Source organism: Panthera tigris, chromosome F3 (assembly GCF_018350195.1).
Source record: "Panthera tigris isolate Pti1 chromosome F3, P.tigris_Pti1_mat1.1, whole genome shotgun sequence".
Taxonomy (NCBI): domain Eukaryota; kingdom Metazoa; phylum Chordata; class Mammalia; order Carnivora; family Felidae; genus Panthera; species Panthera tigris.
Genome location: NC_056678.1, coordinates 2508756 through 2621750, shown reverse-complemented (window position 1 = coordinate 2621750; position 112995 = coordinate 2508756). Strand labels below are relative to the sequence as shown.

The 112995-nt window shown below is 60.3% G+C and overlaps 5 protein-coding genes across 13 annotated transcripts; 4 read left to right on the top strand and 1 right to left on the bottom strand.

Moving 5' to 3' along the window:
• The first annotated feature begins 21823 nt into the window (after positions 1–21823).
• LOC122235914 (left-right determination factor 1-like) lies at positions 21824–24543 on the top strand. 2 transcript variants are annotated; one of them, XM_042976492.1, is made up of 5 exons: positions 21824–22073; positions 23081–23109; positions 23212–23327; positions 23671–23913; positions 24186–24543. In XM_042976492.1, exons 1-5 carry the CDS (start codon positions 21824–21826, stop codon positions 24541–24543), a joined length of 996 nt encoding a protein of 331 aa, XP_042832426.1. The 2 variants fall into 2 exon arrangements, with proteins under 2 accessions (XP_042832426.1, XP_042832425.1); XM_042976491.1 differs by having other exon boundaries at positions 23081–23327.
• Positions 24544–30787: 6244 nt separating this feature from the next.
• PYCR2 (pyrroline-5-carboxylate reductase 2) lies at positions 30788–34130 on the top strand. Its single transcript, XM_042976675.1, has 7 exons — positions 30788–30947; positions 31028–31098; positions 31841–32020; positions 32118–32339; positions 32529–32621; positions 32813–32976; positions 33495–34130. The coding sequence occupies exons 1-7, from the start codon at positions 30881–30883 to the stop codon at positions 33658–33660; spliced, it is 963 nt and encodes a 320-aa protein (XP_042832609.1). The 5' UTR covers positions 30788–30880; the 3' UTR covers positions 33661–34130.
• A 17435-nt stretch (positions 34131–51565) lies between these two features.
• Positions 51566–54643, top strand: LOC122235795 (left-right determination factor 1-like). 2 transcript variants are annotated; one of them, XM_042975876.1, is made up of 5 exons: positions 51566–51815; positions 52826–52854; positions 52957–53072; positions 53416–53658; positions 53927–54643. In XM_042975876.1, exons 1-5 carry the CDS (start codon positions 51566–51568, stop codon positions 54282–54284), a joined length of 996 nt encoding a protein of 331 aa, XP_042831810.1. In that variant the 3' UTR covers positions 54285–54643. The 2 variants fall into 2 exon arrangements, with proteins under 2 accessions (XP_042831810.1, XP_042831809.1); XM_042975875.1 differs by having other exon boundaries at positions 52826–53072.
• Positions 54644–56898: 2255 nt separating this feature from the next.
• TMEM63A (transmembrane protein 63A) lies at positions 56899–85223 on the top strand. Of its 4 annotated transcripts, XM_042975871.1 has the most exons (24): positions 56914–56986; positions 59749–59922; positions 61176–61375; positions 63872–63951; positions 65633–65699; positions 66533–66570; positions 69277–69419; positions 70624–70675; positions 70850–70958; positions 71824–71894; positions 73283–73363; positions 73823–73946; positions 74033–74166; positions 75154–75291; positions 76427–76580; positions 78646–78752; positions 78845–78931; positions 79349–79411; positions 80679–80841; positions 81122–81281; positions 82625–82792; positions 83449–83564; positions 83802–83864; positions 84359–85223. In XM_042975871.1, exons 3-24 carry the CDS (start codon positions 61190–61192, stop codon positions 84530–84532), a joined length of 2478 nt encoding a protein of 825 aa, XP_042831805.1. In that variant the 5' UTR covers positions 56914–56986; positions 59749–59922; positions 61176–61189; the 3' UTR covers positions 84533–85223. The 4 variants fall into 4 exon arrangements, with proteins under 4 accessions (XP_042831804.1, XP_042831805.1, XP_042831806.1 ...); XM_042975870.1 differs by lacking the exon at positions 59749–59922 and having other exon boundaries at positions 56899–56986; positions 81176–81281; XM_042975872.1 differs by lacking the exon at positions 56914–56986 and having other exon boundaries at positions 59655–59922; positions 69277–69407.
• Positions 85224–85991: 768 nt separating this feature from the next.
• Positions 85992–112561, bottom strand: EPHX1 (epoxide hydrolase 1). Of its 4 annotated transcripts, none has more exons than XM_042976390.1 (9): positions 112446–112561; positions 99659–99846; positions 97722–97902; positions 91673–91900; positions 91072–91201; positions 90462–90661; positions 89128–89236; positions 86722–86838; positions 85992–86277 (listed from the first exon to the last, which is right to left on the bottom strand). In XM_042976390.1, the coding sequence occupies exons 2-9, from the start codon at positions 99839–99841 to the stop codon at positions 86076–86078; spliced, it is 1350 nt and encodes a 449-aa protein (XP_042832324.1). In that variant the 5' UTR covers positions 99842–99846; positions 112446–112561; the 3' UTR covers positions 85992–86075. The 4 variants fall into 4 exon arrangements, with proteins under 4 accessions (XP_042832324.1, XP_042832321.1, XP_042832322.1 ...); XM_042976387.1 differs by lacking the exon at positions 112446–112561 and adding an exon at positions 111807–111911; XM_042976388.1 differs by lacking the exon at positions 112446–112561 and adding an exon at positions 108543–108593.
• Positions 112562–112995: the final 434 nt, after the last annotated feature.

Genomic DNA, 112995 nt, shown 5'->3' with positions numbered 1-112995 from the left:
ATTAATACTAGCGTTCACATTTCTGTGTCTTTACAGATTTTTTTGTGTGTCATGTGTTGAGAGGTGTTCTAATCTATTGTGTTTGTGCCATGGTCCCGTTCCTCTAATTGTATCGATTTTACTCCATATCTGGAAGGTCTGTTACTAGGTTATGTTACATCCTACTAATGAATTGAGCATTTTGTTGTTACGAAACTTCCCTCTCTACCTCTGGTGACGTCCTTTGTTTCCAACTCCGCTGTATCTGATGTGAATTAGAGCTTCTCCGGCCTTCTGATGCCGTTTGCATACCTTTTTCTGTTCATTCACTTCTTACCTCTCTGTGTCTTTCTATTTAAAAGAAGGGAAATTCCTGTAGACCCCGTATACTTGGATCTCACACTTTTATCTGTTCTGGCCCTGCCACTTATTTATTTATGTCCTTATCACTTACAGATTTTTTTTTAGTTTTTAATTTCATTTATTTGTTTTTTCATTTACGCCCAAATTTGTTCGCATATCGTGCAACAATGATTTCAGGAGTAGATTCCTTAGTGCCCCTCCCCCATTTACCCCATCTCCCCCCCCCCCAACCCCTCCCGTAACCCTCGGTTTGTTCTCCATATTTATGAGTCTCTTCTGTTTTGTCCCCCTCCCTGTTTTTATATTATTTTTGTTTCCCTTCCCTTATGTTCATCTGTTTTGTCACAAAAGTCCTCATGTGAGTGAAGTCATACGATTTTTGTCTTTCTCTGACTAGTTTCGCTTAGCATAATACCTTCCAGTTCCATCCACGTAGTTGCAAATGGCAAGATTTCATTCTTTTTGATTGCCGAGTAATACTCCATTTGTGTGTGTGTGTGTGTGTGTGTGTGTGTGTGTGTGTGTGTGTATGCACACAACATCTTTATCCGTTCATCCATCAGTGGACATTCGGGCTCTTTCCATACTTTGGCTCTTGTCGATAGTGCTGCTGTAAACATGGGGGTGCATGCGTCCCTTCGAAAACAGCACACCTGTATCCCTTGGATAAATGCCTAGTAGTGCAATTGCTGGGTCGTAGGGTAGTTCTCTTTTTAGTTTTTTGAGGAACCTCCATCCTGTCTTCCAGAGTGGCTGCACCAGCCTGCATTCCCAGACAGATTTTTAAAAAATAATATCTATACCCCACATGAAGTTCAAACTCACGACCCCAAGATCAAGAGTTGCATGCTCCACTGACTGAACCAGCCCGGTGCCCTAGGCTGAGCCTTTTTTGTGTGTTTATTAACATTAGATGTGATTATTGGTATAGTTCGATTTGGGTGTATCGTTTTATTCTATTTTTTAAAAATGTTTATTTACCTTTGAGTGAGAGAGCACAAGCCGGGAGGGACAGAGAGGGGGGGACAGAGGATCCCGATGGTGGAGCTCGAACCCATGCACTGCCAGATCATGACCTGAGCCGAAGTCTGATGTTCAACCGACTGAGCCCCCTGGGTGTCCCTCGGTTTATCATTTTCTTGTTTTCTGTTTGGCTTAGTTTTTTATTTTAGAATTGCATTTTAACTTATTGGCTTTTTAGCCGTACTGTCTTCGCATAATTTTTTTAGCGGAGGCTCTAGAAGTTACAATATACATTCTCAGGTTTTCAGTCTACCTAGAGTTAATGTATCACTGCCCATAAAATGTGGAAACCTTGAGAAGTGCCTGGGGGGCTCAGTCAGTTTGGGTGTCCGACTTCGGCTCAGGTCATGATCTCACAGTTCGTGGGTTCGAGCCCCGCGTCTGGCTCTGTGCCGACAGCTCGGAGCCTGGAGCCTCCTTTGGAATCTGTGTCTCCCTCTCTCTCTGCCCTTCCCCTGCTCACGCTCTGTCTCTCTCTCTCAAATACAAGTATTAAAAAAATTTTTTTTAATGTGGAAATCTTGCAACTGTATAGGTCTGTTTACCATCCCTGTCTTTTATGGTCTTGTTATGTATTTTAAATTAAGAGGAAAAGTCTTTTATATTTATGCACATATTTACCATTTCTGATGCTTTTCATTCCTACTTAGAGACCTGGTATCATTTCCCTTTGGCCTGAAGAAATTTTTTTTTTAATTTTTCTAATGTTTGTTTATTTTTGAGAGAGACAGAATGAGAGGGGCAGGGGCAGAGAGAGAGGGAGACCCTGAATCCAAAGCAGGCTCCGGGCTCTGAGCTGTCGGCACAGAGCCCGATGCGGGGCTCGAACTCACGGACCGTGAGATCATAACCTGAGCCAAAGTCGGACGCTTAACCGACTGAGCCACCCAGGCGCCCCTTTGGATCTGTAAACTTAATACCATTAATCAGATTTGGGAAAATTGTGGCCGTTGTTTTTTCAGATTGTTTTTCTGTCCTATGTTTTCTCTTCTCTCCTTCAGAGACCTTGCCTACAAGGGCGCCAGCAGGCCTCTGTGTGGTCCCTTCCGTGCCTGAGTGTTCTGTACCCCGTTCCCACGCACACGTGCCTATCAACTTCTGCTGTGTAGAAGGTTCTCTGATGATCTCCTTTCCGTTCTGCTAAGCCCGTATAAGGAACTGACTGGATTTTGTGATTTTATATTTTTCAGTTCTACAATTTCCATTTTATGGATTTTTTTTTTTTTTTTTTTTTAAGTTTCTGTCTCTCTGCCGGCACTTCCTGCCTTCACATTACCCGCATGATTTCCGGCACATCCCTGAGCACGGTTAGGACAGCTGAGTCCTTGCCTAACGATCGCGGACTCCCTTGTTTGCTCAGCCTGACACTGGATTATCTCGGCGTCAGTCTTGGTGGCCTCTCTTGAGAAGGGGTCTCATTCTCCCAATTCCTCACCCATGAGACGGCTTCAGATTCAGTCTTGGACGCCGTAAATGATGCGGAGAATCGGTTCTGTCCTGTGCCTCCCAGATTTCCTCGGTGTGCGAGTCCCCGGGGACGGTGCCCAGGGGTGGGGCCAAAGCTGTAAGAGTAGGAGACTTCCTAGAGCCCTCGCCTCTTCTAAGCGTCAGCGCCCCTCCGGTCTCTGCCTGCTCCTGGTTTTCGGCAGTGTATTCAGCTGGGTTTTTATATCCCGTCTGGGGTCTATAGTTCATAGTCACGGGAGGGCCGGTCGGCGTACCAGAGGCCGACCCTCTGCTATGGCACTACGGATGCGTGTGCGCCTGCATCGGTCTGCAAACTGCCAAGAGACGCGTAGATTTTGAGATCCGAAGGGGTCATTTGAACTTGGTGGAACCGTTCGGACACACCCGTTCTGAGTCTTAACTCGGTGGGATGAGACGGTGTGCCTGGTTTCGCGCGGACGCGCTCTCGTCCCGGGGAGAGCGACGCCTCTTAGTGTCGCGGTTGAGAGCGTAGATTCTGGAGACCCTGTGGTCCTGGCTCTCGCGCAGCTTCACTCGCCGTGTGGCTTTGGACACGTGAACTGGCCTCTCTTGGAATCAGGCCAGCCCCCTGTAAAAGGAGTAGGGGTAGGGTTGTGGTAGAGGGTACACAAGGTATAAACGTCCAGCGCTAAACCCTGCACAGCACTTAGAAGACACTCTCTTAGCTGTCGGTGTTACCTGATTTTTCTTTCTTTCTTTTTTTTTTTAGTTTTTTTTTTTAACGTTTATTTATTTTTGAGACAGAGAGAGACAGAGCATGAATGGGGGAGGGGCAGAGAGAGACGGAGACACAGAATCAGAAGCAGGCTCCAGGCGCTGAGCCATCAGCCCAGAGCCCGACGCGGGGCTCGAACTCGCGGACCGTGAGATCGTGGCCTGAGCTGAAGTCGGACGCTTAACCGACCGAGCCACCCAGCCGCCCCAACTTTCTTTCTTTTTTTAAATTTATTTTGAGAGAGAGACAGAGAGTAGGGGACAGAGCGGGGGAGGGGCAGCGGGAGGGGGACAGAGGATCCCTAGCGGGCTCGGAGCCCGACCCCGGGCTCGAAATCACGAACCGGGATCATGACCCGAGCCGCCCAGGCGCCCTACGTGATCTGATTTTGCAGACGATTTTCCTGAACGAAAGTCACTGCCGCGATGCCCTGCACAGAGGGGGCAGGAATTCTTGGTTGGCATTCCGCGACATGGTTGGGCAAAACGGGACAGCGGACGGCCCCGAATCAGATGACTTCGGAGGGATCACGGGGCTTCAAGTTTCAGAGAAAGAAAAACCCTTTTCTGCGATCCCCTGTGATCTGTAGATTCCCCCTGGGGCAGGTGAGAGTCTGCAAGGGGGAGCGAGGTGCGGACGTACGTCCAGCATCTGGCCCGACGTTTCCGAGGCCGAAACAAATCTTGGGATTGAGCTCAGGTGTCTACAGAGGGAATCGACCGAAGTTTCAAAAGGAAGTGCGTTTTTTGGTATTTCCAAGCATGTCTTGAGTATTCGTTTCATGGTGATGGAAAACAACCTTCCAGAGGTTTTACTATGTTTTTCCTGGTTTCCGTTAATTGCTTTTAATTAATTAATTAATTATTATTTTTACTATATCTGAACTCCCCTCCCTTCCCTTTTTTGTAATGGCTCAGGTTTTTATTTGGGCCCAAATGAGTGTTCATCGTTTGGCTGCCTGAAGTCTGGCCAGGCCTTTCATTCTTTATTTTTGTCTTTGGTCCTCTGGTATTCCTAATTTATTTATTTTTTTTTAATATCAAGAGTATGTGAGTGGTGCACTTTCTGAACCCTCACATGGCCGGCATTCTGTTGGTTCGCACAGGCAAGGCCTTGACTGGGGCATCCAAACCTTGGCTTTCAAACGCCCAGATGTTTGCTATTGTTTTTCGGTGTCAGGGAAGAGGAAGAAGCTTTACGCCTGTTTCTGAGTGTCATTTCTGTTTCATTACATACGGTGTGAGTTTTTCTCCTTAGACACTTCTATATTTTCTTTCTCTTTCAATCAAAAAAGGTCACCAGGTGGGGCGCCTGGGTGGCTCGGTCCGTTAAGCGTCAGGCCAACTTCGGCTCAGGTCACCATTTCGCGGTTCGTGGGTTCGAGCCCCGCGTCGGGCTCTGTGCCGACAGCTCGGAGCCTGGAGCCTGCTTCGGATTCTGTGTCTCCCTCTCTCTCTGCCCCTCCCCCACTTGCGCTCTGTCTCTCAAAAATGAAAAAAACATTAAAAAGTCGCCAGGTTATTTCTAGGCGTGGTCTCTTCCTTAATAGTTCTTAGTATCGGGTGACCCTTTTGAGGTTTCAAGACTGGCCTTATTTTAGACCATTTTTTTCCTACTACTCAATTGTTGCTTTTTTCTCTGCTCTGTTCCCACGGAACCTGAGTTTTCTGTCACATCCAGTCTGCCGTTTACCACTCTTCATGTCCTTGCCGATTCAACAGTTAGATTTTTCCCGTAGAAAATCTTTCTCCCTCCAGATCGGACCTGGTCACGCTGGCTTTGGTCTTATAAATGTGCATGTGCACGCTGGGCTTGGCGAATCTCTTTCTTTATTTCTTTTTTCTTTCTTTCTTTCTTTCAATTTTTAAATGTTTATTTAAAATTTTAAATGTTTTTATTTATTTTTGAGAGAGAGAGAGACAGAATGTGAGTGGGGAAGGGGCAGAGAGAGGGAGACCCAGAATCCGAAGCAGGCTCCAGGCTCTGGGCTGTCAGCACAGAGCCCGACGCGGGGCAAGAACCCACGAACGGCGAGATCATGCCCTGAGCCGAAGTTGGTCAGACGCTTAACCAGATCTTGTTTCTTTCATGGGGACACGTTTCCTCTCATCCCTCAAGTTGATCTCTTTGCAAATACTCTTTTTTTTTGTTTAACATGTCCACCTGTCCACGAATGGAGGTCTTTTGGGAGGAGATAGACGTCCAGGAGATCCTCTGGGGGCCTGTGCAGAAGTGGGCAGGAAGGGTCCAGACGCAGGACTCCCATGGAAGGCGAGGGAAGAAGGGAGGCCAGTGTAGGAGGAGTCCCAGACTGCAACGCATTTCCCAGGAAGGTTCGGCCAGGCCGACGAAGGAGCCTCTGGCCAAAGTGACCTGTCGGAAGGGGCATCTTGCCGGCTGGGGCTGCCTCAGTGCTGCCGCCGTGCTGACTGGCCGGAAAGCGTCGGCCCAAAGTGTGGCCCTGGTGGACCAAATCCTGCCTTTCCCACCTTGTAGTAGCGTTTTCTCAAACGAGCTACGTAAACTTTCCGAGCTTCAGGTCCCTAAACCTGCCACGAGATGGGGGTCCTATCCATTCTCGGCTCCCGAGGCTTAAATAAGATTGTAGGTAAATGCTTGACAGCTTGTGGGTGCTCAATAAACAGAAGGGGCCGGAGTATTCTGGGGACCACCGTCGTCCGATGGAAAAGCTGCGTGAGCCACACACGTAATCTGAAATTTTCCCACAGTCACATTAAAGAGTACAGGGGCGCTGGTTAATTAAGCATCCGACTGCGGCTCAGGTCGTGATCTCGTGGTCTGTGGGTTTGAGCCCCGCGTCGGGCTCTGGGCTGACGGCTCGGAGCCTGGAGCCTGCTTGGGATTCTGGGTCTCCCTCTCTGTCTGCCCCTCCCCTGCTCATGCTCTCTCTCTCTCTCTCTCAAAAATAAACAAACATTAAAAAAAATTAAATAAAAAAAGAAAACGAACATTTTATTGAACCCAATATATTCAAAATATCATTTCAACATGTAATCAATATAAGACAATAATAAGATAGTTTGCTTTTTTTTTGTTTGTTTTGTTTTGGTACTAAGTCTTTGAAATCTGGTGTGTTTCACTCAGTCGGGACTAGCCGCTGCCCTTTCCCATCTGCCAGTGCTCCCTACTAGTTATTTTACTTATCAAATATCCCTTTCCCCCCACGGAGAATAAGCTCCATTCATGGCAGAGATTTTTGCCTGCTTCGTTCCTGCCGGGTAATATTTATTGAACGAGGGAACGTACTGTTGGACTAATGTGATGTATCCTATAAGGCGACAATAGAATTCCAAATATTCTCCCCGTTCATCAGTGGATCACCCGGCCCATCCACGGGGTGTGTTTGAAACCTGCGCCTGCCGACATGGGATGCCTTGGACGGCTGTTGAGGAAAATGACCGGAACTGCATGGTTTACCGAAAGCAAATCCGAGAGCAGCCCAAGCGCCCGTGTGAGAGGCTGTCCTACATGCAGCAAGGGGTCTCCATTCGCCGCCCAGCTCTGCGAGGAAGGCAGGCCCTTGTTGCCAGCAGGGGGAGCTGGGCGCCTACAAACGGGATCGGCAAGCGAGGAGGGGCTGGCGGCGGGGAGGGTCCCTCAGACCCTCAGACCCACCGTCCCCCACACAGAATAAGGGACAGCTTACGGTTAGAGGCGGCCGGCCTGGACTGGACCAGACTCAGTCCTTCCCGGCTCTTGGATTCTCCCAGTTCCCCTCTGCCTCCGCGCCGCAGCCGTGAACCCATCATTTACAGTCCCCCCCAAACCTCTGCTTCTCCATAAATGCTTCCTTCCTACTCACTTACTCTTGTTTTCTGCTGGAGGAATTTGCATATTCGACAACCGCTTCCTTTTTGTGTTATAAAACATATTGGGGGGCGGGGCGCCTGGGGGGGTTGCTCAGTGGGTGAAGCTTCAGACTGCGTCTCAGGTCATGATCTCCCGGTGGTTCGTGCGTTCGAGCCCCGCGTAGGGCGCTGTGCCGACAGCTCAGAGCCTGGGGCCTGCCTCGGATTCCGTGTCTCCCTCTCTCTCTGCCCCTCCCCACTGGTGCTCCCGCATGCGCAGGCTTGCCCTCAAAAACAAAAGTAAAATATAAAGAAATAGGGTTTGTTGACAAAAACAATTTTGAAAGCATTTGGGCATTCATTCTTTATGGAAACATGGGTTTTGGAAAAACGGAGAGTCCCAAACTGGGTAAAGGGGAAAGAACGGGTGAAAATGATGGCAAGACGTACGAACGGAATATCGCACCTGGGGTACAGGTAAGAGCGGCCAGATATAAAAATCGTGCGTAGAGGGGCGCCTGGGTGGCGCAGTCGGTTAAGCGTCCGACTTCAGCCAGGTCACGATCTCACGGTCTGTGAGTTCGAGCCCCGCGTCAGGCTCTGGGCTGATGGCTCAGAGCCTGGAGCCTGTTTCCGATTCTGTGTCTCCCTCTCTCTCTGCCCCTCCCCCGTTCATGCTCTGTCTCTCTCTGTCCCAAAAATAAATTAAAAAAAAAAAAAAATCGTGCGTAGAGAACGCAAGATCATTATGCGAAAACAAAGGTTATACCTCGGGAAGACGTCCCAGGACATACAGGGGAAGGTTCGCCGGAATTATCACTGGGGGTGTGAAACAGATTATCTCCCCTCCCCGCCCCGATCTCCCACGTCCCCTACCTAATCTGTGACTTGGGGGTCGAAAGCTACTCTCCCGCTCCTGACACAACGAGGCTCTCAAGCTGGGGGGGGGGGGGGTCCGCGTGCCACCCCGAGGTCTCCCGTACGCAGCTAGTGCCCGGGGCTGAGCGGGGAGGCTTGGCGGCCGCCCTTGACCCTGAAGCCCCCAGCAGACCTCCCCCCGCCGGGCCTCCCCAGATAAACACAGCATCTGAGCGCCAGCGCTGTGCAAACACCTTCTATCTTGCTTCTCACAACCGCCCTTCAAAGCAGACCCTGTTTCCACCCCGTTTTACAGACAAAACACTGAGGCTGACCAGTACTGACCCAGGCACACGACGCAGAGAGGCCGAGGACTTGGGGCTCTGAGGCCCTGCTGTTTCCATCACCTTCCGGCCTCCTCGCCCGCCCAGCCTCCCCGAGCCCGGCCTGGTCGGCCGGCCTCTCCCTCTGCAGAATGGCCCCAGAGCACACCTCGGGGAGGCCGGGCTCAGCCTCCAGCCCGCGGGGCCCAGCCGGCGGCTCAGAGGGGAAGGTGCCAGAAAGGCCTCTGAGGACCTCTGCGTCGCCCTCTGCCCCTGTGGGGCCCCTAGGGTTTCTGGGTGAGGGTCTGAGTGTCTCCCGAGGAGAATCCACCTCGTCCCCACCCCGGCCCGGCCGGCTGACCATTCGACCTCCGTGAGCCTTACGTCCTCACTTGTGAAATAGGGGCCAGCGTCCCTGCCTCCTAGGTGGCCTCAGGATTCAACGAGGCACTTCCCTAAAGCACCCCTCTTGGGCCCAGTGCCTTCTAGTGCTGGGGGGCTGGAGTTACGACCCTGTGCTGTCAGACAAAGCCCAGGAGTCGGGAGTGAGTGGGGCTCTTGGACCAGACCCTGCTGGAATGAGAGCCCTTATGGATGCGAGTTCCAGGCCAGCGTCCTGTGCCCTGACACGTGCCGGGCTTGGAGACTTGCAGTGGCCCGACATGTGGGCTTTTATTGGTTGATTTAAAAAAAATTTTTTTTAATGTTTATTTTTTTTATTTTTTATTTAAAAAAAAATTTATTTTTTATTATTTTTTTTAACGTTTATTTATTTTTCAGACAGAGAGAGACACAGCATGAACGGGGGAGGGGCAGAGAGAGAGGGAAACACAGAATCGGAAGCAGGCTCCAGGCTCCGAGCCATCAGCCCGGAGCCCGACGCGGGGCTCGAACCCGCAGACCGCGAGATCGTGACCTGAGCCGAAGTCGGACGCTCAACCGACTGAGCCACCCAGGCGCCCCTAAAATAAATTTTTTTTAATGTTTATTTATTTTTGAGACAGAGACAGAGCATGAACGGGGGAGGGTCAGAGAGAGAGGGAGACACAGAATCCGAAGCAGGCTCCAGGCTCTGAGCTGTCAGCACAGAGCCCGACGCGGGGCTCGAACTCACGGACCGCGAGATCATGACCTGAGCCGAAGTCGGACGCTTAACCGACTGAGCCACCCAGGCGCCCCTTAATGTTTATTTTTGAGAGAGAGACAGAGCATGAGCAGGGCAGGGGCAGAGAGAGAGGGAGGCACAGAATCCGAAGCAGGCCCCAGGCTCCAAGCCATCAGCACAGAGCCCGACGCGGGGCTCGAACCCACGGGCTGTGAGATCGTGACCGGAGCCGAAGTCGGGCACCCAACCGACTGAGCCACCCAGGCGGCCCACGTGTGACTCTTGATCTCAGGGTCAAAAGTTTGACCCCACGGTGGGGGTAGAGATTACGTAATAGATAAAAGTTTAAAACATAAAATGCAAATCAGATCGTGTCACTTTTCTTGGCCTAGAACTCCTAGCGGCTTCCCAGGGCCTCCCATGGCCGGGGACCCCCTCCTCCTCCAGCCCCTGCCCCTTGCCTCTGTCTGTAGCCGCATGGGTCACTTCCTGGAACACACACCTCGCCTTTTCTGGGCCCCACACCCCTGCTGCCTCCCTGGATCGGCCCTCTCCGCCCCCCCTTCATGCTGGCCCTTTCCATCCCAGACGACCCCCCGCCCCTCTGGGGGAGGCCACCCTGTCACTCTCTCTTTCATGACCCTGTTTACTTCCTCTCCCTTATCTGGTTTCTCTGGTGTCTTCTTTATTGTCTGTCTCCCCTCCTGGAAGGGGGGCCGTCCAGGCCCAGGCCGCGTCTGGGTCACAGCTGCCAGGCTCGGGGAGGATGTGCTCATGGGCGCCTGGCTGAACCCGTGGCTTGTGACTGTCCTACAAGCTCATCTACAACAGCAGTACTGGAGGCAGCGGTCGGCCTGGGAAGGGGCCGACCTAGACCGATCGGGGTCCCGGCTCCCACCCGTACCCGCGCCCGTACCCCCGGATCACTCAGCGGGACAGGGTCAGGTCCCCCCACCTCACGCCGAGGGAGGGGACCCCACCCCAGGCTCTTCTCCTTCCTTTCACAGGATGTAGGAGACAGAGACTCTGACAACATTGGGGGAAAAATAAAGAGCTTGAGAAAAGAGCCTGTCGAATCGTTTAACCACAGGGAAGAAAGAAACCCAGGGCAACATAAGAAACTTCTTTGAAAATTTTCCCCAGAGAAAGAGCACAAGTTCCACTCATCTGCATTCAGAAGTTCATACTGGGGGGAAATCGATCCAATATACGCAAAAAGGAACTTAGTTTCCAATCACGCGTGTCTGCAGAAACACGTAAACTTACTCTGCAGAAACACGTAAACTTACGTGGTGAGAGAAAGACGACCAGGCCCCGGTTTCGAGGGCGGGCAAGCCTCGGTGATGTTCTAGGGAAGTATTTCTTCCTGCTCTCAACTCGTCCTTTCATTAAGGGGCCTTTTCTTTTCTTTTTTCTTTTCTTTTCTTTTTTAACGTTTATTTAGTTTTGAGACAGAGAGGATGAACGGGGGAGGGGTGGAGAGAGAGAGGGAGACACAGAATCCAAAGCAGGCTCCAGGCTCCGAGCTGTCAACAGAGAGTCCAACGCGGGGCTCGAACCCACGGACCTCGAGATCATGACCGGAGCCGAAGTTGGACGCTCAACTGACTGAGCCACCCTGGCGCCCACAAAACAAATGGAAATGAACAAACCGACTGAGCCACCCAGGTGCCCCAATGGGGCCTTTCAATAAACGTACCGCTGAATGTCACTTACAGAGAACCCGTGACTAAGCCGCAGTGCGCAGGGTGGTTTGTTTAAAACGCAACTGTGTGACCAGCACGCGCAGCGAGAATCTGATCGTCACCAGCACCGGCAAAGCCCCTTGAGGCCTGCTCCTGGGCCACGCCTCCCGAGGGCACATGCCATCCTGGCTTCCGGAAACCGAACGCGTGTGGGATTCCGCATACCGCTCGGGCTAGTTGTCCATTCACATTTGTTGCCCTGCCGCGTCCGTTCTACGACCGACGGACTTTTGCATGGTTTCCGGTGTGGGAGCATCACCGACGGCCAGCTATGAACAGCCTAGCACATGCTTTTGAGGAACGCGTGACCCTTTTCTGTCGGGTACACGCCTACGCCGGTCATAGGAACGGATGCGCTCGGCTTTGGGAGACACAGAGAAATGTCAACCCTTTCTGTCCTTCCTGACAGCGGATTGTGGCCCGATGACCAGCGAGGCTGGGGTTTGTCGGCCACGTGGACGTCCCCTCTCTAGTCTGCAAGACCATTTCGCAAACGCTCTACATCTGAGGGCTTGGAAGGAAGTTCCTTTGACTTTGTGGGTTAAGGAGTGTAGCTCAGCCTGTGCGGCCAAGAAGCACTTGAACGTTTTCCCAAAGTGTAAGGGCAGCAAACAGCCGATCCATAAACAGCCTGGTTGAGTCCGACGTCCCTGGGGTGGGCACGACTCTTCCCCCGCGGCATCCCCTCTGGCACAAAGCGTGGCGAAGGGACGAGTCAGGGAATGGGCGCTTTCTGCCAGGCCGCCGCATCTGGCATTCTTTTCGCCCCTCATTGTGCCTAACCAGACCCAGTGTCACTGGTTACGTCACTCACCCAAGGTTCTAAGCGGGCAGGTTATTGTAACGCCGTCTGTTGTGACGAGTTATCTGTTGTAACACCAGCATCGGTGCATTCAAAACAGCCGCAAAAAAAAAAAAAAAAACAACACCCCAAAAAACCCCTCATTTTTCTGATTCTGGAACAAAAGCTTGCAAGAATTCTGGAAAACACAGAGAGTATAAAGATGACATTAAGGGGCGCCTGGGTGGCTCCGTCGGTGAAGCGCCCGACTTCGGCTCAGGTCATGGTCTCTAGGTTTGTGGGTTCGAGCCCCGCGTCGGGCTCTGCGCTGACAGTGTGGAGCCTGCTTGGGATTCTCTCTCTGCCCCTCCCCCACTTACACTTTCTCTCTCAAAATAAATAAACTTGGGGAAAAAAAAAGGCGGCTCCTGTAAACACACCTGCTGACCGCCGGCTCTTCACAAGGGGTCCTCACTGACCACCTGCCTGCGTGGTGTTCCCTTCCTGCCGCCCAGGCTGTGCTGTTCCGTCCCTGCTCCGTGGATGGGTCCTGTCTGAGGGCCCCGGGGTCAGTTAGACAGCCTCTGGGAACCTTTCTTTTCCTTTTTTTTATTTTATAAAGCACTTACCTGGGGCTTTCCGTGTTCTGGCAACCGTTTTAAGTGCTTCATAAGTACTGATTTAACAACCCTGCAAAGGCTGGGCCTTCTCCTTGTTCTGAGGATGGGGACGATGGCTCAGGGGCCAGCTGGGCCTGACCAGAGGGTGACACTGCCTGGCAGGAGGCGCTGGGGCCACTCAGAAGTAGGGAGGGGGTTCTCTGCTGGGGGAAGAGGCCAGCCGGTCTGGCCTGGGTCTCAGGCACACATTTCCTGATTCATCACTCTATTTCTTTTCCTTTCCTTTCCTTTCCTTTCCTTTCCTTTCCTTTCCTTTCCTTTCCTTTCCTTTCCTTTCCTTCTCTTTCCTTTCCTTTCCTTTCCTTTCCTTTCCTTTCCTTTTCTCTTTCCTTTTTATTAATATTTAGTTTTGAGAGAGAGAGAGAGAGACAGAGAGAGAGGGAGACACAGAACCCAAGCAGGCTCCAGGCTCCAAGCTGTCAGCACAGAGCCCGACGCGGGGCTCGAACTCGCGAACCGCGAAATCATGACCTGAGCCGAAGTCGGACACTCAACCGACTGAGCCCCCCACCCAGAAGTGGCCCATCCACTGGGATCAGGGGCTTGTTCTCCACGAGATTAAGGAGCAGTGGGGCAGCCTGGCTGCTCAGGGGCCCTGGGTTCAAATCCCGGTGGGGCCCGTGACAGGCTGCGTGGCCTTGACATGGAATTAGTTTGGGCACTTTGGCCTCGGTTTCCCTTCCCAGCCTCCACTGTTTTGAGGGTAGAGACACGTGAGGGCCTGGAGCCCCGGACAGACACACACCGTGGGCGCCACGCCATGGGGGTAGGGGCAGGCAGCCACGGGGCCCCGGCCTGCCCCTGTTCTTGGTTCTGCTGAGGAAAGGGGACACGGGACACCATTTGGGGTCCCTGCCTGGACTTACCTCTTCTCCTCACAAGGGGCTCTGCCCTTAGACAGGCTTCAGCCACCCCCCAGGGAAGAAACTGACGTGAGGGCAAAGGCCACTGGGGGTTCTGCCCGGAGACGTCCCACAGAGGCTGAGGCTGGGCTCTAGAAAGTTCTAAGCTTTCCTCCCACCTTTCCCACATTCGGGAGCAAGCCTGGTGATGTGGCCACAGCGGAGGGGGGACAGGGAGCCGGAGGGGCGAGGGCCTGTCTCCACCGAGCCTCCTCCCCTCCTGCCCCCTCCTCATCCCCTCTCCCACGAGGGCTGGGACCAGAGGGGGGTCAGTGACGCACTCAGCTTGCACGCGACATTCAGGAGGCTCCGGAAACTCAGGAGTCAAGATAAATACTGTCTTAGTTGAGAATTTCAAAAAATCAAAATGAATGCCAAAGTGTCACATTTGAAACTAAAACCAGAATGGGTCTCAGACTTTGGCTTCTGCGACATCCCGTTCGACTTCCATCTAGACAATTCCCAGGTTTCTACTTCCAGCCCCGACCTCCTCCCTCCAGCTGCGTCCTGGAGCTTCTGGAGAGTTCCACCTGGGGTCGCTGCCTTGGGTCCACGAGGGGTGAGCGAGCCCAGCTGGAGGCCGCCCCGCGGCCCTGACTGTCATCCTGACCGCAACCCCCAGGGACCCTGGGCCAGAACCATCTAGCAAAGCCGCTCCTGGCCCTGTGGCCCGGCCTCCCTGAGATGGTACGTGTTTGGTGTTTCGGCCACGAGCCTCGACACCAGGCACCTGTCCCTGGAGAGACTTGGGCAGACCCCTTGTCTTCCCGCGTGTCTTCCCAGGTGGCAGCTGTCCCCAGGGCTGCGAGCACCGGCTCGGCACGGGTGACCCCAGAGCAGACGCAGGACCCCTGCATTTATCTGGCGACACAACAGACCGTCTGCGGCCCCGGGGCCGAGGCGCCAGGCTTGCGTGTGCTGTTTACACATTTGCAAAGCGACAGAGGGACCAAGTCACCCACGGGATTGTTGAAACTCTGAGGGGAGGACAGACTGCAGAGCGGGGGAGGGGCTGCACCTGGGGTTTTTGAGCGGGGCGTCCACCGGGTCGTGTAAGTTAACACACACACACACACATCATGCGCACGCACACCCCCCCCCCCCCCACCACTCGTCTCTTTAGAAACCCCACCAGCTCCCACCAGGAACCTCTTGGAGCCAAATGCTCAAGGGGCAGAGAGAGCCGCGCAGGAAGCAACAGGTGTTCCCAGGAGGTGCGGGGGCTGCGCGGTGGCCCCGGTGTCACACTCCCTAATGAAGAGCGGGGAGTGGGGGAAGCAGGCCGGAGGGGACAAAAGGGCCAAAGCTCGTTTCCTTCCCCAGACAGCTCCTGACAAAAGGCTGCGGCCTCCCGGGGGCCCCCTGTGCCCTTAGCCCACCTGCCCCGTCCCCCCCGGAGAGCCCACACATCCTTCCTCCCCGCTATCAGCCGCCCTGCAGAGAGAGCCTCCCTGCTGCTGCTCCCGGGCTCTGGCTCCACGTGACCGACTCGGTACCTGCCGCCTGGAAAATGTGACTGCCCGTCTAGGGGCGCCTGGGGGGCTCAGTCCATTAAGCGTCCGACTTCGGCTCAGGTCACGATCTCGCGGTCTGTGGGTTCGAGCCCCCCATCGGGCTCTGTGCTGACAGCACAGAAACTTCCTGGGATTCTCTCTCCCTCTCTCTGCCCCTCCCCTGCTCATGCTCTCCCTCTCTCTCCCAAAATAAACAAATAAAGATTAAAGAAAAGAACTCGCCCACCCATGTATTCTCTCGTCCCTTCCTCCCTTCCCCTGCCTCCCATCCCCACCCCGCCAGCCCTGACTGCCAGCTGTTTGCCAGGCACCGGGCTGGGCAGGATTACTGGTTCCAACCAGAGGCTGTCCGTCCCCGGCCAAGCTGATAACTCTGTCCGGCACCAGATTGCCAAGAGGGAGTGTCACCCGGTGTTCCCATGAGGGGTCAAGGGCATCCAGGGAACAGAGGGAGGACCGGGAAGGGAGAGAGGCGGCGGTCAGAGCACCAGCGAGGGGTTTTCATGAAGGAAGTGAATTTTATGTTACACCTGCCAGTGGAGACTGTCTCCAAGGCAAAGAAGAAACGGAGGGCCAGCCAGTAGCTGACCTTCCCCGGGCTGTTCTGTGAGAGGCCAGGGTGCTGCTGGTGGCAGGGGTGGGGGGGGTGCGGGGAGCCGGGCTGGGCCTCGGGAGAGCCTCCAGGGGTGCTCGGGAGGAGGAACCTGGGTCTGTGTCACAGAAGTGACAGGCTGGGGGTCCCCCAGGCAGAGGGGCCATGGTTCAGACTTAGCACTGGCCTCCTGCTCCTGAGCCAGGGCTCTGGAAAGTGAAGATAGCCAGAAAGACAGAAAAGAGTTTTTTCGCAGGAGAGGGTGGTGGTGGAGAATACTTATTTATTTATGTTCTAAATGTGTATTTGTTTTTGAGACAGGGGCGGGGGCAGGGGGGGACAGAGAGAGGGAGACACAGAATCCGAAGCAGGCTCCAGGCTCCGAGCTGTCAGCCCAGAGCCCGACGCGGGGCTCGAACTCACGAACCGCGAGATCATGACCTGAGCTGAAGTCAGTCACTTAACTGACTGAGCCCCCGCCCCCCCCGGCACCCCGAGAATTATCAGAGATTTAGAGGGAAATGTTGACCCACAGGGTGTGAACTCCAGAGTGTTGAATAGGAACCTCCGTTTGCATAGATCGTAATTGTGTTTGGAGCGTTTAGAGAGAGAAACCCCTTTCTGTCCCTCTCTTCTTACTCTCGAACGCTCAGGTAAAGCCCAGAAAAGACCTCACGACAAAAATTCTTTTCCTTTTTTTTTTTTTTCTGAGCCCTTTCTTTCCTCTCTCAGGCAATCAGGAAGCCAAGGAATTGTCTGGAACGGGCCAGGTTACCATGCCCTTAATGGCAGAACAGATGTCGTCTCCCTCACAGGCCTGCTCTCGCAGTCCCAGCCAGCCTCCCCCCTGCGTCTGTCAGATTCCTGGACCGTGTAGCCCAGCGAGGCACACTCAGGAGGCCTGGGGTCCAGCCGTCCGTGATTTTGCAGCTTCCTGGGTGATTCCGGGCAGAAATCACCGCACCCCGGGGCTCGCCCACGGAATAAACCTGACCTGGGAGGGAAGGTGCCAGAACGGGGCAGGTGCGGGGCAGGGAGCCCTCCTGCAAAGCTCAGGGTGGCCCACGCTGTGGCTCTACCACGGCCAAGCTGTGCAGAAAGACTGGGCCGGGCAGCACCGGGTCAGGGAGAGCCACCGCAGGAACCAAGGAGTCCCCGACGCAGAGGTCGGAGCCAGCCGGAAGGCTGGGCTGTGCACCGGCCACCTGAGGAGGAGGGAGGGGACTTGGGTCGTGTGCTGAGCCCGAGTGTGCATGCGTAGGGGTGCGGAGTACTGCCTACCCTTGAACGATGTGGGGGGGTCGGGGCGCCAACCCCTGTGCAGTCAAAATCTGCGTGGAACTTTCAACTCCCCCCCAATTTAACCACCAATAAACAGCCTGCCGTGGACCAGAGCTTACGGACAGCATAGCTGGTGAACGTGTAGGTTGCATGTTCTGTGTGTTATATACCGTATTCTTACAAGGAAGTAAGACAGAGAAAGGAAAACGTCACCCAGAAAGTCACGAGAAAGGGGCACCGGGGTCCTCAGTTGGTTAAGCATCTGACGTCGGCTCAGGTCATGATCTCATGGTTCGTGGGTTCGAGCCCCGCGTCGGGCTCTGTGCTCATAGCTCGGAGCCTGGAGCCTGCTTCCGATTCTGTGCCTCCCTCTCTCTCTGCCCCTCCCCCGCTCAAGCTCGCGCGCTCTCTCTCTCTCTCTCTCACTCTCACTCTTTCGTAAACAAACACACAAACCTGAAAAAAAAGGTCTTTACAGAACTGGAAACCTACAGTACAGGGTGGTAAGTGGCTTGGCCTTCTGCCTTACAAAGCCCCGGGGGAGCGAGGGCTGATTTCGACGGCTTTGTAAGTCTTCCTTGCACGAGGTCAGAAGAGGTGATTTCGTAGTTCTCCCCCTTCTCGAGCCCACTCTGACCCCACAGGCTGCCAGACCAGACTGTCCACAGGTCACAGTGTTTGCAGGGTGGGCCTGCTTCCCCGCCCCGCATGACAAAGGCCACCACCCTCCCTCCTGCTGGCTGATGAGTCCCTCGGAAAAAGCGGAAAAAGCGTCCCAATCCACATTCGTGTTTTTTCTTTTTGGCCACTGGCTAATTGCCCAATTACTTTATTTCCCCAGCAGAACTTCAGTCGGCCTGGAATCCACATTCGGGACCAAAAGCCTGTGCCCAGGAAACCTCAGGAGTCAGGGGGGCTGCCTGTCTGTCTGCCTTTCTGTGGCCCCCGTCCAGTCCAAGCCCGACCCGGACTGACCGAGTCCCCAGCTCACTGGGGCCGCCGGGTGTGCCCTGCCGGCCTCAGCGTGAGGCAGGAGCTCTCAGCCTGGGAACTGGACGGCCTGGCTTCAACTGTCAGCCATCCGTGACTGTGCGAGTTTGGCCAAGTGGTCGCCTCTCTGAGCCTCGGTTTTCTTGGCTTTGAAAACGGGAGGTGGGGGTGGGGGAGAGGGGCGCCTGCGTCGGGTAAGCTTGATCTGGGCTCAGGCTAGGATCTCCGGTTCATGAGATCGAACCCCGCGTTGGGCTCTGTGCTGACAGTGCGGAGCCTGCTTGGGATTCTCTCTCTCCCCCTCTCTCTGCCTCTCCTTCTCTCTCTTTCAAAATAATAAACAAGTAAACATAAAAAATAAATAAAGTAAAACCGGGGGGCGGGCAGAATGGCCTGGACGGTGCATTTCAGCTCTCAGATCCCCGAGGCTACAGAGTAGGGGGTGCGGGGGGAGAATTAGGGGCACCTTGCGGGGCAGTCCCTCTGGGGTGGGAGCTGAGGGCCCCCAGGCTCTCCCCTGAGGGAGGTCCCCACAATCCTGGAGAGCCACCTGCCCAGGTGCCCACGGCCCCCTGAGCACCCGGGCCCAGAAGCCCATTCCTCAGTCAGAGGTGCTGGGTGTTGACTCGTGGTCCAGTTCGCACTCAGGACTCGGCTCTAGAGTCTTCTCCGTGCTGGGAGGCCAGGCCAGGAGCACGGTGACAGGCCTGGGGGAGGCAGAGATTCCAGCAGAGGAAGGTCTGCGGGTCTTTCTGCTTGACTTTCTTCTTGGGAAAGTGACGTTTCAGGGTAACCGGTCGGTTACCCCTGGTGCAAAAGGGACTTGGGGCACGGGGGGCTCCCAGAGGTGTCGGCGGGGGGGAGCATCCTGTCCGCTCACAGCAGCCTGTGACACCTCGTCCTTGCTGGAACCAGCACAGGGGCCCATCGGCCTCACCGCAAGGCTCCAGCCCCAGGGAGCTCCTGGGGCCGGGATGTTGGGGGCCCGGGGAGGGGTCCCTGGCGTGCAAGAGGCAGCCCAGGTGTTACTTCCTTGGCACCTACTGGCCAGTGATAAGCCACCGGGCTTCCGCTCACCCCGCGGCAAGGGTGATGGACCGTTGCATATTTATGGGACACCAGCTCAGAATAGCTGCCAGGACTAAGGGACACGGTCCCGCTTGCCTGGGAATGTGACACTTCTGCACCTTTTGGCCCAAATGTTTGCATCAAGTAAGTCCCTGCTAATCACTCACCAAGAAAAGCGACAGCTTCCCTTCTGCGGGAGAATGCACTTGGCCCAGAGCGAGCGGGAGGCCTGTGGGGCTGCTGGAGGGGGGGGGCAGGGAGGGAGGGGTGGCGCCTCGCCGTGCAGGGGCGTTCAGACTATGGGAGACGTGAGCTCTGACATGGGCTCCTGCCTGTGAATTACACTAATTCTGCAGATGCGAGGCGGGTGGGGACGGGCGGGGGCGGTGGAGAAGCAGCTGAGGCCCCGATTCTCCTCTGGTCCGGCTGCTGCCGGGTTTCTGTCTTACCCTTCCACGTACTGGGGACATATGTGCCAAAACCCGTTTCCTTCCCTTCGGACGACCTCGGGCAAGCCAGGGAGCAGTGTCGTGGCTCAGTTTCTTTCCAAAACGGGGACAATAGGGCATCTGGGTGGCTCAGTCTCTTAAGGGTCCGACTTCAGCTCAGGTCACAATCTCGCAGTTCATGAGTTCAAGCCCTCTGTCGGGCTCTGTGCTGACAGCTCGGAGCCCGGAGCCTGCTTCGGATTCTGGGTCTCCCTCTCTCTCTGTCCCCTCCGTTCACGCTCTGTCTCTCTCTCTCAAAAGTGAATAATAACCATTAAATTTTTTTTTCGGTACTATCTTAAAGCTCTCGGCATAAGGAGAACAATTCTGTAACTACGTGTGGTGACCCATGTGAACCAGACTTACTGTGGGGAGCAGGTGGCCCAGTAAACAAATCAAGTCATTACTTTGTATACGTGAAACTAACAATGTTACATGTGGATTACACCGGAGTGTAAACAAAAGAGTTAATGTGTGCAAAGCACTCAGAACGTGTGTAACCCGCAGGCACTGTTACCATGAGGTTCACGATCAGTGTTATTATTCCTCCAGTTCTAAGCACCGCCCCCCCCACCGTTATTACAGGTTATTACATATTTCATATGCATACGCCCATGGTGGCAATTCCGCCCTTGAGCACGAGAAGTTTCTCTCTTCCTCTGCCTGGGATGTGTGGGAGCACAGAGGCAGGGGGGTGGCGTGGGAGACCTGTCAGTGATGCAGCAAACCTCAGAGGAGGCGGGGGGCTTCCTGGCTGCGGGGCCCCTTGGCGCTCAGGCACAGGCCGTGTCAGAACACCGGGCTATGAGGCCCACATGTTTCCTGCACCTCCCCAAATCCCCTGCGCCACGCGGGGGCTTCTGGGGACAGATTTGGGCACTGGCCTCCTGGCCTCCAATGGCTGAGTGAGCCGGGACACCTTCCTTCCCTGGGCAGAGCTCTGGCTGCGCGTTGGGAGGGTACGCCTGCCGCCTCGGGCTGCTGTGAATCGTGTTCAGAGCTTAGAAGGCTTCCTAGCACACAGGGGGCACTCGAGAAACGATTGTTCTCGTTACTGGCATTTTTAGGAAAGCCGTGCCCTGGAGGTGCACTGGGTGGACAGGTGATCAGGGTGGCAAACCCTTATCGTGCACCCACTACTTGCCAGGGGCCGGGCTGAACATCCTCTGCGTGTTAATCCGTTTGATCTCCGGACCAGCCCTGTGAAGTAGACCGGATTGTTACCCATCCTTCAGATGAGGAAACTGAGGCATAAGGAACTTGCTGGCTATTAGACCTGCCCCATATTTGAACCCAGCCAGTCTCAACTGTGCGTTTTGTGGCACTGGGGGCTCCCACCCCCGTGGGCGCCATACCTGAGGCTGTGGGCAGGACGAGACTCTGGGCAGCTGTGGCCTCTGTTTTAGGGCATGGAGGGCCCCCAGAATGAAGTTCCTGCCTAAAGAGCTTCGAGTCTGTCATGTGACAGCAAACACTTGCAAAACTGCTCTTCCTGGGACCCCTGGAGAGCCGGTCCTGACCGCAGGGGCCTCCTCTGTCATGGACAGGACATGGTCTTCCCAGGGCCTGTGGAGAGGAGCCGGGGTGGTGGGATGGGGGGCTGGCAGGGACAGAGAAAGGGGAAACATGAGTCCAGGGGCTTCTGGGGAAGCTCGCTGCAGGAACCCAGAGTCCTTCCTGCCTGATGACCAAACGGAGACCCACACTAGTCTCCAGGAGAGACTTAAACGGTCTCCTAATAGGACTCTCGTTCTCCCAGAATGGGCCCCCTTTTTCGCAGACTAGGACTGGGGCAGGGCCAGGGAAGTTCAACAGACACTAAAGTTATCACTGAGCTGCCCAGACAGCAATAGCCAGAGGCCCTGGGCTGGTGCGGCATCCAGACGGGCCTCTGTGCCCTTTCCAGACGGCCCCCTCCTCGAGGCCCAAGGACCGTCTGGCTGCTGAGCTCCCAGGAGGTCCGAGGGGTGTGACCTCCCCCCTCCGCCCGGGCCCGGCTCAGGGCTGCCTATAAAGCTGGCCCGGGCCCGGCCCTCCGCACACCGGGCTGGGACCCTCGCCGAGCCTCCTCGGGGGACGCGTGCGCTCTGACCCCCGCCCCCCATCCCCGGGCGGCACCATGAGGCCCCTGTGGCTGTGCTGGGCGTTCTGGGCGCTGCCCCTGACGGGCCCCGGGGCCGCCCTGACCGGCGAGCAGGTGCGGGCCAGCCTGCTGCGGCAGCTGGGCCTCCGCGAGGCGCCCGTCCTGGACCAGCGCGACGTGGAGGGGCTGGTCACCCCGGCCCACGTGAGGGCCCAGTACGTGGCCCTGTTGCGGCGCAGTCACGGCGCCCACTCCCGCGGGAAGAGGTTCAGCCAGAGGGTCCGAGGTGAGGTCCCCCTCCTGCCGTAGCCCGGTGCTCGCTGGGAACGGGGAGGCCGAGGCCGGCGGGCCTGTCCCAGGGCGGCCGTCGTGGGGGCGGGGAGCTCCACGGGACTGTGAGCGTGGCTGCGTCCGGGGCCCTGGGCTCCGTCTGCACCAGGGGCCCCACTGGCAGAGGCGAGGCAGGAACGACACCCTCGTGGGTGCAGAAGCCCCGTGGGAGGAGGGGAGACAGAGAAAGGGGACTTGGGGCTAGTGACAGGGAGGATGGCCTTGGCCGGTCAGGCGCCTGGAGGCCTGGGGACGAGGAGGCTGGTCCTGAACGCTCTGCAGAGCTGACCGCTGGCGGCCACGTGGCCCGTGGTCAGGTGGTCCCACCGTCAGCCCGGAGCCTCAGGCGTTGGGGACACGGGGCCTGGTGCCTCTGGGGAACAGGAGCTGGCGACAGGCCCCAGGCGCCTCTTCCTCCGGTTGGGGACATTTCACTGGGCAGGAGCCCCTCAGGCAGGGAGAGGAGAGGAAGTCGGGGCTCTTGCCCTCCCTCCTGGAAAGGCCACTCTCGGCTGGTGACCACAGATTTCCACGGTGGCTCTCTGCCTCCTCTCTCCGCTGGGCCTCCCACTTTAGCTGAGCGCCTTCGCCTGAAGAAGGCTGCGTGTCGGGGCGCCTGGGGGGCTCAGTCGGTGAAGCGTCTGACTCTCGGTTTTGGCTCAGGTCGTGATCTCGGGGTTCGTGGGATCGAGTCCCACGTCAGGCTCTGCGCTGTCAGCACGGAGCCTGCTTGGGATTCCCTCTCTCCCTCGCTCTCTGCCCCTCTCCCTCTTGGACTCGCTCTCTCTGTCTCTCTATGAAAATAAATAAATAAACTTAAAAAAAAAAAAAAAAAGGCGGCTGTGCAGGTGAGGCCCCGCCCCCACCTCTCCCTGCCTTCCTGGGGGATTCTGCTCACTGGCTCTGGGCCCCGCGCCCTCCCAGCGGGCCTGACCTGCCTCCTGACCCTGCTCCCGTCCCCAGAGGTGGCGGGCAGGTTGCTGGCGGCCGAGGCCTCCACGCACGTGCTGGTGTTCGGCATGGAGGGGCGCCTGCCGCCCAACAGCGAGCTGGTGCAGGCCGTGCTGCGCCTCTTCCAGGAGCCGGTCCCCAAGGCCGCGCTCGGCAGGCTCGAGCGGCTGTCCCCGCACGGCGCCCGCGCCCGCGTCACCGTCGAGTGGCTGCGCATCCACGAGGACAGCTCGAACCGCACCTACCTGGTGGACTCCAGGTGGGGAGGCCGTGGCCGGGCTGCCAGTGGGGAGGGGAGGGGATGGGGGCGCAGGTGGGCCCAGCAAGGCAGGGTGGGTGGGGGTTGGCGGGGAGTGGGGGGGGGAGGGGGACTGTTGGAGGGGGGACGGGGTGGGTGGGCCCCGAGGGGGGGAAGGGGGAGGTGGAGGGGGCTGGAGGGGGAGAAGGGGAGGGTGGCATGTGGCCTAGTGTGGGGGAGGGGGGGAGAGAAGAGGGGGAGGGGAGGGGGAGGGGGCAGGTGGGCCCAGTGTGGGGGGGGGCAGGCTCCCCCCAGGGGGTGTCCCCAGCCCCAGCTCAGGCCCCCGTCTCCACGGGTGTCGCAGGCTGGTGTCCCTCCAGGGGAGTGGCTGGAAGGCCTTCGACGTGACCGAGGCCGTGAACTTCTGGCGCCAGCTGGGCCGGTCTGGGCAGCCGCTGCTGCTGCAGGTGTCCGTGCAGAGGGCGCACCTGGGCCCGCGGGCCTCGGGCGCCCACACGCTGCTCCGCTTCGCGTCCCAGGGCCAGGAGGGCACGGGGCAGGGCGAGCCCCAGCTGGAGCTGCACACCCTGGACCTCGGGGCCTACGGGTAGGCGCCTGTGCCCTTGGGGGCCCCCACGAACGGGCGGGTTGGCGTGGGGTCTCCCAGGGGTGCCGTGGGAATCAACGGACGCGGGGTTTCGCCCCCCGTCCCGAGACTAAGGTCACGTACTGCGCAGGGTCTGGTTATTGGTGGTTCCCCGTCCCCCGGCGCAAACCCCAGCCTGTGCAACGTGACGAGAGCTGGCGGTAAATCTCCCTCCCGGGTGCCCCCCCCCATGACCTCAGCTGACCTGCGCTGCGCCCCTCCTGTCCCCGCAGAGCTCAGGGCGACTGCGACCCCGAGGCGACGGAGGGCGCCCGCTGCTGCCGCCAGGAGACCTACGTTGACCTGCGGGGCATGCGGTGGGCCGAGAACTGGGTCCTGGAGCCCCCGGGCTTCCTGGCCTACGAGTGTGTGGGCGCGTGCCAGCAGCCCCCGGAGCCCCCGACCTTCAGGCGGCCGTTCCCGGGGCCGCGACAGTGCGTAGCCTCGGAGACGACCTCGCTGCCCCTGATCGTGGGCGTCAAGGAGGGCGGCAGGCCCAGGCCCCAGGTGGTCAGCCTGCCCAACATGAGGGTGGAGAAGTGCAGCTGCGCGTGGGACGGGGCGCCCGTGCCCAGGAGGCTGGGGCCTTAGGGCTGGCCGTGGCCACCGAGGTCTCCGATGGACCCGTGCACCGCCCGGGGCCTTGGTGCAGACCTTCCAATTTAGCACCATAGCCCTGGCCCCTGCGGTAACTTTCCTGCCTACGTGCCCCTCCCCCTGTCCTCCTGTCCCTCCCTCACCCCAAGCACTTACAGGAGTAACTAATGCAGTGGGATTGCCGAGTTCCAGAAGGAATCCCAGACTGCTCTGTAGAGGATGTAGCCAAGCACAAACAGATGGTCAGCCGGGACCTTCCCTGGCAAATTCGCAACGAAGCTTGGGGACAACACACCCCAATGATGAGAATGGGAGAAACAGACTGATGTACTCTATGGCAGGAGGGGTTAAAACACAACCAAAAACTTCCCGTTTCCCCTACGACCGTTTCCCCCAACACGTTGACCCATTCTGGACTTTTGTAAACGCCCTTGGGTCCCCCGCTCCCTGGGAGATGGCTGGGAGGGAGGACGAGGGGCGTCCGGCTGGGGGCAGTGGGCAGGGACCCAGGACACCTGGTTTCTGGAGCCAACAGGGCCACACCTGTGACCTCAGGCAGATGGGGCAGGCTTTGGGCCACCGGGTTCCTCTGAAAAAGCAGGAGGTGGGAATCAGCTGTAAGAGTCATTACCCTCTGGGGCAGGGAGCCCTGCCCTCACCCGCACCTCCCCAGACCCGGCTTTGCCTGTGCAAAGTTAGCTTCTTTCCCCACCCCCGTTTTATATAATTTACCACCAGAACCCACACGTGTTTCCTTTTTTAAAACAAATGTAGCAAAAACAATGGAGTGTCGGCCCAAAGAAAATAAAGTGATGTTTCACTGGGTCTCTGCAGTTCATCGTTTCTAGCACTCTTTACACAAGACGAACGGGGGCGGTAACGGGGAACCAGGTCACGTGATGACATGAAGAGAGGGGGTGACAGACCCCCAACCTCTGGGGTGCCGAAGACAGAAATCGCCAAGTTTGGACTACATTTTGTTTGTGGGTCCTCCCCGGAGTCTCATTCCAAAACTAGTAAACTAGATCGCTCACACGTGCCTCCGCTTTAGAAAGCACGTCTGCGGGGCTCAGTCGGTTAAGCATCCGACTTCAGCTCAGGTCACGATCTCGTGGTTCGTGGGTTCGAGCCCCGCGTCGGGCTCGCTGCTGTCAGAGCAGAGCCCGCTTGGGATCCTCCGTTCCCCTCGGTCTCTGCCCCTCCCCACTTGTGCTCTCTCTCTCTCAAAAATAAATAAACATAAAAAAAAGAAAGAATTTAACTCTTATGGGGACAGGGCACGGGGTGACAGTGGTGGGGCAGGCAAGCTAACATGTCCTGAGCGCTCCCCATAAACCAGGCCACCTTGTATACGTGACAGCACTTAATTCCTGCAACGGATTCCTTGAGGTAGGTATTATTAGTCCCATTTTTCAGGTGAAGAAATCAAGACCGAGGCGATGCAGATCTGTGGAGAATGCGTTATAAAGCTCCTTCCCGCTGCAAGCCCCAGGAAGCGTGCCGGGCTGACGACACGGGCATTAGTCACCGGGTCATTTGGAAGCCGCCACATCGGGCAGTCCCCCTGCATTCACCTTTCCCAGTCAGCTGGAGTCCCTTCTGCATGGCTGTTGAAGATCTGGGACTCAGTTTACCCGCAGAGCTAACGAAGAACAACTGGACAGTGGAGGGGACGGTGGCGTTAGTCTCTGGACAGCCAGGGTCTGAGGACGTGGCAGGCATACCGTTGGAGGTGGGGAGGGAGGCCGTGGCTCTGACCCAGAGATGGCTAGGTCACCTCCAGAAGACAGCCTTCTGCGTGGGATGCTGTGGGCACCAGGCACAGCTGTTTTCTCTACAGGAAGGATATCATACCCTTCTAAAGAATCCTACCAGCTACTCCGTGACCTCTCCGTGGCTCTAAACGACCTGTGGACCCCCAGCCAGTCACACTCCATCAGGGGCAGGGACGAGTCTGTTCGCATCATCCGATGTGAGCTAAAAAACAAATCCAGGAGATTGACTCCGTTTCAAAATGTAAGGACGTGTTCATCAGCGCAGGGAGACAGTGCGGGAGACAGAATATTCTCCCCGAGTACATCCAACCCCCCCAGTCCTTGGAGCCCGTTAGGTTACATGTCAAATGGGATTTTGAAGATGGGATTAAGGTTACAGACCTCACAATGAGGAGGTGATCTTGGATGACCCAAGTATATCCGATCTTATCACATGAGTCCTTCAAAGCAGAGAACTTTCTCTGGCTGGAGGCACAGAGATGAGGCTACTTGGGAAGCTCAATGAGAGGACGTGACTGCCAGTTGACCTGTGAGCTGGACCCGGGCAATGGAGGCGCCTCACCTCCTCTCCTGTCCTTGGAATGTGGTCCCAGGGGGCCTCTCCGGGAAGCTGCCCCAAGGACGGCCTTGAGACAGAGATGTGGCGCCGGGACCATCTGGAGGGTATGGGTGACCGAACCCCGTTGCGGCCGCTCTGTGACCTGTTAGGACGTGGCGGGCAGGTGCGGGGGTCCAGCGTCCTGCAGCCCCAAGACAGGCCTCATGGGTCAGTTCCCTGTGTTCACTGCACCTGCCCCCTGCCCTCCTGGAGCGGCCTCTTTCCTCCGTCCCTCCCTGTCCTCCGTGTCGGGGGGCCGGACTCAGATCACAGCCGGGAGCTGCCAGCAGGGTGGGAACCAACAGAGGCAGAAGAGGAAGTCCCAGAGACTTGAAGCGGGGAGCCTGGGTGGCATCCGATTCCTAATTTCGGCTCGGGTCACGATCCCACGTCAAGCCCTGCATCGGGGTCTGCGCAGACAGCACGGAGCCTGCCTGGGACTCTCTCTCTCTCTGTGCCCCTCTCCCGCTCACACCCCCACTCTCTCTCAACATAAATAAACACTAAAAAAATAAAGAAATCAGACGCAGATGTAATACGTGCCCGATTTGTAAGCCAAAGAGGCATCGAGCTATACTCCGAAGAGTCACGTGGGATCTCTTTAGGTGGTGGGATTAAAAGCAATGATCGTTTTTCCCTTTGATCACACTACATTTTTCTTTCTACAGCCAACACGAATTTCTGGATTGCTGGAAGAACTGCACGCACAGTGTGCTTTCCTGGAGAACCTCCTCGATCAGGAAGGGTTGGGGGCAAGGGCTCTGCCACAGGGTTAGCAGGAAGCAGTTCAGAATCCTCCCTGGGTCATGTGTGGGTCACGTCCATTCCTAGAACATGGGAGCCTGCTCATGAGGCCAGGAAGGAGGGCCCCTGGGATAAGCACCTGGACAAGCGGGGGCACTTTGTCGGGGAAGGGGGGGCGGGCGCTGTGGGGAGGGAGGAGGGGGGAGGGGCCTCAGCAGCTGAAACCCCCTGAATGGAGGAGGAGGTAGGGGTGAGGGAGGGAGGAGGGGAGGGTGGCCGTCACGGGGAGCCTTTAAAGCCACTACCATGTTAGGGCGCCTGGGTGGCTCAGTCGGTGAAGTGTCTGACTTGGGCTCAGGTCATGATCTTACGGTTCGTGGGTTTGAGCCCCACGTCAGGTTCTGTGCTGACAGCTCGGAGGCTGGAGCCTGGAGCCTGCTTGGGATTCTGTGTCTCCCTCTCTCTGCCCCTCCCCTGCCCATGCTCTGTCTGTCTCTCTCTCAAAAATAAATATTAAAAAACATGGGGCGCCTGGGTGGCTCAGTCGGTTGAGCGTCCGGCTTTGGCTCAGGTCATGATCTTGCAGCTTGTGAGTTCGAGCTCCGCGTCGGGCTCTGTGCTGGCAGCTCAGAGCCTGGAGCCTGTTTCAGATTCTGTATCTCCCTCTCTCTCTGCCCCTCCCCTGCTCATGCTCTGTCTCTCTCTGTCTCAAAAATAAATAAACGTTAAAATAAAAAATTTTTTTTAAATATTAAAAAACAAAAGCCACTAACCACATGTAACTAAGGAAATAACCAAAGAGTTAGGCAAAGGTTTCCTCACAGTAGTGTGAATAATTTTAAAAACTGATGTAAGTTTGTGAGGACAGGGACTTTGCTTTGCCAATGGCTGTTCCCCAGAACCTGGCTTGGTAGGCATCTGTGCAATGAATGGACCTCACTCTGACCTTTGGGACAGCGGTTACATCTGTGTGGCGCGTCCACATAATGGAATGCCAAGTAGTCACCAAGATCTTGTTTCAAATAACTTTTCAGTGGCATTGGGAAATGCTTACTACGTGTCTAGTATAGAAATTTCAAGACTGTTACGTTTATCATTTATTTCCAAGGATGAAAAAGTCTATACGCCTGTAAAATAAAACGTTAAGGAAATACACCAACAATGTTTCCAAAAAACTATCCCTAGGAAGTGTGATTGTAGGTGATTTTGACTCTTTTTAACTTTTACTGTTTTTGTATTTCCCGTATTTTCCTCAATATGCATGTATTCCTTTCTTTCTTTTTTGAGAGAGAGAGAGAGAGAGAGAGAGAGAGCGCGCGAGCCGGAGCAGGGGAGGCACAGAAGGAGAGAGAGAAAATCTTGAGGTTTCAGGCCCAGCGAGGAGCTCCATCTCAAGAGGTGGTGAGATCATGACCAGAGCGGAAGTCAAGAGTCTGATTGACCTGAACCCCCCAGGCGCCCCTGCCTGTATTCCTTTTCTAATCAGAAAAAGTTATGGGGCACCTGGGGGCACTCAGTCTGGTTAAGCATCCGACATCACTCAGGTCATGATCTCACTGTTCTGGGTTCAAGCCCCAAGTTGGGCTCTATGCTCTTAGCTCAGAGCCTGAAGCCTGCTTCAGATTCTGTGTCTCCCTCTCCCTCTGCCCCTCCCCTGCCCAGGCTCTGTCCCTCTCAACCTCAAAAATAAGTAAACATTAAAAAAAATAAAAACAAATAAAAACTTTTAATATAAAAATAGTGACCATTTGGCCTGCACCTTTAAGGGTGCAAGAACCGAGAGGGTGGGGCCTGCTCAGGGGGAGCAGGTAGAGGAAGCTCGCAGCCCAGGGAGGGGTGCAGGGAGGGGGCAGGGGCGGGGCTGCGGAACCGCAGGCAGACAGGGGCTGGGGAGGCCACGGTCTCTCCCGCTCCTGCTAATCCTTCAGGGATGCTGCGTTCTTCCTCCGTATTTTTTGTCACCCGGTCCCCGAGGCCCCTTACTTACACCTTTACTGAGGATGGAAGTGGAAACCGCCCGTGTGTGGGGCGTATACACCGAGTGGTGGGGTGGCGAAGGCATAGACCTCCCTGTACTTGGCGGGGCCCTACCTGTACCCGGGGCGCAGGGGGCGAGAGCACCCGGCCCTGGGGGTCCCAGACAGACCAGATTCGGGTGCTAGCCACGCACAAAATCAAAGGCAGAGAGACGGATGGTGGGAAACAGGAAAGGAATTTATTTCGGTGAGACCACCACCCGGAGACTGCAGACTAGGGTCTCAAAGACCGTCTCCAAAGTGCTCAAAGCACGTCCAGGTTCATATAAAGAAAGTGTGGGACACAGGTCGTGGGCCCGAGCAGGTGGGCAGTGAAGGTCAGGTCACCACGGTCTTGGGGTCGGGCACCAGGCTCAGGGCGGTCCCTGCGCTCCAGGGGGAAGTCTCGGTTCCCACGGGGGACGCTCTGCCCGCAGGTGTGTGCCTGGGTGGAGATCAACCGGAAAGGGCGAATTAGGAAGCACAGACGGCGGTCGACCCGCAGGGGGCTGGCCGCCTCCCTACTTCAGGAGTCCATCCTCCCAAGCACCGGAAAGGAGCCTATCCACCACGCCTCGGGACCAGTTCCTGGGAGCCCTGCAGGTTCCAGCCGAGCACCGGCTGCTCGGCCACCACGCCCGCGGGCCGGGAGCGAGCGGGCAGCTGGGGCTTCCAGCGGCAGCCCCGCTCAGCCGGGTGCGCGCCGCCGCTAGCCGGCCCGATCCCCGCCCCATTCAGCCCTGCAAGCCGGTGACGCCTCCCGCCCACAGTCGGCGGCGGCCGGTCCGCCCCAGGCACAACTCTGGCCACACTTCCGCCTGACCCGCGCCCGGAACCCCCGGACGTCTGGAGGAGCCCCCCGACGAACACGCCAGCTGGGGACACGACTTCCGGCCTCCGCTCCGGAGGTTCCGACCGCCCAATCCCGGACGCAAGGGGCGGGCACACGGCCCGAGCTCCCGGCCGCGGACTGGTCCGTCCGAGGTTCTGGCCGCGGATTGGTCCGTCGAGCTTCTGGCCGCGGATTGGCCGCCCTCGCGTGGCGCGCGGCGCCGTCTGCCGCGGAGGCAGTGGGGAGGGGTCCCGAAGCCGCCGGAAGCCCCGCGGGTCTGGCTTCCGGGGCGCGCGCGGGCCTCTGGGGGCTCTGTCGGCCCGGCCTCGTGCAGCTCCCGGGCGGCGCCGAGCCCCTTCCCGCGGTCATGAGCGTGGGCTTCATCGGCGCGGGCCAGCTGGCCTGTGCGCTGGCGCGGGGCTTCACGGCCGCAGGTGAGCGCGCGGGGGCGGACGGGCCGCAGCCGCGTCCGGGACTCCCGGGGGCGCCGGCTGACGGGTCCCGTCCTCCGCAGGCATCCTGTCGGCCCACAGGATCATAGCCAGCTCCCCGGAAATGGACCTGCCCACCGTGTCCTCGCTCCGGGTAGGCGGGGCCGGGGAGGCCGGGGCCGAGGGGCGGGCGAGGGGGCGGACGGCGCGGGGTGGGCCCGACACTGATGGAGGCCGAGGTGTGCTAAGCGACCGGCACACTGTTGTGCGGCGAACAAACTGCCTAATTCACCTGCTGGCAGTGCGACGCTAAGGTGCTCAACCACGCTGAGCCTCAGTTTCCTCTTTTGCAAAGCGGAGCCCACGGTAGCCCCTTTTCGGAGTTATTCTGAGGCACGAGTGATCGCTGGGAAAGCTGGCTGAGTTAGTTCTTCACCCTAAATCTGGGCAGCTCCCAGAACTGGAGGGCCCCGCTTTTCAGTTTGGAGTCCAAAGCGGAGGGGTGACCTCCGGGTCGCCCCTGGACCACGCGGAGACCGCGCGGCCTGGCGAACAGCCATGGTCCAAGGCTGGACCCAACTCCTCTGCCTCCCACTGGGCGCTCCCGGTTCACCTTTCCCTTTGCCTGTGCCCTTTTCCATGCGAACCCCTGGATGGGAGACAGCTGTTTCCTGGCTGCCTCGGAGAAGCTTGTCCGTATCCAGCGTTTAGCTCACCCGCCTAGTAGTGGGACAGGGGACTTTGGGCCCCTGGGGGGAGGGGCAGACTCCCCGAGGGACAGGAATTCCAGGCTGCAGGGGTAGAGTGGGTTTGGCAGGAGCTCGCTTGCTCCCCAAGAGGACATGGGCCCAGCGAGGCCGCCCCGCGCCCTGAGCCTGGACCATCTCCTCCTGCAGAAGATGGGCGTGAACCTGACCCGGAGCAACAAGGAGACGGTGAGGCACAGTGACGTCCTGTTCCTGGCCGTGAAGCCGCACATCATCCCCTTCATCCTGGACGAGATCGGGGCGGACGTGCAGGCCAGGCACATCGTGGTCTCCTGTGCTGCCGGTGTCACCATCAGCTCTGTGGAGAAGGTGCCCCCTCTCTTCCCCGGGTGCTCCTGTGGGAGGGGGAGGGGTGCCGGTGGAAGCTGCGCCGCAGGGACTCACTTGGGCGTCTTCCGCGTCCCAGAAGCTGATGGCGTTCCAGCCGGCCCCCAAGGTGATTCGCTGCATGACCAATACGCCCGTGGTGGTGCGGGAGGGCGCCACAGTGTACGCCACGGGCACCCACGCCCTGGTGGAGGACGGGCAGCTTCTGGAACAGCTCATGAGCAGCGTGGGCTTCTGCACCGAGGTGGAGGAGGACCTGATCGACGCCGTCACCGGGCTCAGCGGCAGCGGGCCTGCCTATGTGAGGCCCTCTGGGGACCGAGGGCGGCAGGCCGGCGGTAGGCAGACTGGGGCTGGGGGTGTGGCCAGCTAGCGGGGGAGGTCAGCCTCTGCGGCCAGTTCCGGTCGCCAGTTCCGGTCACCGGGAGAGTGGGCCCTAGGGAATGCCCCGAGTGCCTGCTGCCCTGGGGCTCAGTGAGTGTCCCCGCAGGCATTCATGGCCCTGGACGCACTGGCTGATGGTGGGGTGAAGATGGGCCTGCCCCGGCGCCTGGCCGTCCGACTGGGGGCCCAGGCCCTGCTGGTTGGTATCTACACGCTGCACGTTCTGGACCGGGGTGTGGGATGGGGGTTCCGTGGGTCCCTGAACTGGGGGTGGGGCACGGTGGGGAAGCCGGGGTAAGGCTGGGGAAGGGCGGGGCTGGTGTGGGGAAGGGTGGAAGTTCGGAAGGCCCACCGGCCGCTCCCGCCTCCCCTCCTTCCCTCCCGCCCCAGGGTGCTGCCAAGATGCTGCTGGCGTCAGAGCAGCACCCTGGCCAGCTCAAGGACAATGTGTGCTCGCCCGGGGGTGCCACCATCCACGCCCTGCACTTTCTAGAGAGCGGGGGCTTCCGCTCCCTGCTCATCAACGCCGTGGAGGCCTCCTGTATCCGAACACGGTGAGTTAATCTCTCCGTGGCCCGTGGGCCAGCCCCGTCGGGCAGATCCTGCCGTCCCTGGTCCATTAGCGGCGTCAGAGTCTGTGCTCCGGTCAGAGCCACGGTTCATTAGACTTGATTCAGCTGAGAGCTTGCAGGCCTTACTTCGCTAATGCCCACCGTGGCCGTGGTGGCGGGGTGGCTGTGATCTATCAGGGTGAGGAAGGTGGGGCTCAGAGACGACGTCCCCAAGCTCAGGCGGCCAGTACGTGGTGGAGGCAGGGCCGGGGAAGCGTTGACTCCAAACCCGGGGCTTTTCCATGCCGACTCCTCCTGTGACCGCAGGCACCGTGGGGAGCTGCACACCCGGTAGTGACTCACACGTAGCTAAAGAGCACTTCTGAGAAGCTTCCGGGCGCGTTTGATCCGGGGGCTTGTGGTTTGGGGCGGGCTCGGGTTCTCGGGGGCCCGGGGTCGTGCGCACCGGGCAGCCTCGTGAAGCTCGGGCTCCCGTAACTCCCGCGGGGCTCTGTCCGCAGGGAGCTGCAGTCCATGGCCGACCAGGAGAAGATCTCCCCGGCCGCACTCAAGAAGACCCTCCTGGACAGAGTGAAGCTGGAGTCCCCCACGGTGTCCACGCTGACCCATTCCAACTCCGGGAAGCTCCTGACGAGAAACCCGGCCCCCGGAGGCAAGAAGGAGTGAGGCCACCAGGCCTCCGATCCCCGAGGGGCTGTGCAGGGCCGGGTTCGGCTCCCTAGTGTGCAGGGCCTTGTGACGAATCCTCCTCAGATGTGTTCAGGCCGGGCCACGCTGGTTTCCCATCCCGTCTGTGGGACGCTGCTCCGGGGGTTGATGCCGGCGGTGGGTGGGGGTGTCCCGAGTCCCGCTCGGCAAGAAGGTCTGCAGACCTTCAGCCGATGGCTCCTTCGGTCACGTCCTCCAGCCGGAGCCCAAGGCAGGGTCGGCCTGCTGCCGGGTTGAGGACACAGAGGTACAAAGGTGAGCGGGGCTGTTCGCTTTGAGTTACAGACGGGAAAGGTACGAGCAACTTAAAATTGTTCCAATTAGAAAAGTGCGCAGATATTTAACTCACCTGCCCTAGGTGTCCCACGGAACAAAGTGTTCTCTGGTTTGCTGTTTAGTTGCTTCAATAAAGTTTTATTTTGTATTTCCCTCCTTTCTTTTTTTTATTTTTAACACGAGCTCTACCCTCCACGTGGGGCTTGAACTCTCGACCCCAAAGTCAGTAGTTGTGCACGTCCTAGCAGCCGGGCCAGCCAGGCGCCCCTATTCCCTTGCTTTTTTATGCTTAATCTTAATTTCTTCTAGAGAACTCCAGGACCTTACCGGGTGCCCCCCCCCTTCTGTGGGGAGCACTGTCTAAAGACAAGAAATTGTGGGCTAGACCCTGAGAGCTGGAAAGATAACTCTGCTCCGTCCCGGCCCCCGGGAGCAGGTCAGGAGATTGTTCTAGAATGGACCAGAGCTCATGGCAGAGAAGAGCCTGGTGGCTGGGGTGCAGGAAGGGAGGGCAGCAGCCCGGACACAAAGGTGGAAGCTGCCAGCTCTGTCGGGCCTCTTACCTGCTGAACGCTGGGTCCAGACCAGCGCTCTCTGTGGGGGGAATGATTTTTCTCTCACTTCACGCAAGATGCTGAGGCCCAGGGGCAGCTCTCCTCATGGAGCCGCTGGTCGCTGGTGGGGCCGAGGCTGGGTGTGCCGCCCACACAGCCGGACTGAACTGTGGTGTCCCCATGCAGGCCAGTGTCCCTCGTGCGTGTCCCCAGGGGCTGGCCGCCTGTGGCATCGGCGTCAGCGTCGCTGGGTTCAAGTCTTGGTTTTTGCCAATCCCCCCCCCCGCCCCCCCCCCCCCCCCGCCGCCAATTTGCTGGTAGTTTATTTTTACTTTAATTCCATCTAGTTGACCTACAGTCGCATTCGTTTCAAGTGTACGACGTAGGGATTTGGCACGTCCACCCGTCGCCGGGTGCCCGTCGCGACAAGTGCACTAGTCCTCCCACTTTCAGCTGGGCAGCCGGGGAGATGTTGGCGAGTCCGGTGTGCAGGTGTCATCCTGTAAATAGGGGATCACGCTTAACCGAAAGGTTCCGGCGGGTGTGCAGTGAGACTGTGCGGAGCAGTCCGGCACGCGGTCTAGAACGTGGCGGGCCCCTCGCGTGAGTCAGACCGCCGGGCTTCGACTCCAGACCCGAGAGCCTGTGGGCCAGGTTGGTCCCTGTGGGGCCAGAGTGACAGGCTCAACCCTGCTAAAAACCTGGGGCGCCTGGGGGCTCAGTCGATAAAGTGTCCAACTTGGGCTCAGGTCACGATCTCACAGTTCGTAGGTTCGAGCCCCGCGTCGGGCTCTGTGCCGACCGCTCAGAGCCCGGAGCCTGTTTCACATCCTGTGTCTCCCTCTCTCTTTGCCCCTTCCCCCACTCACACTCTGTCTGTCTCTCTCTCTCAGAAATAAATGTTAGAAAAATTCTTTTTAAATTAAAAAAATGTGAAGTGAGTCGCCCAAGTGCAATTGGCTGGAGAGTAGGCCCAGGACTCACAACCACGTCTGACACTCGATCCCGTCCTCTGGGCGCTGTGCCCGCTGGCGAACTGGCCTCGGTGACGGGTGACCCTCATCTTTCCTTCACCCCCCCCCCCCCAAGGCCACCCCCTCCCGGGCCTAAATCCACCAACACGCACTTACCCAGGACCTGCAACTGCCGGGCCCTGGCTCGTCCCTGGTGCGCGGGGCCCACCCGGCACAGGGGGACCTCACCTGCTAAGGGCGCCTGCCCTTCGCTTCGGCCCTTCGGCCCGGTCAGGGCAGGGCTGGATTCGACCTCCAGGGAGAGGGAGGAGGGCGTCACCCCCCCGGAGGGCACGTGTGTCCAGCTTCCCACAGAGCTGAGTGGCCCTGGGCTGGCGGGGGCCGGAGCTGCAGGCAGACAGAGCCAGAGGCTGGGAGCTCCCGGGGGGGTCACGGGGCCCCCCGAGAGTCAGGCCTGCGCAGGTTTCGAGCTCGGGCCCGAGTGCCCCCTGCAAGGCTTTTAGGAGTAAGAGCTGGTGCTGGAGGCCCGCGCAGCCTCGCCGGGAAGTGCGTGCCGAGGACTCCCCTGCCTGGCGCCCGTGCGGCCTGGCCGCGCCCCGGTCCCCGGTCAGTAAGACCGTCCTTGTTCGGGGTGGCCCGGGGGCCAGGGACACGTGTGGACACGGGACGTGGAGAACGTGGCAGGCAGAGGAAAAGGCGGTGCGGAGAGGGCTGGGGGTGTAAGGAAGCCGTGTGTGTAACTGCCTGCCCTGCCCCCCTCCCCCCTCCCCACTGCCCCCTGCTCTCTGCCCTCTGCCCCCTGCCTCCAGCATCCCCACCTCCCCACCCCAGCCCCTGCCCCCTGCTCTTTCCCCACCCCCGTCCCCTGCCCCCGCCCCCATCAGGACCAGAGCAGGCCTCAATCCCCATTCTACAGCTGGCTTCTCTCCGGACCCCCCAAACTTCCTTCTCTGCTGCCCCAGTTTTGCTCTCCTGGGAAACGGTACAAATCTCGGCCCCACTGTTACCAGTAGTTACTTCCGGAAAGTGGCATCGAGGCGGTCTTCTCACCTGATTTTCTTTCTCTCTTTCCCTTGAGGTCGTGGCGGCCAGCATGCAGACGCGGCCTCCCCAGTTAGAAGGGGGGAGGGGGGGGGAGTGTCTGCGCCGCTCTCCACCGGCCACCTGGGGACACGTCCCTGTGCCCGGCTAGCCCTTACCAGGCGGCACACCCTGTTGCTGTTCCTGGTCAACAGCTCCTCCTGTGTGACCTAAAACACGCGAAGTGCCTGAACCGACCGAGCGCCAGGCGCGATGTTACATGTGCGAGATGCACGGCCTCATTTCATCTTTGAGAATTATTATTATTATTATTTTGAGAGAGAGAGAGAGAGAGAGAGGGAGAGAATGAGTGGGGGAGGGGCAGAGAGAGAGGGAGACAGACCGAATCCCCAAGCAGGCTCCCCGCTGTCAGCGCAGAGCCCGACGTGGGACTCGAGTCCACAAACCGTGAGATCATGACCTGAGCCGAAACCCAGAGTCGGACACTTACCCGACTGAGCCCCCAGGCGCCCCTAATTTGAGAATTGTGGTGGAATTAGTATTTCCCCATTTTACTGATGGGAACACTGGAGCTGGGAGAAGTTAGGAACGCAGCCAGTGAGGAGGAAAGCCCGTGGCCTAAACCTAAGACCCGTTTTCCGAAGCCCTGAGCTGTCCTCGCCCCTCCGACGGGCCCTCCGCGGGAGGAAGGGCGGGAAGGCCCGGCTGGTGAGGAGCTGGGGTGGAGGCAGGGGTCCCTGGCAGGGGCCTGGGAAGGAGACCCAGAAAGCCGACGGGGTCGGGACTGGCCTCCTCACAGCCTACTCTGGAGGGTGGGAACCTTGTTCTGACGGTATTAAGCCTCTGGCAAACGTGCTTCAAGAAAGTAGACGTTTTAGTTTTTTCTGTTTCATAGAAGCAAATATTCCTACTTCCTTTTTTTAATGGGAAAAACTTCAAATTCCTAGTTGCTGACATTCTGAGTCAGTAAAGTCTTTTATTGATTTTTGAGAGAGAGAAAGAGACAGCAGAAGCAGGGGAGGGGCAGAGAGGGAGGGAGACACAGAATCCGAAGCGGGCTCCAGGCTCCGAGCTGTCGACACAGAGCCCGACACGGGGCTCGAACCCACGAACCGCGAGATCATGAGCTGAAGTCAGATACGCAACCGACTGAGCCACCCCGGCGCCCTAAATTATACTTAAAAAAAAAATACAAGTTATTCAATTCATTTAAACTAAACAAGAAAAACACTTCACCCATCTCATCTACCCCACAGCCACTGCCTCTGGCAACTACCAATATCCTCTGTATCTATGATCCTGGTTTTGGTCTTTGGTTTTTTAAGATTCCACATGTAAGAGAGATCGTATCATATAGTCTTTGTCTTTCTCCATCTGACGAATTTCACTTAGGATAATGCCCTTGAGATGCGTCCTTGTCGCAAATGGCAAAGTCTCACTCTTTTTTATGGCCTAGTAATATTCCCTCATATTTACGCCGCATTTTCTTCATCCGTTCACCTGTCGATGGATGGCTGTTCCCGTGTCTTGGCGATTGTAAATAACGCTGCAGCGAACGTGGGAGGACAGACACCCTTCCGAGTCAGCGTTTTCATTTCCTTCAGATGAAAACCCAGAAGTGGAGTAGTATTTCTGTTTTTAATTTTTTGAGGAACCCCCGCGCCGTTTTCCGCGGTGGCTGCACCAGTCTGTATTCCCACCAACGGTGCCCGAGGGTTCCCCTTTCTCCGCATCCTCGCCCACGCCGGTTGTTTTCTTGTCTTTACGATTTTAGCCATTCTGACAGGCGTAAGGTGGTATCTCATTGTCTCGATTTGCATTTTCCTGATGGTGAGTGATGTTCAGCATCTTTTCACGTGTCTGTTGGCCGTTGTCTGTCTTCTTCGGAGAAACGCCTCTTCCGATCTTCTGCCCATTTTCTGATGAAATGATTGTTACTGTTGTTGAGCTGTGTGGGTTCTTTATCTATTTCTGCTATAACCCCCTAATCGGATATGCTGTCTTCCCCTAGTCAGTAGGCCACCTTCTCATTTTGTTGATTGCTTCCTGAGCTGTGCAGAAGCTTTTTCGTACGATGTGGTCCTACTTGTCGATTTTCACTTCTGTTCCTTCTCCTTTTGGTGTCAAATTAGAAAAATCACCAGGGGGCGCCTGGGTAGCTCAGTCATTTAAGCGTCCGACTTCGGCTCAGGTCACGATCTCAAGGTCTGTGAGTTTGAGCCCCGCGTCGGGCTCTGTGGTGACAGCGCGGAGCCTGGAGCCTGCTTCGGATTCTGTGCCTCCCTCTCTCTCTCTGCCCCTCCACTATGCTGTCTCTCAAAAATAAATAAACATTTAAAAAATTAAAAAAAAAAATCATCACCAAGACCAATGTCTAATAGTTTACCACGTATGTTTTCTTCTGGGAGTTTTATGGTTTCAGGCCTTAACCTTCAGATCTTTAATCCATTTTGAGTTAGTTCCTGTGTGTGGTGTGAGAAAACGGTCCAGTTTTATTCTGTTGCATGCAGCTGTCCAGTTTTCCTGCCATTTATTGAAGAGACTGTCTTTCCCCGGTTGTATACTCTTGCCTCCTTTGTCGTAATTGCCTGCCCGTATGTGTGTGGGTTTATTTGGGGGCTCTCTGTTCTGTTCCCTCGATCAACATGTCTGTCTTCCCGCTGACACCATACTGTTTGTGTTACCGTAACTTTGTAACATAGTTTGGCGCCTCCAGCTTTGCTTTGGCTGTGCAGGATCTTTTGTGCGTCCACCGAATTTCAGGATGGTTGGTTCTAGTTCGGTGAAAAATGCCCCTGGAATTTTGATAGGCAGAGCATCGAGTCTGTAGATCGGGTTGGGCAGTACGGACCTACCTGCCTTTTGGATTAAGAGAAAGGGACAGGAAGTGAGCATTTCCAACCCCATGGCCTGGCTCTCCCCGGAAGCTCACTTCGCCCTGCACGGACGTGTCTGTCTCTGCTGACGCCCTTCCCCGCCGCCCTCCCCGGCCGCACTTACACCGTCGCCTCTGCGGGGGACGCCTTCTCCTCCTTGGCTCCCCTGCCCCAGCCCCTTCCCCCACACCAGCCCTCCATCCGTCCTTGGCATCCAGGACCTGCGCTGTCACTTGTTTTCTCATGACCGCAATAGATTGCTCTTCAGCAATGCTTTTGACCTGGCGAGGAGCTGTCACCTGTCTCTCCAGGGTCCCCGAGGCAGGCGGCGGGGGGGGGGGAGGGGGGCGTGGGCATCCCTTCGCTCACGTGAATAACCCAAGGCACTTATTTAAGGCATCTGGGGCCAGAATCCCAGTCTTCAGACCCCACTTCCTCTTTCCAGTGTCCCCCATTGTCCCCCAGAGAGCGCTCAGGGACAGCAGGTGGCTCCCATACGTGCCCCTGACAAAGGGACAGCCCGGGAAGACGTGCTCTGGCTGCCGGTGCCCCACTGCCCAGCTGCGCCACTAGAGGGCACCAGGCGCTAACCGCTGAGGCCCCAGGTCGCCGGACACGTGAGGAGACCCTGCAGGGACACCGGAGCCATCTCATTGCCTCTGCCAGCTGTGACAGGTGATTTCACGTATTCCCCGCGACACAGTGACAAAGCGGCTTAGTATCCCTTAGAAGGAAGCTCTTGAATCTTCCTCCTCCTCCGAGCCTCTGCCCCTGCCCCCAGCATCACCGTCCCCGGTGTGCAGGCAGGTGACCTCTCGGCCGCCCTCACCCCTCGCTGCCTCCTGGGTGGCCCGGCTGAGGGAGGGCCTTGTGGAGCGGCCCCCCCGTGTCCAGGCTTCTCCTTGGTCTCAGCAAGAGGTCTGGAGAGTCACATCCCTTGGTAGCCATGTGACCTGAGGCAAGTTGCTTTGTCCTCCGGGAACTCACCTGCTGGGCTCGGTCCGACAGGACGCTGCTCCAATAACCAGGAGTTGCTCTTGTTCTCATGGGGATCAGAAAGGAATCTGGGGCTCAGGGAACATAATAGCTAGGAAGGCAGGTCCCAGATCCAGAGCTCTGGTCGGGGGTGGGGGGGAGGGGGCGGCCACGGCCCCTGTTCCCGGCACCACTGGCTCCAGACTGGTTCTCAAACCAAGTGATCGCCTGCCCTTATTTTTAAAGTCATCTCTACGCTCAACGTGGGGCTCACCCTCACGACCCGGAGATCAAGAGTCACGCTGCACCGAGCAAGCCAGCCAGTGCCCCCGGTCGCCTGCCTTTCTTTTTTCTTAAGTTTGTTTACTTGTTTTGAGAGAAGGAGAGAGAGCAAGCGAGCAGGGGAGGGGCAGAGAGAGGGAGAGAGAATCCCAAGCAGGCTCCGTGCTGTCAGCACAAAGCCCGATGCGGGGGCTCGAACCCATGAACCGTGAGATCGTGACCTGAGCCGACACCGAGTCGGACGCTGAACCGGCTGAGCCCCCCGGGCGCCCCAATCGCCCGCCTTTTTTTTTTTTTAATTTTTTTAACGTTTATTTATTTTTGAGACAGAGAGAGACAGAGTGTGAACAGGAGAGGAGCAGAGAGAGAGGGAGACACAGAATCTGAAACAGGCTCCAGGCTCTGAGCGGTCAGCACAGAGCCCCATGCGGGGCTCGAACTCACGGACCACGAGATCATGACCTGAGCCAAAGTCGGACGCTCAACCGACCAAGCCACCCAGGCACCCCTTGCCTGCCTTTTTTAATGGAGGCCAGTGGAGAGGAAAGCAGCCTTGAGTCCCGTTTCCACTCTTACTGCCCTCTGCTCTCCAAGATGCTCCCTGAGCCCAGACCCCAGACCCAGCCTCGCCCGCACGCGCCCGGCCTCGTCTTGGTCGCCTGTCTGAATTGGCGGGTCCTCGTCTCCCACCCCAAACCTCAGAGTCCTCGGGTGGTCGGGGGGCCCACCTCCTGGCACGTCCTGTGAGTCTGAGAGATGCTGTTGGACGGAGTCGAGCTGTGGCCACAGCCAACACGCCTGGGCGTCGGAGGAGACACGCCAGAAAGGAGCCGAAGACGGAGAAAAGACGTGGCCGTTACTGTCGGGAGGCGTTTATTTACGGCTTATCTGAAATGAGCTACAAAGTATTCGCGTACCGAGACCTTCGCTGAGCTGCTGTCAGTATCCTGAGATGTCCAGGGCAGCCCTGGGGGTCGGACACCCCGGGGACCGCGGGGTCAGGGGACAGGCAAGGCAGAGATGGAAGGTGGCCTTGAAGCCACCTTGTCCTTCCCCGGCCGCGGGGGGTGACGCGGGCGGAGGCGGAGGCAGAGGCAGCGCCCGGTTCCGTGGTAGACTCGCGTGAGGTCACCGGTAAGATATTTACTCGATCTGCACGCCCGGAGCCCCACGGTGTGTGGGACACCAGAGCGGCGGATGTGACCCAGTCTCTTCCTCCCCGAAGGGCCTTCCGATCTGGTGGGGGAAGGAGATGTGGAAGGACGGCCGTAAGTCCGTCTCTCCGGGCGGTCAACGCTCAACAGGCGGTAAGAGCGCCGGGAGCGGACGGCAGGTGCTCGCGAGGAGCCCGCAGAGGCGGTGACACTGCAGATTGGGCCTGAAAGATAAGGGGACCTTCCAGAGGGAAGAGGTGCCTGTGCCAGGCGGGGGCTGCCCGCCGGCACTCGGCGTCGGTAGCGTCTTCCGCGTGGCAGGCGTCCAGAGCTGGCGTGGCACGGCTGTGGGACCCCACGATCGAAGGTGGGAGCACCCACGGGGGTTTTAAGCAGGGGGTGGAGGGCGGGCCTATTTCCACTTAAGAAAGGAGACTGCAGGGGCGCCTGGGGGACTCCGTCGGTTGGATGTCCGACTTCGGCTCAGGTCACCACCTCACGGTTCGTGGGTTCGAGCCCTGCGTCGGGCTCTGTGCTGACAGCTCGGAGCCTGGAGCCTGCTTCGGATTCAGTGTCTCCCTCTCTCTCTGCCCCTCCCCCACGCTTGCTCGCTCTCTCTCCCTCTCAAAAAATAAATAAGCATAAAAAAACTGCAAAAACTGAATTTAAGAGGCGCCTGGGTGGCTCAGTCGGTTATGCATCTGACTCTTGATTGCAGCTCGGGTCTTGATCTCAGGGTCATGAGTTCAAGCCCCGTGTCGGGCTCCGCACTGGACGTGAAACCTACTTTAAAAAAAAGAGTTTGTGTGATCACTGTGCACATAAGCTGCCCCCCCCCCCCAACAGGCTTCACCCTGTGTGCTCAGTAAACACCCTCACTCGCTGAGAAGGGGCTCGGTGGGGACCGTGGGCAGGTGAGGGAAAGCAGGGGCCGCGGCCTCCCGCTCGGCGACTCCCTTCACTGACCTGCCAGATCCTGCAAGGAGGTCAGGCTTGTGAGAAACGACCGAACAGCGGCCGCCGTCCTTGAGCGCCGAGTACAGGTCGCAGCCCGGCCCGGGCCCTTCACGCCGGCCGCCCCGAGCCTCACAAGCCCGGCCTCGTCTTGGTCGCCCGTCTGAATTGGTCGCCCCGTCAAGTGGGCGTCTCGATCCCCACTTTTACAAGCCAGGAGAACGAGGCTCCGGGTCGCCCAGGGCTGTGGTGAGCCGCAGTAACTTAGAGCCCGTGAGCACCCCACTCTGCCGGGGGACCCCACCTCCGAACAACACGTGGGGGCAGAGGCCGAGGCCCCGGGTGTGGACGCACTAGCCTCAGCGTAACTTAGAGCCGGGTAGTTAGGACTCTGTGCACATCCGAGTGAGGACATCAGAATATCCGTTTCCTCGGACTGTATAGAGAAGTCCCCCAGCCCGGAGGGTTTCAGCAACGAAGATCCCCTGTGGGCACCTACGCGACCTCGTTTTGCCTCAGTCACCTCCTTAGAGGCCGCACCTCTGAGTACAGTCACGTTCTGAGATCTGAGGCTTAGAGCTTCCGCCCATGAATTCTGGGGGACACCATTCAGCCCATAACACGCAGAGTCTGGGGAACAGGGACGTCACAGGGAGAAGGGGAAGAGAAGGACCAGAGAGCAAAGGGCAGGCAGTCTGGGGAGGGGCGCGGGGGTGCGGGGAGCTCGCAGGACGAGGCGGAGGAGAGGCCTGGCCAGCGACAGAGGCCACAAGTGATCCGGGTGGAGGGAGCTGGCTCCGGAACCAGAACCCGGGGGAGTGGGGAGGCTCCCGGCAGGCGAAGGTCGTGGCTGGAGCGGCTGCCTCCACCTTGCAGAGTCAGTCATCCGTCCCACCAGTGCGGTCATGGGGGTCACCTCTGGCCGCCGCCGGTCGGGGCTGTGGTGTCTCCCGTTCTGTTCCTTTGCTGTCCCCAGGCTCCCCATGTCTGGAGTCTCCCTACAGCTGTCCCCGCTCCGGAGACACCAGAACATCTCCTGGGACCGCCGCTAGCCTGCTCATGTCCCCTCGGTCCCCAGTGCTGCAGGGAAGGGATTGCACCATCACGCACACACGCACACACACGCACATGCACGCACCCCAGCGGATGCTTCTGTTTCACTCAACTGCTGCTCACACAGAGCGGACGCCTCTCGCGGAAACCTCCAGCTGTAAAAAGGGACTCAGAATGAAACAGAGACACGTCTTGGATGCTTCCCGACCAGGGCAGACGGCCGTGGTCTCGAGCCAGCGTCGCTGGAGGGACGTGAGCACACGCAGGTCTAATCCCTCTTGTCCCGAGAGGGCCCTGGGCTGCCCAAGGTCACACAGCTCACTGGTCCCGCCTGTGCCCCCGCGAGGCTCCCTCAGCCACCCCGGGGGCTGTTGTCACACCGGCCCGCAGGTGCCCGAGACTGCTCCCCCTGCCTCCCACCTCCCCCGCAGCCTCCTTCCCTTCCAGGGCTCAGGGCAGGACACTGGAGCCCCGCACGGGGAACACGGAGCCCTGGGGACCGGCCCTCCCTCACTTGCCGTGTCTCTCCAGTTTTAACTGCAGGGGTGAGGCTTTCTAACTGGAGTTTTGTTCTCCCGCAGGAAAGCCCCGTGGGCCCACTGCACAGAGCATGGGGGGCGCGTGGGGCTCCGGGGGCCTGGGGTTGGAGACGTGGGTGGGGGGGGGGCGTCCCATGACCGAGACATTTGACTCCAGCCTTGACCCTCCATTAGCAAGGACCTCAGCAGGCCTCAGTTTCCCCGTCTGTAGAACAAGGAAGCTTGCCCTCAGAGCCTTTCTGGCGGCTTTGAGCCTTTCCATACCTGCCTGCCCGTGACCGTGACCACAGCCCCCGCCTGTGGCGCTCTGCACTGTGCCGGGCTGGGGTCTGGGTGTTTCCTGCTGTTCTGATTCTGCCCTGTCCTGTGGGGCTTCCCTCTCCCCACCCCATCCCCGCCAGTGTGGCCCCCACTCGATGCACAAGGTGCCCTCCTCTTAGGAGATGCCCTGGGACGGGGTGGGGGGGGGGAGGGCCCCTGTGGGCTCCCGGGTGGTGGGGCCAGAGCCTCTCCTGGGCCTGGGGAGACCGCACACCTCAGAGCTATTTTCCGGAGAAGGAAATGAAGTCGGGCTCACCTCCTCAGTAAGGCTCGGGGTCAGCCCCGCAGCACAGAACCAACTGGGGCCCCTGTGCGGACCTGGGGTCCCGCTCCTTGCTGGGACCGGGGTCCCAGGCAGGTGCAGAGACTTCCCGGTCCACAGCAGGGCTCGCTGCACGAGGAACGGCCTTGCCCGCGTGAGCCTGGTGCTCCCGGGGCTCCGGGGCAGGTGGGCCACAGCTGGGGAGCTGACGACCCTTCTCGGTCCCCGGGAGGCCATCCTTGGCGGGAACCTGCAGCCTCTCAGGCGGACGAGGGTTTGTCCAGGGAGAAGCCCCCCACCCTTCGCTCTCTCCTAGTGCTTTGGAGCTGGATGAAAAATCGAGTTTACGAAGAGACGGAGATCCTGAGACGTTCCCCAAGTTCGCACAGAGCTAAGACTCCATCTTGCCATTCGTTACTTCATTTATGCAATCAACAAATATTGATCAACTATTGATCAAATATTGATCAACAGGGGGCTGGCGGCCGTTCTCCCGCAGGGACACAGCCGTGAATGGGCCGGACAAAGTCACCGAGCCGTGGTGTCTACATTCTAATGGGGAGTCGGTCCACAAGCAGTTAAACAAACAGATAAAGAAGGTGATTTCAGATAGCACCAAGCAGCAGGAAGAAAATAAAGCTGGATGATAAGAGAGACCTTGATGGGTGGGGGCAGGAAGGGACGCACAGATTTTATGCATGGGCAAGAGAGGGCTTTCTGAGGACGTGACGTCTGATCTGAGTTCTGGATGATAGGAATTAGCTAACCCTGCCAAGGTCAGGGCTCAGCACCTTGCAGGCAGAGGGGACGGCTAGTGCGAAGGCCCTGGGGTAGGACCGGCATGGCAGGTGTGCGGACGGTAAGAAGGCCCACGTGACCGGCTGTCGGGGAGCAAGTGGGGAACCGTGGGCTCAGAGGCAGCGGGGTGAGCCTGGCCCAGGTCAGCCTGGGCTTTAAGATATTTGAGTTCCATCCAAAAGTACAGCAGGAAGTCATTGGAGGGTTTTTGCTTGGTGGTGGTTGTGTTTTAATTGACTTGATTTTTTTTTTTTTTAACGTATGTTTATTTTTGAGAGAGACAGACAGAATGGGAGTGGGTTAGGGGCAGAGAGAGAGGGAGACACTGAAACAGAAGCAGGCTCCAGGCTCCGAGCCGTCAGCACCGAGCCCGACGCGGGGCTCGAACTCATGAATTGTGAGATCATGACCCGAGCCGAAATCAAGAGTCGGATGCTTGGACCTCCCAGGCGCCCGCATATATTTTTAAAAGTAAACTCTACCCCCGACGTGGGGCTCTTACTCACGACCCCCAGATCAAGAATCATTTGCTCCACTGATGGAACCAGCCAGACACCTCTGTGCCTTTGCATTTTGGACTTAGATCTGTGATCCGTTTTGAGTTAATTCGGGAGGGTTTTAATTAATAGAGTACCTCTGATTAAAGTTTGTCTGGGATTCCTGTGGACTGTGGGGGCGGGGAAGGCAGAGGGAGGCGGCAGTCACAGCCTCCAGGACGAGGGATGGATGGTTGGTCCCAGATGGTCACCCCCCAGTGTGGGGGGTCGGGCCAGACGCCCCCGCAGCCGGGAGGAAAGAGAAGCCGGTTCATTCCCTGGCCTCCTGCCGTGTGTGGCTCAAGGGGGCCCTTCTGGCCCGGGGTCAGAGACACGGTGAGTTGCCTTCAATACAGCAGGCTGAGTGTGGACCCAGCACGGGGACCAGTGGAGACAGACAGAGGGCCACTCTCCCAGACCTGTTAGCCCTCTGCAAACACAGCCCCTCTCCCGGATGTGGATTCCACTTGGGTTCAAGAGTTTTGCTGGGGACGTAAGACAACGGGGCAATCAAACAGAAGAAAGCCACTGTGGACAGGGACATTGGTCACGGGGGGGTCGGCCCCCACGTTTGTCATGCACGGAGAGGGGCCCTGCCCCCCAGGCTGTGGGTCTGGGCAGAGCCGGGCCTTCTGTGGGGTCTGCTGGGCGGGGAAGTCATCTCAAAGCCAGACCTGCTGTCCCCGAGGGGAGGAGGGGGCATTGGGGTGGGGAGAACGAGGAGACCCTCGACAGCTCTGACTGAGGGCCTGCAGTTGAGGACATTTGGGGACTCGGGGCGGTGAAGGCTGGAGCCCAGGAGCGGCTTCACGTCGGCATCACCCTGTCCCCTCCTTTTCAGGGCCGGCACTGCTGTGGGTGCCCCAGAGATGGCCCGAGGCCCGGCCCCAGGTGCCCTGGGCTGTCCCAACCCTGCCCCCCTCAGCCTCCCAGACCCCGGGCCTGGGGCCCACGTGGCCCCTTGGGGTCCTTCCAGGATGGCCGGGGTCCACAGGGCCGCCCTTGCCCGGGGCTCCCTCTGCAGGAATGGAGACCCACGTTTCAGTTCGTCCAGCCCCTTCCCGGCAGGAGTGAGTCCTGGGCTCTCCTCGTTGTGCCGTCCACGAGCTGCGTGTCATCCGGCGAGTTTTCTACCCTCTTCAATATGTCTCCACCTGTAAACTAGGAATTATGTCCTTTTTTTTTTGGCAAGGAACGTCTTGGGGTTAATCGACATGTCAACAGAGTGCCCATCATATACATACAGTAGGCGCTTAATAAACAGGAGGAGTCTTTCACAGTGCTAATGTTCACAATGTTTTACTTTAAGAAAGTTAAGTTTGGGGCGCCTGGGTGGCTCAGCCAGATGAGATGAGAGAGGCAGAGCCCCACAACTACGGGGTGGGGTGGCCCCCCGAGTCTGGAGGCTTCCTTGGGCCAGAAGCTGTCTTGGAGGGGGCACCGCGATCTGGGGGGCACGTCTGGGGACAGGGGTGGGGTGGCCCGGGTTGTGTCCAAGAGCAGTGGCTGGAGGAAGGAGGCCTCCCGCAGCTGCGGAGCCCCCTTTGGCCCTTTTCTCTCCCTGGGGACAGTTTGGGACAGTGTCACTTAGTTGTCTGAGGCTGGAAGTACCTGAGGGGATGGGGGGGAGGAGGGACCGGACTGGAGGTGGGGGCCATCAGGTCAATGTGGGGGTCCCCATGTCCCCATATTCAGAGCCCACCAGAATCCCAGGGAGGCTGGCTTTCCTGTCCCTGAGCTGTCCCGCCCACACCGTCCTCCTGCCCGTGTGACCCAGGCAGGCTCGGGGCTCCCACGCCACCAATGCGGCCAGCGGCTGACCTCTGGCGGGTGACAAGGGGCCTGCAGGGCTCCCGGCGCCCTGGACTGGGACTGCTGGTGTGTGGGGAGGACCCCCCCCCCCCAGTGCTTGTCCTCTGTGCCCCCCGGAGGGCCGCATGGGGACCCGCACCAGCCTCGACGCAGCGGTGCACGGTGGGCGCATGCGTGGTTGCACGGGGACCTCCCTCCCCACCCCTGCATCTTCCTCTGGCGCTGGGGCAGGGGGAGCCGCTGGAGGGGGCAGGGCGGCTGGGCCCCAGAGGGCTTGGAGCTGGTTCCTCGCCAGCTCCCACGGGGCCCCCTTCCCCGCAACTTCCATGCCGTATCTGACGAGACTGTCTTTTGCTCTCTGTGTCGCGGGCCTCACTCCGCCCAGAACAAAAGCACGGAAGCTCTGGTAGGACCTGGGATCGGTGACACAGGTAGGACAGGTAGGTCACCAGCGAAGGAGCCCCGGGACAGGCAGCGATCCCGGCGGGTGGATGGGCTCCCTCCCCGTCGGTGAACCACGGCCCCGGGTCGAGAAAACACCCAGGTGGTCGTCTGGAGGACGAGCATCGGTTCCGGCCCATCTCCAGGCTGTGCTCCCGATGGCGGCTGTCGCCTGCCGCCTGCTGGTCTCTGTCCACAGCGCTCTGGCCCGCCCTCCTCCCCATCCACCCCTCCTCAGTGCAGACGCTGCCCTCCCTCTCCCTTCTAATGACCCAGAGGCCCAGGGCTCAGAAACTCCAAACAGAACGATCACTGTTAGGCGGTAGGCCAGCGCAGACGGCTCCCTTCCTTCCTTCCTTCCTTCCTTCCTTCCTTCCTTCCTTCCTTCCCTTGTTTCCTTCCTCCCTTCCCTTGTTTCCTTCCTTCCTTCCTTCCTTCCTTCCTTCCTTCCTTCCTTCCTTCCCTTCCCTTCCTTCCTTTCCTTCCTTCCTTCCTTCCTTCCTTCCTTCCTCCCTCCCTCCCTCCGTCCCTCCCTCCCTCCCTTCCTCCCTCCCTCCCTTTTCTCTTTCTTTCTCTCTTGGGGAGAGTTGTCAGCAATAATACTCTCTTTTTTGACTACCCAGTAAAAAACGTTCAAAAACAAAAATGCCCACAGAAGCCAGTCTCTTTCCCCAAATCTTGCCCTGAAGAAGGATCTTCTGGAAGCCATGCATCTCCATAACCCTCTCTTCCTCCCTCCCTTTCTCTTCAATTAATTAAGCAAATATTTATTGATGACTTGGCTCCTTCTCTGTGTCCTGGGGACACCTGTGGGGACAAAGAGGCAGCTGACAGGAAAGGAAGCCCAAGTGCAGCGTGGGGGCCCAGGGGACGGGAGGCACTCCCTGCAAAGCTGTGTTTAGGAGCCAAAGGGTGCCCCACTGCCCATTTTGGGGGATGCACAGTGGGCACTCTCACCCCGGCACAGCCTGGTGCCTCCCTTCCCTTTGGGGACCTCACGGTTCTCCTTCGCCCTCCCCACACCCTGGGTGGAAAACAATGTGGACATTTCACAGAGGCTCAGAGCAGTTGAGGCCCTTGCCCAAGGTCGTAGACTGTTAATGAGAGCACTGAGGGGTGCCCGGCCTGGCCCCTGACCTTGGACAAGTTCATCACCTGCCTGTGTGTGCTCTCCTTATCTGTCAGATGGGGGCATTAACAATGTGTATCCTGTGAGCTCATGGGGAGGGGCTTAGGAGCCCGGATCCACATCAGCTCTCCTTGTCTGAATGCAAAGGCGTCCTTCCAGAAAGGCTCTACTGGCCTCACCCAGCTGACTAGCAGATAGCTGTCAGGAGGGAGGTTCAGTGACTCAAGAGGCCACACAGCTCGTGGGTGGCACAGCGAGGAGAGCCCAGGACTCACTCCTGCCGGGAAGGGGCTGGACGAACTGAAACGTGGGTCCCCATTCCTGTGGAGGGAGCCCTGGGCAAGGGTGGCCCCATGGACCCCGGCCGTCCTGGGAGGGCCCCACGGGGCCACGCGGGCCCCAGACCTGGGGTCTGGGAGGCTGAGGGCGGCAGGGTTGGGACAGCCCAGGGCACCTGGGGCCGGGCCTCGGGCCATCTCTGGGACACCCACAGCAGAGTCGGCCCTGAACAGGAGGGGACAGGGTGATGCCGATGTGAAGCCACTCCTGGGCTCCAGCCTTCACTGCCCTGAGTCCCCTCTGCTTCTGAGCCCAGGTCCGGTCGGGCTCGTCCCCCAGCATGGAGGCCGAGGGTGACCTCCGAGCCCACGTTTTCCCGTGGCCCTCACGTGGCAGCCTGGACTCTGGCTGGGGTCAAATCCTGGCCCGAAGGGGCAGAGGGAGGTGGTGGCTCCCACCGCCTGCCCAGCCCGGCCCCCACCACCCATCTCTCCGGGACGAGCTGGGTGCCAGGTTCGCTGCCCACATCTCAGGCCGGTCCGGTGTCCCCCACGGTGCCCTTGGCTGGGTCCAAACAGGCCCTCAAGCAGTGGCACTGATCCCTCATTCCCTCACCCCCCTCTCCTCCCTCAGGACACAGGATCTGGCCCCAGGGCCGTTGAGCATCTCTGGCCCAAGGGACCCTGTGCAGGTGGAAGCCAGACTCCCGCCTCCGCATCACCACGGATGGGGCTGCCGCGGCCCATTGTAACAAATGTCCCAATCCACACTGGCTTTCTGGCTGCCAGATTTAGCAAATCAAAGTATAGGACTCCCACTGAAATCCGGACTTCAGATAAACGGCAACTAATTAGTGAGTCTGAGTATGTCCCCCCTCGGTTTCTGGCTCAGAAGTCGGAAGGGGCCATGGATTGGTTTCCCCCCTCTAATGTCTGAATCCGTGAACAGCCAAGAAGAGGGGGAGGGAGGGTCCTTATTGGACACCCACCCATCGGTGCTAAATGATCATAGGTTCCCTGGCCTGGGAAGGGTCCCCGGAGCAGGAATTTCCAACCGGGGACAGCCCAGGATCTCAGCAGTCCCTACCGCCCTGCGAGCAGCAGGCCGGAGGCTCATCCCTGCACCAGAACTGGTCCTTGATCCAAGAGCCCTGGTGGCGGGCAGGCACTCTACCTGCGGCCAGCAACTGGACGCCAGGGCCACACTCCGGTCGGTTCTGTGACTGGGGAGACTGGGAACGTGGCACAGAGGAGACGCCTGCTTCTTCTCCAGGAGACACATCTGTGAGGTTAACAGGGCAGGCGGCGCGAAGCAAGGCAGGGCCTCCCGGCCACCGTGCAGATAGCAACAGCCAGCTGTCCACAGTCCAGACGGGCCTCTGGGCCCTTTCCAGACGGCCCCCTCCTCGAGGCCCAAGGACCGTCTGGCTGCTGAGCTCCCAGGAGGTCCGAGGGGTGTGACCTCCCCCCTCCGCCCGGGCCCAGCTCAGGGCTGCCTATAAAGCTGGCCCGGGCCCGGCCCTCCGCACACCGGGCTGAGACCCTCGCCGAGCCTCCTCGGGGGACGCGTGCGCTCTGACCCCCGCCCCCCCATCCCCGGGCGGCACCATGAGGCCCCTGTGGCTGTGCTGGGCGCTCTGGGCGCTGCCCCTGACGGGCCCCGGGGCCGCCCTGACCGGCGAGCAGGTGCGGGCCAGCCTGCTGCGGCAGCTGGGCCTCCGCGAGGCGCCCGTCCTGGACCAGCGCGACGTGGAGGGGCTGGTCACCCCGGCCTACGTGAGGGCCCAGTACGTGGCCCTGTTGCGGCGCAGTCACGGCGCCCACTCCCGCGGGAAGAGGTTCAGCCAGAGGGTCCGAGGTGAGGTCCCCCTCCTGCCGTAGCCCGGTGCTCGCTGGGAACGGGGAGGCCGAGGCCGGCGGGCCTGTCCCAGGGCGGCCGTCGTGGGGGCGGGGAGCTCCACGGGACTGTGAGCGTGGCTGCGTCCGGGGCCCTGGGCTCCGTCTGCACCAGGGGCCCCACTGGCAGAGGCGAGGCAGGAACGACACCCTCGTGGGTGCAGAAGCCCCGTGGGAGGAGGGGAGACAGAGAAAGGGGACTTGGGGCTAGTGACAGGGAGGATGGCCTTGGCCGGTCAGGCGCCTGGAGGCCTGGGGACGAGGAGGCTGGTCCTGAACGCTCTGCAGAGCTGACCGCTGGCGGCCACGTGGCCCGTGGTCAGGTGGTCCCACCGTCAGCCCGGAGCCTCAGGCGTTGGGGACACGGGGCCTGGTGCCTCTGGGGAACAGGAGCTGGCGACAGGCCCCAGGCGCCTCTTCCTCCGGTTGGGGACATTTCACTGGGCAGGAGCCCCTCAGGCAGGGAGAGGAGAGGAAGTCGGGGCTCTTGCCCTCCCTCCTGGAAAGGCCACTCTCGGCTGGTGACCACAGATTTCCACGGTGGCTCTCTGCCTCCCTCTCTCCGCTGGGCCTCCCACTTTAGCTGAGCGCCTTCCCCTGAAGAAGGCTGCGTGTCGGGGCGCCTGGGGGGCTCAGTCGGTGAAGCGTCTGACTCTCGGTTTTGGCTCAGGTCGTGATCTCGGGGTTCGTGGGATCGAGTCCCACGTCAGGCTCTGCGCTGTCAGCACGGAGCCTGCTTGGGATTCCCTCTCTCCCTCGCTCTCTGGCCCTCTCCCTCTTCGACTCGCTCTCTCTGTCTCTCTATGAAAATAAATAAATAAACTTAAAAAAAAAAAAAAAAAAAGGCGGCTGTGCAGGTGAGGCCCCGCCCCCACCTCTCCCTGCCTTCCTGGGGGATTCTGCTCACTGGCTCTGGGCCCCGCGCCCTCCCAGCGGGCCTGACCTGCCTCCTGACCCTGCTCCCGTCCCCAGAGGTGGCGGGCAGGTTGCTGGCGGCCGAGGCCTCCACGCACGTGCTGGTGTTCGGCATGGAGGGGCGCCTGCCGCCCAACAGCGAGCTGGTGCAGGCCGTGCTGCGCCTCTTCCAGGAGCCGGTCCCCAAGGCCACGCTCGGCAGGCTCGAGCGGCTGTCCCCGCACGGCGCCCGCGCCCGCGTCACCGTCGAGTGGCTGCGCATCCACGAGGACAGCTCGAACCGCACCTACCTGGTGGACTCCAGGTGGGGAGGCCGTGGCCGGGCTGCCAGTGGGGAGGGGAGGGGATGGGGGCGCAGGTGGGCCCAGCAAGGCAGGGTGGGTGGGGGTTGGCGGGGAGTGGGGGGGGGAGGGGGACTGTTGGAGGGGGGACGGGGTGGGTGGGCCCCGAGGGGGGGAAGGGGGAGGTGGAGGGGGCTGGAGGGGGAGAAGGGGAGGGTGGCATGTGGCCTAGTGTGGGGGAGGGGGGGAAAGAAGAGGGGGAGGGGAGGGGGAGGGGGCAGGTGGGCCCAGTGTGGGGGGGGGCAGGCTCCCCCCAGGGGGTGTCCCCAGCCCCAGCTCAGGCCCCCGTCTCCACGGGTGTCGCAGGCTGGTGTCCCTCCAGGGGAGTGGCTGGAAGGCCTTCGACGTGACCGAGGCCGTGAACTTCTGGCGCCAGCTGGGCCGGTCTGGGCAGCCGCTGCTGCTGCAGGTGTCCGTGCAGAGGGCGCACCTGGGCCCGCGGGCCTCGGGCGCCCACACGCTGCTCCGCTTCGCGTCCCAGGGCCAGGAGGGCACGGGGCAGGGCGAGCCCCAGCTGGAGCTGCACACCCTGGACCTCGGGGCCTACGGGTAGGCGCCTGTGCCCTCGGGGGCCCCCACGAACGGGCGGGTTGGCGTGGGGTCTCCCAGGGGCGCCGTGGGAATCAACGGACGCGGGGTTTCCCCCCGTCCCGGGACTAAGGTCACATACTGCGCAGGGTCTGGTTATTGGTGGTTCCCCGTCCCCGGCACAAACCCCGGCCTGTGCAACGTGACGAGAGCTGGCGGTAAATCTCCCTCCCGGGTGCCCTCCCACGCCCGTGACCTCAGCTGACCTGCGCCCCTCCCGTCCCCGCAGAGCTCAGGGCGACTGCGACCCCGAGGCGACGGAGGGCGCCCGCTGCTGCCGCCAGGAGACCTACGTTGACCTGCGGAGCATGCGGTGGGCCGAGAACTGGGTCCTGGAGCCCCCGGGCTTCCTGGCCTACGAGTGTGTGGGCGCGTGCCAGCAACCCCCGGAGCCCCCGACCTTCAGGCGGCCGTTCCCGGGGCCGCGACAGTGCGTGGCCTCGGAGACGACCTCGCTGCCCCTGATCGTGGGCGTCAAGGAGGGCGGCAGGCCCAGGCCCCAGGTGGTCAGCCTGCCCAACATGAGGGTGGAGAAGTGCAGCTGCGTGTGGGACGGGGCGCCTGTGCCCAGGAGGCTGGGGCCTTAGGGCTGGCCATGGCCTCCGATGGACTTGCCTCTCTGTGCATCCAGGCATCCGGACAGCTGGGGACTAAGGACTGCTGATGGCTAATGCTGGGCCATCTACTGAGCTCAGAATTCGCTTCCTGTGTCCATTCAGCTCACCTCCTAATTTTTCTGCCCAGGGTCACGACTCCCGTGCTTTGCTCTGGTCATTCACTGCACATCCCAAGCACTTACCTCTGTCAGTTCCCAAACTGTCACTGTCTCCTCATCCCCTCACTGGTTCTGGGCTCAGCTCTGTGGAAAGGGCCTACATGGTCCGGTCAAGTACGGGTTATGCATTTCCAACCCGGTTTGTAAGGGCATTATCTAATAAACAAATGAAACACGTTTTATTCTGTATTTCTCTATTTTCCCCGGAACCCCAAGGGAACAGAAAGTTCTATAGAGATTAGGTCAACCTGCTTAGAAAATCAAGGAAGGAGCCGAGCAACACAGGAAGCTAGGATTGAAACACATTGAGCCCTGTGTGTCCGTCCTCTTACGATTGAAACAGATATCTTTTTGTCGTGGTGGACGCCTTACGGTTCTGGGCACAGCAAGCCGGCTTTGTTTCAATTCTACTTCCTACAAAATAAAAAAGTCTGTGATGAAAATCATCAGTCGCACAAGCCTGTAGGTCACTCCTTTAGATTTAGGGGCACATGAGGGGAGCAACTGTGGAAAACGCTGGCTATGACAATTTATTTTTATTATTTTTTAATGTTTATTTTTCAGAAAGACAGAGACAGAGCGTGAGCAGGGGAGGGGCAGAGAGAGAGGGAGACCCAGAATCCGAAGCAGGCTCCGGGCTCTGAGCTGTCCGCACAGAGCCCCAAGCAGGGCTGGGACTCAAGGACTGTGAGATCATGACCCGAGCCAAAGTCGGATGCTTCACCGACTGAGCCACCTGGGGGCCCCAGACAATTTAGAATGCCCAGATTATAGAGGCTGTTAAGTTGTGACTTTGTCGCAGGATCCCAGCTAGGACACCTTAATTCCTAGCCGGTCTGCACAGCATTAATTAGCTCTGAATTCCACACTCTGAAAACCCCTATTTCCTTCCCCATCAAACAGAACGATTCCTGACTCCCATATACTTACTGGAGATTTAAGGAAACCGTGTTTTCCCAAGCACCCCTCATACTGTCTGATCCATAACAGGGCTGTGGTTAGTTACCTCAACACACCGTCTCACCCATTTGGCCTTCTCTTGATTTTGAAATAAACTTAACCTACTGAAAATATAATTTAGAAATCCCTTCGCTGTGAAGTCAAAGACCCTGACGTTTCTTCTTTTCTTTTTTTGGTCAGTGGGTGGCTTCACCATTCTAATTACAGAGATTAGTTAGAACCAGGCACTTGCTGGGGCGCCTGGGGGGCTCAGTGGGTTAAGCATCGGGTTCTTGATCTCAGCTCAGGTCATGACCTCACAGTTCTTGGGTTTGAGCCTGGCCTGGGGCTCTGTGCTGACAGTGCAGGGCCTGCTTGGGATTCTCTCTTGGTCTTTCTCTGCCCCTCCCTGTCTTGTGCACGTGTGCCCTCTCTCTCTCTCTCTCAAAATAGATAAACTTAGAACCAGGCATTTCCCTGGACCCTTCAGCACAGATCAGGCAGGTGCTGGTGGCATTAATTGAGGCAGGGAGGCAGTGGGGACATGCAGGAGAGGGGTGTGAGAGGAGGTCTGATAAGTCTGGGGAGGTGGGGGGGGCAGACATCCAGCCAACACCCCCCACCCCCATCACCTTGGGGGGGATCAAATGTGAGGCTCTGGGCAGCGGAGGTAAGAGCAGGAAAGGATAGATGTCCACACACTTGCAGGGTGGAGCGTAGGGGCTGAGCGGACCGGGCTAAGTGGATCAGGGTTGAGTGGACCAGGGCTGAGCGCAGAGGCTGAGCAGGCCAGGCCGAGCAGGCCAGGGCCAAGCACATGGGCCGAGTGCAAGGGCTAAGTTGACCGGCCGAGCAAACCGGGGCTGAGCGGGCCAGGGCTGAGCGCAGGAGTGAGGGGACCCGGCGGAGGGGACCAGGGCCCAGCGGACCGGGGCCAAGCGCAGGGGTGAGTGGACCAGGCCGAGCAGACCAGGGCCAAGAGCAGGGGCAGAGCGCAGGGACTAAGTCGACCGGGGCCGAGCGGACCGGGCCGTGCTCAGGGGCCCTCTGCAAACTCCAGGAAATAACTAGTGGGGGCGGGAGCGGGGTGGGGAGAAGGAGGAGGCCAGATGGGACGGAAAAAAACCCTCAGGGAAGCAACAGGAGACACCCGGACCCCAGCCCAGCGCAGGGAGCCACAGGCCGGGGCTCAGGTCAGGGTCACGGTGATGAGTAGGGAGACAAGAGAGCGCCTTTATCGCTGCAACCACAGGAGGCCGGGGCTGCAAGGGCACACGCCATCCAGGTCTCCCTCCCCAGCGGGACCCCTAGAAGGGCCCCAGGAACAGCCGCCCCCGCGCCCCGGGACCCCTGGACCTGCGCCCCCTCCCCCCGCGGGGCGGCCCCGGGTGCGCAGGGGCGGGGTCAGGTTCCGGGCGTAAGTCCCGGGGCGGCGCGCGGTCGGGCGGGGGCGGGGGCGGGATCCGAAAACTGGGCCCGCGGTGCGCATGTGCGGGAGGCGCCCGGAGTTTCACTTTGAAACTTTTCGGGGGCGGGACCCGCCGGTCAGGTGCAGCCGCCGCGCGGGCGCCGCAGGTACGGTGGGCAGGGGCGCCGGGTCGGGGTCGCCCGCAGCCCTCCCGGGGCCGAGTCCAGGGTCCTGGCCCGCGCGGACCCCCTCTCCGGGCAGGGCGGGGACGTGCTTCTCTAGCTTCCCCGCAGCCGTCTTGGACCGCCCCCCCCTCCCCCCCCCCCCGCCTTCGCTGGGGGGCTGACCCGGCCGGCCGGGGAGCAGGAGCGCAGCCGGGGGGGGGGGGCTCTTCCTTCTCGGACGCCCCCCCCCGGGGGGTGCAGGTGGGAGCCACTGGGCCCTTTCCTCGGTGACCCCTGCCCGCGGCCCTGCTGGAGTCCAGGGAGGCCGGGGTGTGGGGGGAGGGGGCCTTGCAGGGAGGGGAGGAGGAGGAGATCTCCACCTGGAAACCCAAACCGTCGGGTTCGGGGACCTGATAAGACGACGGGCTACCTGAGACTCCGGGGCGGCCTGCACGTCCCAGCCCCGGGTGGGGCGGCCGCTGGCGCAGGACTTGCCCGGGGTGATTGACCAGACGACCTCAAGCTTCCTTCCAGGCCCAGGAGTGCCTGCGCGCCACCCCCGCGGTGTCCAGGCTTCGCGGTTAAGCCAGGGGGCTGTGCCCACCAGTGCAGCCCCGGGCACAAGGGGGCAGGGGAAGGAGACCCGCCTTTCTGAGGCCCTGGCTCCTGCTCAGACAGGGCTGAGGCCGTGGGGGATGGGGACAGACTCCAGATCATCCCGAACCCGACCCGAGAAACAACCGGTATTGTTTCTCCTTTCCCCTCCGGCCCGCATCACTGTCTTCCTCCCTCCTCCCCTCCCGGCGGGACACCTGTCACAGCCCTGAGTCGCTTCTGCCTCCACGTGGACGTGAGCAGAAGCAGAAACCTCTCTTCACACCACTTCTTTGTTCAGTGTTGGGGCAAAGGTCTCCCTGGCTGTTCCCTGGGCTCTAACAGGGGAAAAACCTGGACCGGCTGCTGACCTTGTGTTTCCCATTGGCTGGAGAAGTGACTTAAAATAAAAGCCAGGAGCCTTTTGGGTGCTCACGGACCAGGCGCTGGGCTGAGTGCTTCATGCACACGGTCTCAGGCGTGTGCCTCCCAACAGCCCGGGTTGAGAGAAATACCACCGCCCCGCTTCGCAGGGGAGGAAGTCAAGGCACTGAGCGTGTAAGCCGCTGTCTGAGCCCAGACTCCAGGGCTGCTCAGGTATCTGCTGGGCGCGCTGCCTCCCACTGTAGCCAAAGGCTGGGCCGTTTTCTTGACGCTCCAGGGCTGACATCTCTGGAGGTGGACAGCTGTCCAGGTTCCTGGGTCCCCCCCTCCCGCCCCCGTTGTGTTTCCTTCACAACCTTCTTCTGCGTCTGGGAGCTCCGAGTCCGCTCCTCCCGTGGTGGAGGGACCCGGGCTGCTTGTGGTCTTGTTATTGTAACAAAACCGGAAGATCTGCGATGATAAAAATACCCTGAATTTGTGTGGGGCCTTTTTGTAAGAACTGATGATGCTCACGCACCTGGTGCTACGTTCTGGCGTTTCCGGAAGGAAGGGGGAGGTGGTCAGGTGTGCTGCGTGGGCCGGTCCTTGCTGGACACACGTGGGCCGTGGGTTAGCACTGTGGCAAGTGGGAGACCGGCTGCTGGACCCAGCCCTCCCTCCCAACGGCCACGGCCAGGCTCTGGGGTGCACCTGGGCTGAACTTCGAGCTGGGGACCCGAGTCACCTGCTGCTCCAGGGGCTGCGGGGCCTCCAGGGTGACTGTGGCTTTCCTGCCCTCACGTTGGTAGTGGAGAACCCTCTGGAAGGCATAGATACGTGCTAGGCACTCACATAGGTCTGTCTACGCACACAGGGAGGACTGCACATCCATGAAGGAGGGCCTCCTCCCCAGCCCGCGAGGCTGCCCTGTGCTGGCTGTGTCCCCAGCGTCCTGTTGGGGAAAGTGCAGGGGGGCTGGCCCTGGAGGGAGCGCGACCTTTCAGCAGAGTTTGGACGCCATGTGTGTCCAGCGCAGGGACAGTCCGCGATCGAGCTGAAAGGTCTGAGAGAGACCACCCCCCCCAAAGCTGTGCCCTCCCCCGGAAGGGGGCTGGCTCTGGGGAGCCCGGAGGCCCCCCCCCCCCCCCACCAGGCTGGCAGTCCTTGCTGGCCGACCTGGCCAGTTCTTATCGGACTGTGTAAAACCAGCCAGGGAGCCAGTTTGGCAGGAGGGAAGGGACCCAGAGGTGTGCCCGGGGTGGAAGGGGGTACAAGGAAGACGAGGAGCCTCGGGGGGCTTCCTCCCAGGGGACCTCTGCTCTGCTCAGCCTCAAGCACCATCGGCCAGGGCTGCCCGCCCCCAGCAGCCACTCCTTTCCAGGGACAGTGCTCCCTCTGTGAGCATTTTATGGGCGTGATTTTTCCTTTCCTCTTTACCTTTCAAGCCTTCCCTGTTCTGCTGTGTCCCTTTTCCTGATTCTGGCCCTCGGGTAGCAGCTGCCCTTGGGGAGGCCCTTACCGGGGCCCACAGCCACCCATGCTCCTGTGGAGTGGACCCTCCCTGGGCCCAGCGAGGCCTCGAGCCAGAGGTCAGGCTGCTGATGTTGGAGGAGGAGGAGAGGGGCAGGCAGCACAGAGGAGCGCCCAGAACCAGTTTGGGTGGTGGTGGGGGATTGGGGGGGGGAGCTGGGCGGGGGAAGCAGGGTGGAAACACCAAAGGCTGCATGTGAGGCCCTGAGTTCGGAGGCTTGGGGCGGGCGTGAGCCAAAGCGGAAAAGGCAGCTCCTGGTGACTCTGCGTTCCTTCAGGGAGGCCTGGAAAGGCCGTGCGGCCCGGTCCCGGGGTCGGGAGAGCCCAGCAGGAAGTGAGTGGCAGGCCTGAGGCAGCTTGGGAGGCGGCCGGGACTGTTCCTGTCTCTGCCGGCACTGGCTGAGGACCTCGCCCAGGGACTCGCCCGCAGTCCTTCCTTCCCTGGGCGTCTGGTATGCGTGAGGCAGGACAGGGGTTTTGCGGGGGGGCAGGCGCTGGCCTCACAGCGTCAGGCCGGGCGCTCTGTCGGGGGTGGTGCTGGTGGGCGACCCTTAAAGCAGGGAAACCAAGATCTGCCTCCCAGAGGTAGTCTTTGTGACTCTGTTGAGGGCCACCAGCTCCGTGGCTCTGGCGTCACATCGTCTGGCCATTAGCAAGCCTCTCATAAGGGGTGAGAGAGTGACTCAGGCTCCTGGGTCATCCTTGCCCTTGGAGCTGCCTCTACCCGCTTCCTGCAGTCCATCCTGTGTGTGTGTGTGTGTGTGTGTGTGTGTGTGAGAGAGACATTGTCCCCAGCCAGCCCATCCTGGGGGTCGAAGTGGCAGTCACCACCCCAGCCGCATCGCCAGGTGGTCCAAATATCTCCGTCCCTTTTCTTCTGGTCCCCAAGATTTTTGTCCCTGTGGCAGGTTAGAGATAGCAGACCTCGCAGAAGTCCCCTGACAGACGAGTCAGAGCTTGAGGAAGGGTTGCTGAGTTATCGCTCCCGGCTCTCCAGCCACAGACGGTGTGAGGGGGCGCTAATTCGGGGGCCTTCGGGGGCCTTCGATGACAGGGACAAACCCTGGTGGTTTCCTAGCTTCCCGGGGCTCCCGGAAGCCTCAAAGAGGAAAGGTCTACGAGCAGCCTGGAGTAACCTGGAGTCGTATTTGCTTTGAAAAGGCCGGGCCTTCCTGTTAGACTGGGGAGGTGGGGGGGGGGTTTCCCCGGGAGGGCAGGGGTGTGCCCCTCTTTCCCACCTGCTTCCACCACCCCCCTTGCCCTTCCTGGCTGCCCCTTCAGGGCCTTCCTATGGACGTCCCTTCCTCCTGATTTGTTTTCTTCCTGCGTTTTCGTCTTTCCCACCTTTATCTCCTTCGTTTCTGTCCCCTGACTGTCCCCCCGAGCCCCCAGGGGCTCCCCGGGGAGGACTTTCCTGGCAGGAGCTCAGGCACCTCTTAGGAGGCAGGCCCCTGTCCCCCCACCTCCCTCCCTGCTGTGTCCTGATGAGCTGTCCACCGGGCCATCTGACCCTTGGGACCGTTCCCACAATGGGGCTATTCTCCTGGGCTCTGCCAGGCACGCGGGGCCCGGTGCCCGCCTCTCCCTGATTGCTTGCTGCTGGCTGCGCCTAGCGGCCCCTGTGCCCACCTCGGGCCCTGCCAGTGCGGGTGGGGGACCCTCCGGGGACCCCTGGCCCTGACCGTCTGCCCGGTTTGCTCTCCAGGGAGGAGGGGCACGATGAACAACTCCCTGATCCTGGAGCTGTGGCGGTCCAAGGCGGTGTCCGTGCGTGAGCGGCTGGGCATCGGGGACCAGCCCAACGACTCGTACTGCTACAACACGGCCAAAAACAGCACCGTGCTCCAGGGGGTCACCTTCGGGGGCGTCCCCACCGTCCTGCTCATAGACGTCAGTTGCTTCCTGGTGAGTCCCCTCCTGAATCGTGTCCCCCCCTCTCCTCCCGGGCCTTCTGGAAAACTCAGGTATGGGATCAGGCGTGCCCGAGTTCACACGTCACCTCTGCCCCCCACCTGCTGTACCCCGGGGAGCCGCGCTCTGCGGGTGACGCAGCTGTCCCTCTGGTCACAGAGTCAGCCTGTCGCGTGGTGAGGCCCGTGGAAGGGGTCAGTCCACAGGGACCAGAGGCATGGGCTGGAATAGAGTGGCCGCACCTCCCGGCTTAGAAATGTCACCTCCTGTCCCCCGCTGGGTCCTGGGCCTTTTAGGGGATCAGTCGCAGAGCAGAGGACACAGCTGGGGAAAGGCCCACCTTCGTGGCCTTCAGTGGCCCAGACCTGCCTGTTCCCAGGGGGTCCCCCGGTTTGCAGTACGCTGTTCTTCTCCCCCGCGGGTGGTTGGGTGGGATTCCCCGGGGGCCACGGGGCCCCTTCTTGTGTTCCTGCCTGTGGGGTGGCCATACCTCCCGCTGAGGGTATAAATGAGTAGCTTGTGCTGGGGAGGGGGTGTCCCCAGGACTCAGATCTGCCCTGTTGCCCCAGGATTTGCCTCACAGTGGCACCTTAGAGGCTGGCATGGGAACCCACCTGCCACTCACGTTGCTTTCACGAGAAAGGGCTCTGTGGGGCGCCCAGGGGGCTCAGTAGGTCAACCGTCCGACGCCTGATCTCGGCTCAGGTCCTGATCTCACGGTTCGTGGGTTCGAGCCCCACAGTGGGCTCTGTGCCGATGGGGAGGAGCCTGCCTGGGATTCTGTCTCCCTTTCTCTCTGTTCCTCCCTGGCTCGTGCGCGCGCGCGCTCTCTCTCTCTCTCTCTCTCTCTCTCAAATAAATAAACTTTAAAAACGTTTATGAGAAGGGCTTTTAGGTGCCAGACAACCTGTTTCTTGGAGTCCACGTGTAGGTTGAGAACACCAGCCTCGGGTGACAGGGGTGGGGGGTCCCGGGGGTGCGCCGGTGACGCTGAGGGCTGGTGGGAATAACGAGAAGGGGCGCTGGAGAGCGAGGGTGGACACGGCTGCAGGGGTGCCGGCGAGGGGAGCTGGGTGTTTATCAGGGGACGTGATGGGTGCACACGTGAGCCAGAGCGGCTGGGAGAACATGGGCGCATGAGACACACACCCCAAGAAGGCAGCAGAGGGGGCGGCGGGGTTGTGGGGGGCACTTGCCGGACGGCCTTCAGCTTTGTCCTGAGACGTGACTCACCTGCCTCCGGGAATAGTCACCAGCTTCCCCGCCCACCTGGAGACGGTCCCGAAAGGGACGCGGCCCCTGTGGGGTTCTGGCCTCTGGATTCCCTTTAGGGAGACAAACCCACATTTAAAAGGTCAGTTCTGGGCGCCTGAGTGGCCCAGTCGGTTAAGCATCTGACTCCTGATTTCGGCTCAGGTCATGATCTCCGAGTTCGTGGGTTTGGGCCCCACATTGGGGGAGCCTGTTTGGGATTCTCTCTCTCTCTCTCTCTCTCTCTCTCTCTCTCTCTCTCTGCCCTTCCCCTGGTTGCTCTCTCTGTCTCTCTCTCAAAATAAATAAATAAACCTTAAAAAAAAAAAAGCTTAGTTCCTAAAAAAAATAAGTAAATAAAATAAAATGAAAATGAAAATAAAATGAAAATAAAAAATAAAATGAAATGAAATAGAATGAAATGAAATAGAATGAAATGAAATGAAATAAATGAAATGAAATGAAATAAATGAAACGAAATGAAAAGAAATGAAAGCCTGGTTTGTGACCGAGGCCGGCAGGGGTAGGCGAATTGAAAACGGCTCTGTGTCACCCTCCCTGAACCTTGAAGGGCGGTGGTCTGTCCAGGCAAGACCGGGTCTGAGGACGGCCAAGGTGAACGCGGGGGAGGTGGTGTGGATGTTACAGATTTTACAGCTGGACGGGGTTTAGAGCGATCGGCTGAGGGCCCCAGGCTGTGGAGACCGAGCTGCCAGAGCCCAGGCTCCTCGGTGGGCACTGTCCCCCCCTCCAGGCCCCATGCTGGCATCCTCGGGGCTTGCCTGGGGGAGCACCCTGCTCGGCCTGGGGGAGCTCTGCTTCCTCGCTCTGTAATTAAGTGCAGTTCTGTGTAAGAGGAAGGAAGCGGGTCCTGGGCGGCTGTGAGGCCTGGTCTCGCCTTCCTGCTCAGGAGCACTGAGGGCTGATCAGCGCAGGGTCAGTGGGGTGGGGGTCCTGGCTGTTGCTGCCCTGAGAGCAAAGAGCGGGGCCGATGCTCGTGGTGAGGAGGGCGCCGGGGCCAGCTCAGGGACGGGCTCGTGGCCTCTGCCCTGGCATCGGCGACAGGCGCTCGTGAAGACGGTGGGCAAAGCGTCGGATGGTTGAGCTGTGTGGCCTCGGGCGGCTCGGTGCCCTCTCTGGGCCCTTGTAGCCCCGCTGGGTTCAGGCTGGTGGGCTTTGCCCCTAAGGCAGGTGTCTCTAATGAGAAGTCACTTTACTTGGTTTCTTTTCTCCTGTCAGTGTTTGATCTTGGTGTTTTCCATCATAAGAAGGAGATTCTGGGATTATGGCCGTATCGCCCTGGTGTCAGAAGCAGACAGGTAAGCAGGACGTGTCACCTCGAGAGCGTGAGTGTGTGTGTGTGTGTGTGTGTGTGTGTGTGTGTCACTGGGACGGGGCTGGGGGCCCATGCGTGTTGCTGACACTACGCTGTGTTCACTGAGCACATCCGTCCGCCAGGCCTGGGTCAGAAGCCGTCTCTCCTCACCACAGGTGCCTCTCCCACGGCCGTGGCCTGGCCGTGAACCTTGTTGGAGGAAGTCTAGTTCCTTTACACACTCGGGGCTTTCGTTATCAGCTGAGACGGATGCCACTCTTCTTCCTCACCCTGAATGTTGAAAGAGTGTCCCTTCTCTGACATGAGTTAGCTGGGGGCTGGGGGCGAGGCGAGCCCCCGGGGAGCTGCTCCTGTCCCCGCTCAGGGTCAGCGTGGGCCGGTGGCCCTCACTCAGCCAGCGTCGGGTGAGTCTGGTGCAGCAGGGACCCCCTTGGCTGGACGTCACCTGGGCTCTGCTGGCTGCTCACGACTCCTCAAGGGGGGACCGTCCTCTAGGTCTGCACCCTGGCGTCTCCAGCCCCGGCTGGCTGTCACATGGCCTGGGACCTGGTGTCAGATGCAGGACAGGAAGCAGTGGGGGGAGACACCCCTGTGGCCAGGCTCCCCCCACCGGGCCGCTCGGCTTCCCCAGGCCGACCTCCACCCTTGCTGCACAGGCGTTGGACTGTGGTCTCTGTGCGAGGCACGGGCCGCGTCGCTGCGAAAGCTCCCTGCCGCCTCCTGCCTCCTGGGTCCTGGCGTTTGCGAAAGCCCGAGGGTGTTCACCTTGCCCCGAGGGCTTCTTGGGAGCCTTAGACAGTTTTGGGGGGACTCTGGGGACGTGATGTGTTTGTGGCACCCCGAGTCCCAGGAGGGGCCGTGCACTGGAAAGGTACTGAGCCTGTGAACCCCAGGAGGCCCTGCTTCCTCCTTGGCTGCAAGGCCGTGGTCAAGTCCCCACCTTCTGGGGTTTCTCTCCTCCTGTCCCCTGTCCCCCCGCAGGGCACCCAGAAGGTCAAATGAGAGAGCTGCCTGTGAAGGCCTTGAAAGTCAAGGTTCTTCCTGTCTTCTGCCCCTGCGAGTGAGGTTTTGGAATCGGTTCTAGAAAACTGGAAGTGATAATGAACATAATTCACACACCTCAACCAACCCCCCACACACAGGGCAGGGGAGGGGAGCTCCCCCCCCCCCAGCATTCAGACACCCGCGCTCCCATTTTCTTGTCCCTGAAAGTGGGGTGCCGCTTGTCATCAATGGTGGTCACACTTCAGTCTTTCTCATCGGTTCATAAGATTATTATGTCCCTTGCAGCCAGTGGTGGTGTCGATTTGATAAAACGAGGTTAATCTGACGTGCCGGGAGACGTATCGCAAACGTCAACAGTCTGAAGTCCCCTTGGGTGGGCCCGGAGCCGAGGCCCCAGGGTGCGGGGCGCGGGGACGGCCTGCCAGTGCCCTGACCCCTTGTCACCCCGGCCCACGTAACGCGGGGTTTCGCGTCTTGCACGCCCAGGTGCGGTCGCCGCCCTGGTGGGTGTGTTTCACGGGCTGAGTTAGATCTTGTCCCAGACTTGGGGGAAGGCCACAGCTTTGGTCCCGGGCTCTAAGGGATGGCAGAATACCGGACGGAGGTTTTCAGACTTCGAAAAAGGATTTCCTGGCATTTTTTTCCTTTTGTGTTCCCAGCGATTCCAGGTTCCAGAGACTGTCATCGTCGTCCTCTTTTGGGCAACAAGATTTTGAAAGCGAGCTGGTTGGTATCGACGGGACAGGCGTGGCTGTGGCCGTGGTGGGGGCGGGGCAGGGCAGCTGGGTACCGGTTCGGGGGCCGACTTGTCCCCCCGCGTCCTGAGTGGCAGGTGCTGGTGGTGAGCCCCCTGGACTTGGGACGGACCGCGGGGAGGGTGCAGCGGGGAGGCCCAGGGGGTGACACGGGGTTAACTCTGAGGCAGGGGCTCCCGAGTCCCCTGTGGTCCCAGCGCTCGGCTCTGATCACACGCAGGGATCTGTGTGATGGTTCATTGCTGACGTGCCTGCTGGCAGCGAGTCAGAGGTGGGCGGCCCAGCACCTGACCCTGAGGAGGTGCCCAGCGGGCCGGGGTCCAGCCCAGCTTTGGGGGCGGAGGGGTTACGATCAAGAGACGCGATGGACAGTCAGCCGACGGACCCTCTTCCCTCCAGAGTCCCACCTGGGGGGGGGGGGTTTGTCCCATCCGTGAGGCTTGTTTCCTTGTGTCCGTCCTGCGTCTCGGTCAGCCCTGCGGGCCATCCAGCAGAACAGTTCCAGAACCGCTCTGAGCTCTCACCGGCTCTCGGTTCACGTTCAGGCCTCGGCCCTGGAGCAAACTGTCAAAACTTGAGGGGTTTTTACGAGAATTCCAGGCACAGGGTGCGTGTCCCAGAGGACTGGGGGCCGGTGGACTCTGTCGCCTTGGGACAAGCCGTGGCCTTTGCTGGATTTGGGACAAAAGCGCTGCTTCTATATAACGGGGGGTTAGATGGTTAGTGACCGTCAGAGGCGGTGATTCCATCCGCCTCCCGGGGACAGAGATGCTCAAAGCTAATCTCTGATCTCTCCGTTCCCAGGGATGCTGTCCCTGGCTGACTGCCATCTTTCGCCTGCAGTGAGTACAGCGGGTGTGTGCGTGAGTGTGGGTGGGTGTGTTAGCGGGTGGGCGCGCGTGTCTGCCTGTCTTTCCTGGGGTGGCTTTGCCTCTGCGCTTGGCCGGCGAGGAGGAAAGGAGCCGGGATGCCTGACGCCGAGATGGGTCCCTAGATGCTTCTGGGTTCGAGGCGGAGCCTCGTGTGGGGGCCGGGCACGCAGGTGGCCCACACGGCCCTCACAAGCCACTTTCCCCCTCGCTTTGGGCAGGAACGCTTTGCACCTTCAACTCCTCTGCTTCCAAGTTTCCTTGTTTCTAACGTTTGGGGCCCGTGGGGAGAAATCCTGTGAAGCTGGGAGCGGCTGGGAGCCGAGGAGGCGCGGTTTCGGAGGTGGTGAAAGAGGAGGGCCTCTTAGGATTGATGACATGCGGTGGTTGCGGGACGTCAGTACGTCCCTCTCCTTGGGCCTCAGTTTCCATGACTGTAAGAGGGGCCCAGGCGGCACAGGGGGAGAGGTGGGTCGGCCGGCCCCTGCCTGCCCACCACCGCGAAATCACGTCACTGGGACGCGTTTCCTCCTGACGCGGCAGGTCACTCCGAGCGCGGGTCCGTCGCACACAGAGAGGATTTTAGGTGTCCTAGACCCTCCCCTGACACGTGCCCACGGCGGGTGCCCCTTGGGGGACTGCGGCCTGTGGCCACTGCTGGGTGGGGCTCAGGCCGCTCCCCTGTCCCGGCGGTGGGGACCCCACTCAGCCTGGGTAGGGTGGGGCGGCGTGAGACACGCTGCGTCGTCATTTCATGGTAACCCGCAAAGGCTGTTGGCAGATCTGCTCTGTACCCCTCCTCCCTCCACCCCTCCTCCCCATACCCCCTCCTCCACCCACACCTGCTCCTCCCCACACCCCCCTCCTCCCCATAGACCCTCCTCCCCATACCCCTCTTCCCCTCCCCCAACCCCCCTTCTCCTCCCATACCCCCCTTCCCCTCCCCATACACCCCTCCTCTCCCCATACCCCCTTCCCCTCCTCCCAACCCCCCCCTTCTCCCCCATACCCCTTCCCTCTCCCCATACCCCCCTTCTCCCCCATACCCCCTCCCTCTCCCCATACCCCCCTTCTCCCCCATACCCCCTCCCTCTCCCCATACACCCCTTCTCCCCCATACCCCCTCCCTCTCCCCATACCCCCCTTCTCCCCCATACCCCCTCCCTCTCCCCATACACCCCTTCTCCCCCATACCCCCTCCCTCTCCCCATACACCCCTTCTCCCCCCATACCCCCTCCATCTCCCCATACCCCCCTTCTCCCCCCATACCCCTTCCCCTCCCCATACCCCCCTCTCCTCCCCATACCCCCTTTCCCTCCCCCCAACCCTCTTCTCCCCCCCATGCCCCCCTTGCCCTCCCCATACCCCCCTCTCCTCCCCCATACCCCCTCTCTTCCCTCATACCCCCCTTCCCCTCCCCATATCCCCCTTCCCTTCCCCATACCCCCGCTTCTCCCCATACCCCCTTTCTCCCCTCCATACCCCACCCTGTTCCGTGCCCCCCCCCCCCAGTTCCCTCTGCTGGCACAGGCATTTCTCTGGAGGGGGGCTGTCACTGGTACTCTGAGTGTCCCCACTCTGTCCCTGTAACACTGTATCAGACACTGGGACTCCGCGTGTCCCCCGGCTTTGTCCCTGTAACACTGTATCAGACACTGGGACTCCCTGTGTCCCTGTAACACTGTATTAGATATGTTTTCAGCGTCCACTCCTTCCTGTTGCAGAAAGGCTACTTTGACTGTTTTAAGGCCACAGTTGCATTCTAACAGCTGCTCGCGGCCAGTGTCACAGGTGACATTCAAAGCATCCCCTCAGTTTCCTTGGCTTTGCCTTCCTGGCAAGATAGGGAGTCGGTCAGAGGTGTGTCTCCAGAAAACCTGTTGAGGAAAGAAAGTCGGAAGTCGCCGCCGGGTTAGGTTTGGGCCCCCATCCTGTTTGTTTAGTGCGCACGGTTGGGGGCAGGGCAGGTACTTTCTGGCAGGTGATTGGGAAGTGCAGCCGGTGTGGTCAGGTGCAAAGCTCTGTCCTCCAGGTAAACAGCACGCAGGGTAGCGTCCGTCCCCAGGCTGGCTTCTGAGCATCCGCCCGGTGCCCGGCCGGCCTGGCGTGCCCACCTCACCGCCTCCCGTGTGGCCCGTGGCTCCCGCCGGTCTCCCACCTCTCGGATCTGCTTTGGTGCCGTGACACCCGCTTCTCTTACCACTGCCCGCGCAGGATTTTCCTGATTTTCTGGAAGCCGGACCCTCAGGGAGACCCCCCCCTTTTCCCTCTGTGGCATTCTGGCTGTCAGCGCCTGGAATTTTCCAGGTCCCCAAGGGGGCCGGAGCGTCCAAATAGGGCAAGGAGGAAAGGGCGGAGCCCCCATGAGGCCAGCAGGACACAGGGAGGGGGCCGGACGGCAGGGTGGGGAGCCCGGAACGATTGACATGTTGACAGAAGCAGGAGGGGCTGCGGGACCTCCCCCTGCACACGTGTCTGCAGGGATGCGGGCAGCAGGTGCCTGGGGGTGTGGTGTGGGGGGTGTGGTGCAGGGCGCTGGGAAGGAGGCTCTGGGCTTGCCCTGCCTCCGCCCTCCTGAGCTGTGCGACCGAAAGCTTGGTGTCCTGGGATGTGAGGAGACGGGATGGCCCGGCCCGGCCCTGCCGCTCACCCGGGTCCCCTGTGCGTGTCTTGGGCAGCGATGACCAGATTCTGGAGCGGTGTGGGGAGGACGCCATCCACTACCTGTCCTTCCAGAGACATGTCATCTTCCTACTAGTGGTCGTCAGCTGCTTGTCCCTGTGCATCATCCTGCCCGTCAACCTCTCGGGTGATTTGCTGGGTAATGTCCCCTCATCTTGTGTGACTCACGGCCCGGGGTGGGGTTGGGGGGGGTCTCGTGGGGCTGGGGCGGGCCCAGGTGTCAGGAGGCCTCGGGGTGACTCCGGAACGTTCCCCTCTGCCTGGCCGTGCCTCTCAAGAGGCACCCCCCACCCCCGGACCTGAGCCTGGGCCAGGAGCTTGGCCCCCGGTGTGAGCTTCGGTTCTAAGTAAGGGGAATAAAACCCCAAGACTCGTAGGATCGGGGGCCTCCGGAGAGCGTTTCATACTTTCCTGCCCCCACGCGATCACAATCGGGAGGCCACGGTGAGTGGGTGTGGGAGATGTTCGTGACGCTCAAAGTCACAGCCTGGAACCGTGTGTCCTGCCAGTGCGGGAGGCTGGCTTCCAAAATGCCAAAGAATCCACTTCCTCCTCCCTCCCTCCCTTCCTTCTTCTCTCCCTCCTCCCTTCCCTCCTCCCTCCCTCTCCGCCTTCCTCCCTCCCTCCCTTCCTTCTCTTCCTCCTCCCTCCCTCCCTTCTCTTCCTCCCTCTCCTCCCTTCTTTCCTCCCTCCTCCCTCCCTCCCTTCCTTCTTCTCTCCCTCCTCCCTTCCCTTCTCCCTCCCTCCCCACCTTCCTCCCTCCCTTCTCTTCCTCCCTCTTCTCTCTTCCTTCCTCCCTCCCTTCTCTTCCTCCCTCTCCTCCCTTTTTTCCTCCCTCCTCCCTCCCTCCCTCCCTCCCCTCCCTTCCTCCTTCCTTCCTTCCTTCCTTCCTTCCTTCCTTCCTTCCTTCCCCTCTCTTTCTCCTTTCTCTCTTTCTCTCCACCCAACACGGGGCTGGAGCTCACGACCCCGAGATCCAGAGTCACACACTCTGCTGACTGAGCCAGCCAGGGGCCCCACGAATCCACTTCTCATGCCCAGGGATTCCCAGCTCGGTTTTGGGACCCGTTCAGGAGGGTTTCAGATTCTCAAGGAATGTCACAAGAATCTCAAAGCAAGAGAAATTCCGATTGTGACTTACCCACGCGGCGGGTCGGGAAGAGGTTGTGGGGTAAAGCGGGGCCTTGGGTTGGTGCAGCTCTGAAAAGACCGGACGGCCGGTCCCTGTCCTCTGACGGGCCTGGCCGTCTCGTGCTTCCTCAGAGACCCACGGACCGAGGCGGGCCGCCCCCGTCCCCCTTCCCTAGTGTGACCCTAGGACTAAGTGTCTTGCTTGTCTGCAGACAAAGACCCTTACAGCTTTGGGAGGACGACCATCGCAAACCTGCAGACGGAGTGAGTACGGGGGGGGGGGGGGGCGGCCAGGGCTTCGCGGGCACTGCCCGCCCCGGGCAGTGCTGCTGTGCGGGGTGGGGGTGGGGGGTGGTTAGGAGACGTGGAGGGCCCGCCCCCCCCCCAAACCCCACCCTGTGTGGGAGCCGGGCCCTGATGGCAGGTGTCCCCGCTCAGCGATGACCTCCTTTGGCTGCACACCGTCTTTGCCGTCATCTATCTCCTCCTCACCGTGGGCTTCATGAGACACCACACCCGGTCCATCCAGTACCAGGAGGAGAACTCGGTGAGCGAGGCGGGGAGGGTCACGGGTGGGGCCAGAGCGGAGCCTTGACCCGGCCTGTTGCCAGGACACGGGAGCCGTGCGCTTAAAGAGGCCTCTGTGGGACCTGGCTGGCATGTTTGTGCTCACGGTTGACTTCAGCTTTTCGTTCATTCGTTTGTTAATTTTTTTTTTATTTCATACATTTCTTTTTGTTTCATGTTTGTTTTTGAGAGAGACAGAGACAGAATGCGAGCGGGTTAGGGGCAGAGAGAGGGGGAGGCACAGAATCCGAGGCAGGCTCCAGGCTCCGAGCCGTCGGCACAGAGCCCGACGTGGGGCTCGAACCCACGAACGGTGAGATTGTGACCCGAGCTGAAGTCGGACGCTCAACCGGCTGAGCCACCCAGGCGCCCCAATTCACTTGTTATTTTTAAGGTTTTTATGTGTTTATTTTTTGAGAGAGAGAGAGGGAGAGATAGCACGAGCAGGGGAGGAGCAAAGAGAGAGGGAGAGAGGACCCCAAGCAGGCCTTGCCCTGTCAGCACAGAGCCCGATACGGGGTTCGATCCCACGAACCGGGAGATCGTGACCTGAGCCGAAATCAGTGGTCGGACGCTTAACTGACTGAGCCACCCAGGTGCCTGATGTTAGCTTCTAAAATTTTTCTGATTAGGGGCATCTGAGGGGGGGGGGGGTCAGTCAGTAAAGCATGTGAAGGACCCCCTCTGGGCTCTGCCAGGGGAGCACCGGCCCCTCCGAGCTCTCACTCTGTTCCGTGGGGAGGGGCGGGGCTGGGCGGGCTTGAACAGGGCGGAAACCCTGGGCCCACCTGGGGACTGGCGTGCCCTGGGGTGACATCCCCCGCCCCCATGTGTGTCTCTGGCAGGTGAGGCGGACCTTGTTCATCACGGGGCTCCCCCGAGACAGCAAGAAGGAGACGGTGGAGACCCACTTCCGGTGAGCAGGGCTGTGGCCCCTCCAGGCGGGGCAGGTGCCTCAGGCGGGCGCTCTGTCTTCTCTTTGGGCGCCCAGAGACTTGACGAAGGGCCCGGCCCTGCCATGCGAGCATCCCATGGCCGCCGTGTGCCAGCCTGCTGTGGAAGGCTTCTAGAAGGCTGGGGTCTAGAAGGCTGGGGTCTAGAAGGCCTGTCCGCTGCAGGCCGCCCCGGGGGACCACAGCAGCTGGAGCACAGGCCAGGCTGTAGGTGCAGAGAAACAGCTCGAGGGCACGAGCAGGTCTCCGGGGGGTGGGGGGGCCTGCGCTGGCACAGGCGTCTGCCCACGGGTGTCTCTGGAGGGAGCATCTGCACCAAGGAGTCCTGAGGTGGAGGCGGAGGCAGGGCTCCTCTGGGGGAGGCCGTGTGTGTGTTTGTGTGTGTGTGTGTGTGTGGGTGTGTGTGTGTGTGTGTGTGTGGTACCAGGGATGCAGGGGAGGGGTGTGTGGAGCAGGAGAGGGGAGGGCAGGTGTAGAGGCCCCGGGACCCCGGCTGGAGGGCTTGCCCCGGGCGGCGAGCTGAGGCTTCAGTCCGAATGTGCCCCTCCCAGTCCCGCAGCCACTAACTTGCCGCGGGGACTCGGGGTGACCACGGTGTAACTCAGCACTATTTGCGGACGACGGCGATTCGTAGAAACAGAGAGCGAGAGCCTGATTTTGCGTGTCTGGTGGGCAGGGAGCATCGTTTAGCAGCCACTGGTGCCCGGCTGCCTCGATTCACATCTGGGCTCCGACAGCCACTCGCGGTGTGACCTTGGGCACAAGTCGCTTAACTTCTCCGGCCCTTATTTTCCTCATCTGTAAAATGGGGACAGAACCTCCCAGGCTATGGTGAGGACGGCATAGTGAATACCGTGGGAGCACCCGGCCGGTGTGAGTCCACACACAGCACACTTGTGAGGGTCGTACTACGGTTGTTAATGCGGGTGTAGACGTTTGCTGGGCTGCGAGCCCCCTGCGTTCATTGAACCTGAAAGGTCTGTGATCTTCAAAAAGGGGCCACACGCTGGGTAGGATTTCCGCACGGTCCAAGGTAGGCGTGAGCCAGAGCAGACGATAGTGCTCTTCCTCCGGGTGGGTGAAGGAGGTCACGAACCGGATTCATCTGGCCCCACACGCGCCCGCTGACGTACAGCCGAGCGGGCACGAGCCTTTCAGTTTCAGGCGATTGCTTTCGTGCTGTTAAAAAAAAAAAAAAGGCCTCTTTGTGTTGAATTTCAAAATTTCACCCTTTGTAAAAAGACGAAAGGAAAGAGGTTTCTGTGGTACCCCGAGTACCCTCGGGGACTTGGGGGGGATCTCTCCTGCCGGGGGGGGGGTTCTCTTTTCCGACGGCCTGCCTTGCGCACAGGGACGCATATCCCACGTGCGAAGTGGTGGACGTACAGTTGTGCTACGACGTGGCCAGGCTGATTCACCTGTGCAGGGAGAGGTGAGCGGGGCTGGTCGGTGGCCGGAAGCCTGTCCCTCCCTCCTGGGCCGCCCACCCTGCCGCCTCGCTGCTGGTGGGGGGCCTGGGCGGAGCCCCCAGGGGGGAAGGCAGGAGGGGGAGCTCTGCCCCTTTCTTGTTTGGAAAGCTGACCCCCTGGGGCGCCAGGGGGGCTCAGTCGGTTAAGCCTCCGACCCTTGGTCTCGGATCGGTTCGTGAGTTCGAGACCCGCGTCGGGCTCCGCTTGGGCAGTGCGGATCCTGCTTGGGATTCTCTCTCCCCTGCTCTCCGCCCCTCCCCGGCTTGCGCTCGCGCGCTCTCTCTCTCTCTCTCTCTCTCTCAAAATAAACTTTAAAAAAGAAAGCTGAGCTCCTGGGCCTGGCGGTTGGACAGTGGGCGTGGGGTCTGTGCCGCAGGGTTATGGTGACTCTGACGTGTGCCCCCCTACCCCCACCCCTGCAGGAAGAAGACAGAAAAGAGCCTGACCTATTACACGAACCTGCGGGCGAAGACAGGCCAGTGGACCCTCATCAACCCCAGGCCCTGCGGCCAGTTCTGCTGTTGCAAAGTGCCGGGGTGCGAGTGGGTGAGGGCCCGGCCCCCCGCGGGAGTGCCACGGGGTCCCCGCCGCCCGCGCAGGGCCCGTGGTCACGAGGGGGTGTGTGTCCTCAGGAGGATGCCGTCTCCTACTACGCGCGCATGAGGGACAGGCTGCTGGAGAGGATCGCGGACGAGGAGCGCCGGGTGCAGGAGCAGCCCCTGGGCATGGCCTTCGTCACCTTCCAGGAGAAGTCCATGGCCACCTAGTGAGTGGGGCGCGTCCGGGGCCCTTTGTCTCCTCCAGGTGACTTACGACCCGCCCCTGGGACGGGCTGGGGCTGGGGCAGGCCACACTCCCCCCATCATCCCAGCCCAGGCGCGTGTGACACGCGCGGGGTGATCCTCGCGCGAGGTGAGTCCCTCGTGGGTTGACGTGGCCTCACCCCCGGGCCGAGCTCCCACCAGCCGTGCCAGGGAAGGCGTCCAGCATTCGGCCGCCCCCCTTCAGATGTCCACTCTGGACCGCAGATGATCTTCTGTGCTGGGTTTTCCGTCGCACAGATGCACAGACCCCAGGCACTGGGGGTCTCCCTGCTGCAGAGCTGGGGGCCCCGGGGCCAGGCTGCGGAGCACACGTGGGCCCCAGCACGAGGCTCTGGCTCCTGGAGTGGCGTCACGCCTGGGGTGGGGGACGCAGGCGGCCACACAAGTGCCCCTTCCCTGCCCTCTCTGCGGGCACCGCACACCCGGAAAAAAGTCCCCTGCAGCCAGGCCAGAGCCAGGAGGGGCTCGTGGAAAGGGGGGCGTGCTGAGGCAGGAGTGAGGGGCGTGGAGACGGCGGGGGTCCAGGTGGCAGTCCGGGGGGGCCCTGGGCGTCAGGGTGGGAAGAAGTGAGGACAGCGAGGCCCTGGCCTGGCCGCACGGTGCGTCCGCGGCCCCGGCTTCCTGGGCGGCCGGGGGTGATGATGGCGCAGGAAGCGGCCGTGGTCCAGGGGTGTAGCGGCCAGACGGGGTGCGCACCTGAGCCGGAGAGCCTCGGGATCCTGACGCGGAGGCAGGAGTGACCCCCGGCTCGCCGCGTGGTCCTGAGGATGAGGCCAAGTCCTCCCCGTGAGCCGTAGTAACGGCTAACCTAGCAACCCGCTGATAGAGCAACGGCCCCGGGGCCCCGCGGCGTCTGCCCTCACTCTGCGTGTGTGCACGGTGCCCCGGGTGTCTGGGCCACCACCACGTCTGCTCTTCCTTCCTGGCAGCATCCTCAAAGACTTCAACGCCTGCAAGTGTCAGAGCCTCCGGTGCAAAGGCGAGCCCCAGCCGTCCTCCTGCAGCGCGGAGCTCCGTATCTCCAAGTGGACGGTCTCCTTTGCCACGTACCCCGAGGACATCTGCTGGTGAGGCCCCGGCTCTGGACCGGGGAGGGGGGAGGGGCCCCAGGCCGGGCATCACAGGTGCGAGCTGGCCTTCAGGGCCCCCCCACCATAGCTCCTGGCTCCGCTCTGGGCCTGGGGCGGGCGTGGGGGGATGCGTCAGGTGGGGGGGGGGCATCCACACCCGGCACTGCGCTCCAGTGATGCCCCCCGGCATCCGGGGTGTCCGGGAGCCACGTCTATAATTTTCAGTTTCCTTTCAGCCGCGTTGAAAAAGTGGAAGGAAACTGTTCAACTTAATTTCATAATCTCTCTCTCCGTATATATCTGAAACATTATCGCTCTAATGTGATCAGTTACCCTCTGGTGGAGATGCGTCTCTTTTTCATACTTAGTAGCTTTGAAATCCGGCGTGTATGTTCTCTTGAGTCGGACCAGCCCCGGTTCAGGGCTCGGTAGCCCCTGGCTGCTGTATCGTGTGGCGTTAGGTCTAGCCTGGGGACACGCTGCTGAGCTTGGCCGCGTCCACGGGGGCCGTTGGTGAGCCTTGAGCACAGTGCCGGGGGTGAGGGCAGCCCCAGCAGAGCCCCCAGCGTGGCTGGCCTCAGCTCCCCGCCCAGAGCGAGCTTTGGGAGCGTCTCCGGGGCTCCGAGCTGGCCTCTGATGGTTCACAGGGCTTCTGAAACATGGGGGCAGCGTGCTGCTGTGTTCTCGGTGGGGTGAGAGGCCAGCATGGTCGCCGTGGGGCCTGGGCACTGCTGTCCCCTCCCTCCCTCCCTCTGCGTGTACCCAGCCCCCGGGGCCCGTGTCGCTGGTCACCAGGCCTTGCGGATGTGGCTGTGTCGTAGCCTCGTTCTGTCTGTCTGGGTGACCGTGGAGTCCCTTTGGTGGGTTCTGGCCCCCGGGCTATGGCCGGGGAGCCGTGTGAGCGGTGGATAACCTGTTTTCCCTCTGAACTCAAGGGGACCCCGCATTTGACCTTGCTGGAGCTAAAGGTCGGTACAGAGGGCTCACCTGTACTCCTGGGGTCCAAGTGCCTCAGTCTGGTCTCTCGCCGGGCCTCGATGTGACCCGCTGACCCACCTGGGGGCACCGGGGGCGTGGTCGGCAGCCCGGCCTGGGGGGGTCTCAGCCTCCAAGCCTGTGTCCCCTCCTGCAGGAAGAACCTCTCCGTCCAGGGCTTCCGCTGGTGGCTCCAGTGGCTGGGCATCAACTTCACTCTGTTCGTGGGGCTCTTCTTCCTGACCACCCCCGCCATCATCCTGTCCACCATAGACAAGTTCAATGTCACCAAACCCATCCGTGAGCTCAACGTGAGTGACCACGCTACAAGCCCGTCCTGCAGGGCTGGGGACGAGAAGGCGTGGGGGGGGGTGGTGGCTGGAGCCCAGGGACATGGGGGCTGAACCAGGAGCCGTGCCTTTCAGCTCACGTCCGTGCCTTTAGGCCTTGAGCAGGTGTGGCCACATTTACGACACTGGTTTACGACACGCGCGCGCCCGTGCGTGTTTTCGAAATCAATCTGAACGTTCAGCGGTAGGGTCGTGTGAGCTGAAGGGCACATACTGATGGAAAGTTAAGTATCTGTTACATAATCGTCGACTCGTTGATTCTAGACAGGCAACAAATGATTATTTAAAATCTTAGACGAATCGAGACAACGAAACGCTTCCTGAAGTGGCCTCTGCTTGAAAACAATATTGGTTTCCCCAGGGCACCTGGGGGCTCAGGCGTCCACCTCTTGGTTTTGGCTCAGGTCGTGATCTCACAGTTCGTGAGATCGAGCCCCTGTGTCGGGCTCTGAGCTGATAGCGTGCAGCCTGCTTGGGATTCTCTCTCTCCTGCTCTCTCTCTGTTCCCTCCCCTGCTCGCTCTTTCAAAATAAATAAATAAACGTAAAAAAATTAAAAAGATACTGATTTCCCATAATTGGCTCTGTTGAAATATCCCCCTAAATCTTTTTTTTTTTTCCCTCCAGTTCCACTTGGCATTCAGTCAGTCACGCTCAGGGCAAGCACGCGGGGCTAGAAGGCGTGAGGGCCTCGCTGTGCCGTCCCCCAGCTGACGAATTCCGAACGCTGGGTTTTCATCCCAAAGCTGGGGCGAAGGCACCTGCCGGATGATCGTTGCGGGGTTCTGGTGATGGTGACCACATAAGCTGCTGTGTGGCCCAGGCCTTCTTACCCGACTCGGTGTATAACAATAATAACCCCTTGCGCACATTAAGAATTTTGTTTATGTTTAGAAGCGTGTCAGTGTTCACGCCTTTGCGCATCTTTGGATGTATGGCCAAGTCTGTTCTTTTGAGGGTGGAATCGGCCGAGTGGAACCCTCTTTGTCGATTCTCCCTAAACCAGTTTCGGTTTCTTATGGTAAAGCAAGAATCTACAGATATTTGCAACACTGTTCTAAGAACAGGACCCTCCTGGATCTCATTCCGTCCGTTTTCTACAGTTCATTTACTCTCGTCTCATTCAATAGCATTAAAAAAAATTTTTTTTATATTTATTTTATTTTTGAGAGAGAGAGAGAGACAGAGTGCGAGCAGGGGAGGGGCAGAGAGAGAGGGAGACACAGAGTCCGAAGCAGGCTCCAGGCCCTGAGCTGTCCGCACAGAGCCCGACGCGGGTTTCAAACCCACAAACCGCAAGATCGTGACAAAGTCGGATGTTTAACCAACTGAACAACCCAGGCGCCCCTCAATAGCATTTTTTAAATTTTTTGTTTGAGAGTGTGCATGGGTGGGGGAGGGGCAGAGGGCGAGAGAGAGAGAGAGAATCTCGAGACTCCAGGCGTAGTGCAGAGCCTGACGTGGGGCTCGATCCCACGGCCCTGGGATCATGACCTGAGCCGAAGTCGGACACCCAACCGACTGAGCCACCCAGGCGCCCCAGTACGCAGCTTTTTAAAGATGCCTGTTTTATCAGGGAAAGTAGGCAGCTCCTGTGATTGCAATAGTGAGCATATCAGGCACAGGCAGAGTTAGGTCACTGCTGGGCGGGAGGGAGCTGAGCGGGCAGGCCTCCTGGGGAGGCCCTGGCTTCCGTGTTCCCACTTGACCTTGGTTGTGCAGAGGGGAGCCGGCGGTGGGGGTGGGGGTGGGGCGCAGTCGCTCTGGGCAGTCAGACAGGTGGAGATCGGTTGTATTCGTGAAGGTACTTTCTCTGCTCATCCAGCCCTACTAACACCAAGCGCCGTTCTGGTCTGTTCGGCCAACGGCACGGGACACCTGCTCTGTATGGGGCACAGCGTCGGGCCTGGGGGGCAAGGCAAGGGCGACCGGGAGTTCCTGGAGTCGCCGTGACAGCAGGTCGTGGCCTCCAAGCCCCCGTGGCCACAGCCCCTCCACCTGTGTCTTCTGTGGGCCGTGTTTTGCAGGACCCGGTCATCAGTCAGTTTTTCCCGACCCTCCTCCTGTGGTCCTTCTCGGCCCTGCTCCCCACCATCGTCTACTATTCCACGCTGCTGGAGTCTCACTGGACCAAGTGAGTGAGGACGCTCGCCCGACGGCGTCCGTGGGCGCCCAGCAGGGGTCTTGGGGGGGCACCGGGCAGGGCTCACCTCTGACTTCCTGCAGGTCAGGAGAAAACGAGATCATGATGTCCAAGGTCTATATATTCTTGATCTTCATGGTGCTGATCCTGCCGTCCCTCGGCCTCACCAGGTACGCGTCGTCTCCCCCTGCCCTGAGTTCACAGTCAGGGCCTGGACGGCTCCGTCCCCAAGTGGTTTTAGAGGATGCAGATCCCTGACGACACTTAAGCTGGTCCCTCCCACTTGGGGTGCCATTGGGCGGCAGGCTCACGGATTGTTCCGGAGACCCGGTCTCTCTCCCTTAAAAAGAAGCTTGAAGACAACATTTCCGCCCAGGGGGAGGGTCGAGTCACGGCTGTGTTGATTTTAAGGGAGGGGGCCGCCGTTGGAGCAGCCCCTCATAGGCTGCTCTGGAGTGGGGGCACCTTAGACGACAGATGGGGGTCCCGATGTCCCGCCTGCTGGTGAGAGCAGGGAAGAATGAAAACGGGTCGCGATCACCTGGAGGGCTGGACATAAATTCTTACGGGATTCATTTTTCTTCCAGTCTGGATTTTTTCTTTCGGTGGCTCTTTGACAAAACTTCCTCCGAAGCCTCTATCAGGTTGGAGTAAGTATCGGCCACGTTGCGTTTTGGAGCCACGGTCCCGGGGAGAGGTCCCACGGGGGCTCGGCCGTGGCTGCGCTGGGGCTGGGGGCGCGGTGGCCTGTGCCCGGCACAGACGTCTCCTCCTGAGGCCATCGGGGCCGGGGAAGCCCACGGCCCCTGGCAGGGCTGAGGCCGCCCTATGGGAGCTGACCCACTTTGTGCCACGTGTGCAGAAGTGTGGTTAATCTTTTAGGCTGAAACTCCATCAGGGGCAGTCTTGTTCATTCTTGGAAACTCACTTACTTACTGAGAACGGAGCCGCTCGGGGAGAAGGAACCCGTGGGTCCCAGTGGTGCCGGGGAGGCCGGGGTGGGGATGGCCACGCGGCTGTGCGGTTGGGCCCGGGCCCCGTTTACCCCCGGAGAACAGAATAAACCTGTCTCTGGGGTGTGTCCCCCTGACAGGGCGTTGCGGGCTAAATGCTTTATTCTTTTTCTCATTGAACCTTTACGACAAGCTGTGGGGGTAGGCGCCATTGTTTCTCCATTTTATGGATGGGGAGACTGAGGCTCAGAGATGTTGGAATAGCTTGCCCTGGGCTACCCAGCCCGTTAACTCGGCCTGAGCCCCGACTGCCCTACCCTTTGGGCCCTAATACCGGCCCCCCGCCTTGGCATTGACTCATCCAACCCAGTGTTGGTAGGAAGGCTGGCCGCGTTTCCTGGGAAGATTAGACCGAATTATTCCACGTGGGTTCTTGCTGGTCAGGCTGAGGGCTCGGGGGCTGGCGGCCACAGGCGGACACCCACACACCCGGCCAGCTCCCATCTGGGTGGACTGTGGCTTCCAGATGGCCAGATCCGGCGCTCGGGGCTGGGCCCTCACCTTCATGAACCGTCAGCCACGTCTGACACATCGTCACGCCTTCGTCCGCGAAGGCTCCAGGATGGCCCTGTCCCGGTTCTCTTCCCATCGCGGGTTCTCCTGCGTCTCCCCGATGCCTGTGGCCCTGCTCCCAGTCACCTCAGCTGGACCCCGGCCTTCGTGCCCCCGTGCTCCTGAGTTGGAGCCTGCGGGCCCCGTGCACCCGCGGCCCCGCGCCCAGGGCTGCCCACGAGTGTCTGGCTGCCCCAGCCGAGGGGCCCTGGGGCGCCTGTCCCCTCCGTGCCCTCCCCCGCCGCACCTGGTCCGGAGCGAGCATCCGCACCAAATGCAGGGGCTCCGCTCCCGCCCCGCCGAGCGCCCCTCCCGGGGCGGGAAAGAGGCTCACAGCCCGGCCGCCCCCCAGGTGCGTCTTCCTGCCCGACCAGGGCGCCTTCTTCGTGAACTACGTCATCGCCTCGGCCTTCATTGGCAACGGCATGGAGCTGCTGCGGCTGCCGGGCCTGGTCCTCTACACCTGCCGCATGGTCGTGGCCAAGACGGCCGCCGACCGCAGGAACATCAAGCAGGTACACCCCGCCCCCCTCCACGGGGCCGGTGATCACCCGGGAGGCGCGTCCTGGGGGGGGGACGCACTCTGCACCTGTCCTCTGCGTAGACGCGGGACTCTCGGGCCTGCTGCGTAGACCCGATTGGAGCAAGGGAAACACTGAGAGAACGGGACTCCTTTCCCCCCGGCGGCCTGGGTGTGAAGCGAGCAGGGCCGGAGAGGTCCGTGCAGACGGCACCCGGGGCGGGCCGGAGAGGTCCGTGGGGCAGGGGGCAGCCGTGAGCCTCCCGTCTCCAAAGTCCTCCCCTCACGGCCCCCGTGGCGTGGGCGGGTGGCGTGCCCTCTCGGCACAGAACCAGGCCTTCCAGTACGAGTTCGGAGCCATGTACGCGTGGATGCTGTGCGTCTTCACCGTCATCATGGCCTACAGCATCACCTGCCCCATCATCGCGCCCTTCGGTGAGTGTGGCCCCGGGGGCGGTGGCTGACCCCTCGGGGCACCCTGGGGGTGCCCCCCACACACTGAGGACTTCTGCAGCGCCCGGGATCCACGGGGACATCTCGCGTCCTGCTGGCCATCCCTGGTGGCACCCTGATCCCAGCGTCCGGCGGCTACCGCCTGGCTCGCGGGTGACCGTGCCGCGTGGCAGACGCGCTCCGAATGTGTGCGCTCCGTGGGTTGTCACTCGTACCGCATCTCGTTTGTGGCCCCTTTCACACTCAGTGTGACACGAGTGAGGAGTAGACCCGGGATCTGAGCTGAGGACTGTTTGACTTTAAAGACCCAGGTCTTGCAGCTAAAATAAACGTGAGGAACGGCAGACGGGTGGAAGATTCTAGAAGGAAATAGAACACCCAGCACACTGCTGGCACTGCAGCTGAGGTTTAGGGGCGGGAGGAGGTTTTAGTTTTCCGTTTACTCTTGAACTATTTAAAAAATCAACAGGTTTACTTTTTTTTTTTAGTGTCTGTTTTTGAGAGAGACAGAGCGCAGGTGGGGGAGGGGGGAGAGAGAGAGGGAGACACAGAATCTGAAGCAGCTCCAGGCTCCGAGCTGTCAGCACAGAGCCCAACGCAGGGCTCGAACTCATGTACTGTGAGATCATGACCTGAGCTGAAGTCGGACGCTCAACTGACTGAACCCCCAGGTGCCCCAAAAGTATTACTTTTTGAAAACAAAACAGGAACACCCAGCTGGCTCTGTCAGTGGAATGTGCGACTCTTGGATCTCAGGTTGTGAGTTCAAGCCCTGTGTTGGGTGTAGCGATTACTTAACAATAAAACCTTTAAAAAAAAAATAAAAAAACAAAATTTTAAAGATCCTGACATAACAGAAGCACATCCACCCTGTGTGCCGCCCCTGGGGCAGGACCCTCCGGCACCTGCCGCCTGATGAGTGCGGAGGGTCAGCTGGAGCCGGGAAGGGACAGAGAGAGGGAGCCCGGAAGGACGGTGGGGGGCTCGCGGGGGAGGGCCCGGGCAGAGGTCGGGCCAGGCATTCGGTACAAAGTAACTTCTTTCTGCAAAATGATCCTAGAATTTCTGTCTTCCCTAGGGACAGAATGACAGCTGCCTTTTACTCCTTGGGGTCAGGGGGAAGCTGGGAGAGGGCGGGGGAGAGAGCGAGCGAGCGCGAGAGCGCTCCCGAGCTGCCGGGATCTGCTTTGAGCCCCACTTTGCCTTCGTGTAGTCAGATGGCGGACCATCCCGGCGCCGTGGACAGATCGATGCCCCGGGAGGGAGGGGGCACGGGGGCCCTTGGGTCCCCACCAGGCTTGCTGCTCACGGCCCCGTGTCCGCAGGCCTCACCTACATCCTGCTCAAGCACCTGGTGGACCGTCACAACCTGTACTTTGCCTACCTCCCGGCCAAGCTGGAGAAAAGGATCCACTTAGCGGCCGTCAACCAGGCCTTGGCCGCCCCCATCTTGTGCCTCTTCTGGCTCTATTTCTTCTCCTTCCTGCGCCTGGGTGAGGGGCCCTCTGACCAGGGCGGGGTGGGGGCGGGTGGCGGCCCTCGGCCTCCTCTTTCCGCATCCACGCCAGCCCGACAGCATCCAACCCGGTGTCCAGTCGGAACGCGGTACCCGGGCTGAGGGCTGGCTGGGGACAGCGCCGACGCCCCGGTTCCCGAGCTGGCCTGAGCCCGGGGAACCCTGGAGGAGGCCGCGTCGCTCGAGAAGCCTTAGAAGGCAGTCCCTCTGTGAGCTCCGCAGGGGCTGAACCAGAGGGGACGGGCAAGCGGGCCGGATTGCTCTTTGGGGGGCGGGGGTGGAGAAGGGAAAACGGACACTCTCGGGGAAAAGAAAAAGGCAGACGGGACGTGACCGTGCCCCAGCCAGGTGGGGGAGCTTCCGTCCCGCCTGGCCCAGGACGCTGGAGCCTGGAGGGGGCTGACCGTTGGCACAGGCCATCGACTCGGTGTCCCAGTTCCTGCGATCCAACCGGGGGCGAGGCCAGTGGGTCCCTCTGTCTGTCCCAGCGATGAAGATACCACCCCAGCTGCTGGAGGGCGGGGGGCAGACGCTCTTTTCTTCCCTTTCTGCCCGAGGCAGAGGTCACGCACGGCTCCTGCCCCAGACGTGGCCCCTCTCCCCCCGCTGAGGCTGGCATCCCTGTGTCCCCAGGTCTGAAGGCCCCCCTCACCCTGTTCACCTTCCTGGCCGTCCTGCTCACCATCCTGGTCTGCCTGGTCTATACCTGCTTCGGATGCTTCAAGCACCTCAGCCCTCTGAACTACAGGGTAAGGGGCACCTCGTCCCAGCGCGTGCAGATTCTCCGTGGGCAGGCCTGGGGCTGGGGTGCGCCCTGCGCTCCCCGCCCCTTGCCCTGCCCTGCGCCGCCCGCCCCGGCCCCTGCTGCCGGGAGCCTGGCACCAGCTGGCGCTCTTATCCCGAGCGGTGCCGGTCTGTGTGCCGGGAGGGTGTTCATCCGGGAAGGGCCTTTGGTCTCTCATCGCGAGTTTCTGCTGTGTCTGCAGACAGAAGAATCGGCCAGCGACAAAGGGAGCGAGGCCGAGGCCCACAGGCCACCGCCGTTCACGGTGAGTGTCCCCGGGCAACGTGCCGAGCATCTCCTGTCCAGACAGGAGGGCCCCGACCGCGTGGCACCCACGTTCCTACGTTGAGGTCACGGGAGAGGGCATCCCGGTCCGGCGGGCTGGATGTTTCACCGGGCGCCCTCCTCCCTTCCCGGCGTGGCTAATGCCCGCTGCGGCCTGCTGCGTGAAGCCCCCGGCGTCCTGCTCCGGGTCCCTGACAAGAGCCAGGGCTGCGACAGAGACCCTGTCAGCAGCAGCCTTCTCTCCAGCCGCTTCAGGCACTCTGATGGGTGTCAGTCCTTGGACCAGCCCCAGGGAGACGGTTCTCAGATTTACTACCCAGGGGTGCACCTGCCTCCGCGGACGAGGAGACGGGCAGGCGGGTGGCGGAAATGCCTTTCTTAGCCAGGCTCTGGGGGAGGGGCCGGCGGGGGGAGTGGGGAGGAATCTCGTGCCCAGCCCCCGCCCCAGGTGCTCATGCCCCCGTATGTTGGCAGCCCTACGTGCCCCGGATTCTGAGCGGCTTGTCCTCGGAGAGAACGGCCCTGTCCCCACAGCATCAGCAGACTTATGGAGCCGTCTGTGACATCAGTGGGACCGTCCTGGGGCAGTGTCCCGCCCAGGGCCCTGGGGACAGCGACAGCAGGCCGGCTGCCTACCAGGAGGCCTGAGGGCGGCCGGGCCAGGCTCCGAGGACGGAGAGGAGGAGACCCAGGTGGAAAAGCGGCTTGACTCGGGCCCCAACCAGGCCCAGGACTACTCTGACCTGTGTGAAGCACACCTGCTCTGGAAAGATGGACCCAGAAAGGTTCCCCGGGCCCTTGGCCGAGGAAGACCGGGCGGGGCCGCCACGCAGGGAACGGCGGCCTTTCTGGTCACAGCAGCGGGGAGGGGGGCCGGTGCGTGCCGGGGACTCTGTGCGTCTCCGGGTCCCCCTTCTGCATAAATGTCCCAGCTCTGTAGCTGGGACACATCCCTGGTGATTCCGCAGGACCACATGTGGGAACGGTGCCCCAGCAGCCCCTGCGGCTGTCCCAGGTACCTGGGAGGACACAGCGAAGGACTGCTCTTCTGTGAGGACGGACTGCCCACCACCTCTGGGCACACACCCAGCGATAACCAAAGAGCCTGCGTGCAGCTCCGGGCGGGGCCGCGATGCTGGGCGAGGTTTCTTCCGGCCCCCCCCAGACCCCCCCATCGCCGCATCCAGCCGTCTCCCACCCATCGGGGCTGCGCCGCGGGAGCAGGAAGGGACCAGGCTCCTTGTTTCTGTGTCACACTGCCAGTGACAGTGCCTGGGTCAGGTCACCCTGCAGCAGGCAAGGGCAGGAGGACCATGAATAAAGCGCTCATTCGGCCAGACTGGTGAGGTCAGGGCCCCATCTACCTGCTCCCTCCCAGGCTGGGGCTAGTGCTCCCAGTGCCCTGGAGCCAGGGGGAAACCTGAGCGGGGCAGGGGGGAGGAGGAGAGGGTGTCTGCCCCTACTGGGCCAGGCACCACCCTTAAACTGTGAGGACAGGTGGCCCCTTGCCTAAATTTTTCTCCCCATGGGACAGGGACTCCGTTCTGGGCACCTGCCAGAGAAGCAGCCTCCCACTGCTATCAGGGGGCGCCAGAGGCCCAGGGGGGCCCTTGTGCACAGGGTAGGTGGGTGGGGGCGGGGGGTGGCTCCATCCTGCAGGGGCGAGGCTGGGGCTGGGGCTCCATCCGGCAGGGGTGGGGTGGGGCTGGGGGGGGGTGGGCTCCATCCTTCAGGGAAGGGGGTAGGGGTGGGGCTCCATCCTGCAGGGGCAGGGCGTGGCCCAGGCCTCCTGAGACCCCACCCCTGCACCGCCCAGCCTCAGGTCCTGCTGGGTGTTCTAGGTGCCCAGGACACCCGGTGGGGGGGGTCGAGTGGGGCCTCCTTCCCCAGCCCAGACCGTATGCCTGCCAGCTCTCCTGGGAGGGGACCCCATGTGGGGCCGGGACGAGCAGAGGTCACCTGGTTCCAGCCGCTCTGAGGACTAAAATCATTTATCGGCATCCACCTGCGTGTGGGAGGGTGCGTGCAGCGCGCTTGGGGTCCAGGACGGGCAGGGGAGGGGGCGGGGGTGGGGATACACCTTCGCCAAGAGAAGCGGGGGGGGGGGGAAAGGGAGGGGGATGGGGGTCCGCACTGGGAGGGGGTGGCTGATGGGGAGGGAGACTCGGCCCCCGGGGCCACCCCCGTGGCATCAGGGCAGCTCAACCAGCCCCACGAACTTGCGGATGTCCTGCGCCAGCAGCTCCGGCTCCTCGAGGGCGGCAAAGTGGCCCCCGCGGGGCATGTAGGAGTAGGACACGAGCCTCGGGTACTTGCCCTTCACCCACCTCTCCGGTACGTGCATCAGCTCACACGGGAAGGCGGCCAGGCCGGTGGGCACCGACACCTTGACCCTGGAAGGGACAGAGATCCCCTGAGAGGCGACGTCGCATCCTGGTCCCCTTCTGTCCCCACAGCGGGGGCTCAGGGACGGGGCGGAGGGGAAAGGAGGTCAGAGCCAGGGTTGTGACCGCGCCCTCAACTCCATCCCACCCAGGGCCTTTCTGGAAGGGCTGGCCAGGCTGGGGAACAGGGCCAGGTGGGACGGGTGTCCCCTGTCCCTCTGCTGCCACCTGAGGGTCTCCGTGTGAAGGTCCAAGGGGCCCCTGAAGCAGGGGTGGCACAGCGGGCCGGCCCCGCGTTCCCTTCCTGAGCTAACTCTAGACGCGCAAGATTTCTCCCAGCACCTCCGGCCTGCCCACAAATTCGTTCTCACGCTGGGCGTCTGCCCTCGGGTTCAAGGCCGGCTTGTCTTGCGGCTCCCTGCCCTGGAGGCCTCTGGGCTGGGCCAGGCTTACCGATCCTGCTTGAAGAGCTGCCCCCTGTTCTCCTTGTAGAAGCGCTGGGAGGAGGTGATGGCGCCAGTTGTCCAGTAGAGCATGACGTTGGTCAGCAGGTCGTCCAGGGAGAACTTTCTGCGGAAGCAGAACCAGACGGCCGCTGAGCCCCGGGTGCACCAGAGGGCAGCCTCCGGGCCTGCCTGCTTTCCCCCCTCAGACATCACTGTGACCGGGGCACAGGCAGGCTCCGCCCAGGGTCACCAGCCACCGTGATGGCAGGTGACGCGGCATGCGGACCGTGCATGAGGCAGGTTCCGCTGGCCCTCACGGCCGCCCGCACCCCGGACCACCCCCAGAGCGGTCCCACCTGGGCAGGAAACAGCAGGTGAGGACAACCGAACCCAGGGGCTTTGGGCTGGTCACCACCGGGTGCCCGGAGGTGGCTGCCCACCTCTGGCCCTCGAGGACCATCCCCAGGTGGGCTCGCCCCTGCCGGGGCCTGGGCAGGACGGGGTTTCCAGGCAGCGTTTGGAGCCCCTGGACGCGCCTGGCATTACCCACAAGCTTCCCGCCAAGTGAGTCACCCTAGGAGTCATGGGGCCCTGTGCAGACCCCCCCCCCTCAACACACACACACTCAGGCTGGGACTGCTGAGCAGGGGGACCCCACCCAGGCTGCGGGGCTCCACCCTTGGGGAGGAAAGAGCCATTTGGTCCTCTTGACCCTAGAAACCCCACATCCACTGCGCACAGACCCGCCAGCTTCCCACCCTGTCCCCTCTCGTTCCCACAACGCCCTGCCAGTGCCCTCGGCCACCCAGACCCACCTGCTGGTCCGCAGACCCCAGGGGACTCCAGCTCTGGGGACGGGTCCCAACCCTCGGTGCGTCCCCATGGCCACGTGCCACCCACAGCCCCCACCCCGCCAGCCTCCCTGAGGGAACCCAAGTCTGCACAGAGCTCCCCTCGGGCCTTCCCTGCTCCATTCCAGTCCTGGGGGCTTAGGAGATCTAAGCTTCCTTGTCGGGGGGCCCGATCCCTCCATCCGCCTCCAAGTCTCCCTCCCCTGCCCACGGTCTGCCGTCCGATGCCACCCGGGCCTGCCTTCTGCCTCCCCTCCCCTCCCCCGCCCCACCCCTCCCCCATGCCTCGGCACCCCCCCCCCCCCGACGCTGCAACTCTCCATCCACACTCACCCTTCTCACTACGTTCTATCTTCCCAGACCTCCCTCCGTCCCCCTCCCAGTAAGCAGCCAGTAAGCCAGGGGTTCCCCCAGCACCCCCCGATGCTGCCCCACCTGCGCTGATGCCAACTGTTAATTTCCCCGAGCACAGAGAGGGTCATTTCCTCCCATTGGACCCCTCCCCAGGCTCAGATGTCAGTCCCGTTCCCCAGTGGGCACCTGGCACCCAGCACGTCCGGGACAGAAGTGTGCTCTGTGCCCAGCCCCTCTCGGACACACGCTCACGGACGCAAGTGCACGCGCACATGCGTACTTCGAGGCACCCCTCCTCCGCCCCCCCTGCCACCTCCCTCACACCGACCCCACGATGCCCTGCCTGCCCCCCTCGCGGGGGGAGGCCCCGCAGCGTCACTGCGCCTGCCCAGCTCTCCGCCTCCAGGCCTCTGCCGAGCCAGCCTTTCCAGGAGCACCTGGTGTTTTCTCTTCGCCTAAATTCCCTTCTTCCACCCTGTCCGCCGGCAAACTCCTACTCATCCCTCAAAGCCCAAATCCAGTAGATTCTCCCAGTCATTTCCGCCCCGCCCCTCAGACAAGGCAAAGCCTCCTTTCTCTGGACGGTCTCTCAGAGCTCATCCGTCCACTACAGATTTGTCGATTGCGTGCCCGGCATGGCCTAGACACGGTCCCCGCGCCCGAGGAGGGAGCCAGCCCCCTCTCCCTCTGCTCCCACACCGGCACGGAGTCCGGCGCTCTGCGTGCCCCCGAAGTAACGAAGACAGGGATGGATGCTGCAGAAGCCGGGTCAGGGCTGGCCGGGTAGCAGAGGCTGCAGCCTCAGAAGCTTCCCCAGTCTTTCTGAGGCAGCGTCCAGGGTTGCCTTCCCCGGGGCACACGGTCAGGTGGCCACGATGCCGGGCTCTCCTGGGTTCAGAGCGGGGGGACCCCGGGTGATCGCTGCCCTCTGGACCCCCTGATCCCGGGGGGCGGGGGTGCTATTTAGCAAATGGAGCATGGACGTTCTCAAGGGCTAGACCCTGGTCTTGACCCCTCCGCGGCGAGGCCCGGAGCCAGTCGCTGGACCTCTGTCCGCTTCCTCATCCGGAGGACCTGGCGCCGCGTTCACCGAGGTGAGGGTCTGAGGAGCATCCGGCAGTGAGTGGAAGGTGCTGGCCGTCGGCCGGAGGGACGCTGGCTGCCGGGACGCGGGCCCACGGCTGGCGGGGCGGGGGTGGGGGGCTCACCTCTCCAGGCCCCCGTCCTCCAGCTGTTGGAACTCGTAATCGGTCCAGGTCGAAAACTTCTCCAGGATGTAGGCAGCCAGGCCCGCGGGAGAGTCGTTCAGAGCGCAGCCTGGCGAGGGGAGAGGCGGGGAGTGACACAGGCCCGGGACCCGCGAGCTGGCCGTCAGGGCACGGGGTGCTGCGGGCCCCACCGGGCGGCGCCCAGGTCGGAGCACGGCTCTGCCCCAACTCTTGGGGTGCTCTACACCCCGTCTACTTAACCCTTGGCCTTGGAATCCCGATCTGAGTAAAAGGGGGACACCCTCACGGCTTCTTGGGACCCCACCCACTACGCGGGCAGCGTCCTGTGTTCGGGGAGGTCCACAAGCGAGATCTGTATGAATGCTGTTTTTTAAAAGGTGGGGTCTCAGAGGCACCCGGTCGGCTCATTTGGTGGAGGGTGCGACTCTGGATTTCGGGGTCGCGAGCTGGAGCCCCTTTTGGGTGTAGAGATTACCTGCATACATAAATAGACCCGGGGGCGCCTGGGTGGCTCAGCTGGTCAAGCGTCAGACTCTTGATCTTAGCCCGGGTCATGATCTCAGGGTTTGTGAGTTTGAGCCCCGCCTCAGGCTCTGTGCGAACACCGCAGAGCCGGCTTGGGATTCGCTCTCTCCCCCTCCCCTCTCAAAAATAAACATTAAAATAAATGAATAAACTAACTAAAAAAAAAAAAAAAAAAAAGGTGGGGTTGGGGCGCCTGGGTGGCTCAGTCGGTTAAGCGTCCGACTTGACTTCTCAGGTCATGATCTCGTGGTTTGCGGGTTCAAGCCCCACATCAGGCTGTGTGCTGATGGTGCAGAGACCGCTTAGGAATCTGTCTCCCCCTCTCTCTGCCCTTCCCCTGCTCACTCTCTCTCACGATAAATAAACATTTAAAAAGAAAAGGTGGGGCTTTTGGTCTATACGCTCTGATCAGTGAAAAGTAAGAAGCAGCCTAAACGTCCAAAATAGGGGATCTGTTACAAATGGACACGACCCCCTCCACCCCCCACGGTCCTGGGGCTGCCGGGCCCCCAGGCTTCCTGCTCCGTTCAGGCTCGTAGAGTCCAGGGGTCAGGGGTCAAAGCCAGTGCACATGGCATTCAGCTCAAGCTGTCGTCTGGGACAATCGACCTCAAGTGACCTCAGCGGAGACACGCAGCCTAAGAAAGAGCTCAGGTCCCTCCCAGGAGGTGTGCACCCCTGGAGCGCGGCTTCTGGGGCGGGTGAGCTCCCCCCCCCCCCCCAGCGCCCGGCTGGATGGAAGGGGCGTGACCCCCGCCCTGGCCGCCGTGTCCCGAGCGCCGGCTCACCCACGGTGTCGGGCTTGGTGCTCTGGATGTGCATGTAGCCGCTCTCCCGCAGCGGTCTGTAGAAAATCTTGAAGGGCAACATCAGCTCCACATCCCTCTGGGTGAAACCGAAGAGCCTCGGGCAATGCCGAACCAGGAAGAGGGTCAGGATGCGGCCATTTAAAATGAAAGCCATGTTCAAGTGCAGGCCTTTCACATGGCTGTGAGGGCAGAGAGCGGGCCCCGGTGAGGCTGGCGTCAGGGCCAGGGCCAGGGCAAGGGTGGGGGGAGGCCGGCAGGAGGAGGGAGGCGTTGGGGAGGGGGAAATACAGAGTTTCCAGAAAGTTCTGGCTTCTCCCAGGGCTCAGGCCACCAGAAGGGTCCACTCTGACGTTCCCCTCCTCTATCTGTCCCTCTCTGTCTGGGCACCTGGCCCAGCGTCACCAACCCCGTGTGATACCGAACGGAGAGGATCCACACCAAAGAGCTCTGGGCGCGGCTGGGTGACAGGGGCCCCTCCGTCCTCTCCCCCTGGGCCCACAGACACCCCGCCCGGTGGCCCCCCGCAGGCAGATCCCGCCGCCCCCGCGCACACAGTGACCTCGCGGGGGCTGTGCACACGCACACTCACCTGGGCACCATCTGGGCCATGTGGGTGCAGATCAGGGCCCCCCAGTCCCCGCCCTGAATGTAGAACTCCCGGAAGCCCAGCCGCAGCATCAGTTTGTAAAAGATCCTGGCGGTGACCACTGAATTCAAGCCTGGTTGGGAGGGAAGGAGAACAGAGTCACAGGAAGTCACTCGTGGGGTCCTCTTGGGCTCCTGTGAAATTCCTCACACCCCTCTTGCCCCCCGCTAGGGTGACAGCAGCTCACAGGAGGGGAGGAGGCGTCCCGGGGCCCAACGGTGGTGGCGAGGCCGCGGCCAGTGCCCCGCAGGGAGCGAGCCTGGCGTCCGCGTGGCAGGGAGGGACAGCGAGGGGACAGCCAAGCAGCGAGGGCGCGATGGGCTCAGGCCATACACCAGTGTGCTCCTGTGGGGCTCGGTCAGCCTCGCTGGCCCGGGACAGCCCGGGGCCCAGATGCGGGGAGCTCCCGAGGGCACGGGAGTCGGGGCCCCGGGGCCAGCGTGGGTCACCACCGCTCCTCGCCCGCCTCAGAGCCCGAGAGGGTGTGCTGGCTCCCCGCCTGGCGGGCAGGCCTGGTCCACACCGCCCCCCGCAGCCCCCATACCCTTTTTGGAGGCTGCCTCCGAGAAGGCGTAGCCAGGAATGGAAGGGCAGATGACTTCGAACACGTGCTCCTCGCTCAGGCCGTGGTTCGCGGGGTCAGTCAGGAGGGGGATGATCTTATAAAACTCGTAGAAGGAGCCGGGCCAGCCGTGTACCATCAGCAGGGGCTTGGGGGTGCGGCCGGGCGGCAGCTGGGGCGGCTTCACATGGACGAAGTGGATGTCCAGCCCTGGGGAGACGAGCACAGTCAGGCCGGCAGGCATCGGAGATATTGTCTTTCTTTATTTTTTTAATGTTTATTTATTTTTGAGAGGCAGAGACAGCGTGCGAGCCGGGGAGGGGCAGGGAGGGAGGGAGACACAGAATCCGAAACAGGCTCCAGGCTCTGAGCCGTCAGCACAGAGCCCGACGCGGGGCTCGAACTCACGGACCGCGAGATCATGACCTGAGCTGAAGTCGGACGCTCAACCGACTGAGCCACCCAGGCGCCCCAAGATTTTATTTTTGTAAGTCATCTCTATGTGTCTCCCTCTCTCTGCCCCTCTCCTGCTCACACTCTTTCTTTCTCAAAATGAATAAATGAACTTAAAAAAAAAAGTTAAGGGGTGCCTGGATGTTTAAAAACCCAGAGGCGAGAGCTATTAAAGGGCTGTTCCCTTCCCGGAAACCGCCTGACCCCGGGACCACCTCGGGGTTCCCCAGGACGTCACAGCACGAAACACTGAGTCGTCCGGACAGCGGCCTGCTGTGGCTGCACCCAGGTGCCGCGGGCCTCGTCCCCGCGCTGGTGGCCTGGCCCGGGCCCAGCGAGCCTTCGAGAGTCTTCCCCTGGCTCCCCAGCCCGGGTGGTCCCAGAGGGCCTCCCTCCTCTCCATTGCCTGCCGTCCTCGACCCTCACGCCCCGAACTTTCTGGGGTCCTCTCTGCCCCTACCCCCGGGCTCCAGCCTCTGTGCCGGCTTCCCTGTTCTGCAAGGAGACCTGGGCCTCCCTCGGGGGGTGAGGCAGGGCCTCCAGAGACAACGGCATTGCTGATCACAGGGAGGCCGAGGTTCAGGGCCCTTGTCCCTTCGCCTCCAGCCTCTGTCCCGGCGGGTGCTGGGCCAGGACACCCCCCTCCAGGCCCCTCGCCACCCGCCAGGCCCGGGCCCAGCTCTGCTCCCGGATTCTGAGCCCGCAGCCTGGGTCTGGGGTGCCTGGGGCTCCACAGACCTGCCGGGAAACAAGGAGGGCTTCCTTTTTGATTTTTAACATCTGTCTTCATTTTTTTTTTTTTTAAAGTTCATTTATTTATTTTTGAGAGATAGCACGTGTGAGCAGGGGAGAGACAGGGAGAGGGAGAGAGAGAATCCCAAGCAGGCTCTGCGTCGTCAGCACAGAGCCCGGCTCGGGGCTCGAACCCACAAACCGTGAGATCGTGACCTAGAGTCGAACACTCAACCCACTGAGCCGCCCAGGCACCCCTTCGCTTTTAAAATTCAAACATTTAGGGGCGCTGGGGCGGCTCAGTCAGTTAAGCGTCCGACTTCGGCTCAGGTCATGATCTTGCCGTCTGTGGGCTCGAGCCCCACGTCCGGCTCTGTGCTGACAGATCGGAGCCTGGAGCCTGCTTTGGATTCTGGGTCTCCCTCTCTCTTTGTCCCTCCCCTGCTCGTGCTCTGTCTCTCTCAAAACTAAAATAAACATAAAAAGCAAGAAAATAAAATTCAAATATTTAAAATTCAAAAAGGATACAAGGGAACAGTGAACAGTCAGCCTTGGCCTCGGCCCTTCCCCCAGCCACCAGTCCCCTCCCGGGGGACAGCTTCCAAGGACCGCCGTGCGCACGCCAGCACGGGCGCGAATGAGTGGGTGTTCCCTAACTTTACACTCAGATGAAAAGGTGACAATCTGAATTCGAAATAACCGCACGCCGTGCAGTATGTTCCAAAGGAGGTAAGGTCTCCTATGAATAGGAGTGCATTCATTTTTTTTTATTTAAAAAAAAAAATTTTTTTTTAAACGTTTATTTATTTTTGAGACAGAGAGAGACAGAGCATGAACGGGGGAGGGTCAGAGAGAGGGAGACACAGAATCCGAAACAGGCTCCAGGCTCTGAGCTGTCAGCACAGAGCCCGACGCGGGGCTCGAACTCACGGACCGCGAGATCGTGACCTGAGCCGAAGTGGGCCGCTGAACCGACTGAGCCACCCAGGCGCCCCCGAATAGGAGTGCATTCAGCAACGCGGAAGGACCCCGGGATGTGTTGTCAAGTGGAAAACCACGTTCCAAAATAGAATGTACGTAGGGTTCTATTTTGGCTCAAGGCAAGTTAGGATCTGTGAGCCTTTTGTAAAAAGTCTGCACTGTCACAGTCCAGAGGAGCCTAGGGAGACATGGAAACAAAGCGTAATGGGGTGTCCGGGATGGGGTCCCGGGAAAGAAATACAACATTAGGTGAAGACTGAGGAAATCTGAGCCATATCCCATTGTCTGTGGACACTGTGTTGTTCAGTCTTTATTTTATTATTATTATTATTTAAAAAAAAAATTTTTTTTTTAACGTTTATTTTTAAGACAGAGAGAGACAGAGCATGAACGGGGGAGGGGCAGGGAGAGAGGGAGACACAGAACCGGAAGCAGGCTCCAGGCTCCGAGCCATCAGCCCAGAGCCCGAAGCGGGGCTCGAACTCACAGACCGCGAGATCGTGACCTGAGCTGAAGTCGGACGCTTAACCGACTGAGCCACCCAGGTGCCCCTATTATTATTATTTTTTAATGTTTATTTATTTTTGAGAGACAGAGGGACAGAGCATGAGCGGGGAGGGGCAGAGAAAGAGGGAGACGCAGAATCCGAAGCAGGCTCCAGGCTCTGAGATGTCAGCACAGAGCCCGAAGCCTGCTTTGGATTCTGTGTCTCCCTCTCTCTCTGCCCCTCCCCACCAAAAATAAATTAACATAAAAAATTTTTTAAAAAGTAAAGATGTTTTTAACACTAAGGGAATCTGGATAAAGTATGGACTTTAGTGGAGGTATTAACATATCAGTACTGGTTCATTCCTTGTAACAAATGTACCAGACTAAGGTTAACAGTAAGGGGAAACTGGGAGTGGGTACAGGGGAACTTCCCGTACCGTCCTCACTATTTTTCTGTAAATTTGAAATTGTTCCAAGGAGCGCCTGGGGGGCTCAGTCAACTGAGTGTCTGACTCTTCATTTTGGCTCAGGTCATGATCTCACGGTTCATGGGTTAGAGGTCCATGTCAGGCTCCCCACTGAGTGTGGAGCCTGCTTGGGATTCTCTCTCTTCCTCTCTCTCTGTCCCTCCCCTGCTTGCTCTCTCCTTCTCTCAACATAAGTAAATAAGCATTCTAAATCAATCAATCAATTAATCAATCAATCGTTCTGGGGTTAAAATAAGTGTTTCCAACAGATGAACGGAACAGAATCACAATAAACCTGGGCATATGCAGTCAACTAAGCTTTGACAAGGGAGCCAAGAACACTCGATGGAGAGGAGACAGTCTCTTCAGTAAATGGCGCTGAGATAATTGGATGGTCAGATGGAAAATAATGAGACTGGACCCCTACCTCACACCACTCACAAAGATGAACTTGAAAATGGATCAAAGACTTAAATGTAAGACCTGAAACCATGAAACTTCCAGAAGGAAACAGACACAGAGCTCTCTGACGTGGGTCTTGATGATAGTTTCTTGGAGGCTACATCCAACTAAAAGTCTTCTGCACAGCAAAGAAAACCATCAACAAAGCGAAAAGGCCATCTGGGGAACGGGAGAAACTAACTGCAGACCATGCATTTGATAAGGGATTAGTATCCAATGTACATAAAGAACTCCTAACAACTCAATAGTAGAAAAACAAATAACTCAATTAAAACAATGGGCAAAGAACCTGAATAGACATTTCTCCAAAGAAGACAGACAACAACCAACAGACACATGGAAAGATGCTCACCATCACTCATCAGCAGGGAAATGCAAATTAAAACCACATTGAGATACCACTTCACACCTGTCGAATGGCCATGATCAAAAAAGGGGCACCCCTGCTCTCTCTCAAAATGAATAAATAAGCTTTTTTTTTAAAGACAAAAAGAGATACCAAGTGTTGGTGAGGATGTGGAGAAAGGGGAACCCTCGTGCACTGCTGGCTGGTGGGAATGCAAACTGGTGTAGCCATTCTAGAAAACAGGATGGAGATCCCTCAAAAACTGAAAAGTGAAATATGGTCCACTAATTCCGTTTCTGGGAATATATATAAAAAGATAACGGGGGCACCTGGGTGGTGCTCAGTCAGTTGAGATTTTGACTCTCGATTTTGGCTCAGGTCACGATCCCAGGGTCGTGGGATCAAGCCCCGGGTTGGGCTCTGCACTGAGCATGGCGTCTGCATGAGATTCTCTCTCTCCTCCTTTGCCCCTCTCCCTCACTCGCAGGTTCCCTCTCTCTCTAAAAATGATGATGATGATGATGATGATGATGCACCCTCGTTCACTGCAGCGTTATTTACAGTAGTCAAGACAAGGAAGCCACCTAAGTATCCATCAGTAGATGAATAGATAACGAAGTTGTGGTCTCTCTCTATAAATATAAATGGAATACTATTCAGCCTTTAAAAACGAAGAAGCCTTGGGGGCGCCTGGGTGGCTCAGCGAGTTAGTGTCTGACTCTTGATTTCAGGTTCAGGTCCTGACCTTGAGTTTCATGAGTTCGAGCCCTGAGTCAGGCTCTGTGCTGACAGCATGGAGCCTGCTTGGGATTTTCTCTCTCCCTCTCAAGCAAATAAAATAAATAAATAAAGTTAAAAAAAAAAATGAGGAAGCCTTACCATTTATTTATTTATTTATTTATTTTTAATTTTTTTTTAACGTTTATTTATTTTTGAGACAGAGACAGAGCATGAACAGGGGAGGGTCAGAGAAAGAGGGAGACACAGAATCCGAAACAGGCTCCAGGCTCCGAGCTGTCAGCACAGAGCCCGACGCGGGGCTCAAACCCACGGACTGTGAGATCGTGACGTGAGCTGAAGTCGGACGCCCAACCGACTGAGCCACCCAGGCGCCCCAGGGAAGCCTTACCATTTATGACAACATGGGTGGACCTTGAAGGCACTGCGCTAAGTGAAACACGCCAGAGACAGAAAAAAGACAAATACCGCGTGATCTCATTTATGTGTGGGATCTAAAACGAAACGAAAGCCGAAATCGTAGAAAAAAGAGACCAGAGGAGGGGTGGGGGCGGGGGAGCCGGAGGGAGGGGTCAGAAGGTGCACACCCCAGGTCGAGGTGAGCCCTGGGGGCGTCCGTCCAGCCTGGTGACGGGAGCTGGCGCTGCTGTGGGTACGTAGGGAGGTTCAGGGTAAGTCCCGAGAGCTCAACACGGGGAGAGGAGTTTGTTCTCTCCTCGTATCGTCTCTGCAGGAGAAGCTGGATGTGAGCTGAACCCCCCCCACACCCCCTCTCCCCCCACCCAGGCGATCACTTCACAGCAGATGTCAATCAAACCATCATGCCCCACGCCTCACGCTTACCCGGTGATGGGCGTCAGTTACTTCTCAGCAGAACTGGGGGAAAATGCTTTTCCGCCCAGGAAACTATTCCCTCACCCCAAATGATCTTGAGGTCACCTTGCCAAGACAGTTTTGGGCGGGAAGGGACCTCCCAGGTGATGCCGAGGGACAGCGGCGTCCCACAGCGGCAGGACGCCAGGTCTCAAGCCGCAGACAGGGAGGGCAATCGTTCTCAGGACTTGACCGCCGGACCGAGCGCCCTTGAGCAGTCACGGCGTCACGGACTCCAAACCCTCACGGAGCGGCGGACCAGATTCTGCGTATCTCTGGCTTTCAAATTACTGACGTGTCTTCCTGCCTCGCTCTAAAGCCCACTGGATTCGTGGGGACTCTGCATCCTTTTTGCCCCAGTGAGGTCAGCCCGTAAATACACCCCAAGGACCAGAAATTGGATCCTAAGTTGGGTCCGGGGCCCCTCCGGCAGCTACAAGGCCGCTCCTGAGACGCACACCCCTCTCCCGCTGGCGTCTGGGGAACATACCTTCGATCCTGGTCTTGAAGTGAGGGTACCTGTTGAGCATCTCCACCTGCTTCCCCCAGTCAAATTCATTCCGCCAGTAGGAGAGGATCTTCTTCAGGTAGTTGGAGTTGAAGCCATAATGGAAGCGGCTGTCCTCCAAAGGTGGGGTTAAACGGGTCCCGTCGATCCTGCGGTGTAAGTCCTGGAGCGAAATGCAGGACCCCAGGGAGAGAGGGGTGGGTGGGGCAGAGCACAGAAGGTTTGTTTCCAGAAGGCGAGCAGACCCGCAGCGGCCAGATACTGTGACAGGGGAGGCGAAGCCAAGTCCCTCGGGGAGGGTGAGGTGCCCCGGGTCCGCCACAGGTGCCCTCGGGGTCGTCCGCTTTCCCCAGAAGGCACCTCGTTTCCCATGACCGCAGCTGTTCCCGAAGCTGTGTCCTTCACCCTCGACGTCACCCGTATATCTCCTCTTTGTTTTTAAGTGCATCACCGCTACATGCATCTTTAACGGACCTAGGCTGACCTCTGGCGGGGACCGCCACACTTTTTTGTAAGAGGCCAGGCACTATGAACGTTCTAGGCCCTTTCCAGCTGCAGCTGGCCCACTCTGTCCTCGCAGCGTGGACGCAGCCACAGACACCGCGCGGACCAATGCACACGGCTGTGTTCCCGTAAAACTTTATTCGCAGACACTGACGTCTGAAGGCCAGGTGGTTCTCACGGGTCACGAGACATTATTCTTGTTATGTCCTCAGCCATTTTAAAGATGTAAAGGCTATTCTTAACACGGGGGCTGTATAACCCGGGGGGGCAGACAGATCTGTCCCAGGGCTGTGGTTTGCGGACGCGGGTACACAGCACTGAACGATACGCCGTAACTCGGCTGGGATAAGATGACAGACCGGGAGAGAAGGAAGGTGTGAGCCTAGCAGGCGAGGCCAGGGGACCAGCCCGGGCCCCCTCGGTGTCCTCCATAGCACCCCGGGCTCCCAGATTCCGGACGTTTTAGACTCCAAGTCTAGGAACCCACGAAAGGCGTTATCCTCAGCCTGGTTTCTCTTGGGCGCAGCCCAGTTTCTGCTCTGTACTCTTTTCCTCCTCGGAAATCTCACGACTTGGGCACTTGTGAAAGCACGTACCCCCTGCTCATCTCTCAGCTACCTTTTCTCTGTGCACCTTCCTTTCTCAGCCACGGGACTAGGAGCTATTGGAGGGAGGGCCCCTCTCTTCTCCGAGCACCCAGCCCGTGCCTGCACGCACACGTGCTCCGACGAGCTCAGAACGGGAGGGGACGTCCGGGTCACCCTCCTGGCCCAGCTCCCACGGCAGCACACCCCCCTGGTCACGTCCCAGCTGACTCCAGCGTGCAGGGTGGGGGCTGGGCTCTGGAGCTGAGGGACCTGGGTTCAAATCCTGCTCACCCTCGGTCACCTTGGGTAAAAAGCTTCAATTCCTGCACCTGCAGAGGGAACGACGGTCCTGCCTCCTACGGGGACTGAATGGGGCCTCGAACAGCTGTCACAGAGCAGGCGCGTTACCAATGCCTGCCCAGCATCTGATGTCACCACGGCCCTGCGTCTCACTCAGGACCCCCGCCCAGGCCCTGATGACAACCTGCTCGCTTTCTCTGGCTAAACTCACCCCCAGGGTGGCAGGAGGGAGAGGAGGAGGGGAGAGCAGCTGCTGTCTGTGACCCGTGATGCCCGCGCCCAGGGCCAGCTGGCACCCCCTGCCCACCTGGTGCTGCCGGGCTCTGGGCAGGGGAGGGAGGAGCAGAGGGGCGGGTGGGCAGAGGGGGACGGGGTGGGCACGGGGCGGGCTGGGCACGTCTCTGTAGGATGTGCCCCTGGCCGGTGTGAGAACAGCGGAGGGCACCCCACTCCCAGCCTCCCCGGGGAACACAGCCAGGCGTCCCCGCCCTCCCCTCGGCTCAGCCCCGCCTGGGGAAGGGGCCTCACCTTGATCTCCTCGTCTGACGTCTCCACCTTGAAAGGGCGGATGCTCTCGTCCTCTGGGGCCGTGGGCCTCGCCCCGGGGCCCCACCACCCATCTTCTAGTGGCAGCGTTTCCTCCTTGTCCCGGGAAACAAACCAGTAGACGACAAAGGCCAGCACTGAGGCGAGGAGAATCTCCAGCCACATGATTCCTGCAGGAGCGAGGAGGGCCCGTCAGTGCAGAGACCCCCCTCCACCCCCACCCCCGGCCGAGACCCTGACCCCCACCCTCCCTCCCACCCAGCCCCCCACTGCGGGAACTTGTGAAAGAAGAGTCTGAGCACGTGGAAGAAACAGAAACCAGCAGGAAAAAGACAAGAGCTGTGGCATTCATCCACCGAATTGGGAAAATACCAACACAGGGTGGCCTCTCGCGGCCCTGGATGCTGGGGCTGCACTTCTGAGGCCTCTTGCTTTTCTAAGGGGCCTTCTGCTCCACGCTTCTGGAAGCTTCTCTCCACCCTCGTGTGTGTGTGTGTGTGTGTGTGTGTGTGTGTGCGCGCGCGCGCGTGTGTGCGCGCGCCCCCACCCCCAGGAATGCTGGGCTCCTGAGGCTCCGCCCCTGGCTGTCTCTGGGAGGGGCCTGTCCCCAGGGTGTCCATCAGGGGCCGGGCGCACCCGGTTTGGGCCCGGGGAGCGTTGGGGGCCCGAACACGGCCACGCGGCTCAGCTGTATTTTTTTATTTTTTTTATTTTTATTTATTTTTTTATTTTTTTAATGTTTTTATTCATTTTTGAGACAGAGAGAGACAGAGCATGAACGGGGGAGGGGCAGAGAGAGAGAGGGAGACACAGAATCGGAAGCAGGCTCCAGGCTCCGAGCCATCAGCCCAGAGCCTGACGCGGGGCTCGAACTCACGGACCGCGAGATCGTGACCTGAGCTGAAGTCAGACGCCTAACCGACTGAGCCACCCAGGCGCCCCCCAGTTGTATTTTTTTAAAGGAGGCTCCACGCCCCTGAGATCATGCCCTGAGCGGACCCTTAACCCACTGAGCCCCCCAGGAGCCCTCAGCTTTTTTTTTAAAACAGCTCTATCGAGGCATAATTCACGGGCCATATAATTCGCCCACTTAGAGTGTTCGATCTGGTGATTTTTTGTGTATGACAGACAGTGCGGCCATCACCCCAGCTTGACGCGGGGAGGCGGGGAGGCTGGGGAGGCCTCAGCCCTGCCACCAGGAGACTCAAGTGAGACCTTTCCCTTTAAGGAGGCAAGGGCACGTGGAGGGCACCGTCGGAACCGTAGTGGCGGTCACTCCTAGAGAGAAGCTAGGAGAAATCAACATCTAGCAGCAGACTTCCCCACCACCTCTCCGGAGCACTGGCAGAATCTACTAGAACTCGACATTCACAAACGTGAGGACTCCGCGATTCGCCCCGAGGCGCAGACCCAGCCCGAAGGTGCCCGAGGGTGCGCCACACCGAGCAGCTGTAGGTGGGGAGCCCCACACCTAGAAACGTCCCCGACGCCATCCGTCCACGCAGGGGGGCCCCCAACGGTCCGCACCGAACGGGCCAGACACAAAACGGCACGTCCCGCAGACCGTTCCTAAAGGAAGGCCACTGTCAGGGCCACGAGACGGCAGCGTGGAGTTTCCTCTGGTGGTGGGGCCCGGCCCGGCACTCACCGCGATGACAGTGTGCAGGGGGCACAGGCCCGTGTGTCGCCTGGGCCAGAGACACCCGAGGAGCCAGGCTCGGGCAGGTGCGGGACACAACTCAGGGGTGCACGGGGTCACCGCCGCGGGGACACCCCGTGGGGAGCCTGGGGTGGCCGTGGTCACGGGCCTCCCGAGCCTGCACGCCGGCCCTTGACTGCGACCCCCGCCCCGCCCGGGTTCTGACTCTTTACTCGGCGATATCTGAGGGTTCGGAGCCTGACTGCCACAAGGTAACGGCTCTAAACGCAGGAGGTCAAGCCAGGCAGGTGCTTCCCGTCGCCGGTAAACGGAACGTCGGCCTCGGAGTTTCACCGAAGGCGGTATTTCTGTTAGGCTCGGGGCAAAAATACAAGCTTCAAAACCGTATGTACACCTCATTTGAGGCTTGGTCCTAAAAGCCGAAGTCAACTCTTGTAAGTTGAATGCGGTCTGGAAGGCACCAGAAGTCACTCGTTCTTTTCAGGTAAGAGATTCGGATCGGGGCCCCGGGAGGGGAAACGCAAACTGGCTCGTGGGACCACGGGCGGGTTCGGCGGTCACCGCGTGGCTGTGACCGTGAGCCCGGCCCTTTGCAGGCACAGGAGGTGGGTCACAGCCCTGTGCCGCAGGAGCTCATGCTCTGGTAGGACAGGGCAGACAGATGAACAAGTGATGACAGCCGTCTACACAGACGAGGAGACGCGTGCAAACGCGGCAGTGGTTAAGTCGGCCACAAAGGCTGCACGGATGAGCGGGGAGCGGAGTTTTAAGGATAAACAGGGATTTACGAGGCCGGGAGACAGTGCGCCGTGTAAGCAAGGAGCCTCTGGGATCTACATCCGGGTTCCGCGCAGGTGTGGACACTTGGGACCTCCGGGGCTCACTCTTTCCATTTCTACCTGCACCGGCCGAGACGGGTCTCTACCTCACCTCCTTTGTACGCGGTTTCCTTTTGCATGATGAAGCCGGGAGTTTTAACTCAGAAATCGGGTTTGCCATTCGGATGGCCCTCCTGTAAATTACAAGCCAAGACTCCGGAGCGAGGCGAGGACGGGCACTTGGGGAGGGGAGCACGGCATGGCTGTGTGAGAAAAAGGGGGCCTGGGCAAGTTCCTCAAAACTCGGCACCCTAACCCCGGCCGCTCCCCAAACGCTCCCTCGGGTTGAGACACGGGGTGGCTGAGCCTGGCGGCTAAATTGGCCCCTTCCTTCCTCGCGATGGAATCGAATGGAGGGAATCGTTGTTGTTGTTGGCAAAGCTCAGCTAAACACTGCATTTCCTGGTGCTCCCTGCAGCTTAGCATCGAGCTGAGGATTTGAAGGGGCGATTAGGTGCTGACAAAGAGCTGTAAGTGTATTTGGGGCGGAGCCCCCCCTCCTCCCCGCTCGTGGCCCAGACAGTACCTCCGTGTGAATTAGGAAAAGACCCCATTCTTCAAAACGCTGCCAGAAAATTAACCTAATCTGCTGCTTTTGTCATAGGATGCCTCCTTGCCATCTGCCAGAAAGCACTTGTACGTACATCTACATACATCTAGAGGATGACGTGCGTGGCATCCTCTAAGATTGTGCAGTGCACAACGTGCACAACGGTGCATGGATCCTGCCCGTGTGTGGAAGACTGGAAAGAGCCTGGACTCGGCTGGGAAGCACGTACCTTTTGCCCTTCCCCCTTCACGCTTCCTGGGGCATAGGTGTGATGCCTGGACTCTGGTAGCCATTTGGGGCCATGAGGTTTTCACCAGGACAATGATGGAAAATGGGTTCCTGCTAACCGCGGGACGACTTACTCCTAAACTTCCTTTGGGTGACAGGGAAACACATTTCTACGTTGTTTGAGCCACCGCTGCTTTGAGTTTTCTATTATATAAACCTTAACATCATCCTAACTGAAAAAAGTCAGGGGGGGGGGGAAATAATATATCCAGTTCCCCGTGGACAAACTCTCAACAACAAATGCTCAGCCTTCAAAATTGTCCTTTCGGTTCTTACAGATTTTATTTTTAGGTAACCAACGTGGGGCTCGACCTCACGACCCTGGGATCCAGAGTTGCAGGCTCCACCCATCCACTTCCTGACAGGTGTCAGAATGCAAAACACCAGTGGCCCCTGCCCCGCCCGCCCCAGCCCTGGGGGCAGGGAGGGGGCCTCTCTCTGCGGAACCTTGACCTCTGTTTACATACCATGTGGCCTCCGCAGCTGGTGTCTCCCCGTTCTCTCGGTAGAAGGGGAAGACTGGCCACCGGTTGGGGATGAAATGCGCTGTGACTGAGTCACAGAACGAACCTGTGCCCCTTCGGAGGAGGGATTATTTTATGGGTTTTTTTTTTTTAAATTTTATTTTTTAAAGGGGAAAGACCAGAAGGGCGACGGCCTTCCTGCGGCCCCACTTCCACAGTGCGTCAGACGCCCTCTCCACACAAGACCAATTGAGCCGCTGTGGCTGGGATCCTGCTGGGTGACTTTCTAGCGACCCGTCGGGGGGGGTAAAAAGGACGATCTGGAAACCCACAGGCCTCCGGAAACCAGTGGGTCAACAACGAAGCTGGCTGGGGCGCCAGAGAACCTGTGTCCGAATGGGGCCACCCTTTCCGCGAACGTGGCTCCCGCCGTCACCCCTGCACAGACAGACAGGTGCGTGTTTCCCACCAAGACCCCAGCAGCCCCCTGCCGCCTCCCCTGCTCGTGAGCATCTCAACATCCCCTCCTCGCGCGTCTGCGATCGCACCGTGACCTTGGGCCCCTGAATTTGTCTCCTTCGGGGTTCCCTCGCTGTCGCGGGCACTACCCACCCCCCGAATGGCAAGCCAAGAGCCCAGGCGACGTCTTTGAAACCCCCTCCTTCGTTCCACCCCCCGTGGAGCCAATCAGTCGGCAAGTTCCAAAGTCGATCTCAATCCACCTGCACGGCCGCCTCCCCTGGAGCAGAGCAAAGGCCCTGTCCTGTCCCCTCACACGTGCTCTGCCTCCCTGTCCCGCCCCCAGCGTGCCCTGTGGCCAGAGTGACTTTCTGCAGATACAAACCTGATCTTGCACATCCCTGGTGTAAACCCCGGGACAGCTTCCTGCTGTCCTTGAAACAGCGAGATGCTTGGTTAACCCTTCAGGGCCTGTGCTCTCTGACCCGCCCACCCCTCCCCTCCTCGCCCTCCTGCGGTGGGGGAGCACCCTCTCCCCTCAGCTCCTGAACCCCTGCTCATCCTTCAGATTTCAAATGCAGCGTCCCTCCTCCGGGCAGCCTCCCGTGACCTAGTTCAGCTCTGTGCGCCTCCCACCCCTAGCTCGAGTCACGGTCACATCTGTTCAAGGTCCTGCGGCAATATCGCCCCCACCCTCCCACCGCACCCCGGAAGTAAGCTCCCCGAGGGTAGAGGCCATGTCTTCTCTGGCTCCCCGCTGGTCCCCGGCACCTGGCACGTATTGGATGCTCAGAAAATCTCTGCTGAAAGAATGAATTTAAAAATTCTTCGAGGGGCGCCTGGGTGGCTCAGTGGCTTGAGCGTCTCAACTCTTCATCTCAGCTCAGGTCACGATCTTGCGGTTCGTGAGTTCGATCCCCGCGTCCTTCTGTGCTGACGGCGCGGGGGCTGCTTGGGATTCTCTGTCTCCCTCTCTCTCTGCCTCTCCCCTGGCCACACATCCGCACCTGCCCGCGCTCTCTCTCAAAATAAATAAACGTCAAAAAATAAATCAAAATAAAAAATTTTTCACTGACAATGTTGAAAATTTCCAGAGCTCGTGCCCAGAAAGATGGCTGAATTCTCCTTGAGGAGTTATATATATCATCTACTTCTTAGACTATTCTGAGACACGGGCCGTGGGATGCAGGGAGAAGGCTGAGTAGGTGGGAGGTGGTGTTCTGGCAAATTCCCCCTGAAGGAAGACTGGAGAGCCAGGGTGCCCGGTGGCCGGCAGATATCAGGATTTGGGATCCAGAAGATGAGGCTCAGACTCTGGACCTTGCTGAACACTAGTGGGGAGTCCTGCCAGCCTGTCCTCAAAGACCCCCGCCCCTCCCCCGGCCTCACACCCAGGCAGGTGCGAGAACCCTCAGACCAGCTAAGCCCAGCTCTGAGCGCACCTGTACTGGCCGGGGTGGGGGCCGGGCATCCGGGGCTCTTCTTCGAGAAAAGAGGCCGGGAGGGCCCAGCTCTGGGCACAGGAGGCCTCTGCCTTCTGCCCTGCTTCCTGAGGGTTTCCTGCCAGTGACTCAGACTCACATGGGAGCAAGGGCCTCGGCTCCTTCTGGGGGAGGTCTGTCTGGACAGCACACTGCGGGGCAGGGCGAGAACGGGGGAGGCGAGCCAGACAGAAAGTGGGGCGCAGGGGTGTGTGTGCCTCCCCGGGCCCCGCGCCGCCTTCCCCACACCTCTCTGGAGGAAGGCAAAGGAACATCCAGCGGAAAGGGAAAAGCAGATGGTTTCCCTTCGGAGCCAGGGCGGGCCTGCCAAGGCGGCGGAGCAGGGAGCCTCCCGCCCTCCTGCCGCCAACGCACGGCTCCCAGGGGCTCCCCGACGCCATCCCTGCTCGCTGTTGGGTCTGGTGGCAGCTGGCCCAGACAGAGCGGGAAAGCCTGGGGAGGGGGGGAGGGGGAGAGATGGGGGGAAGAGGGGAGAGAGGAGGGGGAGAGGACGTCCGGACCGCGCCCCCTCTGCCCCCACAGCCTTTTCCCCGGAACCCCAGTGGCCAGACGAGGACGGGGACTCAAGATGGGCGAGGCGGGATGGGCCCTGCACCCCTGCCCACGACAAGGGCCTTGTTTACCTCCTCCAGGCCGGGAGCCAAGCCCTGGGAGAAAGAACAGCCCAGAGCCAAGCCCCTAGGGAAGGGAAAATGCAGTTTGCAGGCAACCACAAAGCAGAATAATAGAGAAGTAAAAACGGGGTGGGGGTGGGGGTGGGGGTGGTGCAGGCTTCCTGGTGGGGGGGGGGCCCTGCTCTGGGCCGCAGTGAAGGGACATACAGCTGCCTTGGAGGGGACGCTCCGGCAGACCCCTCGCCCCCCAACCCGACTCTCCAATTGCGCCTGAGTGGACAGACAGACAGACAGACAGGACTTGTGTTGCTGGTGTTACAGGGGCGTCCAGGGAGCCAGGGGTCAGCCGGCCGGTGTTTAGGCACCAACCTCTGGCCTCCAATTGTGCTCCTGCCACTCGGCAGCCACATGACTTCAGGCTGGTGGCCCCACTTGTCCAGGCCTTGCTGAGCTGGGGATTCAAGGAGTTACCTCGGTCAAGGGGTGGTGCCCCCACACGGGCACTCGCTAAAAAAGGTTGTTGTTTTTTTTTTAATATTTAGTTTTGAGAGAGAGAGTGCCAGCAGCAGGGGAGAGGCAGAGGGAGAAGGAGACACAGCATCCGAAGCAGGCTCCGGGCTCCCAGCTGTCAGCACGGAGCCTGACGCGGGGCTCGAACCCACGACCCATGAGATCATGACCTGAGCCGAAGTCGGACGCCCAACCGACTGAGCCCCCCCGGGCGCCCTGGGCATTCACTTTTGCACTTAAATCCCGAGAACGCGACAGGTGGGTGAGAGGGGGCGGAGGCCGAGGGAACCTTCCCTGAAGACATGTGCTGCTGGGACCACGACAGGAAGCTTGGTGGTCTCTGTAGAGGAAAGAGCAGGCGGGACCCGGGGAACATGAGCCCCAAAGCCCAGGGTGGCGGAAGGCAGAAAGCGAGGGACGCCCAGCACCTGCTGCAGGGGCCTCGGTGGGAGGAGGGAGGCCACCCGGCTGGGCTAGAGGCCCCCGGCACCTCTGGGGGGACTCGGCCGGCCCGAGTCGAGCCCTCCCCAGGCTCGTCTACGCAGCCTTCCACGCGGGCCTGAAGCTGAATGATGCGAGGAGGGGCTTGGGGGCTCGCGCCCAGGGAGTCACTTGAGACCCTGTTCTGTCTCCTGGCTCAGTTGTCCATCGGTTTTAAGTGACAAGAAAAGGAGCCCGAGCGGACCACGGCTCGCCGCCTCGAGGAAAGAGCGCTGTGCTCCGTGGGGTTTCGGCACTTGGCATCTCTGAGCAGAGAAAAGACTCCGATTCCCGAGGATAAAGGTAGCGGGCCAGGTGGCGCCCGGCCGAGCACCCCGGATCTCCTTCCCAGCGCTGACCTCACTCTGCCGCCCTCGCCCCCCAGCTCAGCCAGCCCTTGACCAATGTGCTCCGGGCCCAGGACGCCTCCTCAGGGCTGTGTAACCAGAGAGCGCTGCTGGCTGGGCCCTGGCTGAGGAACCTAAGCCACCTTCCTGTCTGGACGGCAGCGAAAGGGCCTCTGTGCTTCCCGTAGGGCGGCCCCTCGGGCCCGGGGTCCGGTGTCTGGGAATGTTCTGGGCCTGGGGTTAGTTTGCTTGCGGCAAAGTCTGGGCAGCAAAAAGGAATAAAAGTCGCAGAAGCCAAAAACGACTTCTGGAACTCCATCGAAGGTCCTGGTGGACAAAACAGCCCTGCCTCTGTGGGAGGGCGGGGACCGGAGCCGGGTGAGGGGGACGAGGTCACCCTCCCGCACCTGGTGGCAGGGCCCGTCAGCTCCTGCGGAGACAATGTGGCCTAGCAAGCAGGTCCTCCCACAGGCAAAAAAAAAACCTGGAAAGCCGGAAAGTACATCTGTTTGCCCCCCTCCCCCGACCCCCCTAAAACCTGGTAAGAGACTCAGACTTCCCCGAGCTGTGCTGGTCACTGACCGGACTGATCCTGGTCCCGGAACCAAAGCGCTTCTCTTACTTTCCAGAAGGCCCCGTCTGTCCAGTCCCGACAAGAAGGGGAACACATGGGAGGATCACCACTCAGTGAGGCCAAGGGCGCCCGTCCCCTAGGGAAAAGCCAAGTCCCCGCTGCCCGGGGTGGTGGCCCTCAGGGAAGGCACAGGCCCACCCGGGCCTCCTGTTCCTGGTCACCGGTTTCCTGCGCCCTCCCGGGCTCCGGGGGCAGGACACAGCCAGCTGAAGGCCGCCCGTGGGTCCCTGGCGGGGACGGTCCGTCTGGGCACCACGGCCTTCTGCGAGGAAGCGGGGAGAAGCCCTGGGAGGGAAGGCTCTTCGAACACCCACTAACCCCGACAAGTGAGGGCTGGTTCCTTCTGTTTTAAAGAGACTCACAAAAACGAAGCTCGGGCAAAGCCGTTCTCTTGAGCCCACCGGCTCAGAAGCCCCAAGAAGACCCCTGAACGCAGTTTACCCGGCCTCCCCAAAGGCAGCAGAAACCCCTGTTCCTGACCTGACCTCCTGTTCCTCCTATGGAATCTTCTGGAACATCTCTGAGCTCCTCAGACAGAAGAGCCCTTTTGTTCCCGAAATGCAAGCACCTCCAGCGAGGCCTCAGAGGGGGAGGCTTAGCTGCAGCGGGACCGTGTCCCCAGCCGCCGGACACGGACGATGGGGGGGGCCACTTCAGGTCTGTGAGCCCCGCTGGGGGGAGGGGCGTCGGCCAGGCCTTCAGGAGTCAAGAAACGATGAACTAGGACCTCCCTTGGCAAGGTAAACACACCTCAGCAGAAGCAAAAACACCAGTTTGAACTTGGCTGGCTCAGCTGTGTTACGTTATGTAAGCAGGGATGGGATCGCAAGGTCCTCTCACGGGCGCCAGGGAGGATTTCCTGGAGCACCAACCACTTCTCCCTCCTCAGGGCAGCGGGTGGCTGGGCGCTCTGGGGGATCTGTGCGGGGGGAGGCCTTCTCCCTGCTGCACCCCACCTTGTCCCCATGGCACCCGGGAGCGTCTGCTCCTAAAGGGCCAGGCCCAGGCCAAGAACACCCACCGGCAGTCCCCCGCTGTCCCCAGGAGGCCCGCCGGGCTGGGCAGTGACACTTCTGTGTCGATCTGAAGTCCCTGCCCTCTGTCCCAGGGTTTGCCCCGCACCCTGGGGCCGGAGCCCTCACTGTCCTTGAAGCTGCCCTCAGCTTCAAGCCTGGCACGGGCTTCAAGCCCACGCTGGCCCCATCTGAACCGACCGCACCCCGCCTACAAATTTCCTTCCCTGATGATCAGTTTGGACTTAACCACACAGTCACCACCCACTGGAGCCACGAGGAGCCTTGCAGATAGATTGGCCCGGCCTCCTGCGTCCCCGGACCAGACCCGGGCAGGGGACGTCTCGGCCCGTCCTCCTGCGTCCCCGGACCAGGCCCGGGCAGGGGACGTCTCGGCCCGGCCAGTGCATGACCCCGCTCTTCTCTCCACACCAGTTCTCTGTCCACATCGCTGCGTTCCCTCCAATCACTAGTGATGGGCTCTAGGGCCCTTGCAGAGGTGGGTTTGGGGCATGCGATCCAGGGGGGCCCCCCCCGAACCAACACGCACCTGCTCTTTCTGCACACCCAGCCCCGGGTGGGTATGTTCTGGGCTCCCCCCTCGGCGGTGGCAACCCGCTCACGCTTAGATCTCCCTCGTTCATTTATTTTTAAGATTTTATTTGTAAGTAACCTCCACACCCAACTTGGGGCTCGAACTCACGGCCCCGACCGAGATCAACACTCACACGCTCTACGGACTGAGCCGGCCGGGCGCCCCCGGCCCTCGCTTCTCCCCTAAGCCCAGCTCTGTGTCATCCGCTCAAGGGTGGAGAAGTGGGGCCTGGGCCTGGGCCGGGAGCCCGGGAGGGAAGTCAAAGCTGTCGGGTGAGCGATGACCAAGCCTGTGCAAGCTGGGCTCTCGGATCAACGGCGGGGGGGGGCTCCCTGCGAGCTCCAGCTGGTGCCCGGACGTGAGCGGGAGGCTCCTGGGGGAGGTGCTCTGCTTCCTGCAATGGCCAGTGCTCCTTCTCGAAAGGCCCCCCCTGCCCAAGGGCATTCGGTCACTTCCGGCAGGCACCCTGCTCCCCGAGGCCGGTCTGGCCAGAGTGCCTAAGGCACAGGGGAGCACGTGGGTCGGAGCACCTCGGCCGCCCTGCTGAGCAGTTACTGGCCGTGGAGCTCCTCCCGTTCCTGGAACTGGGCGGTCGGGGAGAGGCAGCAAAGGTTCAGAAGTTCTGAGTCCTCTCGCTCTCAACCTGGTTCAGTTTATGCAAGAGGTCATTCACACCAAAGGACACTGCTGGCAGCCAGGCCCGCCCGCAGCAAACAGACCTAAAGCTCATCCATGCCAGGACTGCTCCTGCCACAGGGCCTTTGCTCCCGCTCTTCCCTCAGCCCGGTGCACTGTCATCCCCGACGGCAACCGGCCACTCCCAACTCCTCGGGGTCATTCAACCACCATCTCTCAGACGAGGCATCCCTTTCATCGGACACCCCCCTTCCCTCTTCCAGGGCTCTACACCCGACGGCACACGTACTCTACATTTTACAAGTTTAGTTTATCGTCCACCTCTCCCCAGCAAACCTGGGAGCCCAGTGAGTCCACGTTCCCTGCTGAGCCCCCCGCCCAGGGCAGAAGGCACCCCTGAGCACAGTCCAGCTTCCTCAGGGAAACAAGAGTGTCCTCACATGGCCCTCCAAGTGCGGACGTTTGGGATACATGCCGAACAATCCCAGAACTTCTTACTAAGCCAGGCCCAGTGGGGCTCTGCCCTCCAGCCCCTACCCGCTCAGGCAACAACCTCCAGCCATCGGGGCAGAGGCCAGTGTTACTTTCTGGAGCCCCCGAGGCCTCCTGAGAACGGTTGCTCTCGGCGATGCCGCGGAGGGGCACAGAAACAGCGTTTGCCAGTGTCCTCAGCAATTTCCCACCAGAGCTCACAAATCCGAGCAAAGGCGCTGAACGGACAGCAGGGACCCCGAATGCACAGGCCTCCTCGCCCCCCAGCCGGGGTGCCGCCCGGGCAGGGAGAGGGAAGTCTAGAAAGGGGGAGGGGTGTCTGCCCACGCGGGCACAGGGCACATTCAGGCTTTGCGGACCCCGAGGCTTATGGGGTGGGGGTGGGGGTGGGGGTGCGGGGTGGGGGGCGGGAGGGAGCAGGTGGAGAAAAAAGTCAAACTGCTTTCAAGACTGACCACTGCTAGAGCCGCTGCCCCCACGATCCCGTCGCCTCGCCTAGGCTTCAGAAAGGGGCGGGTGCAACTCAGGGCCACACGGCGAACTGGGTCCCAGGCCCGGGTCCCCTCAGGTGGCTGTAGGCACCCCTTTCCCCCCGGGGGCGGGGGCGGCGGACAGCGAAGGCAAGAAAGCGCCTTCCAAACTCAAGATCCCAGCAGGGTTTAGGGGTCCAGAGACAAACACGTGCTTTTCACCGCGGGGCGCGACGCACCCTGTTAGCAGAACTCTCGGGAGAGAGTGCGGGGCGGTGGGGGGGGGGGCGCCGCGCCCCTTCAGCCCCGGGGGCACGGAGGGGGCAGGCATGGGCGCGCCAGGCCCTCCGTCGGGTGCAGACGCGGGTCCCCGAAGCGAGAGTAAGTCACACTGCCCCCCGCCCCCCGAGCCCGCCCCCCGCGGAACCGCGCCCCCACACCCACTCTTCCCCCCGGGACCGCGCCCCGACACCCGTCCTCCCAGCGCGCGCCCCCAGTCGCCCCCCGACGCGTCCGCCCCCCAGCCCGCGCCCCTTACGGTCGTCGGCTCCAGGCCCCGGGCTCTGGCGCGCGCTCGCTGGGACTGTGGCTCCGCCGCCCCGGGCGCCCCCGCGCTGATCCCGCCCAGGCTCGGCCCCGAGGGGCGGCCGGGGGGCGGGGCCCACGGCCTGGGGAAGACCCGGCCGGGTTACCCGGGCGACCCGGGAAGGGCGCGTCACCTGCGCGCCGCCGCGCACCTGATCGCGCAGAGGCGCGTCCGAATGCGGCCACTCGGCCGGCTGTCTCGGGTGGGGGGGGGGGCGGTGGCTCGCACGCCGCGTGTCCTTCCCGCTTCTTCCGCGCAGACCTCGCCGCCCCTGCACCTCGCCCACGCGCGCGGCCACGCGCTGGCACACTTGCACGCGGTGTGCACGAAAGCGGGGCCCGTTCGCGATCCTCCCGGTGAAGACCCGGGTCTGCGGCGCCGACTCGGAAGCGGCGGGTGCTGGGCTGAGTGCTCCCGCGGGCACCGATCCCCGGACCTTAGCCCTGGGACGGCCCAGGGTCGGTAACCTGCTCGCGCCCCCGCGGCGCCTCGCTCCCGCGCTCCGCAGGCGACTGTCCCCACGCCGGGCACCCTCAAGCCTCAGCCGGCGGATGGCCTGTCGCGGGGGCGGGGTGCCGCGGACTGACTTACCCTCGGCCTCCTGCCTGGCCGCTCACCTCCGCCCCGGACTCTCCCCTGCACCCAGAGAGGCTGCTTCGGGCCAGCGGGCACACGGGACCATCGCTGCCTCCAGGCCTTTGCTCGCACCGCACCCGGAAATGGTGCCCTCCTGCAGGAGCCTTCTGTCACCCTGCGGGCCCTGGCATCTCTGTACTCTTCCAAAACTTGCCGTCTGTTACACACACACACACACACACACACACACACACACACACACACGCCAACCTTCCCCCAAATCTTTCACGTAGAAGTTCTGGCCGGTTCACCAAGGGACTCAAATTTGCTGTAACAAATCATGGTACAACTTAGGTCCTGGTGATGGCTGCACGCCCCATTCAACGGTACACTTTAGGAGGGTGGATTTCATAGTGTGTGAATTACATTTCAGTAACTGTTTTTATAGGAACTACAGTGGGGGCGCCTGGGGGGCTCAGTGGGTTAAGCATCTGACTCTTGATCTCAGCTCAGGTCAGGATCTCAAGGTTCTTGAGTTCCAACCCCCACATCAGGCTCTGGGCTG

Coding starts and splice junctions, on each gene's coding strand:
- LOC122235914 (XM_042976491.1), top strand. CDS start 21,824: ATGAGGCCCCTGTGGCTGTGCTGGGCGTTCTGGGCGCTGCCCCTGACG. Junction 22,074..23,080: donor GTTCAGCCAGAGGGTCCGAG/GTGAGGTCCCCC, acceptor TCCCGTCCCCAG/AGGTGGCGGGCAGGTTGCTG. Junction 23,914..24,185: donor CTGGACCTCGGGGCCTACGG/GTAGGCGCCTGT, acceptor CTGTCCCCGCAG/AGCTCAGGGCGACTGCGACC.
- PYCR2 (XM_042976675.1), top strand. CDS start 30,881: ATGAGCGTGGGCTTCATCGGCGCGGGCCAGCTGGCCTGTGCGCTGGCG. Junction 32,340..32,528: donor GCGGCAGCGGGCCTGCCTAT/GTGAGGCCCTCT, acceptor GTGTCCCCGCAG/GCATTCATGGCCCTGGACGC. Junction 32,977..33,494: donor GCCTCCTGTATCCGAACACG/GTGAGTTAATCT, acceptor CTCTGTCCGCAG/GGAGCTGCAGTCCATGGCCG.
- LOC122235795 (XM_042975875.1), top strand. CDS start 51,566: ATGAGGCCCCTGTGGCTGTGCTGGGCGCTCTGGGCGCTGCCCCTGACG. Junction 51,816..52,825: donor GTTCAGCCAGAGGGTCCGAG/GTGAGGTCCCCC, acceptor TCCCGTCCCCAG/AGGTGGCGGGCAGGTTGCTG. Junction 53,073..53,415: donor ACCTACCTGGTGGACTCCAG/GTGGGGAGGCCG, acceptor CGGGTGTCGCAG/GCTGGTGTCCCTCCAGGGGA.
- TMEM63A (XM_042975870.1), top strand. CDS start 56,899: ATGTGCGGGAGGCGCCCGGAGTTTCACTTTGAAACTTTTCGGGGGCGG. Junction 82,793..83,448: donor CTTCTCCTTCCTGCGCCTGG/GTGAGGGGCCCT, acceptor CTGTGTCCCCAG/GTCTGAAGGCCCCCCTCACC. Junction 83,565..83,801: donor TCAGCCCTCTGAACTACAGG/GTAAGGGGCACC, acceptor CTGTGTCTGCAG/ACAGAAGAATCGGCCAGCGA.
- EPHX1 (XM_042976390.1), bottom strand. CDS start 99,841: ATGTGGCTGGAGATTCTCCTCGCCTCAGTGCTGGCCTTTGTCGTCTAC. Junction 91,901..97,721: donor CTTCAAGACCAGGATCGAAG/GTATGTTCCCCA, acceptor TCGTCTCCCCAG/GGCTGGACATCCACTTCGTC. Junction 86,278..86,721: donor CAGCTCTTCAAGCAGGATCG/GTAAGCCTGGCC, acceptor TGTCCCTTCCAG/GGTCAAGGTGTCGGTGCCCA.